Here is a 144,179-nt window from a genome sequence, read left to right as displayed (position 1 = left end):
TTAGGCTAGGGTTTTTGTGGTTGAATTCATTTAGTCTTTCAATGTTATTGTTTATACATTTTCACCATATATAATTATCAATACTTCTACCACTAGAAACGACTCAACCTCAACCTAATGAATCAGATGAAGAAAGATTGCAATGACTTATACCAAGCTTAAGAAGGGTAACTACTGTGCAAAGAAGACCAACCAATCTACAACAAGATCAAAGGCAGGAACAGGAGGAGATAAGTGATAATACCTCTGACGATGAAACATACATTGAAAGTGAGATAGACTCTCACAACTATGAGTTCTTATCGCTCCATGATTCCAGCCCACAAACAAGTGTCATACTAAGGTATCAATAAAGTCTACAAAAGATGAAAATAAACCAAGTCACTAAAACAATCAAGTCTTCATGTTATCAGAATCTGTTATGACAGAAGGGAGTAATGACTTACCCCTTATACACTCACACTTGATTGATCGGGGGCAAGAAGGAAAACCAACTCTAGATTGGTTTGAAAATGATGAAGCCATAGCAGAATTCCTCGGAGTCAGAGAGGGATTTCCACAAGGTGATCATAAGGTAGGATTTGATGTAGACTTGGATAAGATGACATACTTTGGAGAGGCAAGTACCTCTATCACAAAAGATACAAATCAAAATAGCCATAATGGCAAGAGCGAGTTAGGTAACCTCCCCATCGAAAGAGAAAATTCAGCATTGCTTATAGAAGAAACAGAGGAGGTAAATATAGCAAAAGGAGAGGTTGTGCATAACATCCATATGGCAAAATCATTAAACAAAGAAGAAAAGGACAAGTTCATTCATTTTTTCAAACAACGTCCTATCAAATTTTCTTGGTCCTATGCGGATATGCCAGGGTTAGATCCTGAGTTGGTATTACATCATTTACCTTTGCTACCATGAGTTAAACCTTACAAGCAAAAATTGAGAAAAATGCATCCACAAATTGCATTACTGGTAAAAATAGAACTCCAAAAGCTGCTGGATGTAGGTTTCCTTCAACCTATCAATTATGCAAAATGGATATCCAACCTGGTACCTATGACTAAGCCCACAGGAGGCATAAGAATCTATACTGATTTCTGGGATCTAAATAAATCTTGTCCTAAGGATGGTTTCCCACTACCCAATATCGATATGATAGTTGACTTAACAACTGGGAATGAAATGCTATCATTAATGGATGGTTTCTCAGGATACAACTAGATTAAAATTGCACTGGAAGATCAACATAAAACAACCTTTACCTGCCCATGGGGAACATACTACTGGAATGTGATGCCAATTGGTCTCAAAAATGTAGGAGCAACATACCAAAGGGCCATGACAACGCTATTTCATGACATGATCTACAACATAATGGAAGATTATGTTGATGAATTACTAACTAAATCATAAACAAGAGAAGGTCACCTTGAGGTCCTTTCACGGATATTTGATCGATTGGAGCACTACAATGTCAAACTAAACCCAAAGAAGTGTGTGTTTAGTGTAACAAAAGGAAAACTATTAGGGTTTATTGTGTCTAACAGAGGAATTGAAGTAGACCCTACCAAGGTCAAAGCGATCATAGATATTCAACCTTCATCAACACTTAAGCAATTAAGAGGGTTACAAAGAAGACTACAATCCATAAGGAGATTCATAGCACAACTGGTAGATAGATGTCATTCGTTCCAGCATTTACTCAGGAAAGGAGTTACTTTCAAATGGATAGAACAATGCCAAGAGGCCTTCCAAGCTCTAAAAGATTATCTTATAAACACACTAGTGTTAGTCCTGCCTACTCCAGGAAAACCTTTGTTACTATATATATTAGCGACAAACTCATCTCTAGGAGCTGTATTGGCACAACATGATGAACAAGGAAAAGAAAGAGCTATCTACTATATAAGTAGAACCTTGATCGATTATGAGCTTAATTACACTCCTATAGAATGAGCATGTTTAGCCGTAATCTTCGCATCTCAAAAGCTTAGACATTACATGTTGAGTCATAAGGTGCAACTCATTGCGCGCTTTGATCCACTCAAATATTTTTCAAGCAGAGCAACATTGACCGGGAGATTGGCTAAGTGGGCCATGATCCTAAGTGAGTTTGATATAGAGTACATAGACATAAAGGCCATCAAAGGACAAATTATAGTAGATCAGTTAGCAGAGGCTCCTTTACAAGACAATCACCCATTAATTATAGACTTTCCAGACGAATTGGTATTTGCATTGACATCATCTATAATGTGGAAATTTTACTTTGATGGGTCATATACAAGTCATGGATCTGGAGCTAGGATTTTGTTCATCACCCCTCAAGGTGATTCTATCCCTAAGTCCTTTAGGATAAATTTTCCATGTACGAACAATATTGCTGAATATGAAGCTCTCCTCATAGGACTTTGTACAACTGTGTAGTGGAGAATAAAAGAATTATAGGTATATGGTGACTCGCAACTGATTGTAAACCAAGTCAATGATGACTACAACACTATAGATGATAAGTTGCTACCTTATAAACAAATGGTAGAAGATTACAAAGGGCATTTCAACAAAATCACTTTCGAACAGATTCCCAGGATACAGTTTAAGGTAGTTGATGCCATGGCTATAGTAGGGTCTCTTATAAATATGCCTAATAATGAAACTTAGTTTGAGTTTATTATAGAACAGTTGATGATACCAGCATATGAGACTCCCTCAATGGAATATGTATGTGCAATTGTGGGTCCAAAATCCCCGTGGTACAACGAGATATACACATATTTACACACCCAATACATGTCACCAAATCTGTCCAGAAATCAAAAGAAGACTCTTATTCGTCAGGCATCTAGACACACTATTATAGCTGATACATTGTATAGAAAGGGCTTCGATGGAACTCTTCTCCGATGTTTGGATGAAAATGAAGCACAAATTTCTCTAAAGGAAGTCCATGATGGAATTTGTGGGACACATTAAAGTGGTCTACCATTGTCAAAGAAACTATTAAGAACGGGTTATTACTGGCCAACTATGGAAAAAGATGCCTATAAATATGTGTTGAAATGCAAGCAATGTCAAATGCATGGAGATCTCATTCATGCACCAGCACAAGATCTTCAACCTATTACATCACCATGGCCATTTTCACAATGGGGATTAGATATAGTAGGTAAAATCAATCCTACTTCTTCCAATGGGCACAAGTTCATCTTAACAGCTACTGAGTACTTTGCCAAATGGGTCAAGGCAATTCCTCTTACATACACCACTGGAAACAAAATAGCAAAATTCATGCTCAATTACATTATCTGTAGATACAGGATTCCAATGTGCTTCGTAAAAGATAATTGGCGTTCATTTAAAAATCAAGAAGTGAAAGAATTGTGTGACAAATTTCAAATACAACAGAGATTTGCCACGCCATATTATCTGCAAAGCAATGGACAAGCAGAGGCAACAAATAAAACAATATTGAAGATCCTTAAGAAAGTTGTCACTGACACAGGACGAGACTGGCATCTCCAATTAAATCTCGCTCTTTGGGCTTACAAAATAGGAGTACACACCCCTATAGGAGCAACACCATATTCCTTGGTCTGTGGTATAGAAGCAATACTCCCCATTGAAATAGAAATATCGTATATAAGAGTTTCTTTACAAAACATCATATCGGGGAAGACTATCGGGTAGAAAGATTACAAGAGCTAGAAACGCTTGATGAAAAGAGACAAAATTCTTTCAATCATCTACAAGGTTATCAAAACATACTAAGACAGAGTTATAATAAATGAGTCCTCCCACAAACTTTTGAAGTGGGAGATCTAGTTCTCAAAGAGAACCAAAGGAACCTAGTGGAATGAGAAAAGCCAGGGAAGTTTGAACCTAACTGGCTAGGTCCTTTTATCATAACAAGGGTTATAGGTAATGAAGCATATAATTTGGCTACCATGGAGGGAGATCCACTCTCTGACCCTATGAATAGCATGCACCTTAAACAATATTATACCTAAGGGTTGAGTTAGTTTAGGTTTTACTTTCCACGTTGCATATCATTTTATTCAAAGCATTGCATTACATATAGTTTCTTTCTAAGCACATCATACTTAATTTCATATAACACCACCAATAAAACAAGACAATTGTCCAAGTTTGTCATTCATTTGCATTTAAGAGAAACAAGGGTCATCTCCTTTCTTAGATATTTAAACATGAAGTCTTTGAGGTTCTAAGGTCATTCATTGTCAACATTACCCTATGATGACGCTTTACTTATGGTTGGGTAGTGATTTCACTATTTGAGACTTGTTAACCCAAAATCTATCAATTGCTATATCTTAAACATATTAAGAAAATCTCTAATTCATTCTAGACACCTAGTTGATCATATGACTAGTGAAAAATCTAGAATTCTAGTTCAGCGCCGCTGTAATTATCACACCCAAGTAGGTTTCATTACTTACAAATTCAAGGCAAGAAAATAAAATAAAAAGAGCTATGCCAAATATTCATCTCAAGGCAAAAGAAAAATGATATATAACTAAAATATCACGCATACAAAGTGCAACAAAAAGCTTGACTATGGGAACACGCAAGTAACTCCATCAGGGCTATGAACGTCTCTTGGAAATGGAGCAATATTTGAGAAATTACAGTCTATAACCTCGTCGAAGCTCTAAAAGCTTGTTGGCAGGGGGGCTCTATTCGGGATGCTTTTGAAGATAGGATAGTCCACGTAGCTAGTCATATAGGATGCTAATGATCTTTAGTGGATACAAGAGAGGGAATTAACTCATCTGCACACACATGGGAAAAAGAAGATCAAATTTTCAAGAACCAATGGGGAAGTTTTTTGTGTCTCCATTTGTAAATCCTAGTCACTAAGTTTGTTAGTTTGGATGTTCCAAGGGACCTTAGGGATTGATTGACCTCTTATCTATGAAATGTTTTGTACCTCCATTTTCAATTGGTGTATTACAAAATGCCAAACAAACACAGTTGACCTTGTTCAAATTGGAAAGGCATCTTCATCATGCATCTTGCATTAACATAGGTCACGTCAAAAATTCATTGTCTCCACATAAATTTCGCAGATCATCATGTCATACAAGTCTGCACACTAGGGGCATAACTGAAAAAATCCAAACAAAATCATAAAAAGTCCAAAAAATCCTAAAAATCATAAAAAGTCTTTAAAAAATCCTAAAAAATCATATAACATCCTTCGAAAGAATCCAAAAATGGTGAAAAACTTAAAAATCCAAAAATAGTGAAAAACTTAAAAATCCAAAATACAGTGAAAAACAAAAAATTCAAAATAGTGGAAAAATTAAAAATACCAAAAACATCTGCAAAATGTCCTGAAAAAATCAATCAAAACATTCAAATACGTGAAAACATAAAAATACTAAAAACATTGGAAAGAGTAGTGAAAATACCAAAAACATTCACATAACGTCCTTTGAAAATACCAAAAACATTTGGAAAATATCCTGAAAAAATTAAAAAAACATTCAAATATCAATCCACATAATCCAAAAACATCAAAAAAGCTCTTGGAAAAGAACTAAACAATCAAAAATAAAAAATCAATCAAAAAACTTGCAATAAAATGTCTCGCAAGAAACAAATACCCTAGCAGATATCCAGCAAACACTTCACACGAAGCTAACAAAGGATACGAATATCCAGTTGAACATCTGCAATCAACTAATCAAATTGTCTTACCAATTGTATCATATCCATATCAAGTGATCATTATCTTGTCTTGAATAGAAGAGGATACACTTGAAATCAGACAGGTCAGTCTTAAACGGAGTTCGCAACTTTATGAGATCAGACATTATCAACCATCACATCAAGCAACTAAGAACGAAGGCACAAGGTCAGTATAGTTGCTAAATTTTATCCAGGTCAGTCTTTATCTTTTATCATTTGGTGACAGATTATGTTCCTATGCTACTCAAGGATGTCCACAAGTGACTAGAGGAGCCATGATGGGCATTATCTTTTTCTTTGTTTGTTGTTTGTGGTGTGAACCGATGAAGTTCTAGGGAAATTGCTCTAGTGGGTGTCTATGATAGGAGCATTCATCTATTGAATGCCACATATACCTCTACCCCTGGTGTATTTCCCAGAATGAAGGGGTTCACTCCTTGTCTGCTATGTGTTTGTTTCTTCAATGAGATATCTTTACATCTTGGTTCCTTGTACCCTGATGTGCTAAGCTTCATTATTCAGTAATAAGGCTTAGTGATGAATATATATTGCACAATAAAATAAATAACACAAGTTTGTGATTCATTCAATTTCATTCTCATCTCATATTTTTCTTGATAGTTTGTTGATTTCCCATCTTCTTTCGAAATCATATTCTTTTATAAATATTATTCTTTCATCAATCTCTTCTTTCTTTCATCTTACTAACATTTCCTCAAGGTATATTCTGGCATTATCATACAAAAAATAAAAATGCATCCATATAAAACAAAAATGCATCTATATAGTTTCAAAATGCATCCATATAAAATAAAAATGCATCCATATAGTTTCAAAGTGCATCCATATAAAACAAAAATGCATCCATATAGTTTTAAATTGCATTAAACCATTGCATTCATAACATCATTCATAATTCACATAGAATCATATAGAAGCCACTGCATTCATAAAACATTCATAAAAGCATTCATGAATCATATACACATACACCATACAACTCATAGCATCATTTAACATACATAGAAAGCAAAGCATAATAGATCGCCGCCAAAAAAATGCATATCATATATATAACTAAAAAATGATAACATGTGTGAATACAATAAACAAGCCCAAAGGCTTAGATAACATGATCAAAATGTCTCAACCGACACTACCTCTGTTAGTAGGTGGGTCATGCCCACTAGATCCTGCCCTAGGATGTCGAGGTGGTCCCATAACACCACCACTGCTCGTCTTCCGTGTGGAAGTCCTACTAGAACCAAAATGACCTCTAGCAACACTAAAACTAGGAGCTCTTTGTCTCTCAGGTACAGTGTCATAATAAAGTTGTCGATAATAAAAAAGCCTCCTATGCAGCGTAATAAAGTCTATCAGACTGCCTTCATGCATCAGTACCTGGAGAAAAGTGTTGATCATAGGCAGCATGAATCATCTGTGACCATCTAATGACCTCATCTCTCTCCCTCTGGAGACGATCCCTCTCGGTCTCTAGTGCATCGTAGTCTATATGGTAAGCCTCTCGCTCAACATCTCGTCTGGTGACCTCATCCTCTAGACTCTGAATCCGCGCTCTAAGAATCTGTGGATCATCATCATCCCTGTCACCCACTTGTCCTCCTCCACCCTCTGCAGCAGGCACGTCCTCCAGCTCTGGCATATCAATATCATCGTCATCATCACCATCCTCACTGCTCAATTACCTTGAAGAATCATCGTCATCTCTGTTGCTAGTAGACTTGGTGTCTCCACCAATGTCTATGTTCTCATCTTCTCCCTCATCTCCTCTCTCCTCCTCTCCTCCCTTAGCTCCATCATCTCCCTCATCTCCCCCCTCAGCTAATCCACCCCCCTATCCTCCTTCGACTCTCTCCTCCATGTCTATCCTCAGGTGTTGTCTAGGATGTCGAATTTGTTGTGCTATAATAAAAACAACAAGATCAGTAAGTGGAATAGGCCTATGTTTGGCCCACCATGCATCATACTTCGACGTAGTCCCTGGATCTACTGCACCTCTACCCCAATCCCAAAGTAATGGCTGAACAACATCAAACTCAACAAAAGAAAAATGTGGCTATATACATACCCCCCAATCAGATACCTCCCAAGATACACGAGCAAAATAAGCAGTAACCACCAGTGTAACCTGTACATCCCCGAACTGTCTCAGTACCCGTCCTAGAAGAGACATCTCAATAGTCCGCTGCGTCTTGAATGTCTTACCAATAAGATATCTCTGCTATCGGTAGAAAGGCAAATGCACTGCGTCATCTGCCCAACCGGGGCAATCTAAGTATGGTCTCCAAATAAAATGTTGCAGAATATCAAGTTGATGTCTCCAATATAAGGTGTTACCTGAACCCCTATGTCTAATACCCACTGTGTACCTATAAGCATAAGGCTCACCGGGCTACAAGTCAACATGAATAACAGGTCTCGCAATAGAAATATGCTCCCATGCCCACGTCTGGAGCAATGTCACACCGCAACTGATAGACCGGTATCCAAGGTATACAATGTCGTGCATCCAATAATACACCATGCCTAGAAGACATGGACCCCACGCATATACTTGTTGATGCACAATCATATCATGGATCACTTTGCCCCATCCAACTGGAAATCCATGACCTCATCTATCAAGTATCAACAAACCACTGACAACACAACATAATACAATAGTCAGATCATCGTAATCTAATCGAGCCTAAGGGATATCATACCGACCACTGATCTGCAAATCCTGTATCTCACACTCGAAAAGGGAACACAATCCAACAATACCATTATCATGGTCATACACAACTCTCTCACCATGAATCAGAATATGTAGTATACGCCATACATCCTCTAAGGTAATGGATGCCTCACTAGTAGGAAGATGAAAAGAACATGTCTCGGAATGCCATCACTTTATCAAAGTTGTAATCAAGGCCCTGTTGGCCGTAACCTCTGGCAAGTGTAACACATAATATAAACCAAGCTGTCGGATATGCTCGATCTCCTCATCAAGTAAATCGACATGAAGATCAAGTCCACGGGGTCTACTCTGTCGGCAGTATACCACTCCAATGTTCTCCTGCATAGAGAAAATGTTAAAAATATTAGATATCGGATCACAAGAACATAAAAAATTATCAGACGCATGACAAAAAACCTTCACATACAACGAACGCGTGATGTTTTACACCAATGCGTGACATTAAACACCAATGCATAAAGAAATGAGCTAATGCGTAAGTTTTATAGCGAATGCATTATGCTAAGCACGAATGCAGTACATTTACAACATATGTGGTACATTTAGAATGAATGCGATATGTTCAGCGCGAATGCGTGAATATTGACAGGCTAATGCGTGACGCAAGGAAAAATTGGACACTGCAATTAAAAAAATATATAGCAAAAATAGGTAAAAAACAAGCAAAAATTAGAAAAGTATCATGCCGCCATACCAGGAGGTCTCTGATATGATCATACTCGGGCAGATAGGTGCAATCGAGCTCTATAACCAGCCATGATGATCAAATACTCGCACGAAAGCACATAATTCGCAAAGAAAACCCAAAACTTACCAAATTGCAAATGAGTAAATGAAAACCTAAAATCTCTATTTATAGCTCAAAATTAGGGTTTTTTGGCACCTCGACGCCTGCAGTCCCCGCCAACTTCAAACAACTTGTAGCCTACTCAAACGATTTCAAAATTGCACGAAACTTCACATGATTGGAAATTATACTAATATCGAAAATATGGTTTCAATTTTTGAATTTTTCGACCACCTTTTCCGAGGGGGCATATTTACACTATACAGTGATACCAAGGCATACTAGGGCAGAATTTTTCATTTTCTTTGAAACAATGTCATTTCAACATTGTCTCAAAGAGGGGCAAATGTAGACACCTAAAAATGTCTCATTGATCATGTACTAATTATTCCTCTAATTGATTAAATAATTCTATAATTATATAATTAAGTTAATTAATCTTATTCTTCTAATTTCATATTTCCTCATAATCTTACTAATCATTCTATTTCTTATTCTTTTATCATTTAATCATTTTAACAATTTTTTAACGTTAATTAAATATTTATTATTTAATTAATTTTTCTTAACTCCCCAATTTAAATAATCTTTATTATTTAAATAAATTCTATTTTCAATTTCCATCTCTAATCAATTAATCATTCAACCCTTTTCTAAATATTAATTAAATATTGTAGCGTCGTAAATTGTACGCACTTGCTAGGGTGGTACAATTTCACACCTAGTTTAGCACCCGCCTTGGCGCATTTTGCATTTTGCATTGCATTTCCCCTTTAGCACTTAATTAATTAAATTAATTAGGTCTAAGGTCCTATTTCATCATCTTCCACATCATAAAGTTGGGCCCTTTCATTAAAGTGTGCCCCTTTCATTTTATTCCTCCAATACATCATTTAATCAAAAACCCTAATTAGGTCCTATTTTGAACTTGGGGGCTTGATTTCGGAGGTCAAAACATCTCAAAATCACCTGTAACTTCGGGATTCTCTCTAAAATCATCATATCCGACAGCCCTGAAAATTTGGTGAAAAGTTGTCGAGACCATGGCGCCCGAAGTGCACACGGTCCCAGACATTTTTCCCAAAATTTTAGGAGCGCGATCCAATCATAAAATAAAGCTTAACCCCAAGAAATTGGCGGGAGATTCAATCTCTAGGTCGGCCAAAAGTTGAAATTAAGACCTAGGGTTTCATATATAAGAGCTCTCTTTCTTCATTTGAAAGGATCTGGAATTTTGGTTTCAGGGACCTTTTATGCAGCAAAAGAGAAGATCTTTGAAGACTTCAACAACATTCAACATCCATCCATCAAGCATTCATCAATTTCATTCATCTATTTAGGGCTTTGAAGACATTGAAGAGCAATAGGGGATCACCGATTGAAGATTGGCTTGTACCCCTCCCTTGGGGTTGGGTATGATTTCATGTTGTTTTCATGTCTTTGCATAAGCCTCATTATATCATTTGTATTCATGCTTTAGATCACTTTGCATCTTGATTTGGAGCATTTACATTATCATTTACAAGCAATTAGGGTTTACTTTCTAGGTTGCTCTAGTTTGCTTACTTGCATTTTAGGATCTTGCACACACACAAGGTCTGCACACACATTACTGTTACAATACAACTTGGCTATTCATGGAGGTGGAAATCACCAAAGCGGGGGTTTGAATAAGGCAAAACCCTATATAGCCGCCCACCATACCCTTTCAGATATAAGTGCAGATTTCGGGATTTGGACGACGCCGCAAATTGCAGATCCGACGGAAGTAGACAGAAACTGAGCTACACACCAAATTCCAGGGCAAAAGACCAGGATAGGGGCGTGGGGCGCCCTGGTCCTGCCAGGACAGGGGCGCTGGGCGCCCTGGTCCCTGGGACAGGGGCGCTAGGCGCCCCGGTCCCTCTGTCAGACAGCAAGTTTCAGCATTTTCCAATAGCTTTTTAGGTTGCAAAACAACAGTTTCAGGAGCAGAATCAGGACAGTGGCGCCTGCGCCCCCGTCCCGAACATTTTCACTCAAATTTTAACTCCGGGTACGCATCTGTATTCTTGTCTTGTCCTTGTGGTTACAGCTTTCCATTGTTTAATCTTAATTCTGCAATCTTGTTATTAGTTCATACTTGCACTTTGGGGTTAGGAATTGAACTTGCATCATTCTATCTTTCAATTACAACAAAGGAATAGAAATCCTAATAGGTAGCTCGTGGCTCTCTCTTCCACAAAAAGAAGTAGCCAATTGTGTGATACCTCTAGGCTCTTTCGTATTCCACAAGTGTGTGATTGAAAGTGAGATTAGGGCATGTTAGCCTAGTCTCGCTTTTTCCCCCACACAAATATTTACTATTTAATTAATTATGATTTAATCTTTTAAATTAAATAATCTTTATTATTTAATTAAGTTCCATTTCTAAAATAATTAAATAGTTTTTAAAAGTTATTTAATTAGCTAATTAATTCTTCCATTTCCAAATCCCCAAATTCTAATTTCATTTAATTTCTAATTTCTTCTAAATTCAATTACATGTGCATGATTTCAAAAATCAATTTGAAAATCAAAGTCAAGTTCTAAATATATTCAAATACTAAATTGAATTTAAAATAAATTCAATTATTTGAATTAAAATTCATGCAAAGATTAAATTGAAAATCTAAGTCAAAGTGCAAGCACGTGCTAAATTAATTAATTAAATCATTTATCTCTCCAATCTCTATTTCCATCTTCTAGTTAGCTTTGTCATCTTCTTAATTTCCTCCAATCATCCTTTTTCTTCCTTCAGTTAGCTTTTTCTCAATCAGTTGACTCATTTAATCTATTCAATCTATTCAGTTTCACCTCCAAATCAACAATTCAACTATCAATTTTCATGTGAGCTCACCTGAGTTCCACCTCTTGGTCAATTTGTTCCATCTTTCAATCAATCTTCTCCAATAATCTATAAATTGAGCATTCAATCTCCATTTTCAATCCTCCTCAATCCTGGACAATTACTCTGAATCACAAACTTGAATCTTTGTGTCACTTGCAGGTTGCCAGCGCAATATGTGAGAGCCATCATACCACAGAGAGGAGAAGAGCAATGAAAGTTATACGCAATCACAAAATAGGGAGTTTTGATTGAATTACTTTATAATTCCTTTTTTGATTTGATTGTGTTAATTCATTATCTATTTGTTTGAATTCTTTGATTAGATAGGGATTCATGATTTCCCTTTGAATTCTAATTGATGCTTTAGAGATGAATTCTTTTACATGCGACACAAATGATCAAAGTGGATGTTGTTGATGGGTTGATTTGATAACAAATACCTTGTTTGGATACTACTAATTCAAATAGAGGGTTCGATATGCTCCATATTGATGTGACTAAGTGCGTCAAATGATATAATAAAGTTCCTTGATGAAGGATGATATATCCTGATGTGTAAACTAAATTGATTTGACTAACTTGAATAAACTAGCTAAGTATTTGATGTTGACATCGATTGAAATTGTGAAACTTGGGATCACTAGTTGGTATTCTTCTGATTTTGTTGGAAGAACCTAATTTTTGCGATTTGTAAAGTAATTCTTGACTTTGTTGATATTTTTGCAGGATGTTTTTTTGATATCTGACAAGATCACAACAAACACTTAAGAAAACAACAGTTTAATTAAACCTTAATTTAATTAACAGGTGGATAAATGATAATTAAACAAATAAAATTCATTTAAGTAAGTGTGTAGATTTAGGTGTCTACGGGAGGAACTACAAATTTGTTTCCTTTGTCAATCACACCAGCTACAGATATGGTATTGTTACCAATAAGGTCTTGGATCTTAATTTTTAGGGAATAACACTTTTTAGTATCATGACCAGGTAGACGATGATATTGGGAAAAGGATTTGAAATCATAATGGGGTGGTAAAAGGTTTGGTTGTGTCAATTGGTTTGATAGAAGGAAGTTTCAACACATATTTTTGTATCAATTGTGTTGTAATGCTATGCAAAGATTCAAAAAGAGGAGTAAATTCTTTTATAAAATAGTTAAATAAAAGAGGCATGCCTATTGTTGCAGCTGCTACCTGGATATTGTTGTTGTCATTGAACTTGATGAATCCCTTGTTCAGTTTAAACTTCACAAAATGTTGTTGAGCACTTTCATTCTTATCAACCGAAGCCATTGAAGGGGATGATTCAAATTGACTCACTTGAAGCTGATAGTTATGAAGTACTGCACACAACTGCATAAAGGAAGTAAACTTAGAAAAGAGAAGCTTATCCCTAATGCCTTTTTCAAATTAGAAATGAAAATTCTTTGAACATCTTGATCAGACATAGAATAAGAAATTTAAGAATACAAATGCTTATATCTACCAATAAAACTAGTCACTTTTTCTTTAACACCTTGCTTACAATGCATTAAATCAATCAAAGTAATCTTAGGACCAATATAATTGTGAAATTGTTGAATGAAAGCACTAGACAATTGTTGAAATGATGTAATATAATAGGGAGGTAAAGAACAATACCATTGCAAAGGTTTGTCTCTAAATGTTCTAGTAAACAATTTAGCCAAAAGTCTTTGATCATAAGCAAAATCACTACACAAAGTTTGAAATGTTTTCACATGAGTCATAGGATCACCTTTGCCATTATAAAGCTCCAATTGAGGGACTTCCACATATTTATGGGGGATGACATGAACAATATCATTAGATAATGGGCTCGCTACATCAAATGTGGGCACATTATACTTTGATTGGTTCATGGAAGCTATTTTTTGTTGCAAGGATGACATGGTTTGGACTAGGCTATTTATGATTGCTTCGATGGATGGATTAAAATTGGACATGTTTGATTGGGATGGAGTAGTAACATTGTTAAATGAAGGAGGAGGTTGAGAATATGGAGGTGGAACTTTATGATAGGTAGGTATGAGAGATGATTGGGTAACAAATGGAAGACTCGCAAAAGGAGGAATGAAAGCGTTTTGATTAGCAATGTTGCCCCCTTGACTAACATGTGTAGGAATAACATTTTGTGTGGAAGTAACCATGATGTTGGATGTAAAAGTAGGCACACTAGGAATAGAAGTAGTCATAGGAATATAATGATTAAATTCACTAGGCGGTTGAGTGTAACTAAGGGCCTCAACACAAGTTTTAAAAGGCATAATATTAGTATCAACAATATGAGCAAGGCCACACAACAAATCAACACCAATTTTATCACTTTGAACCATTCTTTTTAATCCTCCAATCAATGGGATAGCCTCACTTTTCAGGTATTGTTGACTCGTCCATTGTTGAAAAATTTCAAATTCACTGTCAATCTTCTCCAATTGGTCAATGAAAACCCTAGTTAGTGATTCACGCTCATCATGAGAATTATGTAAATAATAAGGATAAACAACATCAATTTTTGGAATAGAAAAACCACCCACATTCTCGTGAAACAATTTATCCAGATTAGGCTCCATATCCTCCGTATTTAAACCTTGGGAAGCCTTAATTATACAACTTCTTGTCACATGAATGTTATAGGTAGGACTAATGGTACTAAAAATCATGCACAAAGGAGGGAAATTTGAATTTGAATTTGAAAAATATGATTAAGCAATACATTTTTTTTGTGAAAAATGATTGATTAACCAATTAATTAAGCAATTTGATTTGTGAATTTGAAAGAGAAATGCATCTAGATCATAGCATAACATTCTTAAAAATCAGATCTGAAAATCAAATTGAAAAATTATGCAACACACATGGTAAATTTTAGAATTATAAATTAGAGTTTTTGTAAATTCAACCACTAGATTTATGTAATTCAATTTGAAAATGAGATCCAGGAGGGAAAATTTGAATTTGAAATTAAATGTAATAAATCCAAATTAGACAACCCACGAGCTCAATTTTAGAATTAATAAATAGGGTTTTTGTGAATTTAAACTGTAAATAAAAATTTAAACTTTCAAATGCAAATTGCGTAAACACTCAGGTCTAAGAACAAAAATCAAAATTGCAGGTGTAAGGAGTCAGGTTCACCAAAATGTAATGGTGAAGAAATTAGGGTTTCCACCATCAAAGGAAGAAACCACTAATTTATGACTTGGGGACCATTACATTGGGGAAAGATAGGAATTAGATAGATCCAAACCTAAGAGGTCTAAATAGTGATCTAATTCTAGGGGTTGTTATATAATCCTCTTCTTTCCCTTGAGTTGAATTGATTTATTGAATTTGCTATATTTAGAGTAAATGTGTTGGAATTGATGTAAAAATGCATAACCAATAAGCTATAGTCATCGGATTAAGCCATGAACCTGGATCTGAGGATCGTAAGAGGATTTAGATGTGTTCCTAGAAGGAGCTCCAAATTTGTTGAGAGCGGTGTGATGGTCGCTCTAGTCCTCCAAACTTTTCACACTCCAATGGGGGATCAATTTGTCTTTGCAAATAAAGCTTATCCAGAAGATTGTAGCTATGTACTTGTTCTTGCACACACTGGGGAAGGGAAGAAGGTTGAGAATAAGGGTTTGACCTAAGTCAAACCCCGATTTTGGAATTAACGATGAAATAGAAATAAAATCTCATTGAATTGTAGTAAAGGAAACGTTCTCCTTTTGAGGGATATGTTTAATAATGATGGAAATAGAAATGATATACCTCCTTGTGAAGTTTTATTTGTCTCCACACAAAATTAGGGTTTCATGAAGTCTTCAATAACATAGAAAATGAATGTCAACTCCAATGCTTGAATCCTGACTCTATCCATGCTCTAATGCCTGAATGAAGATTGATTGCTTGCTTGCTTGAACTTTAATACTTGATTGCTTGAATTGATTGATCAATATTATTGTCGAACGATCAAATGAGAGGCGAAGACCTCTAATTATATCTGCCCATCGAAAAACAAACTAATTTTATGACATGAGCTGACACAAAGCTAGGTTTCTCGTTCATATTTTATGATCGTTAAGAAGCCCCCACATCTTCTCTCTGTCATGTGTTCAGGTTTTGTTGGAGAAAGAGTTGTTTCACTGGAGGCTTCAAACATGGATCAATTGTGAGATCTTCCTTGTCTTTTCTCTTCTTTAATTATTCAACATTATAGTCAATTTTGCTTTCTATCACTTATTTACTCAACTTAAAAGTCTATCTGGGACATGTATCCATCATCTTATATTTTCTATATGAATTTTGTACTATATCCATACAAGATGTTAACGCATCACATTGTCGTCTGTGACCCGCATGCGTGTCCTTGGATAAAGAGCTAACAAATGACAATAGAAGATCTTTACAGGACTTGTTTGGTATCATCTAGGAGGTACTTGACAACCTTAGGATTTGTACTCATCCCAAGTGGAGAGGCTAACTAGTGAGTCCCTGATAGGTTGTTACATACTCTTACTAAAATGGGGGCTAAATGTAGTATTGTAAATTGTATCCTCGTACAATTTCATACTCATTTGAGGCCCACTTTGGTGTTTCTCCTTTCATGTCCTCGAGACTAACTGATTATGCTCAAAATAATGCATAATTCTTGAAGTTCAACACCCTTTATTACTCTCTAATCCTATTCCAACTTAGGAGGACTGGCTAGGGTGCCTAGAACCATGGGCTAGCCCAAATTTGAACCTTCTAATGGTCAAAAATTTTGAGTGGGAAGTGCTCCTTGATGTCATCCTTTTTTCAAATTTCATCACATTTCGTGAGGTTGAGTATAAAAGCAAGTCTTACTCCTCATTTGAAACATCTCTCATATCCTAATTCAATTATCATCAAGCAAGTTGAACAAGAAATCAAGCATTTTCAAGGCAGTGAAGGAGAGATCAAGTATTAAAGCATTCAAGTATTCAAGATGGCATCCATGATCAAGTTTATGTTAAGGCATGCATGAACTTCCACCTAGTAAAATCAACCTCCAATGAGACTTCAAGGCAAGGAGATTGATGTAAAGGTATAACATTTCAATTCTACATTTCCTTAAGGTTTTCAATCTTTGTCCTACAAGGGTAATCTCTCCTTTTCATCATCATTGTCGTAGGGGATGTTGATTTCCACCCAAGGTTTGACCTAGGCAAGCTCATATACAATCCAACACCATTTTTCCTCATTTCTATGTGTAGGATTCAGATCTAGCGAATTTCGATTATAGATTTGTGAAGTGTAGATCAAGTCAAATATGTTCCGATTTTAAAAACCCTGGATGTTGTGCAACTTAGCGACAATGTCTAACACTTTCTTGATAAAATTCTAGGGTAAAGATCTATAGGGCATCCAATGTGGAATTTGTTCACAAAATTTGCATCATATGCCTTAAGAACAACAATGCCTTACTACAATGTCTAACACTTTCAAGCTCAAATTCCACACACAAGTTCAAGTCTCTAAGTTCCATTTCTAGATCTAAATAAGAATTTACATTTTTGTTCTATAGCTTATTGTTTGTGCTGATTATTGTCAAATTTTCATCTTTATACCTAGTTATTGCATTTTCTTCTATCATCTTATCTAATCACATCAAAATTCAATAGAGAATAACTCAATCATTGTGCCTATCTCTCCCAAGGGTTTGTAGTTGGGCCAATTGATTATTGTATAATGTATGTTGATGAACGGGCTTGATTCCTAGTTTGCATGTTTAGACTAGTTAACACCGTTTACACCGCACTAAAACTTTGATAAAGCTTATGACATAATTCCTTGGGATTTGGGCCCAAATTACAAAAAACATGTTCATATGCTATTTCAGGATGCCAATACACAATTGGTGATCAATAACTCTTTGACAACACCATTTGAATTACAATGACCCATAAGGGTTGTCCATTATCTCCTTTCCTGTACCTTCTTACAACTAATGCCTTGGGTTACCTTCTTCAAGTTACCAACCAAATGAAACTTATTAAAATAATTTTTATTTTGCAAAATAAAGTGGTTATTACTCTCATTTTGTTGATGATAGCATGTTGTTTTTGCAAAATTCTAAAGATGAATTAAATAATACCTTGGACATCCTTGATTTATATTGTGCCATTTTGGGGTCTTAGTTAGCTCACAACAAGACTAAATTTATGACACCTCAATTTGGACCTAGTCCTAGGTGGGTTTTGTTGACGTGTATTTTGTACACAGCCTAACACAGAATAAAATACCCAAGGGTACCTTATCCTCTCTTGAATAAAGTTTCCGAATGCTGAAGATATCGCGAAAAGGATCAATCGGAGAAACTTCAAGGTTCTTGTATGTAGGATCTCTACGTGTGGATAAGCTCTCTGTGGTATGATGTGATTTGCTGGAATCACAAGGGGACTTACATTTGATGATTGAACTTCTGATTTGCCTTTGAATATTGCTGGAACACAGGATCTTACTGCCTTAGATTTGGAAAAAAGGAAAAAAGATGAGGGCGAAGAGAGGATCTAATCCTAATACTAAGAATGTAGGAGCAATGATTGGTCTTTGATGAAACTCTAACTAGGTCTTGTTTTGACATCGCAGGACCATCTCCACAAGGCTAGTGCGATCTTCGAAGGGAAGCTTTATGATGTTCAAATCATCACTGTAGGCATAGACACCATCAGGTTGATGCATATCAATGAAGAAGCGACAATTGAAGTTAAGCTTAAGCTGAACGATTCCAGTTGACTACACAAGGCAAGTCTGCAATCAACAAACTGCTAGTAGTATGGATATGCGAATTTCACCATCAGTCAAGCATATTTCTTCCACTCATCTAATAACATGAAATTAAATATGAGAAGTATAAAGACCATGCAAATTGTCGAATCGACCCATAAATTTCACCATTTCTTCAATGAAGTTACAAGTCTTTTACAACAACATCTTGGCAACAATCTTTGCCTTCTCTCTCTACTCTACTCTAATTACTATTCTATCAACTAGCTAACTACTCTCTATTTGTCTTCTAACCGCTTTCCAACTCCTTCCTAACTGCCTTTACAAAATGAAATGCCAGGGCTTATATAGTGCCCTCAATAAAATTCGATGGCTTGGATCAATTCGAGATCAATGGCCAAGATTCAACAATGAAAACCCTAATTAGGGTTTGTTACAACCATTACATAACATTTAATGCTTGACCAATGATAAAATTGTATTGCTTGGACACATGTCCTCTCTAGAAAAATCGACCAATGGATAGTCGGGGTAGGTACATCGGAGTTTGTGCCACCTTCCATGAGTTAGGTACATTGAATCTGGACATGCTGAGGTGGACCACACTGACTGGAGAAGTGATGACTAGGATGCCACCTCATTTGACACTTGGAACTTGGTAGATATTCAACTTGATGTTGTTGAGAAACTAGCTTTAATTAATTCTTCTGGAACTATCTGCTTCTTCAACGAACCCTTTGCTTTGACTTCTAATATCCTTGATTTGCAGGATGATGATGTACCTCGCCTTGGAATGCTGGATTGGAAGAGGTCGCCCCTATCTTGATGACGTTAGTCCAAAGAAGGTCGTCCCTGTCGATGCTAGGCTGGAGGAGGTCGCCCTTGTCCTTGCTTGATCGTCCTTGATGAGAACCTGCCGACTTGTAGATCCTTTGGGCTTTGGAGTCGCCATCTTGATACCTACACAACATTTCAAAATTAGTAATATATCTTGAAATCTAAAAATTAAACTTTAAAAGGAAGATTCAAGATTTTAATTAGGAAACTTCATGATAAATCTTGAGTTATCATTTCCTAATTAACCATGCAATACTTGGACTTTTCTAAAAAATGTCTAAAAAAATCAAACCTTGAATAAGGGTGTCAAGATGATTTTGCCATACCTCCTCTTGAGAATTAACTCTAAGAAATGATGTAAAAATAGATGAATTTTGCTAGGCAAAGTGTAGATCAAAGCCTTCTCTTGAACAAATTGTGCCTCCATTAGCTAGCTTCTTCAAGATCTAGAAATTCGTCTTCAAATGTCTTCAAAAATCTGGAAATTATCCTCCAATCTAGCAAGAAATTCGCCTCTCCAATAGCCTTCAATATGAATTTCGCCCCCCTTAGTCTCCACACTTAGTAGAAATTCGCTCCACTCTAGCTAGATTTCGCACTTCTTTCTTTACCTTTTCCAAATCGCACTTGAAACAATGAGTGAATGATTTGAATAATGAAAACACACCTCAAATATATAGAGCGCTCACCATTTTATTTTCCCATAGGCCGACTTGGAAAATAAGGCCAATAATAAACAAAATTTAAATAAAAGGAGAGGGCCAACCTTGCAAAAACATTAAAATAGTATCCCCAAGCGCACTCCCTTCATTTAATTTAATAATAATTAATTTAAATGCCTTTAAAATTAAAATTTCAATTTTTTTAAAAGGCTAAATTAATTATTAAATACCTTACGCCTTTATTAAATGCCAATTTTAATTAAAAATATTCCAAAGCTTAGCGAATTTGGCATTTTAATGCAATTCAAAAAATATTGTCGCCTAAGCATGGGAGGACTAAGGGACATCAACAACATCGCTCTGGTCCTTGGGTGAGGGACAGGAGCGCCTATACCTTTTGGACCTCACACTTCTTGTTTTACGTTTGAAACTTCATCCTTTACGTCCAAAATGGGATTCTCGCTTGGCATTTTGAGTTTAACCTATTCCATCTTTGGAATGGATGCCTTTTAAACCATTTTCGCCCTGGTCCCTTGGTGAGGGACAGGAGCGATTTCATCTTTTGTCCTTGGTCCTTGTCTTTCAAATCGCCACTTCAAGTTTGGAGGCAAACAATGATCTTCGTCCGTCCTTTAATGCATGTTCAACTCCATTTTGCAAGGCAAACTTTGACCTTCTTAAGACTTTTGCCCTGGTCCTCCAGTGAAGGACAAGAGCGATTTTTACATTTTGGCCTAAGATTGTTGACTCTTTGGGTTATTTCTTTGTTCACCATCTTTCAAAAGATATTTCTCACTTTGCATCTCTTTGTCTTGGCATGATTTTGGAAGGAGATGATTGATTTGAAGAATATCGCCTTGGTCCTTGAGTGAAGGACAGGAGCGCCATTTAGTTGATTGTGCAAATTCTTGATCTCCTCGTCCTTGAATTACCTTTAAGGCACAAAACATGCTTTCTCCATTTTATCTTAAGTTGTGAAAATGAGAAATGGTATTTCAATCGTTAGGCACTTAGGCGTTTTGAAGATTTCGCTCTAGTCCCTTGGAGAGGGACAGGAGCGCCCTAGCCAATTTTCATCGATTTGGTGGTCTTTGCAATCTCGTACCCTCTTGAAGCACTTTAAATATCATTTTGACCTTGTGTCTTGGCTTGGATTCGTCCAAATTTGGAGAGGAAGGACTGGATATTAAGTTTTTCGCCTTGGTCCCTTGGAGAGGGACAGGAGCTATTTTGCAAATCCAAGCTTATCCGTCCTTTGTTAGCCTTCCAAATTATATTCAATGGATAAATCATGTTTTCCTTGGTCTCTTCAAATCATAAAATTGTCTTGATCCTGCAAGAACAGTGCAAATTTGAAATTCAAGCTCCGGTCCTTCAGTGAGGGACGGGAGCACTTTTGCAATTACAAGCCAATTCGTCCCTTGGCTAGCTTCGAAAATTATCTTCAACGGATCGATTGTGTCTTCCTCCACCCACCTCAAACGCGAAACTTGCCTTCCTTTTGCCAAAAACTTGTCTTGAGGGAAAACCGCTCTGGTCCCTTAGAGAGGGACAGGAGCTTCATTTGAAAATCGCCCTGGTCTCTGGGTGAGGGACAGGAGCGTTTTAGCCAATTTGGGTTGATTTCCTCCTTTGCGAATTGTTCAAGTTTTCATCAAAAAATGTCTTGGCTAAGGAAGATATCATCTTACTTCATGCTATGAATAAAAGTTAATGTCCAAAAAAGGTCTCAAATTGTGCATATAAAGAAAAGCGCTCTAGTCCTTCAGTGAGGGACATGAGCGAATTTGACCTTCTAGGCAAAAACTTCATCATTTCATTGTTTTTTATCAAGTCTGGATGCTCTATCATGCCCATTTCGTCCTTCACCATGCTTTTGATGTCTCAATTTAACCAAACAAGGCCAGGAATGGCTCAAATAAGTATTTTCGCTCAAGTCCCTTGGTGAGGGACAGGAGCGCTTTGCCTTGGTCCCTTGGAGAGGGACAGGAGCGAAATTCGCTCTGGATCCTCAGTGAAGGACAGGAGCGAAATTTGACTTTTTGAACTCTCTATCAGGATAATTTTTATGGAATATAACATTTTCTTATACTTTAAGTTATATTCCATATATACTTTCAGGATGTTTGAGAGTGGTTTCAGACCTCCAAGAGTTATATTGCAAAATCTAGTTTTTTGAGGTTTTTCAGTTTCCAGACTTAGTCAAATTTCAGGATCAGGACATTCCAGACTTAGCCAAATTTCAGGATCAGGACTTTAGACTTAGCCAAATTTCAGGACATTCCAGACTTAGCCAAATTTCAGGACATTCCAAACTTAGCCAAATTTCAGGACATAGACATCACTCAAGCCGGACTTGCTATCCATGTGATCCCTCGGGCGACACTCAAAATGCAAAGGCTAACTGCCAAAACCCTAAAAAACCTAAAAAGACAAACCCTAAAAAGCAAAAAAAAGTAGGGGTCCCCATTTGCAATGGGGCGATGTGTGAAAACGTCACAACAGGTTTCTAAGGAGTGGAGGATAAATAATCATGGGAAGATTACTAGACATCTTGGCATACCCATTGGTGTAGGGGTTTCTCTTTGACATATGAGATTGTTTACTAATCAAACTTAAAAATAACCTATTTAATTGTGGCAGTAAATTTTTATCTTTGCCTGAAAGAAATCAAATTGCTAATTTTTTCCTATTGCATCACATGTTTACTATTCATCTTGCTAGATTCCATCTAAGAGAAAATATGAAGACTTGAACAAATTAATTGAAAAATTTATTTGGTCCAAACGGGGTGGAAATGCTATTTTTGTTGCCACTTCTTGGGCTCATTGCATTTAGTCGAAACATAAGGGTGGTTCGATAATTATTGATCCTAAAACCCAAAGAATGCACCTTGTTGCAAACTGGATTATCAAAGGTGGTAAAGAGGATGATCCTTAGAATATATTAATTCATAATCAAGCTTATCAAGTTGCAACTAATAAAAAATGGAACTCTATCAATTGGTTGGATAAAATTATTATGTCCCCGTTTTTTAAATTCAAAGCTTCTTTTTCCTTACAATCCATTTGGAAGGCTTGACAACAAACTTGCCAATTTCTATGCAGTGGAATGGTTCATCCCTACATCATGTTTTCATCTCCGCTTCATCATAAATTTGGTGGAATAAACTTGTAAATTACCATAATCAATCCCTCGCTATTTGTTTTCTTAAACATGCTTATTATTTACATAAGAAAGGTGTTCAACAATTTAAAATATTTGAGATTTTAGTGATGTTGATTGGGATTCATGGTCAGATATTAAAGTTTAGTTTGAGTTGAACATCAAGTATAAAGAATTTCTTATATTTGTGCAATCATTAGTACCACTTGAGTTGTCCATGAAAATCGGTACTCCTAGAACATGCAATTTTTTAAAAAGAGTAGAAATGGCTTGCCTCTTCACATTTCCATTATTTCCCACTTACGAAAAACTATCTTCATTCACTGCCTCCTTGGAAGATCCTTCCTTGCCTCGATCACAAATGGAAATGCAGTTTGGGTGGTGAAAGGTGGACCAAATGAGTGCATAGATATGGAAATCCAAAACTGATGTTGAGAATCGATTGTTGGCCAAGTTTAACATCATAAGCCACTTGTTGGAGATAGGTTAAGACGCATTACAGTTCAACTAGTGAATTGCCTTTTCTGTTTTTGTATTGAAAATATATGAAGTACATATTTTGGGATTGTTCCTTTGTTAAAAAACAATGGAATGTTATTTTTAAAAACTTTTTTGCTATTTTTCATAAAAAGTTGAATTGGAAAGAACATCTCCCTAACTTTAGTTTACATGATGATATCATTGTAGATTCTATTAGACAAGTTATTTTAAGACATATTTAGAAAAGCTAGTTGTACTCTTATGTTCTCAAGCAATAATTTTTAGAAAATTGATATTTTAATTCTATACTCTAACATAGTTCTTCAAGTTGCTTTTTTATTTTCAAAGCTTCTAGACTTAGTCAAGAGAAATGTGTTGTACATTCCACAACTTCATCGAATTTAGGATCGGGCTACTCATCTTTAGAATAGTTACAATATGGATTTTTTGTAAAGCATTCCAACTATGTGATGCCTCTTCTATATAATGCCATTTGTTGGTCTTTGTAATTATGATCTTTTCTCCCTTCAGCTGCTTGTTGTTACTACTGCTTTTTGATGACATATCGTAATCCTTTTATGCTACATGTTATCTCTTTCAACTACTAATGGTAGGTGTTATACTTTGTACTCTTGCTTTGACTCAATAAAAAATCTAATCGTAATGTCATGTATATGATATTAAAGAAGCATCATTCAAGGACTACCTTCTTACTATATCTATTATTTCTTCTGTATATAATGTGGTGTGTCAATACGAAGAGAAACAAATAAATTAGTATTATATTTAAAAATAGTTTGTGACGATTAAGCCTTTGGAGTATTAGGATACTAGGATTATGCTTGTAATTTGTTATTTTTAGCATGATTTTGTCTTGATGATGTCATATTGTTCTAATTGAAAATAAAGTTTTGGTTTTTACAAAAGAAATTTGTCTAGAATCTATTTATGTAAGAAAAAATAGTGTAGTGTTAAGGTTAAGAGCTTGATATATAAGCGTTAAAGTAAGGAAATTTCTTAATTTCAAGTTAGATTCTTAGATTGAGGTAATAAGAGCAAAAAAAATGAATGTCAACTAATTAATTATAAGTGATGGCAAAAAATGTTGATTTAAGTGGTCAAATTGAATGCCAACTAGTTAATTACTAAATGTTGTTGATGTCTAATGCAAGCAAATGTGTGTGTCCAATCAATGCCTTTGTGGCGAGCCTTGATAATGAAGACTAATGGCTAATTACGCCAATAGGCGTCTATAGTGGAGCAACCCTTATAGGAGGTCATAAATAATTCACGAAAGAAGAAAACACAAAACTACTTGTTCGCGATTGCAACTTTCTATTTCTTGGAAATATTGGTGATACATAAATTTCTATTATTATTTGCTTTTAGTTGGATATCGCAAATGAATATGAATGCCTTTTTGAAAATGCTAACAATTTATAAATTTATATTTTTTTTCTTTTGACTTGTACATTACAAATGCAAATGAATATTTTTTGCTTTTAAAATAAAAATCTTGTTAACAAAGCTTCCTTGTGTTAGATTTCAAAAGTATCCAAAACAACTCAAAGCTTCCTTGTGTTGGATTTTCAAACGATTAACTTCAAAATATAATAATTTAAAATTGAAAAGAGACTTTACTAACAATCTAATCTCAAAAATAGAATCATAAATACAATCCCATTTAAAATATATATATTTTTAATTTGAAATGAAAAATTTAATATTACATCAAATAATAAAAAATTAAAATGATCAAATATATTAAAAATAAATTATATAACGTTAAAACATAGAATCTCTCTTTTATAATATAAACTTATTTAATGTGGAAGTCTAACATCCTATCATGGAAGAAAAAATAAATTTGTACCCCGTATTAAACAATAAACAATAGGTGCATAAAATTATTGTCACAAGAATCCCCCATAAAATATAGAATTAATGTCTTTCTTCAATCTAAAAAGGTAGCAATTTCACGACAGGGAACTATTGGAAATATTTTAGCAAATATTTCTTGAAAATTTGTACACACGGCAAAAATCCAACAGCGCATCGTAATGCATACGTGTCGAACACTTATACAGCTTAATGCTAACCTGTCGACAGCAATTTACTATTTGGGACACCATTATCCCCGGTATATAATATTTGCTTACGTACATTTGTATTTTATTTATTCCCCATTTTCTTGTCGCGAGTAATTAAAAAACTGAACCTTTTTTTTTCAATTACGAAGACCTGTGGGGTTTTGAACATGGAGCAAATGTGATTCCGAATTTCAACCCTGCAAGCCCAAATTTCAACAATTCTATGTGGACTGTCGCCATTGGATGTCCCTGTAACCTCGCAGGATGAGCAAATTCACTACGGCGAAGAAAGCCTGCGTCCGTTGAGCTCAGGTATGTGTAATTTGGCCGGGTTTAGTGTCTTTTATCTGCATGTTAAATTGGGGTTTGAAATCATATGAAAATATAGACGGATTTGGGATGTTAAACGTTTTGAAAGCCTGGCGATTGTAAGCTATTTTTTAAGAAATAATCTTGCTATAAAAAATTACGACTCAGGATCTATAGAAATTTCGATGAGAGGGTTCCATCGATATTAATTTTATGTATTTTGAATATTTCAATCCCTTTTTGACAAATAAATTGCCGCTAATGCAATAAAACTGATATTTTATGGTCGAAACCCTTATTATGAAATAGGACGCTTGAGGTACGACTCAAATTGTGGACAGTTTTTATACACATTGGCTAATGTTGGGAATTTTTTGGAATGATCATTTATTAGCATTTTAGCGAACAATTCTAGCTATATTTGGCAAATTTGCCTGTTAAACAATTGCCGATTTCAAGATCCAGTTGCAAATCTTTCTAGAAACTCATAGCAAAACTGCCTCTGTTAAAACTGTTTTAAGTGTCTTCTATTTCATGGAACTTATATACCACTCCAGGAATTGTAAATGGAAACAGTCAAAATTTTCTGGTAAAATAACTTAGCTTTCATTCATGATCCTATCTTTTGGGGTCGGTTGCCGTGGTATACTGGTTTCATTCATGATGTTATCTTCTTGGGTCCCTTGCTGTAGTAGATTGGACATGTATTTGTAGCAAACTCCTCCCAACAGCGCAAACATTCTGTTCTCACTAATGTAGGAGTTTGATGTCATTGTAACCGTTTCTTTTTCGACTCAAACATCATTATCAGCAACCAGATATTTTTGAAGTATAAATAAGCAAACGGTAATTAAATCGAATGATCATAGCAAAACACAATATGTAATTTGTGACGTTGTTTCCGTAATCATCAATAACAACAATTTCTGATTAACATGGCATTTACAAGCTTATCTTAAAAGACAGATTCCTGCTGCAAAATCCACATTGGACACTTATGTCTTCTCTGCCTAACTATATGACGTCACTTTAATGTTCTACACATTTTATCATTGGAAAAACACTCTTAACGAACCCATAAGTAAGTGTGCACAATCAACAGTTCGATAAAATATTTCCACACCTGTAACAAATATTGTCTATCCCTGCGAGTTCTTAATTGCCACATTCTGCGTTGAGATCATTGAGGGAAAAAATGGTCACCACTTATTTATACTCGGGATCATGGAGAGAAAAACTGATCATTGAAGTGCTTCACGAGGATTTTAATGCCTTTACATTGCCAATAAAAGCCAATGTTCCCTGTATGAATTAAAATTCAATTATGTTATCATAGGGGACACTTTTGATTTTTACAGTTCAGCTGGCATAGTCAACCTATTCAGCATATGCTTCTACAGCAATTACATACATTTTTTCTGATCTTAGGGTCTTTAGAGACTCCCTGGACAAATATTTGTGCTGTTGCAAACCTGGCATCTGTCAACTTGCACATCTATCCCTCTGGTCTTGTGACTTCTTCCACTGCTATGGTGCTACTGCACCATCTAATTAAGTATGTAAAATGGATTAAATTTGGTCATGACGACCCTGCTTTTTACTAATGATGTTCTCCATTGAGGCATTGACTCTACTCTGTTATATACTTATATGGCTGGGTTGGTTTTACATTTTCTTTAATATGGTATAGCAGGCACAATTGTGTAAAACTGACATATTCTAACTTGTTGTGTCAGTTAAAATGAGCATTCACCAACTGGAATATTCATGTTATTGATTCTGCACTCTATATTGGACATCCATGTTTTGAATATAAGAGAACTCTATAGCTTATTATTGGTAAATTATCAATTTATTGAGATTCGATTTGAGTTAATTGTGTTCTATATTTTTCATTGAAAACTTGCCACTAACTAGTTATTTATGTATTTATAATTTTTCTCTTAATATTGCTTTCTATATCTCATCCAGATTATCTAATTAGAGAATTGGGATTGTAATTACGGTATTACCTATAACTATCTTTTCAGATCTTATCCAATTAGAGAATTGGGATTGTAATTACATGGCACAACAACACGCAGATCTTGGATTCTTGAGTCTTGACTATCTAATTATTATGTTCTTTGCTTCTGGTATTCTTTCCACACTATTGGATTTCTTGAAATCTGCTTGCAATGAATTACATGATGCTTCAGTGCTAATAACATTGTACAAGTAGCTGGCATAGGTAGGTCCTTTTGATTCTAGTGAGAATGGTCTTTTAGTATTTTACTGTAATGAGGTGCAGCCTGAAAATGTGTGTTTAGTTAAGAAAGTCATTAAATCTTGAAGATTGTAATGTCCCTTACCTGATTAACACAATCAATTTATTTCAATATACTAAAATTGATTGAGAGACTAATCATGAAGCCAGTCACTGATATTCTTCAATTTATTAGTTATTAACAAGTGCTTATTTATTTTCCTCATTAGATGATCAATTTCATTATTAATAGTTCTTAATATAGATATCTGACCCTGCTATTACTTCAGTTTTAAGGGAGAACTGTATAAGTTGCCAAAGTGCTTAGAGACCAAATACATAGGTTCCCCCAAAGTTTACAGATCCAAGCCCTTACCCACCTTGGGTCTATAGACTATATATCCTCAAGGCTTATGGGTTGCTGATCCCCACCCTATCTTGGGACCTAACCTATTGCTTGGATTTAGACTGCCCCTCTTTGTAACATCTCATCCCATTTTCTTAAATACTGATAATAGCAGCAAGAGTGAATAGTTTATACGTTGTTTTCTCTTTAATGTTTATTTAAGAGTTCTTTCTGAATTTACAATCTAATGTTATATATATATATATATTTATGAATCAATTATATTACCTATTATATAAATTATTAACACCACCATTGCCTAAAGCACTAATCATTAGTCTATCTATAGGCTGTAAAGGCAGACAGGTCTGACATGCGTCAGATCTGGTCTGCCACTGTATATGAGATTAAGTATGACTGTCTTCCGTATTATAGTCTATATTAATATCACTATTAAATATTACTACTATATCCTGCAAAAGAATATTATCAGGTTGCATTTATTAAGCACATCCCGTGCATACTGCCAAGAACCAAGATGTTACTGCTTGTAACTTAATAGCAGTTCTGATCTGATCTGAACGATCTTTCCAGACTATTAGTTATAAATCAGAATTCTATTTTTATATACAACTTATTTCCAGATTCCGATTCAAACCCTTACATTATTCATAGTTAGATTATTTATTCCCTAATCTCCTTCGATTCAGACTAAGCCCGATTCTCAGTCGATATCTTCTTGTTCTTACCCCTCCTACCATGGAGGGAAAAACATCCACATATATACTTGCGTTTCTGACTGAAGAGGCACATAAGACATGTCCCATCCCTTGTGGTAGTCACCACTCTTCATAATGATTTCTAATCACGTTGGTTTCTAATATAATTCTAATGCACCTCCTGATTATTAATCGTGACATGTCCTTGTCTCGATTCATATTCTAATTACTATCTTTTCTTAACTAAAGGCTGGGTTCCATATCGCACCCTTTTTCTTATAGTTAGTGTGACTACTAATTAATCTTATAGTTAGTGTGACTGCTAGTTAATCTTTGCAAACGGTTTACTATTAATTATTGTCTAGTCTCTGCTGATTATTTGATTTAATAAATGAACAATTAAATAGTAAATATCATTAAACACACTTATTATATATTTCATATTAATTTACTGCGCTTCCATGGGCAGTGTAATTTGATGAACCTCTGATGATGTACATACGGGGCTATGACAAAGATTCATATCTTGTCAACAACACTTTATACTGACTGATAAGCAGTTCTGCAAATCCACATTAATTATTTTCCTCTATCATTTATAATGAATTTGATGCAAATGTTTCTGCTTGAAAATTTGTATGCTAAGCGATATCCCTGACAATTTGTTTTTGTTATCCATTATTGAACATGTTATAATCTTACTGCAAGAGTTTTTGATAGTGAGTTGAGAATTTGTCGAGTTTAGTCAATTTTCTTGCATCTGCTTTTTTGTAATTTAGTTTGCAAGGCGTGCATCCATCTTTGAAAGGCTTTCTCAAAGGATAGTTCCATCTTCTGATTAAATATTGTCAACAGTGTACTTCCTATTTGATCAATTGGAGACATTTGGCTTTTATATATACAGATGCATCAAGGGATATTCTTCAGAGGCTTCTTTCCAGACATGTTCTTGACATTTTGAATTGTTTATTTGTTTTTGTTGGAGCAGGAAGTTTTGTGAAGAAATTTAAGACACATTACATCATATACTCAAATGGGCAGAAGTTATGGCCTCATTATTGCTTCATATACGGCAGTCAGCCTTTGTGGAGTTGCATGGAGAATTAATTTGGCACTGAATAAGGTCCTTTTAGATGGGAGAACGTTGGAGGAAGGCATTGAGTCTGTACAAGCTGGATATATTTTACAGTTGCTTCTTGAATCCCCTCTCACAGTAGCATTGCTTGTCAACCTTGCAATCAATATTTTCATTTTGGTTTCTCTTTCTATAAAGGTATTTGATTTTTAATAACTCAATACTGTTATAAGATTGATTATTTTCTGTAGTGGGAGAGTATGTGATGGCTCTAATGTATCACATTTTTATAGTTTAATGGAAGAGGCTGCTACAATATCATCTGGTGTGTGCTGTGAAGTAAACGTATAATCTTTTTTATAGAAAACAGGTAAAAACTGCTTTATGTGTTACTTAAGCCAAATATAGCAGTTTATGAAATAAAAAATTCAGTTTGATCTACTTGACTTCAAACAGTTATTATATTCATATTTTTCGGATCCAAAAAAGCCAAACCCTACTATTGCCACAACACTGAGTATATCAATCAGAACTGTTTTCCAATAGCTCTCAACCAGATTTATCAACCACAAAATAATACTAGCACCATTGCTGCTGTTTCAAAATATCTCATAAATAGTTTTAAAAAGCAACCTAAAAGTCAATATGACGAGGAATTTTCCTTATTTTATAAATGAGTTTTCCCGCTCTTAACATTTTTGAATCGAATTCTTGCTTTCTTTTTGGTTGGCCCCATTATAAGATTGTGTTTCCCAATTGGAGTGTGAACATTCTAACACTTGGCGAATTCTGCTTCACAATGATAGGAAGAGCTTTTTGTAGAAGAGGAGGCCCAATCAAGCACTATGCAGGTGTGTAATGGAAGAAAACAAATTGGGTGTACTTGAGGAAGCACATGAAGGGTTTGTTGGTGGCTATATGGGATTAGATGTGATGCTGCAGAAAGTACTTCAAGCAAGATTTTGGTGGGCATCACTATATTAGGATATTAAATGGTGGTTGACAGGTTGTGATATGTGTTAGAAAGTGGGGAAGTGCTTAAAAGGGACTTCATGCCCTGTTGAATTTCTCAATCCCAGGAGCTTTTTTGAAAATTGGACCATTGAAAATAGGTAAAGTACAATGGTGTAGGTATATAATGGTTGCCATTGAATACCTAAGCAAATGGGAAAAAGTAAGGATGCTTTTTGACAGTAGTGCCCAAAGTACAAGAAAGTTTATATGAACAAATTGTAATGAGATTTAGGATTTTGAAACAAACAACAAATGATAATGGGGGATATTTTTCAACCTTGTTATCAGAGCAGCGATAATGGAGTTTTGTATCTTCCACTCACCATCAAGCTTGTACCATCCAAGGGCCAATAGGCAAGGGAAGCCATTGATAAGGTATTGACAGGGGCCATTCAAAAACCTTGTGGCATGGAAGGAATTGATTGGAAAGAACAGCTTCTAGCAATTATATGGGCTTATCAAATGACATACAAGGTCACTATTAGTCATACCCCTCTTTAGTTCATGTATGGACAAGAAGTAGCAATCTTTAGGATGAATCTTAAAGTAGGATCACATGCACTAACGTACAAGGGGAAAAGGGAAATTAGATTGAGCAAGTTCAAGGTGATGTTCCGCAGACCCTTTAAGATTCATGAAATATTGGTAGATTGAGCTTTTTGACTACAAAACTTAGATGAAACAATGATAAAGAATCTAGTAATGTGTCTAAGTAGAAAATATATTAGCTAAGACAATAAGCTTTAAATATGATTGATCTCATGGACTTCCCTTAGAACTGGACTCAATTTATGTTGATGTTCCGCAGACCCTTTAAGATTCATGAAATATTGGTAGATTGAGCTTTTTGACTACAAAACTTAGATGAAACAATGATAAAGAATCTAGTAATGTGTCTAAGTAAAAAATATATTAGCTAAGACAATAAGCTTTAAATATGATTGATCTCATGGACTTCCATTAGAACTGGACTCAATTTATGTTGAAGAAGGTACAAGTAAAGATAGAGAAATGTTCAAAGTTTTGTAAAATAGAGTCCATCATTTTGAGCTGTCTTGATGAATGTTATGAAGACCACATCTGCATTGCATAGGTCAATGTGAAATCAAAGTCACAAGACAACCATAGTGGACCTCATTGGAAACTAAAGAAAAAGGGACAAGCACCCCACAAGGGTAGGAAAAAATATAAGTATAAATTGTGTTACAACCTCTGTCAAGTTTATCACTACTTAAGCTTTGTTCTTTTAAGAGATGCATCAATTTGGTTCTCCTCCTTGTTATAATAATTCAGAGTTCGATATTTACAAAGGAGACAAAAGACTCCTTAAATAGAGAATACAAGACGATCTTTCCATAACAGAAACGATTGTAAATAGAAACATTACAATATTATTTTAATATTCCTTCGATGATAAAAACCATTCTTTCCACGTCTCTATATAGTTGTTGGAACTTGGAACCTTTCCCTCATGTTTTGGAAGATTTGAATGGAATTGGAAGCGGAAGATTGGTTGTTTGTTTCAAGTTCTCTTGTTTATCCATTGAGATGAATTTGTTGCTTTTCAGTAGGGGTACTTTTAAAACTGCCACTTTTTGATTGTTTTTACCTTTCAACTTCTGAGAGCCACAAGTAATGCATTAAATCTGGAAATGAGGTATTGTTTTGTTGTTTGTTTGAAATTGTATAACTTTTTAAGAGGAACATGAATAAGTAAAAATATTCAACTTTGGATTTTACCAAAGTATATTCTTTGGTCTTGAAACTAGTTGAAGTGTTTTCCTTTGAGGATGAGCTCTTCTTCTAGAGCCAATATGGATCATTATAGGTACTCATTTTTCTATATTTTGGAAGTGATTGTTGGTGAGAAAGAAAGTGTTGTTCTTGCCTTAATAATGAAAATCCTTCCCTTTACCTCTGAATTTTTAGGAATCAACCTAATCAGAATGCATGTTTTTGTTTTATGTCTCTAATTTGAGATCAGGAATAGAATTCTTCTCAAGAGTTGATGTTGTTTTTTGATGAACAATTAAAGTGGGCTATTAACTGTTTATGTCAAATGAATCTATAGTTATCATTTTGTCCTATACAGTTTGGCATTCCTTCATGAAATGTGGAGTTGTTTACTAGATGCTTTTCACGGCTATTCAAGTTCAATCTCCTTTCGAATGTAATATGGAGTTCTTTAGCTGATTCCATTTTCTTTTTACTGCTGGACAAGTTTTTTCTTAGTATCTCTCCTTTTGGCGCCTTTCTGATTCAGATAATTTCTGTTGGAGATTTGAAGTGAGATAGCCAATAGTGCATTGACAGGACATTTTGCAAGCGTTTTATCTTGATTGTCAGATTTTGTCCATATCAATGCCTCTTCCCAATCCCATTCAATCCCAAGAATTAAGGATTATTTGAAAAAATATTTGAAGAAATAGAGCCAATGGCCCAATACTGCATTGTAGGAAATTTTGCAAGCATTTGATCTACACAGTTATCTTGATTGTTGAATGATGTCCCATGTTCATGCCTTATCCCTATCCCTAGTTCCTGTTGTTTGCCTTTTGGTGAGAGTTGTTTGGTAGGAAAATTTATCAATTGTGAGGATGCCAAGCATTTCCATGAGAGCTAACAATCTGATTGTTGGATTTGGTCCCATGTTAATTCATCTTCCTAATCTCTCTCCAATCCCAATGCTTAAGAAATTTTGTGAATGTTGAAGTACTATTTGACTGTTTTTTTGAACGAAGCCAATAATGCATTGGTAGGAAATTTTGCAAGCTTTTGAACTACACATAGTTATCTTGATTATTGGATTTTATCCCATGTTAACACTTCCTCCCTGTCCGTGGTTCCCATTGTTTGCCTTTTGATGAGAGTTTTGGTAAGAAAACTTATTAGTTGTGAAGATGCCAAGCATTTCCATTTGTATTAATGATTTTTTGATGATCAAATTTCCTGTTGCCATGTGAAACTCTAAGTAATGTTTTGGGTGTTCGAAATTGATTAGTAAAGGCTAAATACCTTATCTAGGATTAGAAATTTTGTTTATTTCCTTGACTATTTAACAAGCTAGTTAATGGAATAGCTTAATACTTTGTTTTTTAAAGCTATACTGGTTTTAGTATTAATCAAATCCACATTTATTGGTTTCATTAGTTTGCTATACAATCCCCTTAAATTATCTTGTTCATGGTGATAGGAAGAAAAGGAGCAAAAACACTTCCTACAGTAATCTAAGAGCAGAGATGAAGAGAAAATATGATCTAAAATAATTTGTAAGAAAGAAATGACACAATAAAAGTACTTACCATAACACAATGATTTACCTTGGGAAAACTCTTTTGAGATAATACTTGGCCTTTGAACTCGGAATCAATACATTAATTTGCAACAATATTGGTTACAATATACTCTAGTAAAAGAGCCTTCAAAGGTGACAACACCAATACTCATATTTGGAGTAATATGACATAAAAATACTTACAAAATACACTATGCAAATTCCATCCCAAGGGCCGAACCAATAGAGAAACCAACTTAAACAAAATTACAAAAACATGAGCTAATATCATCCAATACCCAAATCCCTAGAGAAGTCTTCAAAGTATATGTCATAACTTAGGCAGTTTGTCTTATTCAAACCCTCCAAAGATACTTTATGATAGTTATATGTTGGTGAATGTTCTTTATCAAAATGCTTAACTCTTACAACATTTCTTATGTGTTATAGATATCTTTACCTTCTTGATGCAAGAGGCCTAACTTCCAAAGGCCATAACTTTTGGTTGGGAACTTGATTAAGCTTTTTTTTTTAAAATAAAAATAAAAATTGAAGATCTTAGAGTGCTCTAGACTATTGTAGCCTGCCAACTATTTGCTAGGGGTTGAGAGGTCCATAGACTTGCTACACCAACCTAACTTCTCTATACTAACTAGCTTTGTCAAATCATCAAGAACACTTTCCAAAGTATTGACTTTCTTATTTTTTTTCTTGCAGTCTTTTCTGAATTGGTTAGTCTTGTCTTAGGAGATTTAGATTTCCCATGAGATTTAGGTCTACCCTTGCCCTTTTTCTTGCCTTTTTCCTTAGACTACCCATGAATAGCCAAGGCCTTCTTGCTGGATTTAGTTGTCTTTTTCCTCATCTTCTTGAGAGAAGTGCAACCACCATCTCATCAAGACCCAATTTTGAGATAGTGCTTCTAATAGCCATTACTAGGTTGTCCCATGAGTTTGGCAAAAAAACACAGAAGGGTCATGCATTGATCATTTTCTTCCATCTTTACATAGATAGATTTTAACTGAGTTATAATTGCATTCTATGCATTTAGGTTCTTAGTAGAAAAATCATTATCAGCCATATTCGAAGTGTACAACTTCTTTTGTAGAAGAGGCTTATTACCTATAGATTTAACCCAATTATTTTATTCACCTTGGATATGTTCTATCTTAAGTGTGATATTACACCTATTTAATACCTATAGATTTAACCCAATTATTTATTCACCTTGGATATGTGCTATCTTAAGTGTGATATTACACCTATTTAATACGTTTACATAGGATAATTAGGATATTTGACCATTCTTACCTAAGTAGCTAATAATGATATTTGTCTACCTTGACACTTGATTAATGGTAGTTAGGTGCCATCTCTCTTTTGTCTAAGGCCACTTTTGTTTTGGTTAGATTGAGTTAACTTACATTTTGATTGAGATTTAACTCATTCCTCCTGGACATGTCATCTCCTTGATTTATGCTTCCAAGAAGCCTATATTTGAATATTACTCTTCATAACTTGTTTCATCATATTGAATATAGAATATAATTATTTTGTTCTTTTGGATTTTGATCAGCTTACAGGCATTTTGTCTTTAGATTTCTTGTTCACAACAAATTCTAACACTAACTTTCCTAGAGGGTTTCTGCAATGGATTCTTCATAGACATTTAGTAGCAGAGAACCATTTAATAAGACTTCTTGGGCTTTTGTCCAACATTGTCCAATCATTTGGGAACATTGCAGTTGGTTTGGATTTGGATATTACAGCCCATAGATCTCTATCTAGGAGCAATCTTGCCATCTTCAGCTTCCACAACTCAAAGTTAGTGCCACTGAATTTTTCTACTTTTATTCTAGATGTTCTTGCCATCTTTCCTGAAACAAAGATCTTTTATGCTCATGCTGCCACTCAAACCAAGACTAATACAAAAAACCTTGTTCCTACCATCTCCGACTCAAGTTGATCAGGCCTTGATACCAAATAAAAGGAATTTAAGGTGCAGAAACATTTGCTACACTAATATAAGATGAGAGATGAACAAAAAATACAATCTAAAATATTCTATAAGAAAGAAACAACACGAGTAAATCATTCACCATAGCACAATAATGCATCCTGGGAAATCCTTCAAGGAAAAAACCTAGCCTCCAAGTTTAAATTCATGCTCTAATCAGCAAAAATATTGATTACAATGCACTCTAGTCAAGGAGCCTATTAATATTATATTTTCCTAAGTTATTAATGCTCAATAATGTAATATATTGTAATTTTAGTTTCTTATTAGAAACTTTCTATTTTGTATTTCTTTGTAATTCTTCATAATGATCTTCATGATCATTCGTAAATACAACAATAATGTTTTACCAATTATGTCCCCATAATATGGTATCAGAGTAGAAAGAAAAAATTAAAACAAATCTAGAGCCTGCGATTTTTTCAGAATTCAAAATTCAATTTTTTTTTCTAAAGGGTTTTCTTCCAGGTGATTTTTTCTATTGTTTTTCGTGTTTTTTGTGGCTGATTTCTTTTTAACTAGGCCTTCGTCCCATGATGCCATTAATCCTCTGCGCGTGACGCAATTTTTTTCACGTACAAATTTTTTTTCTACCATTTTTGGATGGAAATCTGCATTTTCGATTAGGGTTTTTACCCTTTAGATCAAGTCAATTTTTCTTTCTGATTGCAGATTCTTGGTAGGTTTTTCGAGAGCTTAACTAGGTTGTTTTTGGAATTTTGTGGGTGCATCATTTTTTCGTGCCTCAAATTTTGTGCTAGCGGATTTCAATTCTGATTTCAGATTCTTTTTGGTTTTTTCACAAGGATTTCTGGGTTGTCTTCGGATTTTTTTTGGGTTAGTCAAATTTTTTTCTTGAAATTTGTGCTAGTCGTACTTCATATTTTTTTGAAGTCTGTACCCGTATCTGCCTTGTTTTCTGCATTGAGATTTGTGCTTTGTATTTCGTGCTATCACCTCTTCTCTGATTTTCGTTTTTCGTGCATTGGGAAACGTGCTAGATGGCGTCATTGACCAACTTGATGTTGGAAGACAGTTAGTGATTCAACGGCAAAAATTATAACATCTGTAAGCAGCGCATGCTGACAATCGTCGAATATCACCGCTTAGATGATCTTGTCTTGGGAAAAGAATCTCGTCCTACCACAGCCGGATCAGATCAGGACAAGGACAAGTTTGATGATTGGAATTGAGAGCCTGTTATGCTTCTCAAGCTCTCTGTCACAGATGACCAATTACTTTAGATTCCTTCTAGCAAGTCAGCCTCAAAAATTTGGAAGCATCTGAAGGAGTTGCATGAGACATCCGACAAAAGCCGAGCGTTCTTTCTAAAGAACCAGTTGTTCTCCATCATGATGGATGAACGCATGTCCTTACAGGAGCATCTCACAAAGATAAAGGACATTCGAGATCAGCTCGAAGCTATTGGTCGAAAAATGGAGGAAGAGGATATGGTAGTCATAACCCTGAAAAGCCTACCAAAATCCTATGAGCACTTCATAGACTCTCAACATTACGTCTAGGAATGTTGATCTGAAATTTCCAGAGTTATGCACCAAACTTCTGCAGCATGATCGCTGGAAACAACAGTTTGGTAGTAGTGGCACTTCATCCTCCTCTTAGCAAGCCTTTGCAGCCAAATCCTTTCACAAGGATAAAGGCAAATCTCAGTCATCTCAGTCCTTTCAGTAGAAGGGCTTTAGTTAGTCACAGGAAGGCTCGAAAAAGAAAAAGGTTCAATGCAATTATTGTCACATATATGGCCATCTGATTAAGGATCGTCGCAATCAGATATAGCTTCCGAACAACGAAAGCAGGGAGGGTCTCAGCCTAAGGCCAATGTTGTTGAGCACACAGAGCATAAAGAGTCTGCCTTTTATGCCTTCATGGCTAAAAGACCTGCACACGATGTGAAATCTTCTGCTTAGTACATTGATTCTGGTGCTTCTCGGCATACTGAATTCACTCCCTATACTGATTAAGTTATTTTTGGAGGAGGTGAGGAGTATACAGTTGTCGACAAGGGCAACGTTTAGATACAGTCTGGTGGGAGGAATCTCATATTCCTCAATGTGTACTATATTAGAATATTTAATTCTATGTTAGTCACCTATTTTTAGTTCCTTGGTTAATGGTCATTTACTTTTTTTATGTAATTAGCTTTTAAGCTTAATTTAGCTTTCATGCTTAATTTAGCGTTTAGCTCTTTAGTCTTTTACTTTAACGTTATGTTCTAATTATAGAACATCGTCTTGTAACCTCTATATATACGTGTGTATATCATTCAATGTAATTATCTGATTATTGAATCATTTATTCAATTTATTTTCATGGTATCAAAGCATGGAAATTAAAAATTTCGAAAATTTTCCTAGGGTTTCTGGAATTTTCAACTAGGGTTTTGACCCTTCAATTCAAGTCGAAATTTTATTTTGATTGCAAATTCTGGGTGGGTTTTTTAAGACCTCAACTAGGTCATCGTCAGATTTTTTTAAGGTGCATCGTTTTCCGTGCCTCAATTTTTGAGCCGTTGGATCTGCATTCTGTTTTCAGATTCTTGGTGGGTTTTTTGAGAGCTTTTCCAAGTTGGTCTCAGATTTTTCTAGGTACCTCGTTTTCCGTGCCTCAAATTTTGTGCCAACAAATTTGCCTTGGAATTTAAAAACAGTTCACAATTTCTGCTATTTCTATGGACGTTGGGATTTTTGCTGTTTTTGGGCACCATTTATGCTGTTTTAAGTGTGCAGAAAATTGTAATTTTTGGGTTTCTTCCAAACCTTGAAATTTGTGCCAGAATTCTCCTATAGGGTTTCAGTTTTTTCAGCAGCTGCTTCTATTCTAATTTAAAAAAAAATCAGATTCTTCTGTCTCTTGCTTTCACTGAGTTGCCCTCGATCAACCTCGATTTCTGTGATGGCATAATTAACCAACATCATGTTGAAACACAATCAGAAGTTCAATGACCGCAACTACAACACCTGGAAACAGCGTATGCTTACCATCTTTGAGTATCGTTGCCTTGATCAACTTGTTTTGGGCAAGGGATCTCGTCCTACAACAACAGGTGATGATCAAGACAAACATGATGTGAAGAATCGAGAGGCTGTCATGCCTATCAAACTCTCTGTCACAGATGATCAACTCCCACAGGTGCCTTCAGGTAAAATAGCAAAAGAGATTTGGGATCTTTTGAAGGATCTTCATGAAACGTCTGACAAGAGACGAGCTTTCTTTCTAAAGAATATGTTGTTTTCTATCATGATGGATGAGAAGTCATCTATCCAGGCACATTCGTGATCAGTTAGAAGCTATAGGCCGAACCATGGTGAAAGAGGATATGGTAGTGATCACGCTGAAAAGCCTTCCCAGATCCTATGAGTATTTCATTGATACACTCAATATCTCCTCTACTAGTGTTGATTTGAAGTTTCCTGATCTTTGCAACAAGCTGCTACAACAGGATCGATGGAAGTAGTAGTTTGGAAGCAATGCTAGTTCATCCATTGAACAGGCTTTCACAGCCTCAGCTTTGCATAAGTACAAGGGTAAAGTTCCGTCCTTCCAGTAGAAAGGACAAGGTCAAGGTCAACCTCAAGAGTCTTCCAAAAAGAAGAGCTTACAGTGTTCCTACTGTCATATATATGGCCATTTGGTGAAAGATTGCCGGAAATTGATAGCATCCTAGCAATCCAAACAGGGAGGGTCCAAGCTGAAAGCCAATTTTGCCACGCATCCTGATCAGAAGAAATCTGCCTTCTATATGTTCATGGCCCAAACCTCCTCTGATGATGTTCAATCATTAGCCTTGTACATTGACTTTGGAGCCTCTCGACATTTCACACATCGTCGGGATTGGTTTACAGAGTACATGCCTTTCACTGATTCAGTGATCTTTGGTGGAGGCGAAGAGTATACTGTTGTCGGCAAGGGCAACGTTTAGATTTCATCTGGTGGGAGGGATTTAATATTCCTCAATGTATACTTTGTACTTGATATGAAGCTCAATCTATTGTCAGTCAGTCAGATTATGCAACATTCACCACAGCTGGATGTTGTCTTCGGGTTGCACAATTAGCATTGTTGACAGGGAGACTCGCACTATAGTTGCAGTTGGTATTGAGGATCATGGTCTTTATAGACTTGTTGATTCTATTGGTTCTTAGGAGCTTGCCATGGCAGCTAGGAGTACTTTCATCAATAGTCTTTGGCATCAATGGTATGGGCATCTCAATGTCCACTATCTCTCTTAGTTGGTTTGAGAGGATCTAGTCTTAGGATTACCTGAGATTTAAACTCAGAATCATGGAGTTTGCAGAGCATGTCAAGCTGGAAAGTAGCATAGGACTCCGTTTTCAGATGGAGACACTTGGAGAGCATCCAAGGTCTTGCAGCTCGTTCATGCAGACATCTGTGGTCCCATGAACAATCCATCAGTCACTGGATGCAGGTATTTTCTATTATTTGTTGATGATTTTAGTAGACGTATGTGGGTTTATTTTCTTAAGAAGAATTCAGAGGTGTTTACCATGTTTCAAACGTTTAAGGCCTTAGTGGAAAAAGAGTCTCGTTGTCAGATAGTCACTCTTCGGTCTGACAATGGAGGGTAATTTTGTTCTACAGAGTTCACCAACTTTTGTGCATCACATTGCATTAAGCATCAACTTACCACACCTTACAATCCACAGCAGAACGATGTTGTTGAACATAGGAACTGTACAGTCACTGAGATGGCTCGGTCTATGTTGGAGCATAGAAATGTTTCAAAACACTTTTGGGTGGAAGCGGTCTTCATTGCAGTCTACCTTATGACTCCAGAGGAAGCCTGGTCTGGCAGGAAGCCCAAAATCAATCATTTGAAAGTTTTTGGCTCTATAGCTTATGTTTGGATTCCAGATGCCACGTGCACCAAATTGGATCCCAAGAGTCAGAAATTGATGTTCATCGGCTACAGTGACAACCACAAGGCATATCGGCTGGTTGATATAGACACTAATCACCTCATATTCAGTCGAGATGTAGTATTTGATGAAGAAAGAGGGCCTTTTCAGCCATTCTCTCTTGATTTGAGCACTGAGGATCACCCTCCAAAGGCTATAAGTATGGGTGTTCGTCTTCCCTTAGCTCCACCTGATGGGAGGGATTTAGTTGACTCTGAAGTTGTGGGGTCTCCCAGGCATGACATTGCACCCCCTGACTTTCCTCAGGATCTTCTCGATCCACATCTAGAGGAGCTTGCTCCAGATATTCTAGGTAATCTTCATCCTGCAGCAGATGTTGGTACTTCTACTCTCCGGCCTAAGTGGTGGGTCAAGACCATTGGTGATCTTCATGATGATGAGCTCATTGAGGGTAGATCAGTTAGAGGTAAGAGCAAGCAACACAGTTAATTTTGCTCTTATGGGCAACATTCACAGTATTTATGAGCCTCAAACATATACAGAGGCTAAAGGTGTACCTGAATGGGAAAAGGCTATGGCAGCAGAGCAACATAGTCTTTTGAAAAACAACACTTGGGTATTGTCCGATCTTCCTCTAGGAAAGAAGCCCATTGGCTGCAAATGGGTGTTTAAAGTCAAGTATAAAGCTGATGGAAGCCTTGATAAGTACAAGGCTCAATTGGTGGCAAAAGGGTTTTCATAGAAGGAGGGCATCGACTATGAGGAGACATTTGCTCCCATAGACAAGATGAGTACCATTAGGCTTGTCCTCGCTCTCTCAGCTCAATTTGGATGGAAAGTCCATCAAATGGACGTCAAGAGTGCCTTTCTCAATGGTGATTTGCAGGAAGAAGTCTACATGACGCAACCTCCAGGTTTCAAGGTTGTTGGTAAGGAACACCAGGTATGTAGACTAGTCAAAGCACTCTATGGCCTCGAACAGGGTCCTTGTGCATGGTACATCAAAATTGATAAGTACTTGATCGATCAAAGGCTTTCAGAGGAGTCCTTCAGATCCCAATTTGTATGTCAAACATACTAGTGATGATATTCTATTTCTAGTAGTCTATGTTGATGATCTCATCATTACTGGCAATGCAGCTCATTTGATCATGCATGTCAAACAAAATTTGTGTCAGCATTTTGATATGACAGATTTGGGACTTCTCCATTATTGTCTCGGTGTAGAGGTTTGGCAGATTGATAGCCACATATTCATTTCTTAGTCAAAGTATGCCAATAGCCTACTAGATAAGTTTCGAATGCAAGATTGTAAACTTGCATCTAGACCTATGGACATAGGGCTCAAATTATCAGCCAAATCAGATTCCCTTGTAGTGGATGAGTCTTCATTCAGGCAACTAGTGGGCAGCCTCATCTATCTCACCGCCACTAGACTTGACATCAGTTATGTTGTGATCTATATTTCTCGCTTCATGTCAGCCCCAAAAGTTGAACATTGGGTTGCAGTGAAGCGTGTGCTTAGATATGTGAAGGGCACTTGTGATTTTGGCATTCTGTACAGTAGAAGCAAAGATCCTAGGCTGGTTGGTTTCACAGACTCAGATTGGGCAGGTTGTGTTGATGACAGAAAGTCAACTTCTGGGTATGTTTTCAGTTTGGGTACATGTGCAGTCACATGGACCAACAAGAAGCAACATGCAATAGCTCTTTCCTCGACCGAAGCACAGTATCGAGGAATTGTTAAGGCAACATGTGAGGCAATTTGGCTACGTAGGATGCTTGCAGACATGCAAATTTCTCAACCAGGACCTACTCCCTTGTTTTGTGATAATCAAGGGGTTCTAAAATTAGCCAAAAATCCAGTCTTCCATGAGTGGACAAAGCATGTGGAGCTTCATTGTCATTTCATCTGTCAACATGTTGAAGATGGATCAGTGATACTGCAGTACATTCCTACAGAAGATTAGACTGTAGATATCCTCACCAAGTCCTTGAGCCCGACAAAGTTTCTCAAATTTAGAGGGCAGCTTGGTGTGATAGCTAGCATGACCATTAAGGGAGGGTATTAGAATATTTAATTCTCTGTTAGTCACCTATTTTTAGTTCCTTGGTTAATGGTCATTTACTTTTTTTATGTAATTAGCTTTTAAGCTTACTTTAGCTTTCACGCTTAATTTAGCGTTTAGCTCTTTAGTCTTTTACTTTAACGTTATGTTCTAATTATAGAACATCGTCTTGTAACCTCTATATATATGTGTGTATATCGTTCAATGTAATTATCCGATTATTGAATCATTCATTCAACTTATTTTTCATACTACGTTCCTGGCATGGAACTGAACCTTCTCTTTGTGAGTTAGATTATGCGGCATTCTCCTCAGCTTGATGTCATCTTCAGTGCACATAAGTGTTCTATTATTGATCGTGCGACACGCACTACAATTGTTGTTGGTATTGAGGATCATGGTCTTTATAGACTTGTGGATATAGGTGATTCTCTTGAGCATGTCTTCGCAGCAAAATCCTCCTCTATCACTCGTCTATGGCATCAGCGATATGGTCATTTGAACATTCACTATCTTGCTCAGCTTGTTCGGGAAGATTGAGTACATAGCCTACCTGAAATTCAAACTTAGAATTAGCGAGTTTGTGAAGCTTGTCAGGCTAGGAAGCAACATAGGACATCGTTCAAGGATGGTGACTCATGGTGAGCATCTAAGGTACTGCAGTTGGTCCACGTTGATGTATGTGGTCCAATGAATACTACTTCTGTTACTGGGTGCAAGTATTTCTTACTTTTTGTTGATGATTACAGTTGTAAGATTTGGGTGTACTTTCTTAGACAAAAATCAGATGTGTTTCCTATCTTTCAGAAATTTAAGGCCTTGGTAGAAAAAGAGTGTGGTTGTTCTATTATCACTCTTAGGTCTGATAATGGGGGGGAGATTTGTTCTATTGCTTTCTCCACTTTCTGTGATACACATGGCATAAAACGTCAGTTAACCGCACCATACACCCCTCAGCAAAATGGCGTTGTAGAACGTCGTAACCGCACCATTACAGAAATGGCTAGGTCTATGCTGGAACACATAAATGTTCCTAAGAAGTATTGGGTAGAAGCAGTGTTTACTGCAGTCTATCTCCTTAATAGGTCTCCCACTCATGCTGTTAAAGGGAAGACTCGTGAGGAAGCCTGGATTGGTCGCAAACCCAGGATCAGTCATTTGAAAGTTTTTGGCTCTCTTGCATATGTTTGGATTCCAGATGTGAAGTGCTCTAAGTTGGATTCCAAGAGTCAGAAGCTTATGTTTACATGATACAATGTCAACCATAAGGCCTACCGGCTGATTGATGTAGACAATGATCGTCTCAGCTTCAGTCGCAATTTTGTCTTTGATGAAGATCGAGGACCATTTCAGCTTTCCTCCTTTGAATAGAATTTTGAGGATCCACCTTTGAAGGTTTTTGATTTAGGTGTTCCTCTTCCATTTGGTTCACCTGATGGGAGGGATGATGCAGATTCTGTATTTGATGATGCACTACCTGAATTTCCTTTGGATGATGCTAATCTTCCACCTGTTCCAGATCCTCTTCCACCTCTAGTTCTAGTTATTCCTCCTCCATCTGATGTTGGCACATGTACTCTCCGGCCTAAGTGGTCGGATAAGACCATCAATGATCTTCGTCCTGCTGAGCTCATTGAGGGTAGATCTTCCAGAAATAAGGGCAAACAACAAAATATAGTTAACTTTGCTCTCATGGCCAACATTCATAGTATTTATGAGCCTTAGACTTATACCGAAGCAAAAGCGATTCCAGAGTGGGAATAGGCAAAGGACGCAGAATACTAGAGCCTTCTGAAGAACAACACCTGGGTTCTCTCTGATCTTCCTCCAGGGAAGAAACCCATTAGCTGCAAATGGGTCTATAAGGTCAAGTATCATGCAGATAGTACCTTGGATAAGTACAAGGCCAGATTAGTTGTTCAGGGATTCACATAGCGGGAGGGCATTGATTAGGAGGATACGTTTGCTCCTACTGCTAAGATGAGCACCATTCGTCTTCTTCTCGCTATTGCAGCTTAGTTTAGATGCAAAGTCCATCAGATGGATGTTAAGAGTGCCTTCCTCAATGGTCAGTTGCAGGAAGAAGTCTACATGACGTAGCCTCTTGGTTTCAAGGTTGCCGACAAAGAACATCAAGTATGTAGACTCGTTAAAGCACTCTGTGGGCTTAAACAGGCTCCTTGAGCGTGGTACATTAAGATTGATCAGTACTTGGTTGCTCATGGTTTTCAGCGTTGCCCTTTTGACAACAATCTGTATATCAAACACTCTGGTGATGATATTCTCTTTCTTGTTGTCTATGTGGATGACTTGATCATTACTGGCAGTTCAGCACATTTAATTCTGGAAATCAAACAGGATTTGTGCAAGGATTTTGATATGACAGATTTGGGGTTTCTCCATTCTTGTTTACGTGTTGAGGTTTGGCAAACTGATGGTAGCATTTTTATTTCTCAGTCTAAGTATGCTAGGAACTTGCTTGACAGGTTTCGAATACAGGATTGCAAACCTGCTTCCACACCTATGGAGACTGGCTTGAAGTTGTCAGCCAAGTCTGATTCTCCTCCTGTAGATGAAACACAATCCAGGCAACTAGTGGACAGTCTCATCTATCTTATTGCTACTAGACTTGATCTTAGTTTTGCAGTGAGCTACATTTCACGCTTCATGACAACCCCCAAGGTTGATTGTTGGGTAGCAGCAAAGCGTGTGCTGTGTTATGTGAAAGGCACCTCTGATTATGGACTTCTTTACACTAGGAGTCATGATCCTAGACTCAACGGGTTCACAGATTCAGATTGGGCAGTCTTGGTTGTTGATAGGAAATCAACCTTTGGATATGTGTTCAGTTTGGGATCCGGTGCAGTCACTTGGACTAGTAAGAAGTAGCAGGCAGTGGCTCTCTCCTCGACAAAAGAAAAATATCGGGGAGCAGTTAAGGCAGCTTGTGAGGTAGTTTGGCTTCGCCGGATGCTTGCGGATATGCAAATATCTCAAGCAGGTGCGACTCCCTTGTTCTCTGACAATCAGGGAGTTCTCAAACTTGCCAAGAATCGAGTCTTCCATGAAAGAACCAAACATGTAGGGCTTCATTGTCATTACATTCAACAGTTGGTTGAAGACGGATCCATTCAATTGCTGTATGTTCCTACAATGGAGCAACAAGCCGATAATCTCACCAAGCCCCTTAGTCCAGATAAGTTTGTAAAATTCAGAGCGTCTATTGGTGTAGTTGATAGATTGAGCATTAAGGGAGGTTATTAATATTATATTTTCCTAAGTTATTAATGCTCAATAATGTAATATATTGTAATTTTAGTTTCGTATTAGAAACTTTCTATTTTGTATTTCTTTGTAATTCTTTATAATGATCTTCATGATTATTCGTAAATACAACAATAATTTTTTACCAATTATGTCCCCGTAATAGAGCCTTCATAGGAGGCAACAACAACACTCAGATTTGGAGTAATATGGCAGCATAACAATACTTACAAAATTCACTATGCAAACTCTATCCCAAGCACCCAACAGATAGAGAAACCAATATATGAAACCACCGAAGTGAAATTACAAAACTACAATTTAATGCCGCCCAAAAGTGGTGCCTAAATCGCCTAGTCCAATTTCAACACCCAAATCCCAAGAGAAGTCCTGTAAGAATTTGTCATAACATATTATAGTTATCCCCCAAAATTGAGCGCTCCAATTTGTCTTATTCAAACCCTCCAAATACACTTTATGACAGTCATAATGACTTTTCATAGGTTGGTGAATGATCTTGATCAACATGTGTAATTCCCTCTCATAACTTTTTTAATGTGTCATGAGTGCTTTTATATTCTTGATGTTGGAGCAATAACTTTTGGAGGCCATAAGTTTTGATTTGGGAACCTGATTAAGCCTTTTTAAAAAAAATAAATGGAAGACCTTAAAGAACCCTACATAACTCTAAGCCAGTTTAGCCAATTATTAAAGCCTCTTTTGATAATTCTCGGGCAAAAGATGACCTCTACAATCTAGAAATTGCATTTAAAGATTGGGATGCAAGGTTGAGACACCGTTTTCCTAACACATGGGTTATATTCAATGCCTTGTGTTGTTAAGCAAAGTTTGTTGGCTGATTATTAGTAACTTCTGACATGTGACTTGTCCACTTATCTTCCTAAGAATTATGGAATCAACTAGTTAGAAATTATAAGTACTTTGTGCATGATTGGAACTGACATTCATTTCGCTTGACATTTTTCTAAGACAACAAAGAAAGCAGCCTAATGCTATGTTCTTTTAAAGTTATAACAGTTTTAGTATCAACCACTTCATGGTTATATTTTCAGATTTTGCTACACAATACTCTAGCTTATCCTGTTCACTTTTTATCATAATGCCATTTTTTTTCAAGAAGATTGTTGTGATCAATCATTTATAATCCTAGCTATGAGCAAGATTATGGTAAGCAATCCTTTGTATATTTGGACTCGTACCCTTATCTACGTCAGATTAGCAGAGTAAGCTGATTAGAAGTAATAAATATGTTGTGTTTAGAGCTTCCGTATTTATGCCAAATATTTTTTAAGTAATTGTGCCCCACAGTGGCCTTTATCTATGAGCAGATTATGGAGGCAGTTCATTAGTAAATTCCAACGTTTTTCCATTTTTTACTAAGAATTATGAAATAAACTTATTAGAAAAGGGTAATACTTTGTAATAGATTTGAATTTTCATTTATTTCTCTCGAGTATTTTCCAGTAACAGTGTTATAGCTACTGCCTTATAAATCACCGAAGTGCATCTGTAATGCCATTAGAAGAAGCATTCTACTAACATCTGATTAAAATCTATTTATTTTTAGTAATTACATTGAAACTTGTGTTGTCAGTTATCTGAAAAAACCTCATCTATAGATTAGGAGGAATTATTTGCTTGAAATTTATTCCAGTAAAGGATTTTTGTCTGACATATCAATGTCTCACATTTTTGTCTGACATATCAATTTGATCAGAGCATTCATTAGCTCAAATACTTGAAATATGATTAGAAGGTTTTGTTAACATGGTGTTTATAAAATTACATTTTTTTTATGTTTCCTGTTGTGTTCATAAACTTTTGGTTTGCAGGCTGTTTTCTTTGGGCAACTCTCCTCAACAGAAACACGAAAGGTCATCGAACGCATTATAAACTATATACTTTATAAGGTAAGGTTTATGGTCTTAACCACATTTTTCTATTTTGAAGTTGCAATTATGATACCAGCTGCTTCTTTTTGTTGGACTGTGTTGTACATTATTGATTATCAGTAAGAGGTGTTTTAGACAAAGAGTTATATCTTATTAATAATTTAATTGTCCTTGTACAATTTCAACCTTTTTCTTTAATTCCATGTTTGTCTTTTTGTATTTTTACTGGATTATTGTGCTGAATCTGAAATTCATATATAGACAGACATTAGCATAGCTCTCAGTTATCATGTACTTTTTCTAAATCCCACACTGCCTCCATACAATTCCCCTCAGTCTCAGATCTCCACAATAACTACTGAGGATAAAAGTTGCATGGACACAGATACGGATTCATATACGGATATGGCCATTTTTTAAGACCCCCAATATGGATACGGCTGGATATGTCTTTCGTAAAAAACATGTACACATATATTTAACACGATTTTCCTAGTCTTTGAGGATATTTTCATTACTTCAAAAGCAACATAGCCACATAATTGCTACATAATGATAAGTTGATTTAACATTTTACAATATGCAAAAATAGTAGAGTTGCATTGGAAGATAACCCCAAAAATGGGTCACTCAAATAGAAAAACATTTCTTTTGTCTTTCTCATTTGGTGTAGGTTTTGTTAATACCCATTTTTTTTTAAATGCATGAATGAAGTTTTTTAAAATTAAATTTAGGAAGATTTGCGTCAAATTTTAAAAAAAATTCAAATCACATAGTATCTAGCATGGTTGGAAATCAAGGCTTTTTGGGCACATGTGGGTTACAATATTCGATGTGTATCTGGGCTGCAAGCGATACGTATCCATTTTGGAAATGGGAATGGATACAGGGATACGCGTGCCCAGGGAGGGACAAAGGAGTTTCCGGCTACTTTGCTGAGGATTGAGTGACAGTAAGTAGTCACATTGAGGAGACATCACATCCTCCAATCCCTCTCCCAACAACACTCTACCCAACTATCATATCTGCTGTCTCAAATGAAACAAAACAGATCTGGAAGGATGCTGGCCATTATCCAGCATCATGCCCAAACAATAATAGTTAAGGCTGCCTTACCCTTTTAAAAGGTGTTTGGCTGTTATCTATGAATGGAATATCTCCCAGGGTAGAATTTTCTATGGAGGAGATGGAAAATGGATTGTAGCTACTTATTGAGGGCCTTGATATACTCTTTCATTGGAGCTTTCCTAGGTCCTAAACCACTGAGATTATGGGTTTAGGAAAACTGGAAACCAGCAGGCTAGGTTGAAATCTTAATGATGTTGAAGGAATATTTCATGACTGTTTTCTCATTCTGCAAGAAAAGGATCAGGTCTTTTAGAGTGGACCCTAGTTTATGAAAAAATTAGGCCTTTTCATGAAGTCATGTATTGCTATTTTCAACTCTACACAGGACCTTCAAGTAGAGTAACTGTGTGGATCGAGCTTCCTTTGCTTCCAAGTGATTAATGGACAGAATTGTCTTTGAGGAAGATAGGAAGTGACGTGGGGGAATACATCATAACATCCGAGTTCAACAAAGACCCTAGAGTCAAGCATGCATGGATTTATGTTAATACAGTTCTGGAAAAGTCTTATCTTGATAGAATGCTTTTGGATGTGGGAGGAATAGAGCAAGAGCAACCAATACATAATGAAAATATTCTATTTCTTTGTTTAATCTGCCATGAATATGGTCATTTTGCTAGAGTATGCCCCAGTCAGCACAAATGGGAACTGTACCTTTTTACACCAAGGGTGAGCTGAAGTACAGTCAATGAGAACAAAGCAGAAGATAAATTTTGGGAACGGTACCTTTTTACACCAAGGGTGGGCTAAAGTACAGTCAATGAGAACAAAGCAGGAGATAAATTTTGATGAGCCTGTGCAATGAAATTCAAGGTGCCTATTCATTGAACAAAATAAAATAGCCTATCAGTTTACCCTATCAATCAATAAAACATGTTCAAGTCCAGGGACAGATGAAATGGAGGACATTCAAGGGAGTGGGGGCATAACTACCACATCCTCTGTGGATATAAAAGAGCCTAGTACTACAGCACCAACAGAAAACGAACAAGAAAAACAAAAAGAAAATGTAAGGGGACTCATCTATTTCACATCCATTGCTGAACCTTCCAAGTAAGCAGCTGGAGTTAAAAGCAGCAAGGAAAAATGAAGTTCTCAGTTGATTACAATCCTGTAATTATGCGAGTCAGGAAGTCTTCCAAAAACTGAAAACCATCTGTGGCAGTCAGGACACAACTATGACATCTTCTATGACTTCAAAAGACTATAGCACTGATGCTCTAACATCAAAGCAACAATAAAAGCAAAACGAAATGATAAGGGAACCCATCCTATTCTCGCCCATTTATGACACATCCAAAACCATGGCCAGAGGTGAAAGCAGAAAATATAAAATCAAGCCCTTGGTTGATTATAGCCCTGTACCTATTCTATTCAAGAAAGCGTTCTAAAAGCAAATATTATTTATATATCCCTTGAAATCATATTTAATTACCACCCAGGCCAAAGAAAAGTATACCTGATGCGAATCTGGGAAATCCAAATTCATGGTATGTCATTGACCTGTTCATAGGTACATTGAATATCTTCCCATCTGTGTAATGCAGTTACCTTAATGGAAAACCAAGGGCTTTGTCTTTCCCAGCAAATACCAATTCCCCAAAGAACAAAGTCAACTAGAAAAGAATAGTATAGATCCAACTGGGAAATCCAAATTCATGGTATATCATGGATCTGTTCATAGGTACATTGAATGTCATCCCATCTGTGTAATGCAGTTACCTTAATGGAAAACCAAGGGCTTTGTCTTTCCCAGCAAATATCAATTCCCCAAAGAACAAAGTCAACTAGAAAAGAATAATATAGATCCAATCCTTCTCAAAGAATGCATTTGATCTGGTTCTCTGAGGAAAATCAAATACACTACTATTTTGGGCAGAAAAGAGAAATTGTTTTCCTAACACTCCCATTATTATCATATGGGATCCCACCAGATACAGCTCACTGTTACTCCATTCCTTCTCTCGGGAACTGGTTTGAACTTTCATGGATGAATTTTGAGAGACTGCTATGTTGTCAATGTTTGTATCCTTCTGTATGGCAACAACACAAATCTTCTGCTTGAGCAGCTATCAGATTTGGTTTAGCAAAAGAACACACAAAAATCCATCTTGATAGGAGATTTCAGTACAAATAAATAATCTGGGTAGGAAAATGTGGGCATGGATACAATCAATGAATTGTTGACTTTATCATACATCATACATCTAGTAGTGCAATAATAGATCTCGAATTTGCTCAAGGTTTGTTCATATGGAGCAACTGGAGGAGATGAAGGCATTACATTGCTGAGAGAGAGGATATTCCTATTTGAGGAGTAATTAACTCGGAATCATGTAACAGCACGGGTGTATAAAAGAGTTCCCAAGCCTGGTACAGTTGGAAGTCAATGTAGAAATGAGCAGAGGAAATCAATAATTTAAATTCAAAGCAATGTGGTTGACCTGTCCAGAATCGCAAACAATATAGCATGCTTTAAGATGTATAAGTTCATGGGCAATCTGATCATCTTAAAATGAGAGTTGAAGATTGGTAATGCCAAGATATTGAAGATGTTTTCACTCAATCAGTAAGGTTGCCAGATCCACTTTCTTCTACACAAAAAGCAATAAGAGATGTAGGTCTTACCATCCTAATGGTAGCCGAGGAACAAGGCCCAATCCAAGAACTCACTGCCATATGACACAGAAGAATTCTGTCAAAATTTGCATTTTCAAGAGACATGGATTATTGGAGGGACTCAAGCATAAGTTTATGTCACAAAATAATTTTAAACAAACAACACATCAATTCAATTCAGAAAACAGCCACCAGCATAGGCCTTCATACAGGTCCAGAAATAATATAAAATATAACTGACTCTTTTTTGTTACTGTTACAGACGACCCAAGCAGCAGTAGCGATTAAAAGGTAGCTCAGCTAGTTTTAGCTAAACACATTCCAAAGGTTGTAAAGGAAACTGATAATTAGGCAGTGATGAGACCAGGCTTAAATCCAGGAATGTTTCAGCTCTATCTAGAAAAATTTCTGGTCTCTTCTCAAACTAGACTTCTGTTTGAGGGGAGCCTAGAGGGAATAAAAGGATGCTCAGAAGCATGAATCCAATCAGGTTATCATTGATCCCAAAAGTGGTTCTGGTTGAGACTACAGCCTTATGTTATATGGTATGCAAAGTCCTAATCCATGGTGTGAAAATTACAGATAATATTGTGGCAGTCTGGCGTGACTTCCATTTCCCCAAAATTTAGGATATACCAGAATGTTTCTAAAGTTGGATATGCCAAAAGCATTTGATATATGTGATTGAAGCTTAATATAAAAAAAATTTGGTGACCTTCAATTTACCATGGAGATGATTTCAGGGATCAACAATTTCATCACCAGAGCTGCGCCTATCCCATTTCCCCTAATGGTGATGTGGGATCGGTTTATCCCATTTGTGGTCTAAGAAAATGGGATCCACTCAGACCATATCTTTTGATTGTAATTGAAGAAAGTTTATAGTCCAAAGACTTCAACTTGGAAGAAACCAGGCAGGCCAAAGTTTTGACATGGACTTGTGAATAAGTTCAACTTATTTAAAAATACATGAATTTGTAGCATAAACTTAAATAACATGTAACGTACTGAATCTAGAGAACTCAGGTAATCTTCTTATTTGTTTTAGATTAAAAAAGGAGTACTATCCACATCCTAGTGGCATGCATGATAAGGTGGACCATGGTTGGTTAGTTGTAATCATCATAGAAAATTTCACATCCATATTTTACAAATTTCTCATTCAACTAAAGCTCCTCAGTGGCGGTGTCCACACTTGATGGTAAAGTTTCATCTTCAGGAACAATATCATTATTAAGCAATCACTATCATTGTTCAATTAAGCCCCTCTTGATTTTTTACCTCTGCTTGATCCCCACTTCTACTTTTGTGGCTTTATTTTTCTGCTGGTGTCTTTAGGTAGCAATCTTTGCAGACAGCTAGGATCCAACATTGTTGACAACCCGAACTGAATATGGATCGATTTCATCCAAGTGAATTGCATCATGGTCTTTTTCTCCTCCACTTTTTCAATATGTACACAGAGGTCATACTGAACAAAAGTGAGGTTATTGAGAATCGAGATGCTTTTGGGATCTCTTGTGCTTCTTAGTGTGAATGCCAATGGGCTTAAACATTTTCTTATTGTGTTAAGTTGTTAACACCTAGAACTAGAAGGGATGGTGTTTATATGCTATAAGCATTCCACCACAAATCTGTTGGAAAAACATTTAGAACTTGCTAGTAAATTGTAATTGCTCTTGTTAAACATGTGTACCATCTAGGAGACTGATTTTAGCTTTCGAAGGTCTTAATTTTCTTCCACTTTGTTGTTGGGTTATCCTCCTTAGAATGAATAGGGCTGATGAAACAAACTCCTCTTTGCACCCTTGTCAATTTGCAACTCATTAAGAAATGCATATTTGATGGTTTCTGTGGCTTCATCTTCTATATGCATGTGTTGAGGCCATCCATAACCTTCTTATTGGCTCTAATGAATCAAAGAAGAAAATCATGGGATTCAAGTAATAGTTTATACATGTATGCATTTGTGGAGTTACTTGTTTAACCTCTAATCAATCACGTTGGAATTGGGTTTTAAATATTAAGAGTCAAGACCACAAGAAGTAGATTCTATTCTAAAAAAATTAACCCTAAACTGTTCAATTAAAACAGCAGTCATGAGTATCTTAACCTGCAAACAAACACTACTGAAAATATGAACAAATAATTAAAAATCTGTCTCCTATTAAAAACAATGAAATACACTGCACTGGAAACTTCTCTTTTGCTGTTCTTTTTGCGTTGAACTCAATTATGTGCCTTGGGTCTCTTTTATAGGATAAGAAAAGTTTCTAGGCTTTACAAAGACTTAGCTCAGTGGAGTGCCAAGTTTAGAAAAATAAGCTTTGTCCCCATAAATTATAGCATAAGACAGAAAGTTCCTTGTTCTAGAAATAAGAACAGTACCTAATCTTTAGAATCCCTCTACATATAAAAATCATTTACGTGCCAAGTAGAATATATGTACTTAGCTAAGGATAGAAAAAAATTAGAAAAAGAAAACAAAGCTGTTGTTTATGCGCTTTGCTGAAGGAGAACAACAGCCTAGCAATATCTTCAAATAACTTTGTGAGGAAGGTGCTCCCTATTTCAAACTGCCCTTGTGCTAAGGGCTTTGTCAAAATATTTGCAACCTGCAAATTTGAGGGTACATCCTTAAAAAGTAGTGCTTCCTTCTGAACGTTGTCTCTAAGGAAATGTGTTGAATGTCTGTAGGCTTGGAGTGATCATGAAGCACTAGATCACAATAGTGAAATTAATAATTATTGACCAGGATTTGAAACCAAGTATATGTATTATGACACTGAGAGTTGCATGACACTGAGAGTTGCATCAACTCTATGACACACTGAACTAGGATATTATAATTCAACCCCAAGCTGAAACAAAAAACTTGGAAGTTATCCTTTGAGCAATAGTATCACTTGCCTAGTTTGAATTTGCAAAGCCATACAACATCCATATCTTAACCCACAATGAATTGTGCCCTTCAAACATTGGAGCACATGCTTTGCAGTGACCTATTGTAGCGTTGACATGAATTGTTCAGCATATTAATTGCAAGGAATATTAGTTCCATTTTTCACCAAATGCATGAGGAACCTATCAATTGATTGTACACAAAAGGATCTCTCAAATTTGATTATGAATCTACAATGTAGCATTGGAATACTAAGGTGCTTAAAATCCTTTTCCTTAGAATCTTTACTATGTATTGACCTTGTTCTATGAAGATTTCTTTTGTACTTTCCATTTATCAAGTCCCAAAAAATAGTGCATAAGGTTGATATCCTTCATATCAAATTTGGATGCCAACTCCCCTCTGCACCATGCGACAAGCTGCTTGTTAGGAAATTTTGTATGGGAGAGGGGCTGCTCAGAAAATTAGCACGCGAAAAAAAAAACTCTTATTTATTTTGAAATGACTTGCTTAGTCTCAATTTACAATCTGATATTTGTTTCAAAAACTTCTTAAAGATATATGGAAACAATATGTCTTTTGATATCCTTAAAATTATTTACAATAACAATTAAAGAATCCTAAAATAAGTCTCTTTGCATGCATAAACATTCTGGAGTAAACAATTGAACAATAAGGCAATAAAAGCAGGTGCTAGAAATACTGCAAATTCTGCTTCCAAAAAACAATTTGGGCCTTCTAAAAATAATCATTGAAACTTCACAAATTTTTTATGCCTAAAACAACTAATGGTTCTAAAAAAAACTACTTATCTATAACTAAAAACCTAATTTTAGCTTCGTAAGCATAGATTTAGATGGCCGGAAAGTAATGCCTAAACAAAATTCAGCTTTTTATTTGCTGTGCCCCATAATTCTAGCAATCTGTAGAATGCATAAAAAGTCCTTACTCGCAACTGGTGCCATTAACAAGATCTGCTTTTTATTTACTGTGTCCAAAAATTCTAGCAAACTGTAGAATGCATAAAAAAATCTTCACTATTAAGTGGTGTTGTATTCACAACAATTGTCTATCATCTACGTTAGCAACTATCTGTTATCTTAAATAACTGTCTATCATCTTCATCAGTAACTATCTGTCAAGCAATAATCAAGATATTGCCATTAGCAACAGTTTGACTTTGTCTGCGTCAGTAGTTCTTTTTTGTCAGCTTATTTTAATTTTGTTAGCATTTGGCTGTTTTGACATTAGATTTTTCTACACTTCTCAGTAAGGATAAGGTCATTCACTTACAGAACTAGAACTAAAAGATTGGATTTATCAAACATATAGTAAGGACTAGGATTTGCAATAGTTTTAGTTAAGTTTAACTTCTACAGGTACTCATTTATGTTCCATTAGGACATATCTCCAGCATTTTTTGACTTATTCCTGTATTGAGAATGCCTCAAAAATGCACGCATGCTATTCATTGGCTAAAGAAAAGCTCTAATGTCTGGAAAATGCAGATAATGTGCAGGGACAGCCAGCCATCCCCATGCTAAAATGGTCCGATTAAAAAAGAAAAGAAAAACAAAAGGAAATAAAAAAACACTTGAATGAAGGGGAGGAGAAGCTGAAAAACTTAAAGAAGAATGCATAAAAAAGTCTTCACTAGCAACTGCTGTTGTATTCATCAATAATTGTCTATCATCTTAGTTAGCAACTATCTGTAATCTTAAACAACGACTGTGTATCATCTGTATCAGTAACTATCTGTTAAGTAACAATTGAGGTATCTTCATTAGGAACAGTCTGATTTTGTCAGTGCTAGTAATTCCTTTTTGTCAGCTTATTTTAGCATTTAGCTGCCCGACATTAGATTTTTCTACACTTCTCAGTAAGGATAAGGCCATCCATTTAGAGAACTAAAACGAAAAGATTAGGATTTGCAATGGTTTTGGTTAATTCCAACTTCAACAGGTACTCATCTAAGTTCCATTGGGGCTTATCTCTGGCATTTTTTGACTCATTCCTGTATTGAGAATGAAAATGCTCACTTGAATAAAGGGGATGAGAAGCAAAAAACCTTGAAGTATTCTGACAAAAACATATTCAAGTGCAATCCATGTACTCTGATCTTCTATGAGTATCAATGATTGACTCCACAGAGTTGTTGTTGGAAGTGCTATATCTTGAACAACAAATGTGTACGGCTACTAAGTTGCACAGAAAAATGTGTGCAGAAAAGTTCTTCAGTCAGGGAAAATCAACAAAAAGTAAATGCTAATGCATAGGAAAGACCAGTAAACCAGGCAAAAGTGCAGGAAATTTTCTATACTTGTATGGGAGCAGGATATTCAGAATTACTAATGCATAGGAGAGACCAGTAACTCTGCCAAAAGTGCAGACATTTTTCTGTAAGTGTATAGGAGCAAGAATTGCAACATTGTGGCAATATTGGCACTATTATGTAAACACTATTATTGGTAAAAATTGATTGTTGTATTAACAATGAGCAAATATGCTCAATAAAAAGATTTACAAAATGTACAAAACAACAAGTTTCTAAAAAGAAACTGCGAATAAGATCAGAAAGATCTTATTAGAAATATTTACATAATATAAAGTAGTTAGCTCATTTCTAAAAAGAGAATCTAGTCGTAGGGCTTTGATGGGCGTTGGTGGGCCACCCTTACTACCAGGCCTTTCGGTCTAGGACTGAACCTGCCGCTACCATGGATAGCTATCGAGCCCCTCCCACCAACTATAGGGGGGGAATTATAGCATTAAATAAATAATAAAGTATTATTCTAATACCCTCCCTTAATGCTCAATCTATCAACTACACCAATAGACCCCCTGAATTTTACAAACTTATCTGGACTGAGGGGCTTGGTGAGAATATCTGCTGGCTGCTCCGCTGTAGGAACATACAGCAACTGAATGGATCCGTCTTCAACCAACTGTTGAATGTAATGACAATGAAGCTCTACATGTTTGGTTCTTTCATGGAAGATTGGATTCTTGGCAAGTTTGAGAACTCCCTGATTGTCTAAGAACAAGGGAGTCGGACTTGCTTGAGATATTGGCATATCCGCAAGCATCCGACGAAGCCAAATTGCCTCACAAGCTGCCTTAACTGCTCCCGGATATTTTGCTTCTGTCGAGGAGAGAGCCACTGCCTGCTGCTTCTTACTAGTCCAAGTGACTACATTGGATCCCAAATTGAACACATATCCAGAGGCTGACTTCCTGTCATCAACTGAACCTGCCCAATCTGAATCTGTGAACCAACTGAGTCTAGGATCATGACTCCTTGTGTAAAGAAGTCCATAATCAGAGGTGCCTTTCACATAACGCAGCACACGTTCACTGGAAAACTGAGATTAGGTCTAGTAGCAGTAAGATAGATGAGACTGCCCACTAGTTGCCTGAATTGTGGTTCATCTACAGGAGGAGAATCAGATTTGGCTGACAACTTCAAGCCAGTCTCCATAGGTGTGGAAGTAGGTTTGCAATCCTGCATTCGAAACCTGCCAAGCAAGTTCCTGGCATACTTAGACTGAGAAATAAAAATGCTACCATCTGTCTGCCAAACCTTAACACCCAAACAATAGTGGAGAAGCCCCAAATCTCATATCAAAATCCTGGCACAGATCCTGTTTGATTTCTGCAATCAAATGTGCTGAACTGCCAGTAATCATTAAGTCATCCACATACACAACAAGAAAGAGAATATCATCACTAGAGTGTTTGATATATAGATTATTGTTAGAAGGGCACCGCTGAAAACTATGAGCAACCAAGTACTGATCAATCTTAATGTACCACGCTCGAGGTGCCTGTTTAAGTCCATAGAGTGCTTTAACGAGTCTACATATTTGATGTTCTTTATCGGCAACCTTGAAACCAGGAGGTTGCGTCATGTAGATTTCTTCTTGCAATTCACTGTTGAGGAAGGCACTCTTAACATCTATCTGATTGACTTTCCATCGAAACTGAGCTGCAATAGCGAGAAGAAGACGAATGGTACTCATCTTGGCAGTAGGAGCAAATGTCTCCTCATAATCAATGCCCTCCCGCTGCGTGAATCCTCGAGCAACTAATCTGGCCTTGTAGTTATCTAAGGTACCATCTGCATGATACTTGACCTTATAGACCCATTTGCAGCTAATGGGTTTCTTCCCTGGAGGAAGATCAAAGAGAACCCAGGTGTTGTTCTTCAAAAGGCTGTGGTATTTTGCATCCATTGCCTGTTCCCACTCTGGAATCCCTTTTGCTTCGGTATAAGTCTGAGGCTCATAAATGCTGTGAATGTTGGCCATGAGAGCAAAGTTAACTGTATTTTGCTGCTTGCCTTTATTTCTGGAAGATCTACCCTCAATGAGCTCATCAGGACGAAGATCACTGATGGTCTTAGTCCACCACTTAGGCCGGAGAGTAGATGTGCCAATAGATGGAAGAGGATTTGGAATAGGTGGAAGATTAGCATCATCCAGAGGAAATTCTGGTAGTGCATCATCAAATACAAAATCTGCATCATCCCTCCCATTAGGTGAACCAAATGGAAGACGGACACCTAAATCAGAAGCCTTCAGAGGCTGATCCTCATAATTTTGCTTAGACGAGGAAAGCTGAAATGGTCCTTGATCTTCATCAAGACAACATCGCAACTGAAGATGAGACGATTAGTGTCTACATCAATCAATCGGTATCACTGTAACCTGTAAACATGAGCTTCTGACTCTTGGAATCCAACTTAGAGCGCTTGGCATCTGGAATCCAAACATATGCAAGAGAGCCAAAAACTTTCAAATGGCTGATCCTGGGTTTGTGACCAGTTCAGGCTTTCTCAGGAGTCTTCCCTTTAACAACATGAGTGGGAGACCTATTAAGGAGATGGACTGCAGTAAACACAGCTTCTGCCCAATACTTCTTAGGAACATTTTTGTGTTCCAACATAGACCTAGCCATTTCTGTAACGGTGTGGTTATGATGTTCTAAAACGCTGTTCTGTTGAGGAGTGTATGGTGTGGTTAATTGACGTTTTATGCCATGTGTATTAGACCTAAGAGTAATAATAGAACTATCGCACTCTTTTTCTACCAAGGCCTTAAATTTCTGAAATAGAGGAAACACATCTGATTTTTGTCTAAGAAAGTACACCCACATCTTATGACTGTAATCATCAACAAAAAGTAAGAAATACTTGCACCCAGTAACAAAAGTAGTATTCATTGGACCACATACATCAGCGTGGACCAACTGGAGTAGCTTAGAGGCTTGCCATGAGTCACCATCCTTGAAAGGTGTCCTGTGTTGTTTCCTAGCCTGACAAGCTTCACAAACTCGTTGATTCTGAGTTTGAATTTCAGCTAGGCCATGTACTAAATCTTCCTGATTAAGCTGAGCAAGATAATGATCCTCAATACTAACAAGTAACAACAACTGATCAACAATAGAACACTTATGTGCACCGAAGATGACATTAAGTTGAGGAGAATGCCGCATAATCTGACTCACAGAGAGAAGGTTCAGTCCCATGCCAGGAATGTAGTACACATTGAGGAATATGAGATTCTTCACACTAGATTGTATCTGAATGTTGCCCTTGCCGATAACTGTATACTGCTCACCTCCAAAAATAACTGAATCAGTATAGGGAGAGAATTTTGTAAACCAATCACGCCTGTGAGTGAAATGCCGAGAAGCACTAGAATCAATATACCAAGCTGAAGATTACACATGGTGCTCAACGATATTGGCTTTAGGCTGAGACCCTCCCTACTTCCTCTGTTCGGAAGCTATCCGGTTGCGACAATCCTTAATCAAATGGCCATATTTGTGACAATAATTGCATTGAATCTTATTCTTTTTTGAGACTTCCTGTGACTGACTAGAGCCCTTTGACTGAGAGAACTAAGATGACTGAAATTTGCCTTTATCCTTGTGAAAAGATTTGGCTGCAAAGGCCTGCTTAGAGGAGGATGAAGTGGCACCGCTACCAAACTGTTGTTTCCAGCGATCCTGCTGCAAAAGTTTGGTGCATAACTCTGGAAATTTCTGATCAATATTTGTAGACGTAATGTTGAGTCTCTATGAAGTGCTCGTAGGATTTTGGTAGACTTTTGAGGGTTATGACTACCATATCCTCTTCCTCCATTTTCTGACCAATAGCGTCGAGCTGATCTTGAATGTCCTTAATCTTCATGAGATGCTGCTGTAAGAACATGCGTTCATCCATTATGATGGAGAACAATTAGTTTTTCAAGAAGAACGCTCGGCTTTTGTTGGATGTCTCATGCAATTCCTTCAAATGCTTCCAAATTTCTGAGGCTGATTGACCAGAAGGAATCTGAGGTAGCTGGTCATCTGTGGCAGAGAGCTTGTGAAGCATGACAACTTCCCTATTGCGGTCATCAAATTTATCTTGATTGGCTCCGGCTGCAGAAGGATGAGATTCTTTTCCCAAGACAAGATCATCTAGGTGGCGATATTCGAAGATTGTCAGCATGCGCTGCTTCCAAGTGTTATAATTTTTGCCGTTGAATCGCTGATTGCCTTCCAACATCAAGTTGGTCAATGATGCATCTTGCACGTTTCCCAATGCACGGAAAACGGAAATCAAAGAAGAGGCGATAGCACGGAGCACAAATCCCATTGCAGAAAAAAGAGGTAGATATAGGTAGGTACATCAAAAAATAGATTAAGTACGATTGACATGGATTTCAAGAATAGGTTTTGGCTAACCCAAAAAAATCCGAAGACAACCTAGAAATCTTTGCTAAAAACCGAAAAAGAATGTGAAATCAGAATTGAAATCCGCTGGCACAAAATTCGAGGCACAAAAAACTATGTACCCACAAAATTCTGAAAACAACCCAGTTGAGCTCTCGAAAAACCCACCAAGAATCTGCAATCAGAATTTTTTTTAACTTGATTTGAAGGGTTAAAAAACCTTAGCCGAAAAAAGTAGAAACCCTAGGTCACTGAAAATCGCAGGTTTTGAAGGTTGCATAAAAACAAATGAGTATGGCCGCCACATAAATCAAAAAACGTGAAAAAACTTGTTGCGTGCGAAAAAAGCAAGGTTGCACGGGTACGGGGGTACTTGGAGACTGGTGCTGGTACCGGTACGACTATTTTTTCAAAATAGGAGACATGGGTACTTGGAGATGCCAATTTCTTTTAAACATAATTTAATACTTTATAGAAATTCTGAAAATATAATGACATTGAACATTAAATATAATATAATAATTTAGTAATGGTTGTTGCAACATTTTAAGAAATCCTTGTGACCTGCATTTGTTTTGAGCGTTGTTTTTTTTTCCGTTTGTACTGCATTTTGATTATATTGTTGCTTGTGTTTTTTTTCATTTTTGGGTTTCCTTTTTTTGTTTGGCTTGGAGACGGTGGGAGACATGCGAATACGGTAGCGAGAAGTCTCCTCTCTATGGAGACGTTTCCAACCAAGTTTGCGGTGCGGGATACGCGTCCAAGTCTCCAATACGAGTACCTAGGGACTGTTTACGAGTACCCATGCAACTATGGAAAAAAGAGAATGAAATCTGCAGTCAAAATGCGAAATTGCGTTGTGGATTTAACCAAAATCATCAGAAAAACTTTGTCGTCAGGCACAAACATGTCGCTATTTTTGTTTGCAGAGAAAATCACGAAATCGCAAGTAAAGAATCACCAGAAGACACAGGTCCGTCGTGCAAGGAGAAAGACGAGTCGTGCAGGGATATAGGCTGCAAAAACAAAAATCGCGAATAAGAACAAAACCATCATCACGCCACAATATGCCAAAAAAATAGCAAAAAATAGCGTGAGGTCGCGATAGGCACAGAAAAATAATGGCAGAAGTTGCAGAGAATTTGGTTACAGAAGAAGCCGCGATTTTCAAAAAGTCTTACAAAAATTCTTTTTCGAATTTTTTTGATTGCTCTGATACCATATTATGTAAACACATAATTGGTAAAAAATGATTATTGTATTAACAATGAGCAAATACGCTCAATGAAAAGATTAGTAAAATGTACAAAACAAGTAGTTTCTAAAAAGAAACTGCGAATAAGATCAGAAAGATCTTATTAGAAATATTTACATAATATTACATAATTGAGCATTAAATAAATAATAAAGTATTATTCTAATAGGCACCTCCTTAGGGATTCAAAATTAGTTTGATTATTTCCATGATGCCAATGTTTTGAACACTTTTTTATTTGATTTTCTTTTGAACATGCATTTGTCTCAAAATATGAAAAAATATATAGAGCCTCAGAATGAATCTCTACATATTAATAATAATCTGCATAGATTCTCAGATAGGACTAATCATTCAAATTTGAAAATCTGAAAAGCTCCAATAAGTATTATTTATTCCATATCAGGAATATAACACTATCTTCCAAATTCACTGCAACACAAGATGACAATGCTGATACCACTGGAATCAATAACCACATGAATGGTGCATTTAATGGATTTGAATGCACTTATAGCAACACATTAATTCCACCATACTCTTCTATGTAACTCATATATATGGTTTTAATATTAAGCTCAATGAATGACACAACAGGATATCCCTGATAAGCACATTAACAATGAAGTTATGAAAGCAATTAAATTTTGTTATTTTATTCAACTCTCATGAGAACTCTCAATTTAATTCTGATGTTACGTATCAAGAATTTCTAACGTATATGATAAATGCCTTATTGATGTTAACATATGAATATTTTAGATCTCCTCGTATTTTAAATTTTTTCCTATGTTATAATACTGCCCCTTGCCATCCCCTAAAATGGCCTTCAAAAATTCTCTCTCTGATATGCCCCCTCGTTCCTATCTTGGAAACTTGGAGTTACATAGGTACTCATCAACAAGTGCTTGGTGCTTGCTTCAGCCCTCCTACTCTGATTTATTAAAATGATATTGTAATATTTCTACAATGGTCATCTTAGTCATTTAGTCAGTATTTAGAAACTTCCTTTTATGTCTTTTGTCTTTAGTTAGTTCTAGGAAGTTTCCTTTCTGTCTTTTATGTTTCTGTTCTTGGTTACTTTCATTATGGAAATATCTTTTTGAAATTTTTATATAAGGACCTAGAGCAGGGAAAGATCTTTTGACAGATTTGAAAAAAAAATTTGTGCATACTTAATTTATTTCGAAAAGTTTTTTACGATTTTTTATGAAAAATCGTGGTGGTGTTACCCAAAAGTTTTTTCAGAAGTTTGTTATCATGGTTTTTTCCTGAATTTTTCATGAGAAATTTTCAGAAGGGTTTTTCAATCAATTTTTTTTGAAAAAAGAATCAAGGGTTTTATTGAAGATTTTTGAAGGCGTTTCCTAAAGGGTTTTTGGCCATCTTTCTGTCTGTAGGTTCTTTCTCTGTCGGAGGGTTTTTTGATTTTTTTCCACAAAAAATCATGATGTTGCTGTTTTTTGGGTTTTCTGATTTTTTTTCCACAAAAAATCATGGAAGGGATTGAAAAACATTCTATCGATTTTTGCATTCTGAAGAACTGTGTTTACATTCATTTGATATAAAGATCAACCAAAATAAGATGCAAAAGACATAATAAGCTTGACAAAAGTGTATCTTGCAACTTGACATAAGATATTTGCAAGTGTATATTGCAAATATCTCACCATAGTCAATTTCCTCTCTTAAAGAAAACACTTGTGCAATGAATTTATCTTTGTACAAAACAAAATTAAATACAACACTAGTAGGGAGGTTTGCGAAGATTTGAAAAAATAATAGGGTTTTCATTATCTAGCATTCAAACTTTTGAAAAAAGGGAAAAAACCTTTTGCTAGATGTACTCCAATTGTTGATTCAATCTTCAAATCTAACCTCTAATTGAACAACAATCACTCTATTCAATTTGCAATTGTTTAAAGAGGGATAATTCATTGTAATTTTGTGATGGATGTAATCCTTGGAGGGTATCAACGAGCCTCCATCTTTCGTCATTTGTTTTTGTCTTTTCTTTTTTTTTTGGGAGGAGTTTTGTCCCACTGGGTTGTTTTCCTGTTCTTCGTTTGTGAGAGATTGCATTGTAAATGGGTATCTAGGATGGTCTAGACCCATAATAATCATCATCATCATGCGCCATTTGCATGATAATATACTACTCCCTAACGCGCATGTAAGGGGGGGGTGTTGGTGTGTATAAGGTATCTTACCTAACTAGTTCACCTAGTAGGTCCTATTCATATGTTTAGTTTACTCAGGTCCTAGGAATCTTTCTATAAGTCTTAGTTGTCAATTAGATCTTATCATATCTTTTGTCATTTAATTCTTGAGTCTTAGGTCATTTAATAAGTGTCACTTTAGTTGTCTCATAACACAAGATTATGGCACATGTCTCAATTTTGTCTAATCCTATACCTTAACCTTGTCTTTATAAGAAAGGCATCCTATGTGCATTTTCATTCATTCAAGCATCCATAAGAAAGCAAGCTATTCTCGCCATTCTCTCTTGTTTAAGGTTTCTTTTGCTTTGCAGGTGATCTTGGGGTGTGGGGAGTTCACAATCAACTCCTACACAAATGACAATAAAAACAAAAAGGTTTTTTGAACCCAATATTTCATTTGTTTGGGTGGGGCTGAGTCTATGCCCAAAACTCGTGAGTCTGACCTATGACTCACCAAGTTTGGGTATTGAAACTTGCTTTAGAATTGTGACTTCTCACTCCGGATTCATCTTGTAATTTGGAGGCTTGCTTGTTTGGGACTCACTAGTTCGCATGAGTTTTCTAACTGTGTTTTCAACACATAATATTGTAAATATTCATGCTCATACATTTTATATATCTTAGTTTTATTGTTCTTTTCTTTTACTCTCCATCTCATTTCGCTAGAGGGTTGTTGATATACTGCAAAATCTGAAATTGCAATGACTGTCAATTAATTTTAATATTGATATTCTTATTGCTTTATATGAATTGAAAAACTTTACCACTGTTTTAGTCTTTTTTAAATATCACACTTATCATGTTTGCAATGAGAATTTTTTATGAAGATGTTGAGGGCTTTGTGAAGACACAATCAAAATTAGCCAAATTTTCGCCCACTAGAAGCTGGCATACTTGATGAGTGACTGTTTACCTTGAAAATTTGGCTGTTCTTCCTTAAAACACAAGAGAAGCCATTGGAATCATATTGGATATGCTTATGCCTCTTTAGACAGGGCTTAAATATGTCAGTGTTGTAGCTGATCCTTATATGGATAAGAGAGAAATTTTGATGTATTGGTCATTTATTTATGAAGTATTAGGAAACAAATATGTATTGGATACAGATTGCTAAGGGGTAATCTGGAATATTTGGTAACTTAGAAAATTGGTAGTTTGAATGCAATTTTGTAATATGTTGTTTTCATGTTTGAAAACTTATTTAGTAATTAATGTTTGTTTTTTAAAAATTATACATTGAAATATTTTTAATATTTGTATACTTTTTATGTTATCTACGGTTAGGTCCCATTTGAATGTTCTACTGAAATTTGGGTGATCTTTCCACATGTCTCCAGTGCATGTTTATGCATGTCAAAAGCTTGGTAGAAATTTCTTAAGCAAGGGTTTGTGGCTTGTGAAGAAGAGTTATTATTGAAAATGCTTGTTATTTGATGCATAATATTAAAGGTAAATTTTTAGCTCAAACTAACTAAACATTTGTGGAATGGATGGGGTATGAAATTGCTTAGTTCTCTATTTCTATGTGAATATTGATTACCATATTTTGAAATACTCCAAGAGTATAATCTGAGTATCATAAATATTTCTAAAAGCAAGGGTTGTGGCTTGACATGAAGATTTATTAAGGTAAATGTTAATTATTGGATGGATAATATTAAAGGACATTTTTGAGCTCAACTAATAAAACATCTGTGGAAAAGATTTAGGATCCAATCACTTATTTATCTATCTCCAACGTAAATATGAACTGACATATTTCCTAATACATCAAGGGTATAATCTGATTTTCACTAGATGGCCTGAGCAGGGGATTTTTCTTATATGGATAGTACAGCCAGATATTGTGCAAATCACCTTATGGTTGACTTGGTTCTCAGTTCTCGGATCCCTGAAGGTAATTATTTTATATTTGTTTGTTATTTTTGTTTACAATCATCTAAGGAATATGTTAAGTTTGTTTTTCTATATTGTTGTGAGGAGTTATTTTTTCTCTTTTAGTTCTACAGTCTACTAAATTACTAACATCTAGTAGTTAATTTCATCAGATGTTCCAAGGACTGGCAAAAGATCGCCTAGAGCGACTGAATGCATCTCCTTCTGCAACACCATGGGCTCATTTAAGAGTGTTTTCTGTACTAGTCTTGGTTCTTTTCTCCGATTTGTTCTGGTAATTTGCAGCTCAAGTCTAAATTTTTTATATAAAGTGTTACTTTTTGTGTTGCTTGGTGTCTATCTGTATTTCCCTAAATTTGTCTGAACTTTCAGTCAATAAAATGAGATGTTCTTTTCATGCCAAGACTTGAGTGTTTGCAAGAATAACATTGAATCCAAACTTTTTAACCCTTTGCTGCCTTTTATGGCAAAACTGAAAGATCGAAGGCACTTTCTTCAGTGCTTGCTTTTAAGCTACATCACAAGGTTTGAGTTTGAGTTCATGTTTGGCAACAATATAATTCAGATGAAATAAAGAGAAAAAGTTCGTGATTAAATTTGTCAAATATAAATTTAAGTATATTAAAATAGTGATACGTTTAAAAGTTTAATTTTAGATATTGTAAATACTAAATACATTTAATATATCTCAATCTTGCCTTATATAAATTTAAGGATGTCAAAATAGTAATATATTTATAATTTTTAATGTAATTATTAAATATATAATATATTAAATTAGATATATAAATAATTAATAATCTAAATTTGATATTTTACTAAGTGTAAGGTTCACCCCTTGGCCTGCCAGATTTGGGTCTTTTCTGCACCCGGTTCGGATTCTGGTCTGGTTCGCTTGTGGGTGCGGGAAAAAGGAAGCCGATTCATCCTGGGCAAAACTGTACATGCTAAACAGAATTTGTGACGGTTTTCCATGTCTTTTCTTGCTGCTGCAACGAACCCACCTTTTCTGCAAATTGCATTAGCCATATTTTGTGCCCTGGCATTTCAACTGCTCGCAAATATAGGTCAAATATAATTACCATTTCGAGAAGAATGACATTAACTATATTACTTACGTGATATCAGTTTTTTATAATATAAAATTTTATTACTATATTAGTATATTATAGTATTATACATTAATTATATATAAATTTATTATTTATTACTATTAACTTTCTTTTATAGTTTAATTAAGATATTATAATATTACATATATTAATATTATTTTTTATAATTTTATCATTAGATTATATATATAATTTATTAATGTTATATTATATATTATTTTATTAGCAATTATGGATTTATGAGTATCACTCTTCTTGTAGTTATGCAATGATATAGTCTATAATGTTTGAACATACATACATACATACATGCATACATACCCGTACCCATACCCAAGGGAAAAAAAATTGCCATATCCATGAATCCGTACCCAAATTGGTAACTTAAGTTAATAATAATTTTCTTTTATAATTTTCAAAACTAAAACTACATCAGACAATATCGAATACCTAATTACTATTGCTCGTAATTAACTAATAACTAATAAAATTTACAACATCGAATACATTACTATTGCTTGATATTGTTTACAACATGGGAGCGATGTTAAAATAACTAATAAAATTTGAGAGCTCGGGCGCCTACCTGAACACGGGAGCGATGGCAACAGCAGCGACGATGACTACAGCAGGCGGCAGTGATGGCAAAGGCAGCGACGACGACTACAGAAGGTGGCAGCGACGGCGACTATGGCAGGCGGCAGCGATGGCAGCCACAGGAATGAGTTGTGTGTTTACAGAGGCCATTTGCCCACTTTTTAGCAGAATTTTTTATGGCCGAATTTGAAGGTTTTTTTAATAAAAGTTTGAAATTCAATTCAATTCGAACCTCATCCATGAAAATCGCCGTATTCTGTGACTTAGGCTTGCAGGAACTCGATTGACTAGGCTAATGGTTCATCCTTAGAAAGGGGACATTACATACAAACAAAGCACTCTTAAGAGATCGACTGACAATGTTAAGAGGGATTAGTTTTTGATATGTTGATAGTGGTTTATGTTTTACATGCAACATCCAAAATTTTCTACATTACTTCTTAAATCTTTACTTTATGATTCCAGCTGTTAGGTCTTTATATGCTGTTTCCGTTTGCACTAGGGTTTGAAAAGCTGTAAGATTACTCCTCTTGTTATGTTTAGTGCTTTTTTTTTCAGTTATGTTTCATAACCTAGGGCTTATTACCCTCGATGCTTATCTATTGTAACTGAATCTACTTTTTGAGTCACATTGGCCTACGTCTGATCATCTGCAATATATTTTTTTCCTTTTCTTTCTATTGCATGCTACATTATCTTAAACACACTTTTTCTAGATCTTTGTCTTTTGAGTGCTAATCATTTTTGAATCACATGTGTTTTGGAATCTTGTATCAAGTAGATTTTAGTGTTAGTGAAGGTTTTGACATGCGCACCTTTTACACTCGTATAGCTATGAAAAATAATTCAAATGCATTATTAAGCCTCATTGTGACCATGCTGTACAGGATTCGGCTATGTACAGTTGTTTCCAAGGGTGCAGGAACAAGCACATTTTGGCTCTTGATTTTCGAGCCTCTCAGTATTGCATTTGAAACACTGCAGGTAAAATACAGGTTTTGGCTGTGTTTTATTAGTTGACATATGGAAACTATATTATTACTGAAATTTCTATTGATGCTATCTCCAATAAAAATGCAGGCAGTTATGGTGCATGGATTACAGTTGATTGAAACTTGGCATCGCCATCATGCAGATGACATAGTTCATTGTCAAGGATTAGAACCATCGGATAGATCTGCAGCAGGTGCACTTTTTAATGATCCTTCCCATCCCCTCATCCTAAACATGTTTTACAATTGTAGTCTATTCTTAATAATATAATATTATATTTTTTATTTTAACCTGTAAAAGGTATTTGATTATTTAAAAGATAAGAGTTGCTACATAGGTAGGTACTTTGAGTATTGTGAAGAGAAACAACACATCGGGGCACATTTGCAGGATGGTAGGGATAGGTTGGCCTTTCTTAAGGGACAATAGTGAACAACAATTAAAAAAATAGGGAAAATAAAAAATAGAGGAAATTTCAAATGTTCATATCTTAAGGCATTCACCGAATCACCATATTCGAACATTACAGCTGAATTGAGAACTCATGAGTCTGCATACAAATTAATGAATTTCAATGTCTAATCATTTGAGTTTTCATTACCAAAGTACATTAACAACAAAATGAAAAGGCCGAAAGGCTACAATTACAAAATGACAAGATTATAAATGTAGACAACTAGATCTACTATTGCAATGCCTTTTGCCTCAACTTCGTCTAATCAAAACTAGAGTATGAATCTGAATATCTGCCAATATGAGGGTCTACCTCATCCAATGGAAACCAATCAATCCCTCATGTTCCTCCTCGTAAATCTATGTGGCATGGTTGAAAAAGTTAAACTCAACAAATTTTCTGAATATTAAAGCGCACATAATTTTTTTTAAAAATTATTCAAAAACTGTATAGGGAATATATTACACATTTCCTTCATATGTAAATATAAATTAGAGTTCAATACACATCATAGACCAAAAACGAGTTCAATACAAATGATGGTTTCAAATCACTTTCAATTTTCTTAATCTATAAATTTCTTCTGTGACTAAAGCTCAAAAAAGGCTGCCGCGGTGTATGTGTCCTTGAAATAGACAGTCTTGCTGCAGCTTCTTGATGAGGAACAATATCATCCTCTATAAAGGAATGATGTGAATGCAATGAACCCTCCATTGATTGTTTGCCTTCTCCTTCCTCATATCTTACCACTTCTGCTTGTAATTTTGGTGCCTCTATACTCAAGTCAACTATATCATCCTCGTTTATTAATAGAATTCCACATTGTCAGCAATCAAATTGGAATATGGATTGATGTCCATCAAGTTCAAGTGCCTCAATTGAAGGTTAGAATACATAAGGACAAGGTCATTGGAGCTCTTTTGAATCAACTTGCTGCACTTGTGAATGGATAAAAAACACCTATTGAGCTCACAATCAGAATTGTTGCAAGACTAGGACAAAATGCAGATGACAAGATGTAATGTCCCACTTTGGAATATAATTTAATAATAAAATTTAAATATTAAAAATTAAATTAAAATTTAAAAGCATATAATCAATTAAAATTTAATTGAGTTAATGAATGGTCAAAAGACATGGAAGGAAAAGTTGAGACTCCCCCAACAATGAGATATAAAAAGGAGAAGAGAACCTCATTTGAGAGATGGATAATTTGGAAATGAGAAGTGCACATCTGATTTAAATAAGAAGTGCAGACCTGATTATGAAAGGTTATGTCCCTTTCAAAGGGCAGAAATAATGAAGAGTTGCACTCTTTCAAAAGGTGCTAATGGTGAAAGGGTTTGTCTCTTGCCAAAGGGCATGCATGATGAAGAGGTGTGACCTCTCCCTCACATTGAGAGATATAAAGGAAAGGAATCAAAGCATCCAGCAACATCACCATGGATTGGATCAGATCAGAACTGTTATTAAGTTACAGGCAGTAGGATTTATGTTCTTGGTGGTATGCATGGGGATGTGTTGAATAAGTATGCTTAATATGTGAAGCCCGATAATGTTGATATACAGAATTTAGTAGTAATATTAATATAGACCGTAATCTGTATGACAGTCATATGTAATTTCATATATATTCATAATGCATGAGAAGTTAGTATACTTATAGTTTGAATCATGTTATTACTATCAGTATTTAAGAAGATGGGAATGAGATGTTCCAAAGAGGGGCAGTCTAAATCCAAGCAATAGGTTAAGTCCCAAGATATTGTGGGGATCAGCGACCCATAAGCCTTGAGGGTATAGGCCCAAGTTAGGTAAGGGCTTGGATTTGTAAACTTTTTTGAGGGAACCTATTGTATTTGGTCTCTAAGCGCTTTGGTAACATACATAGACCCTTCTCCCTTAAAACTGAAGTAGTAGCAGGGTTTGAGTTCTATATTAAGAACTATGAATAATGAAATTAATCATCTAATGAGGAAAATAAATAAGCACTTGTTAATAACTAATAAATTGAAGAACAACAATGACTGGCTTCATGATTAGTCTCTCAATCAATTTTAGTATATTGAAATAGATTAATTATGTTAATCAGCTAGGGGACATTACACAAGAGTTTGAAGATTAGTTGTTGCACCAAAATCTTGCCATGGCAAATGTGCAAGGACAACATATATGAGTTTGTAAGGATTTTGGTAAAATCAAAGTAAACATATATGTTTTTTTTACTTGGCTACAAAGTGGCTTTCCTACAAATGCATAGAGATGAAGAAAACAATCTCCTACTTGCTCCCTTATAAACTTGTAACACCATGTATGATGTCTCACAGGTTCTCATTGGGGACCAACCTCTCCATGCATCTTCTCATTTGCTTATATTTATGTTATGTAATTGGGGATATGATATTATAAGGTATTTAGGTGGATGGAGATGCTGACATTTGGCATACATGCCTTATGTTAGTTATATTGGGTCATGTGAATAATTTGTGTAATTAATTATATCCAGTTGAGTAGGCATTCATTAGGATATACCCTTCCATTGTATTATTAGGAGGTATATATAAAGGAAAGTGATTATCATTGTAAGATATGTGTGAAGTATATATTGTATTTGGGATCTCTTGGAGATATACCATGGAGTGGCTTCTTCCATAAGGAGTATTGAATGGTGTTACTCTACTATTCAAAAGATTTGATATTAAACAAAGGAGACGAAGGCTCCTTTAATAACGATTACATGCGTGAAGTATATATTGTATTTGGGATCTCTTGGAGATATACCATGGAGTGGCTTCTTCCATAAGGAGTATTGAATGGTGTTACTCTACTATTCAAAAGATTTGATATTAAACAAAGGAGACGAAGGCTCCTTTAATAACGATTACATGACGACGTTTCTAAAAAGAAGCAATCTTTAACTGAAGCTAAAATAGAAGCTATTTAATAGAAGCAAAAAATAGCGATAAGCTATTCTAACTCCAAGACTCTAAAAATAACTTAACAACTAAGATGACCATTATAGAAATAATATAATATTACATTAATACCCTCCCTTAATAGTCATTGTACTAACCATAGAAGCAATAGTCTACAAAAAATCGTGATTATACTCAATTAGTCTTGAATCTTGGAGCCAATCGATTTATTCCCCCAAAAAATCCTGATTCGCAAAAGAAAAGTTGACCCAATTTTCAATATTTTTTGCATTTAAATCACGTTAAAATCATGTTGAATCCCCCCAAAAATGGCAAAAAAAGTGGAAAAAATTGCAGTAAAACTCACAAAACCCTAGAAAAACTTGTGAAATCACTGAATTGCTTAGACATAGGGTTGTTTTGGGATGTAATCAGAGTCAATGTGGAATCAACATTGAAAAAGTTTGTTATTTTGTCCCTTAGTTTTTCTTTTTAACTTCTGGAAATCCCTAAATAAAGGAGTGGAAGGAGCAATGGCAGTCATTGACCGAATTTGAAAGGGCCTCAATAATTCTAAATTGTGGGGGGCATATAACATAGTATTGAAGCAGCTGGGAAATCTTCTCTAAATCGGAGCTTTGATACGCCTCAAGCTTGTTGCACACCCCACTCAATGGATTCTAATGCGAACAAGTATATAATTAATATTGTACACTAGCTTTAAAATTAATACTAGTATGCACTATTATATATGGCATTTTGACACGGAAGGAGCAAACCCCTATAGTTTATAATTAATGCTATAAAGTAGTTTTGAAATTTAAACCATTATAGACTGAATAAATATTAATAGCTATATAATAAACCTAAGTTACCACATTCTTCTGCAAATTCTTTGGGTTTGGGTTCGATTTGCTGCAGATTCTGGTTCATTGCAAATTCGTTCAAAATTTGGCCAGAGGTTGTATTTTGCCCTATGGGTATGATCAGAAGGACCCGGGGAGAATTTTGAGCCCAGCAGCAGAATAGGAGGAGAATTTTGGTGATTTGACGCATTTGTAATTTTTTTTAAAGTTTCTTTTTGCCTATTTCGGTCAAAGCATTGGGATGTTGAAGTAGAGCATGCAAAGTTGGATGATTCAATTGCCTGCCTTGATGCACTTGGAGTTGATGATTATGATGATGATGAGCTACCTAGTGATCATGAGGCTGCTCCCGAGGCTGAGATTGCTAGTACCACTGCCAGTGGTACTGTTTGTGCTTCTAATTTGCCATAGGAGGAGGATGATAATATGTTTGATGACTTTTGATGATATTTGATTAGTGATGGCTGATTGTTAATGTTAACATTATTATTTTTTAACTTAAACATTGATATGGTGGTGTATTTTGGTAATTTGCTATGTTATTTTCCATTTGGACTAGAAGTGTACAACATTAATATATATGGTGGTGTCTTCTGCTATTTATTTGGTGCTGCATATATGTATATATATATATTTTTTATAACATTTTTTATATGTTTTTGTACTGATGAATCCAAAGCGAACCCAAAACCACCCCAAGAAAAAATTGAACGAATTTGCGAACCCAAATCTCGAACCAGAATCTGATTCCGAACCAGGACCGGCAACTTAGTAATAAACTATAAATAAAAAAATAATGTACATATTTAATTTTCAATATAATATATTTTTTTGATGGAGGAAACATGGGTTTTAGCTTGGTCTGATCCCAAAGAGACCACTTACAAAGGATCTCTTCCCATGAGGCCATTTTCGGCTGCCATCATTCCCCACATTTCACTTGTTCAAACCCATGAGCTCAATGACCTAACAAGGTAAAAGTTTATTAACTTTATTAGTTGTTAATAACTAAGTTACCGGATTCTTCTAGTTTAGCTCGGGTCCTGGTACTGGTACAGTTTGGGTTCTTCCTAGGTGCGTCTTGAATTCTTGCTGGGTACTTGGGTTCTCTATGGGTCCTTCTGTGAAGAACCCACAGAAAACCCAGGCATCCACGAAGTACCAAGGGCCGTACCCAAGCATAGTTTCATTAACTAAAACCTCAGTTTCACTCCCACAACTTTGTGACAGCATTTTTCATCAGAATATGCCAGCAGGCAAGCAATTAAATATCATTTCAGTTGCTTTTGTGAGCTATACATATGAACACAGGGTTAGTAAACTTTTTATCAGCAATACTGAGACTGATTTCAGTTGATTTACATTACGCATACGTAGCAGCTGTTTGCTTATGTTTTGTGAAATCACTTTCCTTGTGTTGTTAATGATTTGGCGTTCTGTCAAATGTTTGAAAAATGAAATTAAACCAGCTTCTACACTTGACACAGCTAGTGTTAGTGGCAATCCAATTGATTGTGGTTCAAATGAAATTGAACCAAATGTTGATATTGACCTTGACTCTTCTGATGAAGAACGTGAATATTAAAATCAATAGTAATTTGAATTTTCATTGTGTAATGACATTTTGAAACTTGAGTATTTTCATTTTTGCAAATTATGAATGAGATATCAAAATATTCTTATTGTTTGATATTTATTCCGTAAAACGCTTGCAAGTTCAATGGCCCGACAGGGGTTTGAACCTTGGTGGCAGCCTCACCAATGGAGTGTTTCTACCACAACACTAAACATCTGAAGACATATCATATATAGATATAGACATATGATTTATAATTTATAATTGATATAGTTAATTTCTGCTCAAACAAAGACGTGCAGTTCATTATGTGAGCAATATATCCAAAGTGCTCCACGAAATAAATGTGAATGACAACAAACAAGCTTACATCTTTGTAATAAAACAGCCTCCAACACATAATCATTAAAATTTGTCTCTACCTAAAATAGTAGTTGCAAGCTAGGTATTGCCAAAAACAGTGGCTTGCTAATCTTTTACTTCAGCTAAACAAATGCCTCTTGTTGAACTCTACTCCATATAAAAGACTTACCAATTGCCAACAGGGAATATAAAGCATTTCAACTATGTAATATGATTTGATAAGCTTTCTCAAATATTGAACTACCCACAGAAAACTCCTTGCCTCAATCACAATGGAAGTCTTGGATCACTTGAAAATGGCTTCTACTTTTACCAAATTCCTAACAATAGCTGGATCACTGTCTGATAAATTTTGATCTCAGCTACTTCATAGACTTAACTAATGTTTGATCTCAGACTTAGACAACTATTTGGTGTGTTTGTTGATTGCTCTTTTAAAAAGTTAATTGAATATTTGCCTATGTAATCAGCAATATGAATATCAGCAAAAATCTATTTTCTACAATTCATGGGTTAAACTCTATTTTATTTTCCTATGTAATCAGCATAAGTCATGCGAGGCTTTGTCATCCAAATTATGTGCTAACTTTACTTAGGTCATATTTTTATTCTTGGTGACTGAGTTACCGGGTTCGGCCCCCTAGACCCTTGGTATTGGTCCGTTCGGGTCCGGTTTGCCTGTGGTTCGGACAGGGTTCGTGATTCACAGGCCTGGTTCGAACCAGGGTGAACCCAAGAGAACCCAGGTCGAACCCAAGAGGACCCATGTCGAACCCAGAGGTCTGACGGCCCAAAAATGGATTTTTGTTTTGCAAAATTTATTTATTTTTAATTCCACCACATAAAAAATTAAAATACGACCCTAAAAGTGAGTTTTAAAACATTAACTTGGCTCATTTCACACAAGCAACATGACTACAAGCAAGGGGAAACAAAGATGTGGGATATGGAGCCAAAACATACTGATTTGGATGATTTCACTTCTTAGCTTGTTGCATTTGATGACTGAGATAGCGAGCAAACTTAAAGTGCAAGTGCAAGTGTAAATGTAAGTGGCATTGGCATTGGCATTGGCATTGATTCATCTAATGTCAATGTCAATGGTGAGGAGGCGGAGAATGAGGATGATGAATTAGAGAATCCATTTGATGATCAAACTTGAAGTTGTTGAAAGTTGAAACAATGATACTTGAATATTTTATCATTTTGGTATTAAACTTGATGTATATGATGCTGTTATGTTATGATCATGATGCTATGATTACAAGTTTATGTTGTTTATATGATGCTATGTGACATGCTAATCTTAATTCATGCTTATAGGCTGCATATATATATATATATATATATATATATATAGAATTTACATGTTTTTGTACTAACGAACCCAAACGAACCCAAACCCCCTTTCAAAATTTTGCCGTACCGGCGTACTGGTGCCCAAACCCGAACCGGCAACCTAGCTTGCTGAAGCATCAGGTGGAACTTGCCATCAATGTTGCCTTTCGCTTTAAAGCTTCATACCTTGGGCGTTCCCATATTTCTCCTTGGTTGGAACTTGGAACCATCATCAATCTTGAACCTCATCATTATTTCATTGTCAAACAGCTGCCTCCTTGATCATCCTATGATAATTATTAGTTGAAATACAAGACCATGACATGACAACCTTGCAACCTGATAGGAGAAACAATAACTGATTTGAAGTGTCACCTAAATGATGACAAAAACAAACACAAAGTAGTATGAACATAGAGTTTTTATGGGTATTAATAAAATTAAACATGATTTGTTTTTTCCAATTAAGTTTGGAAAACATGAACCAAATTGATCCATCTATAAATATTAACTAGAGAAATGTCTTTACTATCTTTACTATTCCAAGTTTTGGTGTAAGTAAAAGTAATTTGGGTTTGTTTTGTCTTTTATTTTCCATTTCTTAAATAAGAGAATGCTGTATTAATATGAAAAGTCTTTATAATTTCAAAATTGTTGGGTATATGCTTGTCATACAATAAGTCTCCTTGGCGTCATTTATGGTGGTTTAATGTAGAGGTCTGAAACATTTAGAGAATATGCAAGTAAAAAGGGTGTTCAATATGATGTTAGTCAAAATAATTATCAAGTGAAGTTATTTAAATGTTGAGAAAGGTTTGCAGGTGCTTCTTGGGAATGGAAGGGAACTTTTGTCAGGAATTGTGGTTTTTTTATGGAAATTGTAACTTTGTTGATGGCTCTTGGACACTGTTTGCACATTTGGTGGATTCGTGGTCTTGCCTTTCAACTTGTAGATGCTGTGCTTTTCCTGAATCTACGTGTAAGTTCTATTTTCTTAGTTGCAATTGCATTTTCAAAGGAAGGATGTTAGACTAGTTAAGATTTCTTGCTTGTTTTACATTTCTAGTTTATGATGTAAAATGTCTAATTGACAGGCACTTCTAAGTTCAATTTTGCGGCGTATCAAGGGATTTATGAGGTTGAGGACAGCAATGAATACTCTTCAAGGAGCATTACCTGATGCAACTCAAGATGAGTTGCATGCATATGATGACGAATGTGCAATTTGCAAGGCAAGATATCAGTTTAAAATTATGCATATGTTTTTCTTTAGTTAATTGTTTCTTCTGGTTGATTGTTTCAATTTTCATATATAATGTACAAAGAGATTCTTTCTAATATTAGAAAATGGGTAACACAGGAACCAATGGCCAGGGCTAAGAGGCTGCCTTGTTCACACCTTTTCCATCTTCAATGTCTGAGATCCTGGTATGATGATAAGTAGCAATCTTATTATATTGTCATTGCCAAGGCCTTTTGTGTTATTATACTGTCATTTCTAAAAGTAAGTAGTTATCAAATAAGACAGATGATCAAACAAATAATTTGCTTTTCCATTTTATACTAATATCAATTGTTGATTTGATCCTGCACCGTAACAAATTGATATGTTTCTTACATTTTTTTAAGTACTGATGATTGTATGCTCTTCTTTTTAATAAATGATAAAATATATTACTTGTAAGGTAAGATATCCTGCAGGAGTGTATTGGCTAAATATCTGGGCATATTACATGGAGTCCAAAGAATAACATATACAGTCAAAGGAATAAAGAAAGAAAAATGGAGAAACAGGAACTATAACTATGAGAACTTGTAGCATAGGTTTATCATTCTTTTTTAACGATAGCTGGAACATAGAGATGTGTACTTTTAAAATCTAGAAATGAGCATGAGAGCAACTCTGCTTTGCCATTCGAGGCATAACAGCATTCTACTTACATGGCATTGGCATGACAAAATGAATGTATAAATGCTGTTCAATAACCCGACTTCAAGAATCAAATAGGGAAAAACCTGACAAATTAAAAAAATAGGAACTATTTGTAAAATTACAGAAAATACAGTTGGCACTGTTATATCATGCCAAATATAGTGGGTGTAAAGAGAAAAAAACAAAATACGTAAAATTTTAGTTTGTTCAATATTGCTTTAATTTGTCGTAGAAGTCTTAAAATAAAATGGTAAAAAACAATGGCTGAGGTCTGGTCTAATTTGTTGATAGCAGCAATTCTTTGGAAACCTGAACCAGCAGATTTCCTTATTCATTTGAGCCCTGAATTAGTTTGGTTCTGGAGTGAAATTCTGAAAAACGGTGTGTTAAATGAAAAACCAGGCTATATGCACAATGGTGGGTGTTTTTTAAACAACTCTGGAAAAATCCAAAGGTTATATAATAAGCTGTGCATAAGTCATGGGTTATTAAATAACCTGTAAGCTTTTCCCATGTTTTTAAATTACCTATGGGTTTTTTGAGAAAGAAATCTTGTTTCATGGAGTAACCAGGCTACTTGAACAGGATAGTGTAAATAATTTAATTGTTATTGCTGGACATAGGTGGTCGTGTGTGTGGCTGCTCTTCACTGGGCTCCTGATCCATAACTACATCACTTATGGTTACATTATGATTGTTTCTCTTTGTTCTCTGGTTTCCCTTGCATAGTATATACTGGTGTTTTGAGAAGATGTATCTATTTTCGCTGTTCCCCCACTCCTTTTATTAGGGAATATATGCCTGTGCTTGTTTATATTTTCCCAACATTTGGGTGCCCATTGCAAGTTGCAGTGTAAAGCTTTGCTTATAATTGATGAACTCTGTTTACATAAAACAGTTGTGTACGTGTAGATCTGAGAATTTTTCTTCTAGATTCCTAAAAAACAATTTTTTTAGTATTTTTTAAATTTGTTATGCTGAAATTACATTTTAAAAGGTGCAACAATGAAGAAACCAGTATGCAAGGCAAAGGATGAGGTGCTATGGGAGAAATTTTAAGTTCAATAGGGTGTGTCTTTCTTCATATGTTTGCAGAGTGATCTTCCAGAAATAATGTTTGTTAATGTTAACATTTGGTTTCATAGGAATAACAAAGGAATATAATTTTCTTACTTGGAGGTCAGGTAGACGCCAATGTATTATTCAATTGTTTTGATGCAGAGTGTTATGAATTTTTTAACCTTTTTAGCAAGAATTATGTGTTCTAAATTGTTAATATCTTCTGATGTAATTCTGATATGTGCTCAGGTTGGACCAAGGCATTGGAGAAACATATTCTTGTCCAACCTGTAGAAGGCCATTGTTTATGGGTGGCTCAAGGACGTCTCCAAATGCTAATGTTGGCCAGCAATTAGTAGAAGGTGAGCAACTAGTCAGGCCTGTAAACACAGGGCCGGATGCATTATCTCAAACTCTGTCTGAAAATACCTTACCGACAAGCCCATTTTCAACTGAACGGTGGAATTCTACTGGCATTGGCATGTTCAGGTTTGTGTGAACTTTCCTTCCAATCCATTATTCGAGTTCTTCAATTTTTCATACAGCTGATTATTTAATAATTTTCGTCTGTGAGATCAACTGTATTTTTATTTTGCAGCATATTACAAACTGTTTCTTATTCAAATTGTATGATTGCTTTTAGTGCATTTCGATAACAGACATTATTGCCATCAAGTTAGTCACATCTCTACCAATTGTACCAGTAAAATGATCAGATTACAAACCTTGAAAAGAAAACTAGAAAAACAAAAAAAGATTGCCAGGGAAAAATGATGTAATTTTCTTACAGGTGTTGATGAAAAAAATACTTCAATTTTGTCCATGAATGTACAGCACAAAATTGAAGTAATTTTTTTATCAGTACCTGTAAAGAAATTACATTTATTGTTTTTCCTTAACAATCTTTCCTTTTTCTAGCTTTCTTCCACCATTTTGTAATCTGGTCATGTTACTGGTACAATTGGTTGAGATGTGGCTATCTTGGTGGCAATAAAATCAAGGCGATGGTGTTGTCACTCTATAGAAAGTCCAAAAATCCTGATGCACTTTAGTGCCTATTATTTACTTTACTGACTATATTTATATGCATATTTCAAAAAGTCAAACACAACATTTTGGCAGGCCTAAATTTGACTCAGATTCAAGACTCAGCCAAAACCCAGCAAAAAATCAGTGAATATTCTACACATGAAGAAACACATAAATTTGTAAAATAATCTAGAAAAACATGCATGAAACAGAATTAATAGGACTTAGTAGCTTTCCTTCATTTATAGATAAAAAAGTTAAAAACCTGTTCTATGCACATCATAATGTCACATCATATATGATATATCAAGATATGATCTATATTTGTAGTCCACAATTTTCTTCTATGACTAAAGCTTCTAGGTGGCTGTATGGGTGTCCTTGAACAGTATGGTAATGATTTATGTTAGAGAAAAAATAAAATTAGGTGGCTGTATGGGTGTCCTTGAACAGTATGGTAATGATGTATGTTAGAGGAACATAAATTGCTCCTCTAACATACACTATTACCATACTGTTCAAGGACACCCACTGTATGGGTGTCCTTGAACAGTATGGTAATGATGTAGGTTAGAGGAACATAAATTGTTCCTCTAACATATACATCATTACCATACTGTTCAAGGACACCCATACAGACACCTAATTTTCTTCTATGACTAAAGCTTCTAGGTGGCTGTATGGGTGTCCTTGAACAGTATGGTAATGATTTATGTTAGAGAAAAAATAAAATTAGGTGGCTGTATGGGTGTCCTTGAACAGTATGGTAATGATTTATGTTAAGAGTAACATAAAATTATTTATATTCCTCTAACATAAATCATTACCATATTCCTCTAACATAAATCATTACCATACTGTTCAAGGACACCCATACAGCCACCTAGAAGCTTTAGTCATAGAAGAAAATTGTGGACTACAAATATAGATCATATCTTGATATATCATATATGATATGACATTATGATGTGCATTGAACAGGTTTTTAACTTTTTTATCTATAAATGAAGGAAAGCTACTAAGTCCTATTAATTCTGTTTCATGCATGTTTTTCTAGATTATTTTACAAATTTATGTGTTTCTTCATGTGTAGAAAATTCACTGATTTTTTGCTGGGTTTTGGCCGAGTCTTGAATCTGAGTCAAATTTAGGCCTGCCAAAATGTTGTGTTTGACTTTTTGAAATATGCATATAAATATAGTCAGTAAAGTAAATAATTGGCACTAAAGTGCATCAGGATTTTTGGACTTTCTATAGAGTGACAACACCATCGCCTTGATGTTATTGCCACCAAGATAGCCACATCTCAACCAATTGTACCAGTAACATGACCAGATTACAAAATGGTGGAAGAAAGCTAGAAAAAGGAAAGATTGTTAAGGAAAAACAATAAATGTAATTTTTTTACAGGTACTGATAAAAAAATTACTTCGATTTTGTGCTGTACATTCATGGACAAAATTGAAGTATTTTTTTCATCAACACCTGTAAGAAAATTACATCATTTTTCTCTGGCAATCTTTTTTTGTTTTTCTAGTTTTCTTTTCAAAGGTTTGTAATCTGATCATTTTACTGGTACAATTGGTAGAGATGTGACTAACTTGATGGCAATAATGTCTGTTATCGAAATGCACTAAAAGCAATTGGTAGAGATGTGACTAATTTTATGTTCCTCAAACATACATCATTACCATACTGTTCAAGGACACCCATACAGCCACCTAATTTTCTTCTATGACTAAAGCTTCTAGGTGGCTGTATGGGTATCCTTGAATGGTATGGTAATGATTTATGTTAGAGAAAAAATAAAATTAGGTGGCTGTATGGGTGTCCTTGAACAGTATGGTAATGATTAATGTTAGAGGAACATAAAATTCTTTTATTTTTTCAAGACAACACAACTGTAATAGTGAGGTAAAGTTTTATATTGAATTCAATGGGGAAGCTGCAAGAGATCTAAACTAACCCTTAACCTATGCAAAAATGACCTCAGACGAAAATCTTAATGATGTTCAGAATATACACACTTTGTGAGATTGATTGAGGTGGTTTGCATAAAGGGAATGCCTACCTGCCTATTTGTTGCATTGAATATAAGCACTAGGCTGTTTAAACTGTGCCTTCCCAACAAGATTTTTAGATATGAAAGATGGAAATAACTGATCTAAACACATAAATGACAACTTCTAGTTGGCTAAAACCAAGACCAACTATTCAGTGTTAAAATTAGCCTTTCAGATTAATATAAGAACCCAGAAATCAGAATTAGCTCCTAATTAGTTGTTTGCAGATAAATAGAGATAAGCAAAATGAACACAAAGACACAAGTACCCTGGGAAAACCTCCCTCTAGGAGGAAAAACCCAGCAACAACAGATCCTTAGATCTGATTAAGCAATAATCAGACAGTATCTTTACAATTCGGCTTCAACACTTGAAGCATTTAGAACCAGCAGGCTATGCACAGTGGTATTGTGTTTTCAAACTAGGGCATACACAACAATGAAAGAACTTATCTACAATACACTTGTTCGCTGCCACAAGGAAGTTCGCTGTCTCTGTAAAGCGATTCGCTGCACCTTGATTCAGGTTCGCTGACCCTAGAACAAGGTTCGCTGACCTTGGAATGTAGTTCGCTATGCATAGAAGTGAATTCGCTGTCCTTAGGATATATTCGCTGACTGTAGATGGCATTCGCTGATCACTGCAGAGGGAGAATGTATTCGCTATATATTTGTGTATCATTGAACCTTGCAAGTAGTTGAAATATATATGAGGTTCATCTTCTTACTTATCTTTAGGTCAGCCCATTTATCCTTGGGCGCTAAAATCATTTTGCATATAACAATGATGTGGATAGGTCCACACGTTTGGAGTGAGGCTTTAACTTAGTACATTTCAATATAGGGTCGGCCCTATAATGAAACATGAGTTTCTTTATGTTTGGTGTGGAGGATATAAGGGGGCCAGCCCTATTTGATTTACACATTAGATACAATAGATAGGGCCCTGCCCTATAAGGATTCGGATGATGCCTTAAGGCAATCCGAATCCTATTTATTTTCTCACCTAGTTACAAAATCAACATTCAGTACACATAAAATTCTAAAAGGAATAACAATTGCAACAACACATGATTCCAAAGACTAAACAACTTCTTGTTCTCGAATTTACAACCCAGATTAATAAAATGAGATCAATACAACGGTTGACACTTAGTATTCACATCTCATCTAATCCATGAAATTACAAACATAGGCTGAACAATGGCTTCAACAACATAAGCGTAGCATTACAGTTTGATGCATTCATTGGGCCCCAGATCTGGTCCAGTTTTGGCAGGCCAAGGATTAATACTCAGCATTATAGCATGGACCATCTTGGTATCTGATTTATTTTCTCCCCATCACTCTAGTGTCAATGTAAACCTATAGAGATGCCTTCATTTTTGGCATTCTTTCATAAATCTCTGGATTTGATCCCAACGCACAAAATTTTGCTTCCTCTACTTCATTCAAATGAAACTGGATGGACTATCACTGTCTATGCAATGGGTATCCCAGAATTCTTATAGCCCATTCAACAATTCTCTCTAGTCAATGGATGAGCTGTCTATTTAGGTCCCCTTCCTAGTCTGTGAAATGTTGCTAGGTTATCTCCCTAGAACTTGTAAAGTAGGTTGTCTCCCTCCCACTTCTAATCCTCCTGTCATTGGATGAACACCTCCAGTGGATAGTTTCTTTTGAGCCAGTAGCAGTGGCAAGATAGTTGAGAGCTTCCTACCATTGATGTGACCCCTTTTCCCCTTAGATGCTGGTTCTTGCAGAAAATGGCCAGGTTCGGGTCCTAGTTCTTGCTCGGTCCTAGTCCAAGCTTGGTTTGACCTGGGTCCCACCCACAGGGAACTTGTTCTGACGTATTCACACATCGCCCCATTATAAATGGGGACCCCTACTTTTTGCTTTATGGGGTTTGTTTTTCTAGGTTTTTTAGGGTTTTGTCTGTTAGCCTTTGCATTTTGAGTGTCGCCAGGGGGATCACTAGGATGGCAGGCTCTGCTTGAGCCAGGGTGAGTCCACAGGGCCCCAGAATTAGGGTTTCTTTGAGAGTCTTCCTTAGGGTCTGGTTTTGCTCTTGTTGCTAATTGTGTCTTGCTTGGTGAGTGAGTATCATCCTTGAAGGTTTGAGTTAGGTCAAATTGGTGAGTGATGAAGTCTAGAATGTCATCCTGATCTTCAAATACCCTGAAATTTGGCTGTCTGGAATGTCTTCCTGATCCTGAAATTTGACTAAGTCTAGAAAACTGAAGAATCCTCCAAAACCTAGATTTTGCATTATAACTCCTTGAGGTCCAAAACCACTTTCAAACATCTTGACAGTATATATGGAATCTAACTTAAAGTATAAGAAGGAAATGTCACTTATACTTAAATGTTATACTCCATACATGAATCCTGACGGAGAGACCAAAATGTCAAATTTCGCTCCTGACCCTTCCAAAGGTTCAAGGCGAAATTTCGCTCCCGACCCTTCCCAGAGTGAAATTCTCCATAAGACATTCTAGTTTGACCCAAACTTAGAACTAACTCATTCCCAAGTATTATTGAGGGCAAAACACTTGTTTGGATGAAGAAATGTGAGAAATGAAATCAAGATTTGAGCCTAAATGTGAATTTCGCTCTTGACCCTTCCAAAGGGTCCAGAGCGAAATTCTCCCTAGAGACCTTTTTTCTCCTTGTTTGCACTGGAAACCTTGATTCCTTGGGCATGGTAAGCGCAAATTGACGTATTCTTGCCTTAGGAAGTGATTTGAGATGTTTGAAAGTGTGGATTTTGTCTAAAGCATGAATTTCGCTCCTGACCCTTCCAAAGGGTCCATAGCGAAATTCACCTTTTCCTCTGTTTTGCTCTTTCATATGGCCAAGTTTTGGATTTTTGAGGCATAGTTGAGGAGACTTGGATGCATGTTTGCCTTGGAGAGAAGGTTTAAGACTACAAAGTGATGGAAATTAGCCTAGAGGAGGAATTTCGCTCCTGACCCTTCCAAAGGGTCCAGAGCGAAATCTTCCATTTGACCTTCTATCTTGCCTTAAATGATGAATAGAGTTTGAAAGGACCTTGAAATTGATCAAGTTTGAGAGGGAATTGGATAAATCAAGATTTTCGCTCCTGACCCTTCCAAAGGGTCTAGAGCGAAAATCCTCATAACCCTCATTTCCTTCCTAATTTTGGCTAAGTGTTGGTCTCTAAGGCATGTATGGAAGTGTTTGACATGTTTTTTACCTAAGGGAATGACTAGAGGTGGAGGAAATGGAAGGATTTTAGCCCAAAAATTGAATTTCGCTCCTGACCCTTCCAAAGGGTCCAGAGCGAAATTCTTGAAAACACTCATTTTCCCCTTGGACAATATCAGGACCTTGGTGGAGATGCAAGAAGAATGGTCTATGTTTGCCTCCCAAAGAGGATTGGAGTTGGAAGAATCAAGAATCAAGCTCAAAACATGATTTTTGCTCCTGATCGTTCCAAAGGGTCCAGAGCGAAAATCCTTATAGCTCTTATTTTCTTCCTTGTTTTGGCTAGGCATTGGCATGTTGGGGGGTGAATTGGTACGTTCTTGCCTTGAGAGGAAGTTGGACACTTTGAAAGATGAAGATTTTGCCTAAATCATGAATTTCGCTCTTGACCCTTCCAAAGGGTCCAGAGTGAAATTCTTTATTAACCTCATTTGCTTACATGCTTGGGCTTCAAACCTTGTTCCTTAGGTGAAGAGTGATGGATTTTTGCCTTGCAATCAAGATTGGGATTGAAAAGATGAGTGATCAAGCCTAAACCAAGATTTTCGCTCCTAACCCTTCCAAAGGGTCCAGAGCGAAAATCTACCTAGCCCTCATTTTCTTCCTTGATTGATCAAATTTTAATATCCAAGGTATGTTGAAAGGAAGAATGGACACGTTTTTGCCTTTGGGAATTTTTGAAAGCGATGAAAGGTGGAGATTTTGTCCTAGAAATGGAAATTCGCTCCTGACCCTTCCAAAGGGTCCAGGGCGAAATTTCACTAGAACCACCTTTTTTCTCAATCTTATGCCAAGCCTAGTGCAGACTAAGGTGAATTGTGATGAGAGAAGTCCTTAGGAATGACTTCAAGTTGCTAGTGATCCATGAATTTAAAGGAATTGAGAAAAACCAAGATTTTCGCTCCTGACCCTTCCAAAGGGCCCAGAGCGAAAATTCTACAATCACCTACTTTCCTTGCAAGATAAGTCAAACTTTGGGTTTTTATAGCTTGGGTGAGTGTGAAGAAATGTTTTCTTGCCTTTTGGACTTGATTGAGGTTGAAAGGATGGAGGAATACGCTCAAAACAAGATTTTCGCTCCTGACCCTTCCAAAGAGTCCAAAGCGAAAAACCCTAAAATCCATCTTATCCTTCAAATTTTGTGCTAAGTTAGGCCTAGACCTAGGTGAGAAAAGCTCTTTGGTTTGCCTTGGAAAGACTTTTGATCACCAAAAATGCGAATTTTGAGCTTGAATATGAAATTCGCTCCTGATCCTTCCAAAGGGTCCAAGGCGAAATCCATTATAGGTCCTGTTCGTGGCCATGGTTTCTAGCGAAATTCTCTTTTCTAGTCATTTTGAGGTCAAGCAAAATGTTGCAAGCATGGGAGAGGGATCCAAGGATGAGAGTCCAAGTAAAGAAAGTGAAAAAGATGGACCTTGGTGAAGTAAAACAAGCAAAATATGAATTTCACTCCTGACCCTTCCAAAGGGTTCAGAGCGAAATTCTTCAAACTACCTATTTCCTCCTTGTGTCAAGTTAGGACTTTGAGTCCTAAGGCGTGGTTGAGGTTGAAATGATGTTACTTTGCCCTGCAAGATGAATTGAAGTGAAGGAGATGAAGAATTGAGACCTAAAACTTGAATTTCGCTCCTGACCCTTCCAAAGGGTCCAGAGCGAAATTTCCAAAATCACCTAGTTTGCCCATGATGAAGGTCAAGGTATGAATTCCTAAGCCTTGGTGGAGAGAAGGCTAGCATGTGCTTGTCTAGGAGGCATTTTGGAGTAGAGAATGATGGAATTTGAGCTTAGTCAAGAATTTCGCTCTTGACCCTTCCAGAGGGTCCAGGGCGAGATCCTTTGAAACTCCTATTTTTCACCCTGTTTGCTGTTTGAGCTAGGCAAAAGGGCTAGTTGTGAGATAATGATGAAATGAGGTCTAAATTGGCCAGGAATGCAAAAATCACTCGACTCTTCCAAAGGGTCTAGGGCGAAATTCTTATAGGGCCTGTCCTTGGGAAGGATTTTGAGCGAACTTTATTTTGAAGTCTCCTTGTTGATGATTTAAGGTGGAAAATGCTTTGTTGAAATGAACATGTCATATGTACTTAATCACCTTTTGGTTTATTTTGTAGATGGAGAGAACCAAGCCAAGGCAAGGGCGACCTCTTCCAGTCCAGCATCATCAAGGACGACCAATTCCAGTCCATCATCGTCAAGGATGTTCCACAAGCAAAAGGGGAAGACTCAAGGTGTTCAAGGAATTGCTAGCTACCTCCAGAACCTTCACTTCGCCACACTAAGGAACCGCAAGATGACAATGAAAGGCGTTGCCAGCATTTCAAGGAAAGGTACACCACCCATCCATCACGTCAAAGACAAAGGAGAATCAAATAAGGTCAGTGCAAGGGTTCGTTGAGGAAGCAGATAGTCTTAGAAGAGTTAATCAAAGTTAGCTTCTCAGCATCATCAAATTCAACATCAACCAAGTTACAAGTGTCAGGCAAGGTGGCATCCCAGTCATCACTCCTCCAGTTGGATTGGTCCACCTCAGCATGACCAGATTCAATGTACCTAATTTATCGGAGGCGGCACAAATTTCGATGTACCTACCCCTGCTTCCTATTGGTCCTCAACCTTGGAATGTAATTTTCTAATTAGCTAAGGAAGTTTGTTGTAACAAACCCTAATTAGGGTTTCTATCTTGTAATCCTAGCCATTGATTCTAAATCAATCAGAGCCGTCTATTTGTAAAGGGTTTCTCTATATAAGCCCTGGCTCCTCATTTGTAAAGGTTAATAGTGGGTTGATAGAGAATATCTAGTTAATAGTTAATAGTTGGTTAATAGAGAATAGATAGTAGTGAATAGTCAGAGAGTAGGAAATAGTTAGAGTAGAATAGAAAGAGAAGGCAAAGATTGTTGCCAAGATGTTGGAGTAGGAAATAGTTAGAGTAGAATAGAAAGAGAAGGCAAAGATTGTTGCCAAGATGTTGTTGTAAAGGACTTGTAAATTTCATTGAAGAAATGGTGAATTCTATGGGTTGATTCAACAATTTGCATGGTCTCTATACTTCTTAAATTTGATTTCATGTTACTAGATGAATGGAAGAAATGTGTATGATCGATGGTGAAATTTGTATATCCATACTACCGGCAGTTTGTTGATTGTAGACTTGCCTTCTGTAGTCAACTGGAATCATTTAGCTTAAGCTTAACTTCAATTGTCGCTTCTTCATTGATATGCATCATCTTGATGGTGTCCATGCTTGTAGTGGTGATCTGAACATCATAAAGCTTTCCTCAGAAGATCGCACTAACCTTGTGGAGATGGTTCTGGGATCTCAAAGCAAGACTTAGTTAGAATTTCATCAAAGGTCATTCATTGCTCTTACATTCTTAGTATTAGAAATAGATCCCGTTTCAACCCTTCTCCTTTTTCCTTTTTTTCAAAATCTAGGACTAGTAAAATCTCACGTTCCAGCAATATCCAAAGCAAATCAAACGTTCAGGCAGTCAAACGTAAGTCCCCTTGTGATTCCAGCAAAATCACATCATACCACGAGAAGCTTATCCACACGTAGAGAACCTACATACAAGAACCTTGGAGTTGCCTCGATTGATCCTTCGGCGAAATCTTCAGCAGTCGGGAAACTTTGTTCAAGAGAGGATAGGGTACCTTTAGGTATTTTATTCTGTGTTTGGTCGTGTACAAAAGACACATCAACATAACCCAGCCGCCTAGGCAGGATCCAGGTGGGACCCAGGTCAAACTTAGGCAGACCCGGGTGAACCCAAGCGCGTGGGTTCCTTGAAATAGGGCCCACGGGTCAGAAAACTAAAAAAACAAATAAAACCAGTTTTTTTAATGCTTTTTAAATTTTTATACTTTACTGTGTCATGTCATTTTCACATTTTGAAACTTGAATCAGTTGAAACTTGAAACTCGAATATTATCTTTTTTGCAAATTATGAATATGATATTACATTTACGATATATGAATATTAGAATATTTACTGGTATTGGCAATTATGGATTTATGATTTATGATCTATTTGTTATCATTTATGTATCATTGTATGGGAAAGTTACATTGTATGTTTGAACTGTGAACATATATATTTATAATTTTGATGTTTGAACATATATATATATACCCGTACCCAAGATTTTTTTTTGTTTTGCCGAATCCGCAAATCCGTACCCGAATCCGAACCCGAACTGGTAACTTAGCCTTTCCCTCGTTGACCTCTTTTTAGATTTAACTTAAAGGGAACAAGGCTTTGAATGGTCTACTTGACAAAGACGCAATTTGCAAACGTATAATGGCACATCGTCCCACTATTCATCACTTATTCACAAGGGCTTTATTGAGCAACAATTTGTAAGGATCTCTTGTTTCTTCTTTGGCTTCCTTCTTATATTGTTTGAAGTTTGCCACCAAAGAAGATAATCAAATGGGCCATTTGTCTTGAGGCCATATTTCCTTTAACATGACCTGATTTGATGAGCCATGCAAACTTGGAACACCCACTTTGGCAGTGCAGATCTATAGATTGACAATTTGGTGGACAACACTAGTTGCAAAAACTTATTGGGTCATGCAAGAAATGAATCAAAGATCAAAGTTTTCCTATCTACAGTAATCATTTTGGTGGTTGTGGAGCATGACCAAAAACTTAATGCTCAAATTCTTATTAATAGGAAACAAGATACATCCCCAAACAAGGTTACCTACTAGCTTAATGGTATTTTACAGAAATTGTTCTGAACAGCCACCATGATCATGTGTTACAGTTACGAAGGGTGTACCATAATTGGTGTACAACACGAGGTTATTCATAGAACCATACTAGAAAAACTTGCTGAGTACTCAGCTGACTTACCATGACTTGGACTTTGTGAACTAAGTGAGGGGCGAGTCAGGTTGAGTTCTTGGCAAGTTTGTCGTTGGGAATCGATTGAATTTTTCACTTGGATGCACGAGTTTTTTTGTGTACTCATGTAGTGATAGTTTATAACAAAACCCACTCAAATTTTAGCAGTTCAATTCATTTTTGACATTTTTGGTCTTATTTTGCCCAAGAAAAAAGGTCTTTAAGATCCACATGAGAAAAACACACTGAGATAAGGGATTGGAAGAATTAAGATTTGGTAAAACTAGTGAGGACTTGGTGTTGGAGAAAAAATGAAAATATATTTATAAACTTCTGAAAGATTGCATGCACCGTGAAAGTTCAGGTGGTCTCAAATGCCTTAATTTGGTATTGGTTCTGGGAGCTGCACCCTTTGATCGCGGTCTTTGATCCTTTCTTGTACCATGATAGGGAACGCTAGGGGCACTATACCTCGAACTTTAGGATCCTGCCTATTGCTGTTCTCATGTCCCCAAATCTAAGCTCTTGATCCCCCTCTTAGACTCCATGGGACTATGTAATTTATTGATTTAAGAGTAAATTGATGACCATATATGTTCTCTAAATGCATTAGTTTCTGTTTTTTGAGTAATTATGCTTCCTTTTATATAAGCTGAGTCTTTGTCCATTCTTTTTGAGTCAAAATTTTGGGTTACTGGGTACATGTTGAGTTTGAGTTTCCAAACTTTGCCTAGAACAATGCATTACAAAAAAAATCCCAAATGCCCTTTTAAAAGATGCATGTAATGCTCATTGGAACTCTTGAGACTAGCACAATCTACTTCTTTCTCATTAGTCTAGTCTTGTATTGTTAAAGCTTCTGTCTGAAATTGATATCATAACTCTAGCCACCTGGTCTTCTTGAAAGCAATACAAACCTGAGCTAGGTGAGTTTCTATCATTTAAGGCGTCTCTAAAATACAGAGTGCAAGTTTCTTATGCATCCTTCTAGCGGAATTTGTATGGAAATTCACATCTTAATCTGATTCAGAATATATACTTTTGTTGTCTGATCTAGCTAGCATAAACAATATATGTTATACTATATTTTCATGATTTCTATAAACTACAAGGTGAAGTAATTTCCACCGTCTTCTACAAGGTAAGAATGCAAATTTTACATCATGGAAGTATCATTGCTGATATATAACTTTGATCCTAATGGTTCATGGAAATAATTTCTGCCATTAGATATTCTCAATGTAACATTTCTGCTGTCCAATTTTGAATGTTATGTTAAATATTTTGAAGTTAATGCATGGATTTCAATACATTACGAGAAGTTCCTGGTTATATTAGATGTCAATGTTCATGCTGTTCCATTGATATCATTAATGTAAACAGAAATCTGTTTCTTGTGACTGATTAACTAATCTAATTATACTTTAGTTGAAAGCTGCTGATTATCTATTTAGAAACATCATGATGTAGGAATGGTTGAATAAACTAAATCAGGTAAAACACTGTTTTGAGGAAGATCTGCAGCCAAACTTTTGGATCTATTGGTATTCTGAGTTTATCTGTAGATACGTATTCTTATTTTTACTGTCTGGTCTTAAGAATCATTCGTTGCACATCTTCCAGGGGTGTGGGACTTGATCCTGGTTGGGGGAATCCTTGGCCAAATGCAGGGTTGGATGGTGCTGGTCCCTCAACAGGAATGAGATCTGTGGGATTTGGTAGGGTTCAAATGATGATGAGGCAACTTGCTGGTGTCAGTGGAACCTATGCACATGCCACATCATCTGATGACAATGCATGGAGACTGTGGTCAATGTCCCCACATGACGGTGGTTCGGTGCAGACAACATTCTCTGGCAGGCCAAGAACAGCTGTAGGGGGTGTACGCATTAGAAATGCTATGCCAGGACAAACTGCAGACAACAATGGTATGCCAAATACTGCCGGCATGATAAATCCCCGCATAACTGCAATGACCAACATGGTAAGGGAAGTACTGCCACACATTCCTGATGACATCATCATTCAGGTTTGTATTGCCAGACAATGCTTTTTAAAATAATTTTTTTGGCTAGTTCTTCTAATTAACTTTTCGGGTTAGTTCAATTTTGAATGCTTTGCCGTGCATATTGATGTGTGGAATGCAGGACTTGCGGCGGACTAATTCTGTTACTGCAACTGTTAATAATCTGCTCTAAATTTGAAAGTGATCTTGATACAACTACTGATGATCAGACTCTCACAGCCAATTTAAATTTACATTGTCCTCCAAAAATTTGAGAGGATAATTTAAAATCTTCTTGCAGAGGATGACTGGAAGTCTAATGAGGATAGATTTCAGAATCCTTTGGACAAAGTTTTCCATAAATCAACGTGGCGGCATGCATGTTTACGCATATGAACAAAACTGTTCAAATCAGTCTCAATCTTGTATGGTTGCCATATACGAATGTCAAATATTATATATCTGGTGGAGTGAACATTATTTTCTACTGGCATCCCTAGTGCTAATAAGCATCAAGCTATTGGCTTGATAGAAGAATGTATAGTGTGCCTAATTATGGGTAGCATTTTTAAAGAAACTTTACAATAATTGTGCTTTTTAGTTTCTACGATATATTTGAGCTCTCTCAAATATAAGGTGTTAGATTCACAGATAACATTCATGATTAGAGAATTCTAATATGTAGATTTTGATTTGTAAATTAAACTGTAGGCGAATCATTAGCTACAAAGAAATAATGAATTGTCTACTTTACCAAGGATATTGTCAATGGATAAGCAGGATCAGCAAAGATTTCAAATATGATATGAAGCATAAAGACTCGTCTGTATCAGTGTGATTATAGGGAAGTTGCATTTGTTTAAGATGGTATTGAGTATTACACTCTGCTTCTTCCACATCATACACTTCTAATTAATAATTGCATCATCCGTAATGTCTTCGGCATAAATTTATTTGTAGTGTTTGAGAGCAGTTTAAATTTGGAAGTACTTACTGGAGGGTATCACATTTTGATTTTTGTTCTGTGGATTGTGTTAACTGTTCATACTATTCGGGGCAGTTTTGGACTTAGTTTTCAGGGCGCACAATTTAACATATGACTGATTTTAAAACTGACAAGCTAATTTCTAGGCATAAAGGACTATACAATTATTTTGGAGATGCCGGATTAATCCTGAATGACTATACTCGTTAAGAAGAGTAAGGAGAAACTTTATTAAAATCTATCCACGAAGGGCACATGCCACATTGCTATGTGCAATCAATCGGGGAACCCTTTTTTCTGTTATTTACTATAGACAGCTTTCAAGCTTTATGGGTACGGTAGAGAATTCTTGGATGTGCTATCATATAATATCAAATATCCAGATAATATGGAAAAAACCCTGACCGCATATATTAATATTCTTTCGTGTTATGCGTGAATCGAACTGAACATTGAGTCGATGAGATCACTTCATTTAATGGCATGTACGAGTAGAGAAGAAATTCAAATTTTAATATGTTCAAGTGGGAATGCATTACAATAGTGGATATAAATTTGTCATTGACCAGTTTTTCAAGTTCTGTTTTTCATGATTCAAAATAAAGTGGAGGAGACAACAGATTTACGAATGTTTATGAGTAATTGGCATGATTTCTAATGCAGAAAATAAAATTTCTATTCAACTTTTCAAAATTTTCTTTCATCAGCAACAAAGCAGATTAATTTCATTATGGTGCATGAGCAAGTCCTAAAGTTTTTTCCTTCTAAGTAGCGATGTTTTAATTAAAAGTAAATATAATTTTTGTAGTTCTCCAGGTTCTTGACACGTATTTGGATATAAGACTACTTAGAGTGGATGGTGGAATCTTGCGCTAATTGTCTTAACTTTGTATCCTCTGATGCTTTTGGAGATAATTGGCATTTGCAATATACTGCATAGAGGCAAAGATTTGCTATTTTGAATAAAGACACGAATCATTTTTAAAGTGTTTTTTGTTGAGGCCAAAATGTTTGAGTGAAGTTCCAAAACACAGGAATACGTTTGTTGTTTTGGGAAGTCCCAGCCTACATGCAGCCTTCAGTCATGAACTTTGGCTAACAATGGCAGGCATATGCCAATCTACCAAAGATTTTGAATGTCTTAAATTCACAAGTTTGATTTTAATATAGCACAACGTTATCTCAATTAAAATATGAGCAAGAGTAATTATGAAAAACTGTTAGTTGAATTTTGATTTATCGAGCATGGATGGTGGTTCTTTTACGTCCACTGCAGCTAGTAGAATGAAATGCAATATGTGAAACAACTGCGAGTTGTGAAGCTTCGAGATTATACTTGTAATACTTATAACAACACTAGATGGAAAAATTCACAGGGGAAGCTCCTAGATTTTAATTAATTTTCTAAATTCTAAAACAAAAATTAACTTGCATAATTTGTTCTTTAGGGTTTTTTTCATAAATATTAAATTATTTGAAACAAAGCTGAACTCTCTGTTTTTTATCTCGAAGGTATGAGACTTGAAGAACTTATCTCACCAAAGAGGTTTTATATTTTTTCAATAGGAAACTATAATTGTTTTTCACAAAAATGCTTTATTTTGGTTAAATGTAGGGATAAAAAATATATAACGTTTTCATAAGGTTGATACAATTAAGACAGTGAAAGATAAGTGAACACTCATGAAACATATAAAATTGTTACAGAAGATTGAAGGTCGATGCTATACAAAGTTAACAGAACTTCATTGCTATTTATTTTTCAAGTGGGCTGAGTACGATAACATGCCTTGATTTGAAGGAAGATTTCAGTAGCCTTCGTTCTCCTCTCAGACAAATACTTTTCCAACACTTGGCCTCCAATGAATAATGCAAATGGAAATTCTACGGCTATTAAAATAAGAATAAACCGTAAAATGAAAATGATTCTGAAATAAATCATTACAGTGAGAAGCGTTATACGATGAAGTGGATGTCAAGAAAATCCACTTTTTTTCTAGGGTTTAGGGTAAGGATTAATAATACAGATAAAAATATAATTAGTATATCTATATTAAAAAAAATATTTAAAATATGCTCAGAGATATCTTATAATAGAAAAGAATCATCTGAAATAAAATGTATTTTTAAAAGTTGTGAATCTAGATGGAGACAAGTGGCGAGCTTCTATTTTATTTGGAGTAATAAAATAACACCTTCACAAAAACTTAAACATGACATATTTCATGCATTTACCTGTCATTTGCATGTCAAATTGTTTAAAAAGGGATATTGATAAGAACAATAAAAACAAATATAATAATATAATTAATTAATAAATCAAATTAATGATTATACTATAAAAATATAATAATTTTTCAAATTAAATGAGAATAATCTAAAATAAAATTGCAATGATAATATATTAAAAATAGTTTAGTTCTATTTTTTCTTTTATAAAGAATTTAATAGAAATATTAAAATGTAATACTAAGAATAATATAACAATATGATTGTAATTATTATAATTTAATATTAACTACAATATAACAAAATAATATTTTTTTAAACTAAAATAATAGATAAATTAAATATAATATCTTTTGAGTCTTCTACATTGAATCTTTTTTAATAGCCAAATGCACTTTAGGTTCAAAATCTTTTATTCCTATGTGAAGAACTTTGAGTATTTTTCCTTTGTGTTTGATAATTAAAGCAACAAAATTAGGGTGTTGACCCTTCACAACAACCCACATGCGGTAAGAAAAACTAAGGGAGCAAGTCCCACAAAACAAGGTTAGACAGGCAAACAGAGGAGCTTGCAAGATCAAAAGAAAAGCAAACCCGAATCAATGAGGAATAGAAGCACCCGAGTGTTGTTTGGGAGGGTTTTGTGAAAGGGGGGATGACTTCTCCTTTCGCCTACGACAATCCCCTGTCCAGGTGATACAATCATTAGGCTCATCAAGTGAAAGATCATTCAGAAGGGGTTCCACGGGAATATGACCAAAAGAATCAATAATAGGTTACATAGGAGTTGCAGAGGGTTGGATAGGTACCATAATAGAGGCAATTTTGGTAACATCCAAAGGTGGTTGTGAAACTGCAACACGTTGCAAAGAAGCCGCAGAACAAGGTTGCAGAGTCGAAGGGGTAGCCGTTGTTAACGCATCTTGAGACTCCTCATTTGAGCCATCTGAAATCTCCTCAGAAGTGTAGATAGTTAAATGATCCACTAGGTCGCAACACCCTTGCTTTGAGAGAGAGCAATCTGAAGCCAAGCGTCCTGTAGAGAAGCATTTTCGACAACGAAAAGGGAGACTTTCAAAGACAAGCAATTGCGTCCAAGGCCTATCCCTAACCATAAGAACCACATCACCTGAGAGGGGCGAAACAACATCAATCTCAGCCAAAATGCGGGTGAAGGTGGAGTGACCCATGGAGGAGGTATCATCATCCACCATCAAGAAGTGGTCAATAGACTTGCCAATGGCCTCATAGTAGGATTGTTCCCAAAAATGAAGGGGAAGATGTGGGAGACGAACCCACACTGGACGCACATTAAGTGGTTCACTAAGGGGGTTGAAGGTAGTAGTCCAGGGCTTGACAGAAAGAGGGTGGACACCCCAAGCCCACAACTTCCCCAAGATTAAATCCCTATTAGCTAAAGAGGTAAAAGATGCAATAAAAAAGCCTTTGGCACAAGGAAATAACTCAATATTATAGGCAACCAAAGGCTTCCAAGAGTCACTCACCCAACAATGGAGGTCTAGTAAGGAGGGCCAAAGCCCATAAAATTTGCACACTAGGGCACACCGCTGGTAGAACCCAATGTTGTCCACAACATCTTGCCCACATACAACCATAGGGGATGACTTAGCACAGGGGAAATAACAAACCTCATTTGTTGAACCTACACGAAGTCTCTACTTTTGATGACCAACATTGGATAGTTTGGTAATTGGAGCATAAAAGCTCCAACTTTGATAGCAACCTTCATTAAATCATCCATGTGTTTGATATTATAATTTGATCCTCCCAATTGTTTCATTACAAATCACTCGAAACTTCTGTTTGTTGCATCTGCATCAACTTGTAAAAATGTAATAGATAGGTTGCCATTGAAAGAAAAAACATCTTATTTTGCTACTCTAAACTTTGTCTTAACTTCTTTGACAGTCTTCAAGGTAGAAGTTTTGGATTTCAGAAATCAAATGACAACTTGCCATCAAACCAAGAATTAAGTGATTACTTGTATTATCTACCACTTTCAGCCTTTGAGGCTCTTCAATTCTCAGGTACCCAATCATCACAAGATGCTCTAAAAAACCATTATATACTTCCACACTGGTAGACAAAGAGAACTTTAACGCACATGCTTGTTAAATAACATTTCAAAGATCATTCAATAGTGTAAATATCTCATCGTCCTCATCACCCATATTTAGATTGTTGAATGATCTTCTCAATGTGCTACCTGTATATGGTGAAAATGGATAACAATAATAACAATATTGAAAGGCTAAATGAATTCCAACCACAAAACCCTAGCCTAACAATCAACAAAGATCCACCATAACATATGAAGATTACCTAAGACAATGCAAATCACATGAAATCACAAAGATTATACCATCACATGTCCAATAGGGTTTTGATCTCCATTCTTCCTATCTCCATTGATCTTGCTTGATATATTTGCTCTCAGATTTTTATATGTACAAGAGCTCAACAAAGAACGGAATGTGGTTGCAAGTAGGATCGTAGTGTAGCCGAGTCTTCAAGATTAGTCATTAGGGTTTGATAATGAAGGAGGCATCTTCTTAAATAGAAGACACAATATGAAATGGAGGGATAAGATTGAGAGGTGTAAAAAGAGAGGTCGGCTAGGATTAGAGGGTAGGTAAAAGAAATACCAAAATAATGAAAGAGGGAGGTAGTGTAGGAATTAAGAGATGAATGACATGTGTCATGTGTAGAAAAAGCTAATGAATTAATTAAATAAATAAAGATTTATTTAATTAATAGAAGAAGTGGGATAATTAAATAAATAAAATATTTATTTAATTTAGGAAAAGGATAATTTAAATAAAATAAATGTATTTATTTAAATGAGAAATAAGGCTAGAAGAGGATAAATGAATTAATTAAATAAATAAAAATTTATTTAATTAATAGAAGAATTAGGCTTAGATAATTAAATAAATAAAATATTTATTTAATTAGACTGGACAATTTTGAGTGTCTACACTACCAACTCATCTAAGTGTTTTCTGAGTAATGATGTCAAGCTTTGGAGGTGAATTATCTCTTTGTTTTGATACTAGTTGTCCATTGTACTCTCTTAGTGATTGAATGAATGAATGCATTTCACAATGGTTATGAGGCCAAATCATTTATGATACTTACATATAGCTAGCAAAATAGATAGGCACACAAATTTAAAGCATAAATTCTTGCTTTGCCCTTACGATCCTTCTCAAGCATGTTCTTGGTATTCTTAGCTATGAAATCTATCATCCCAGCGCGACTTTGCATGTTTAGCAACCACAAATACAAACTTTCACTGGATCTACAAACTTAACCACAAATGCAGATTTGATAAACTACAACAATAACAAAGATGAGAAAATTGATAACACAACAAACAACACCAAGATTTTGACGTGGAAAACCCGGTTAGGAGAAAAACCACAATGGGAACCTAGCCACAAAAAGATGATACCCTGTAGTAGTATGTGTAAATATTACAATGGGGAATGCACATGCATTCAGGAACACTGTCTAGAGCTCACTGCTCAAAAGATAATGACCCAAAAGGCTACAACCCTCAGGGAAGTCTCATTGACTTACAACAAGATTCAAAGTACAATCTAAAATTAATGAACTGCAATAATAGAATCTGCAAATGCCTAATGACAATCTTGATTAAGCATAATTGTCTGCTCTGCAATGCCAATCTTTTCTCAATACCACACTGAAAGATGAATTCATGTTTGCACATATACCACTCTCTGATAAGGCATACACAACCTTGATACCCAAATTACATGACTATATCACCTATTTATACAATCCATCAACCTTGACAACAAGGTCGGCTAAACCCTCAACTCATAATTACAAAATTACATCACACGATACAAAGATCGTCCAACATACCAATATAATGATATACATGACATAACATGGACCTAATTCAAATCTCCAAACACGCAACACCACTAGAAATCACGCCAAGACCAACCACAACATGCTATACCACCAGGAAAACCACATAACAAGAAGAACATCACCAGTCAACAAAATCACCAAAAAGTCGCACAACGATCAATGCAGATCATCAAGACAAATAGGACATAATTAGAGAACACCAGAAAACACATTAGAATCATCAGTAACAATTGCACCAACACCACTTATCAAATCTTCATCTATCAATGTCTGAAACTCAAGAACACTCAAACGACAACAACTGTCACGAAGAAAGATAACTTGCGGGACACCAAATCATGAACCATCTGAAATGAAGATACACAAGACCATTCCAAACAATATCTCAAAATATTAGCTCAAGATAAGATCACATTGGAATATATCAAAGGACATACTGAACTCTGCAAAGCACTGATAAGAAAAACAAATTGCAAAACCAGATCATATGATATGATCAATTAAGCTTCCTAGATCACCAAATCCAATATAGAAAGATGTAGTAACACTAGAAATACTCCATGCACCAAACCATAATCCCAATGAAACAATCTACAAGCACTAGAGCAATAAATCATAGGAATATGTGGACATCAATGACAACAACATATCTTAGCAGCAACAATGTCCAACAGGTCTTTCATAGATGGTTTCTAGTACATGGTTGTTCGAAAGGAGATAGTATTATTATGATTATTGTGCTCGCAAGAGCTAGTATTGATCTCATGTTGATGTTCATAGAGCATAATATTTATAAATGATTATGAGTATAAAAAATGTTCTTGCCTTATGTAGTCTTGTTACTATATTAAGCATGGTAGTCATATGGAAGAGTTATTCCTTGACACCTTTATAGTATAAAAAATGGTAAATTATATATCATGATATGGTATAAGTAGCCACTTATTATTCACTTCTTTTTACATATCAAGATATTGTTTTCTCATCAAAGTGTATATTCTTTGAGGTTCACAATCTATGTTTATATACAAAGCTATAAGTTAAACTTTTTAAGTCTCTATGGATTTTGCATGTAAGAAACATATGACCTTGTTGTCCAAGAAATGATTTTTCTTGTATTTGGATTATAGTAATGATTATAATCTACTACCAATTCTAAGGAGTGAACATTGACTAGGGATGATGCTACTTGTAAGAGTCCACTTTCAACTAGTCTATGGACTAGTTTTGCTACAACATTCCATCTTTAAATCAATGATGTTGTGTGCCCTTCTATAATATCTTGAACATGAAATATGTTGTGTTTGCAAATACTAATTTTATAACTTTGTGTTTGCAAATACTAATTTTATAACTCCTTCACACAACTCAATGATGCTAAAATACTTTTCATGCCATTATAACTCATAATTTGATAAAGTTGAAGGTATGTATTGTTGGGATTTTAATTTTTTTGGTAAAATCTACACATCCTGGCTCATGTTGTGTTTTTGCCTTAGTTTTTGTATACGGGAAAATTTTCCATTGTCCTAAATAGATTAATGAATTAACCACCAAAATCCAATCTAATTAAATTTGATATGTAATATTAATGAAAATATGCTATAAAATTCAACAATGTGATAAATTAATCAAATGAAACCCCCTATTGAATCTACGCATGTCACTTCCACTATTCTTCTGATTCTTGCAGTGGGATGGGTCTCAGAGTCACGTTGTGAAAGACCTGCAAAATGTTAGCACAAGAATTCAAAGATAGTGGTTGTCGATAAAGGGAAATTGATGTCGAATTTATAGATTCAGGAGGGTTTGGTTAAATGGTTGAGATTCATTTGAGAATTGAATTGATCAACGTTTGAGATTTCATGTGACAAGTTGGTGGAGAGAATTGATCATGCTAACTGGATCTGATTGATAGATCAATTAGATTGATTGAAGAGATAATGATTTGATAAGGAGTTGAACACAATTGATTGCTCAGTTAGGGAATTTGATTGGATAGTTATCTGGATTGATCAACTAGATGATTGAATTGATTGATTGAGCTATTTAACTAAATGGATTGATCGATCAGAAAAAGGTGATTGAGAGTTCGTTGGACGTCAGTGGTAGTTAGAATTTTGACATGTGATGTAGGGAATTAGCATGAAATGTAATTTAATTTGAATTTGGATTTTCAAAAAATTTAAATGACATTAAAATTAATGAGAAATGAAATTAGAAGAAATTTGAATTTGGGAAAATTTGAATTATTTGAAATGGAGGAAAATTAAATTAAATAAATTTATGAAATTTATTTAACTTAGAGGAGATAATTAGATAATTAAATAATTCAAAGAAACTATTTAATTATGGGACAATAGAAATCGAACTTAATTAAATAATAAAAATCATTTAATAAAGGTACATAAATTATAATTAACTAAATAATAAAATTATTTAATTAATTTTAGAAGAGGAATGGTTAAATGATTAGATGAGTTAAGGAAGAATTTGAATAATTAGTTTATGATGAAAGGGGTGAATATAAATTTAGGAGAATAAAATTAGATTAATTAAACAATTTAAAATTATTTAATTAATATAGAGGAATAATTAGTGATGCTAGTAACTAGACAATTTTGACTGTATACAATTTTCTCTCCATTATGTCAAAAAATTTGGATATTCATCATAAAATTAAGAAAAAATTCTATTTTAAGTGCTCTTGATGTTGGAAGGTTTCCATTTGTATTTTAGAGCTATAATTAAGTTTTGAAACTCCATCAAATTGTAAAAATTATGTTGAAGAATGTAAAAGCCGATCATAATGTAAAAGAAAAATAATTTAAAGATATTTTAAAATGTAAAGTTCCCATAAAGAGCTTGATTGATATGATGATTGATTTAATTTTTTCAAACTTTCAAAGCATGAAGTAAAAGAATGCAATGAAATGTTTTCTCCTATCACCTACCTTGTACATTTGTCACGAATGTAGGGGTTTGTTCTATCATGTAACTAAATTAGTTTGATGTATCCATTTTGAGTTGGATTTTACTTAGATTTATGGTAATGATATGCTATAGTGTTGTAATTTAAGTTTATGTCTATTGAGCAACTCATATGGATCAACTAGGACTTGAACCTAAGACCTTCCATTTTCTACTATAATTCTCTATCAATTGAGCTATTGGTCCTTCTTTGACTAGCATATTGTTGCTCTAGGGGTGTGGTTTATTCTGAACCCCCCCTTGACCACACTACAAGTGCTTAGGGCTCCTAACCTTGGTAGGATACCACATGTTGAACTAAAACTCATATGGACTAGCTAGGATTCAATCGTAAGACCTTCCATTTGTTGTTCGAGTGTTCTACCAAGTGAGTTTTTGACTCTTGGAGGACATAATTAGATAATATAATAATTGAAAGAAATTATTTAATTATGGGAAAATAGAAATTGAACTCAATTAAGTAATAAAAATTACTTAATTAAGGTAGATAAATTGTTATCAATTAAATAATGAAATTATTTTAATTAATTTTAGAAGAGGAATGGTTAAATGATTAGATGATTTAAGGAAGAAATTGAATAATTAGTTTTTGATGAAATGGATGAATATCAATTTAAAAGAATAAAAATACATTGATTAAATAATATAAAATTATTTAATTAATATAGAAGAATAACTAGCAATGTTAGTAATGGGACAATTTTGAGTGTCTACATTTTGCCCTTCTTTGAGACAATGTTCGAAGTAGCATTGTTTCAAAGAAAAAGTGAAAAACATGCCCCAATATGCTGAGGAATGGAGGTAGCATGCCCCCTCAAGGGATTGTTTGTGCATTAAAGGCATGAATGATTTCTTGAAAGAAGAAGAATGTTATATGTGAGATAGAAGAATGTTATATGTGTGATAGAAGAATGGTTAGTTGATGACATGTATGGGTTTGATTAGGTAGAAAAAATGGTTAGAGCGATTTGTAGGTTGATTGAATGATCAAATTGATTGGATTGATGGGTAAATATAAAGTCTAGTTTCAGGAAAGACACATCCTGTATAAGACTAAGATAGATCAAAACGTCAGGTTTTAGGAAGGACACATCCTTCATAAGACGAATGATAGATGAAAACATCTGGTTTCGAGAAGGACACATCATGTATAAGACAAATGATTGATGATAGTTAGATGAACGATGAAATATGATGAAAGTGGAGAATTATTAGTAAGAAGTGAAGAATTTTAGGGAATATAATTGATTGATAAATATAATAGTTGATATAAGGAAATGAACTATCACGAATTCTTGTGCTTCTTAGATAGTGCGACAATTTCATCATCGAGCCTTATTATGTATCAATGAAATTTTGTACACCAAGGTGTTGATGATTTTCCATTGCACTAACAAACATATAGTAGACAAGGAGTGAATCCATCCATTCTAGGGTTGTTGTACAAAGGGTTGAGGTATGTGCGATAGTCACAAGCATAGTTATCCTTGACTTTCATTTTTGCATAGGATACTCACCGAATGAACGTACCAACACAAATTTATGCCTCAGAAGTTTCTGAAAACACACCATAGATAAAAAACAAAAAAAAAGGATCATAAACCATCTCGACTCCTCTAGTCATGTGTGGACATCTTTGAGTAGCATAGGATTGTGATGTAAAGATAAATCAAATGAAAGATAAGATTCACTAGATCGAACGTGTCAACAACCATACTGATTTGTGTCATTGTTTTGATTGATTGATGTGATTATTGATAGGAATGTATGGTTTCATAGAGTGAGTACCCCATATAAGAACGTTTTGTCTAGTTTCGAGTGCACCCTTCCCTGTATAAGACATGTTGATGTTTGATAGAGTTTGATCAATAGATAGATTAACAATCTACATGTTATTAGTTTTATTTCGGACTTTTAGAGTTTGTGTTGTTGATTTGATTTGATGGATGTTCTATGCTTGTTGTGCATCTTCTTACGTGTTTGATCTCCATGTAATATTTTATTGCATGAGTTTTCTTCAAATTTTGTAACTTTTAGGGCTTTTTTAAGGATATTTTTATGATTTTGGTGGATTTGTTTCGAGACATTTTATGATTTTTTTGTATTTTTTGAGGACATTTAATGATTTTTTTGGACTTTTTAGGACATTATGTGGTTTTTTTGGAATCTTTTAAGAAATTTTACGATTTTTTTGGAATTTTTTTTTGAAAGATGTCTAGATCACTGATTAAGGTGAAATACATATGTCAAGATTTAATTTCAAGGAAGATGTATTTATTTTCTCCAATATCTAGCAAGGCATAGGACATTATGAATGTATGAAGGAACTGGTGGGATGGAAATGGATAGGTGAAAGATGGAGGTAGCTTATTACAAAAACATAACTTATTTGGTTTCCAAGGACTATCTCACAATGCGATAACATGTTTATCCAAGCTAGAGGATTGGATATAACAAGGTAAGGTAATAGCTTAGTGCAACGAATGACATGTGGTCCATATGAATGGATATGTCAAGAGGATTCTGAAAAACATGTTTGCATTTTATGTCCTTAGTTTTGATCAAGATCAAGGGATGGATTTGGATAGCATGGAGATAGGATTGGATAAAACAAGCAAGATCAAGGATAATAATGGATGATGAGATTAAGAAATAAGATGAGGGATATGGACTAAAGGGTGTGGATAAGGTGAAGCAAATAGGATGCATGATGCTTATGAAGTTCCTTAGCCTCGTCAAGATGAAGGGTAAAAAACCAAGATGGATGTAGATAGGGTGATGGATAGTGGATGCGGGATAATGGGAGATGTGGTAGGATAGGATAGCATAGATAAAACTTTCCTCCAAGTATAGAGTACAAGGGGATGATAGATTACATGATGCACGTTTTCCAAGTTTTCATCATGGTACTTTCCCAAGACACCACAAAAAGTAGTTTTCACCATTGGACGAACTATTTCTCTTTACTTTTTTTCTCTCTTTTTTTTCATTTTTTTTTGTATTTTTGACTTTTTGGAAGATAATGGATGCATTATAGGAGATGGAGGAACGACTCAAGAATCTTGTTCTTTGGAAAATACCCTTGAAATGTGTTGGTAGGGTGATAGTAAAAGAAGATGAAATGGATGATAGAATGGAATGGGAAAATGATTTATGCAAAGGATTGGATGGAGGAATGTAAGGATAAAAAATAGGCGTTGGTTAATGTATGGGATGTTGGAAGATTTGAATTTGGGTGGATAGAAATGTCATTAAGCTCAATGTTGGCACACACCTCAAGAGGTGGTGAAGTGATGGATGACAAGTGAATTTTGGACTTTAAGATTTTGAAGGAGGCATGGATGTAGATTTTGGGACATAAGGACCCAAAATGGATGAAGGAGGTGATGGAATATTTAAGATAGTAGATTTTGGAAAATAGAGACCCAAAATAGATTTGAAATGTGTGATATGTTTGGATGGAGGGATGAAGGAAACCTTGTGAATAACAAGTTTGGATGCCAATTTTGATTTTTCTTTTAGATATTGTGCTTCCATGAGCGACTTGGTAATCCACATGGTTTTTTATTTTCTTTCCTTTGTGGTCCTTTGGAATGCATTGCTTCTATAAGAGACTAAGGAATCTGCATAGTTTTTTATTATTCTTTTTGCTTAGTGGGCCTTTATGGCCTTTTCGATATTGCTTTTTTCTTTTGGATAGAATTTTTTCTTGGTTTGTACATATCTTTTAGATGGGACGTTGATATTTTGATGGATATGGATTTTTGGACTTATGGATTGTATGCTTGGCATCCAAATTGCTTCCAATGGGAACAAGATTCATGAATGAATAATAATTATATGGATGTGTTGATGTAGGTAGATGGTTGGAAGGTGCTCAAAGATCCGTGCCTTTGTTGATCTTTATTTATGATAGGTTAATTGGATTGTGAGCTAGGGGTCACATGGATAGTGGATGGAGGGATGTGGGATTAAGCAGGAAAACCAACATTTTGAGAGTGAGCTATGTAATTAAATCCATGACCATCAGGATTTTCTTTGATATTAAGGGATTCTAAAATTCCTTGTTCATGTAGGCCTAGCCCTTTGTCTTGATAATGCATGTTTTGATAAAAAACTTTAGCAATGATATTTTTTGATTTAAAAACAAGATGCGAGTCCATTTTGAGGAGGATATGGTATGGAAGGAACGCCATGATCATGAAGTAGACCAGATCGAACGAAAGTGGAGGAACCCATTTGATATGTAAGGGCTTCATGAACAACTTGGGTAGAGGAAATCAGGCGATGAGGTGAATTAGGATCGTGAGGGGGATAAGAAGGGATCATGGGATCTTCAGTTGGATATGGAGGATTATGACATGGAGGTGAAGGGAAACTTTGATCTTGACATGAAATAGGATCAATGGTATTTTTATTTTTCTCTTGATTTTGAATGTAGTTATTGGAAAATATGGAAGAAATATCATGACCTTGCTTAAGGAGTGGATTAAGAATGGGATTTAAAATGACAGTTTGTTCTTGAGTTGGAAGAGAATAATCTTGGATGGAATAAAAAGGGATAGGGGGATCATCATAACTCTTGAGAGATGAGATATTGGTTAAAAATTGGATGGGATGTAAGGGTTTGTTCTTGATCTTGATTTATTCCAGGACTTGTTTCTTCATACTTAAGATTATCCTCTTGACATGGGGTAGGATTTTGGATTGCTACAAGGGATTATTGAATGGATTCAATATTTTGTCATGATGATACTAGATCCGAAATAGGATTCTCAAAAGTAGGATTTATTGGGAAATGAGCATATGGAGGCATTGGATCTAGGATTTTTGAATTATATAAAGGATTAGTATGAAGAAATGGATCAACTTGGATTTCTATTTTGGATAGCCCTTGAAAGGTTTTCATTATTGGATGCATTGTTTGATGGAAATGGTACGGATTGATCATGGGAAGGAAAAATGATGGGAGATAAGAGGGCTACTTGAGAGTCGATATCTTTATGAAAGGATGAAAAATTTCAAGACACTAGTATATAATTTAGATCTTGATTGGAAAACGTGTCTTGGAAAGCCTATATGAAAATGTTTAATATACAATTATTCTTTGGAGGAGAATGCAAATTATTTTAAGGTTTCAACATGGTTGGTTTTTTATTTTGGCTTTGGTTGTAATGAATTTGGTTTGGTTATGGTCTTGATTGGATGGGTTTTGACTTGGGACTTGGTTGAAGTTGATTTGTCATGTTTGCTTGTGAGACAATTGTTGGTATGTAGGGTTGTTGGTAGAATGTATTTGTGAAGCATAAGTCTTGTGGTTGGGATTGGAGTGATGAAAATGAGGATGTTTTGGCTCTATTGTTTTGAATGTTCATCATTTGTTGTTGTAAGTTATAAACTTGTTGCTCCAAGATTTTTGTGGGTGATAATGGAATATGGATGGAAGGGATAGATTATTCGCCTTCCCTACAAAATGCGTAGCACCATTCCATGATGTTTGTTTGATTGGTTTTGGACTAAGATCAAAGATGTTTAATATTAGGAGGATGACACTTTGGATGTGACCTTGATAGTTGGTATTGACATATTGTTTTGATTTTTGGGATTTTGGATGATAATGCAACTAAAGTGCACCTATGTTTTTGGATTTTTTTGGATTTAAGATGACTCTAAAAAGAGGAACAAGATGCACCTATAGACTCTACGAGCTTGATTGATCACAAGGTTTGAAATGATCTAGATCTCAGTTGACAGATTTTGATTGACCCTATAAGGTACTAGTTTTAATAGTCAAATGTGAAATCGAGAGTTGACGGATGCGACATAGATTTTGGACAAATACAAAATGGCTTTTGGGACGATTGCGATATTCAAACAAGGAAAATGCGAAACAAGTTAGGCACAAATGCAAAAATTATTTGACACAGATGTGAAAATGATTAGGCTCAAATGTGAAAGTTTTTATTCTCCTAGGGGATCTGAATTTTTTTGTTTTTCTTCAAGGAAATTTGGACAAGTTGTGTAATGTCCCACCAGGAACCCCAAAGGAATAACCACACATCTAGGCAACTAAGGGTGAATTAATTTAAAAAAAAAAGTATAATTCACATTAAGTGCATTAATTACTACATTGCACAATAATAACACAAGCGAAAGACTAACACTAGAATTCCTAAAGGGTTACCAATGAATAATTAAATGAAAGGTTAAATTCCATAATTATGATTAATCCAATTATCCATCATTTACTCATTGAACATAATAAACCATATACAATAAAAGATTATGTGAGAGTTGAGAAATACAATACCACAGGACCCCAAATGATCTCTGCAAGCTGAATAACCTGTTACAAGGAGATGCAAGGAAGCATTAATAGAAAAACAAAGACACAAAAAATATGCTCAAAAGGATGAGAGCTCAATATTCAAAAAATGTGTAATGTGATAATGGTACAAAGAAAAGAAAAGAAACCTCTAATAGGTCAAGAAACCCTAAAAGGGAAAACCTAGGCTTGCACATAATAATTAATAAAAGAATTAATTATCATGCACCTAAGGTTAGCTTAAGTGTAAAAAGAGATAATAGGGAACTTAAAGAATTAAATAAATGTTATTTAATTAATCAAGTAAAGACCCAATTACTCTAACACCCCCCCCCTTAAGCTAGACTTAGGGAGAAGCGAAAACCTAGAACAACTACTGAAAGCAGGAAAGATGGGTCCCGACAACAAGCCTTGATCAGGTACCCAAATACAATGAAATCTCTATGAAACAGAGAAAAAGGAGAAAACCCCGTGGGAAAAAAATCTCCAAAAAGAGATAAAAGAACATGCTGAAAGAAGAAGAAGGAAGGAAGGCCTCATAAAGACCCCCCAAGGACAACTTCCTTCACCCCAAGCATAGAGTGAAACTGAAGATAATGCGGTGATGAAAAAGGTTTCATGAAGATGTCTACAACTTGCTTAGCAGTGGGAATGTACTCCAGAATGAGAGAACCATCCTAAATCAACTAGCAAATAAAATGCATGTGAAGCTCAATATGCTTCATTCGCTGATGCTCTACCGGGTTGCGGGAAATATGAATAACACTTTGATTGTCACATCAAAGAATAATGGGACTATCAGGAGGAAAACCAAACTCAGTCATCAACTGTCGAAGCCATAAGATCTACTAACTGGCGAGCACAACAACTTGATACTCAGCCTCTATAGATGATAATGCATGAGTAGTCTGCTTCTTGCAAGACCATGTAATAAGACTAGAGCCAAGATAGAAAACAAAGCCATAAGTAGACTTATGATCAGTGACATCACTAGCCCAATCTGAGTCAGTGTAGCCAACAATGTGAGGTTCCCCGGATGTGTAATGAATGCCATGAGAAATGGAGCCTTGAATGTACCGTAAAATACGTTTGGCAGCTTGCTAATGACTCTCATGAGGATCATGGGAGAATCGAGAGACAAGGCCAACCACAAAGGAAAGACCAGGATGAGTATGTGTTAGGTACAAAAAACTGCCAACCAACTGACTGTAAAGTGTAGAATCTACTGAAGGAGTGGGACAAGTAGTAATAAAAAAAACCCCTGACTAAAAAGGAGTGGGAGCAGGCTTGCAATCAAGCATGCCAAAGTGCCTAAGCATGTCAAGAGTATACTTCTGCTGGTAAATGTAGATCCCATCAAAAGACTGAATCACCTGAAGACCAAGGAAATAGTGCAGAAGATCGAGATTTGTCATTTCAAATTGGTCCATCAAAGCTCGTTGAATATGATGAATCATAGAGGATGAGCTACTTGTGATGAGATCATCAACATATAGCACAAGAATCAAGATCTCACCCTCAAGAAGCTGAATGTACACTGTGTGATCCTAATGACTATGGGTGAAACCAGTGGAGAGCAAGAAAGAATCCATCTTCTCATACCAAGCTCAAGGGGCCTGTTTGAGACCATACAATGAATATCGAAGTCTGCAAACCAAAGAACTGTCCTACACAAATCCTTATATAGATTTAATCCTCTAGGTCCCCAATGCAAGAAAGCAATCTTCACATCCATATGAAAAACAAGTCATCCCCAAGAAGCTGCAAGAGATAGTACAAAGTGAATAAAGTTCATCTTGGTGACATGGGCAAATGTCTCAGAGTAATCAATACCCTCAACCTGCAAGAAACCCTTTGTAACAAGACGTGCTTTGTACTTATCAATCGGACCATCAACAACATACTTAGTGCGATACAACCAGCAACACCAAACCATCTTTCTGCCCTTAGGAAGTGGATAGAGATCCCAAGTATGATTCCTCATAAAAGAAGAATACTCCTCCTCTATAGCACAATCCCACTTAGGGTGTCCTGTAGCCTCTGAAAAATTCTAAGGATCATCTGAAATGGCATGACTCAAAAGACTAGAACCCATAGTATGAGAATGGGTGCGACGAGTATTTGAAGGGTCACCGACCATAGAACTTGCCGCCTCAATAGTAAAGTGAGCCTACTTGGGCATCTGAGGTGGAGAAGGTGGAGGTGGGGATGGTGGATCATCAGAAGCATCATCAAAGTCATCCTCAAAATATTCTGAAAGAGATGCAGTGAGAGGAGTAGGCAGAGGAGTAGACATTGGAGGCATGGTATCCACTATGGGAAGGCGCTCATCAAACTAAACATCCTATTGAAAAAGGACCTCTCTGGAATTAGGATCAAACAACTTGTATGCCTTAACATCCTCACAGTAGCCAACAAAAATGAGGGGTCGACTCTTCCGCTCTATTGCTTTCCTCTGAGCATCAGGAATAAAATCCCATGCCTCACTGCCAAACACTCGAAAAAAAGAAACATCAAGCTTGTCATGAGACCAAGCCTCCTCAGGAGTCATGTGTCAAATCGCCTTGTGAGGCATCTGATTCTAAATATAGTTGGCACAATTGACTGCCTCAGCCCAAAAAGATGAATCCATGGACTTGGACTGAATCATACAATTTGCCATCTACCGTAAAGTTTTGTTTTTTCTCTCAATGACACCATTCTGCCGAGGGGTGCAGGGAATAGTAAACTGGTGCTGCAAACCATGCTCAGTGCAAAAATATCTAAAAGCTTGATTCCCATACTCCCCCCATTATCTGTATGTATCCGCCGAATAGAACAACTAGACTGCTTCTCTACAAATGTCTTGAAGATTCAAAATGAATCAAAGACATCAGACTTGTACTTAAGAAAGTACACCCATGTGCATTTGGAGATGTCATCAATAAAAGTGAGTACATACTTGGCCCCCCAAAAAGGAGTGGGAAATGACATGAGATCACTGTGAATCAACTCCAAGGGTGCCAAAGCATGAGGTGCTCTTCCTTTCGGAAAGGGATCCCTGTGATGCTTGCCAAGCACACAAGCATGACAAACACCATTAGTGCAAGAAATTTGTGGGATCCCAAGAACAAGTGCCTGTGTACTTATCTGCTGAAGATATCTGTAATTGACATGGCCCAAGCACTCATGCCAAATCTTGCTCACTGAATCTGCATGTGCTATAAGAGACCAACCTACACCTGCAGAGGGCTCAAATCCATCAAATCTGTACAGATGAGATGCAGTATCAACACTCCCAGTAGCCACAACCAAATCAGAGTCATGGAGGTCTCGAATAACCACATCATGTGGTGAGAACTCAACTGTCTTACCAGAGCCAAAATGGAAAATCTGATAAATGGACAGGAGGTTTGTCGAGATGTCAGGGACAACCAAAACATCCTAAAGAGTACCCCCATCCAAAGAGATAGAACTTAAACCTAAGACTGAAAGTTGAACTGAGTCACCCATTGCAATTTGTGAAGTACCACAAGAGGCAAGAGAAGTAACCAAATACTGAGTGTGAGTCAAATGGTGAGAAGCACTAGAATCTAATATCCAAGTGGACCCATAGGTCAAAGCTCGAGCAGTGAGAGCATGACCTTTCCCTATGGAAGGAGAAGACGCATTAGGTGAGGAGATGTGATGCTGCTGCATGGCTTCCTCTAAAGCCTCTAAGCATTTCCAACACTTGGAAACTGGATGTCCTTCCTTGCCATAAAAACTACAAGTGTCTCTTGATTTCTTCTTAGTCTTGGAGGAAGACTCACCAGACTGTGAAAATTTCCCATGTTTCAGAGGAAATGGTGGTTTAGAATCAGACTTAGGAGGTGACTTGGAGGAATGCTCATTGCTTGCAAAATTCTTCTTTGGCTTCGGTTTCTGCTTTTGCTTCTCCTTAGAGGACTGAGAAACCAATGCTTTGTTCTTGGACCCTAAGAGCATGTCCACCTGAGAAAGATGAGACTGCTCACGAGACAAACACTCACAAAATACATCAAAGGTAGGCATGGTGAAACGAGCACCCAAGCCATCCATGGTGGAGTAGAAAGAAGAGGCAAAAAATTGAAAATGACACTGAAGATTCGAAAGAATCAAGTGAATGCACTCTGTGTCTGTCTTGATCTTGCCACATCCCTGGAGAATAGATCTAGTAGTCTTGAACTTGTTCAAAAAATCCTCAATGGTGGGAAAGGAATCAGGTGACAAAGAAACCAACTCTGCCTCAATTTGTAATGCATGAATCTCATTAACCCTCCCGAAGAGAGACTCAAACTTCAACCACATAGCACGAGGAGTGAATAACTCATCAAGGTGAAACAAAAGACTGTCAGAGACATGCAAAGAGAGAAAACCCATGGCCTCATCCATCTTGTTTCTATGCTAAAGAAGCTCATAAGGATGCTACAATAGAGGTTGAACCTCATCCAAACAAGACCATGACCCTCATGCCTGGAGAAGCCTCATGATGCGGGGCTTCCAAGTGTGATAGTTGTGTGATGTCAACAACTCAATTGAAGGATCTACCATGAAAAAACTTTGCACCTGCTTGTGGTTTTTTTTATTATGTGATATTTCAGAATAGACAGAAGATGAAGAAGGGTTTGTTTGTTTTGAGAGTTTTGGTGTTCTGGATTTCTGATATAAATAACAGAATGTGAGAAAAAAAAACACCCCCCACAATAGATAAACCCAAACCCTAATACATACTGATGAGAAGGAAGTAGTGCATAAGCAAAAAAACTTCAAATTGAAATCTCATGTACCTGATGAAAAATATGAGAAAAAATATCACATATCTGAATAGATCATGCTGAGAGATTTCCAATGCCTATTCATTTTTGAAAAACGGAGTCCGTTTGCCCATTCTACAACCCCGAAAGTGTAGAAAAGAGAACCAACTTTGAATGGAAAAAAGTACAGTCAAACAGAAAAATAAATCAAAATATCCAATAGCATGAGGTATATTTTAGAACCAGCTTTCTGACGCCTATTCGTTTTCGAAAAAATGACTCCGTATGCTCAAGATATGGCCAAAAAATGAACCCCCCCTTAAAGAGACAAGAGGGTGGAGGTTCGGTGGTAGGGCCTGATAGTGGTGGCACTCTGGTGGCGCTCCAAGGTGGAGTGGTGGTGGCAGGGAGAGCCAAGGCGGCCGACGGGAGGAGCGGAAGGCACTGACGACGGGGAGGCAGGCTCGGATAGGCGGAGCGACAGGTGTTGACGACGGGGAGGCATGCTCCGACGAGTGGAGAGGCAGGTGGCGACGGTGGGCTCAGGTGGAGTGGCAGGTGCCAGTGGCGGGAGCAGGAGTCGATAGGGGGCTGGAGGCTGGCGGCTGGACTTTCAATCTGGCAGGGTACGGGACCTGCGCCCAAAGTTAAAAAACTTTTTTGATTTTGCAAAAAACATTTTTTCGCCTTTTTGAAATGATTTTTGACTTTTTTGATTTTTTTTTTTTAAATCAAAAAATCGATCTACATGTCGTAAAAAGGCAAAAAATTATTTTTTTTTTGAAATTTTTTCTCGAACTGCATGCCAGGGTCGTATGGCCTGGTACTGAAGAGAAAGTACCCCCAGATGCTTAGGAGTCAAAACTAGGCAATTTCTATATGACTATAAAGGTTTTTGGTCCTTTTTATCATGATGGTGAGGTTCGTTTAGGCCCAAAGTGCTCAGAAAAGGCCTATTCCTAAGTGTATAAAAAACTTCTTGAAACCCTAGATCTGCTTCCAATGCAAAAATTCTCAAAACAAGAACAAATAGCCGCAGATGTGAAGCTTTGATACCATGTGAGAGTTGAAAAATACAACACCACAGGAGCCTAAATGATCTTTGCAAGCTGAATAACCTATTACAAGGAGATGCAATGAAGCAATAACATAAAAACAAAAACACAAAAAATATGCTCAAAAGGATGAGAGCTCAATATTCACAAAATGTGTAATGTGATAATGATACAAAGAAAAGAAAATAAACCTCTAATAGGTCAAGAAACCCTTAAAGGGAAAACTTAGGCTTGCACATAATAATTAATAAAAGAATTAATTATTATGCACCTAATGTTAGCTTAAGTGTAAAAAGAGATAATAGGGAACTTAAAAAATTAAACAAATGTTGTTTAATTAATCAAGTAAAGATGTAAAAAGAGATAATAGGGAACTTAAAGAATTAAACAAATGTTGTTTAATTAATCAAGTAAAGACCCGATTACTCTAACAGATTACACCATTTAAAGATTGAAAGGGGACAATATAATTTTCTCTTCAATAAAGCATTTACACAAATCATAAAGATAGCTGATAAATAACATCCAACACTTAGGATTACATTGATCATAAAATACATGGCTTCCAATAATACATTTAAAGTTTATATCTTTACCAAATACAAGGTTACATAAATTCATTGATACAATTGACCACATAGGTCTCCAAAGAACAATAATCTCCAACATGAGATAGTGCACGAGTCATGAACCACAAGAACACTTGCGAAGCCAATCCTTGCATGAAGGTACGAACAAGAACATCCGATGGGAAGTGGCACTACCACCCAACCATGTGATCCCAAAATGGAATCACCCCACCGTGCTAGGAGATAGTAGAGGACCCTCAAGCAAGCATAAGCAAGACATGGACGATAGTGCAATATGACTCCACAATACTCTAGGTGACTCGACATCACAATACACTAGTGACCCTAAAGAGAGAGTGTCATCTCATATCTTATGATGGTTACCCTAGGTAGGCTTCCATAGGTCGCGACTCCCATCCTTGGTTATCCTGGTAACCTTTCCCGAACCCCCGGTTCCATCTAAGTCTCATGCGGACCCTAACAACCCTTCGTGAAGATAAGGTGGTCGGTTTGCCATTCCAAGCCTTCCCACTACATCTTGAGCCTATATGAGAACTCAAACATGCGCGGGGTACAATATCTTAATTAATATTTAAACTATCCACCCCCTAATCAATTACTAGGTTATCACTTATTATCTGATTTTCAAGGGGTTATCCTGCCAACCACTTCGGGTGCGACCCCCACTCAAAGGCCACTCTCTCATAGGACACTAAACGAACATGGTCACTCTACGAGGACCTTATGGCGAAATAGACAACCATAACACCATTATCCAATTACAAGTGGCCAAAAAAAAAGACATACTAACTCTTGGTTAATCATAAGGAATAAGCACTACATGGTTAAGGCAACGAGGTTATAATACATTACTTGGTCAAGAGATACAAAATACGCCACAACAGGACGACTAACAAAGATAAGAAATAACCACCAATTAAACCCTTTGCAAGAAAAGCTAATTTTACTAAGTCCCAACACAATCAATCTTTGAGAATAACAACATCATATACATTTGCAATTTCATCAATTTGAAAATTAAATAAAACACCCTATATTTAAACTTCATTCTAAAACGTCATTCAATTCTATTTATTCCCAATACAATATTCCAAACAAGATAATAAAATCCATATTAAATATTGAACAATTAAAATATGAATTACATTAAGATATGTTTTCTATTTCTAAATAAATCTAATTTATTTATTTGATTCTATAACTATAGCCTTGATTTGACTAGAAAAATAAAATATATACATATATATAAATATTTATAAAAGAATTTAATAGAAAAATATAATTTAAAACTAACATATAAATTAATAATACTAAAATATATAGCGAACACCATTTTCTTTTCACATCCACGAAGGGAATAAAACAAAGGCATGGCAGTGGCCTAAGCCTACCTGCGGGTAGTGCTACTACCAAAAGTTAGCAAACACTACCAACCGGTAGTGCTATCGGTATCGTGGGTAGTGCTAGTACCGACCGGTAGTACTGTTACCTCATGCTAGCAGTCACTATTGTGGGTAGTGCTGCTACTGTCCCATGTGGTGGGACTAGCCTACCACATGGGCTTAGTTTATTTATTTATTTAAAAAAAAAAATAATTAAAAATTCCAACATTAATACTGCACCAAAATCACTAGGAACAAAAAACCAGTGAACTGAGAAGTTTGAAAAGAATTCTTTTCAATAAGAAATTTTGTCCAACTAGAAAAATATGAAGGATCCAATTACAAAGATCTTGGGCAACACTCCAAGAATTTAAAGGAATAAGAGAGGATTTGGTTCACTTTGTTGATTTCTTCACACATAGGAAGAATTTTACATCCAACAAAGAGCAAAAATTGACAATATCTTGCCAGCATAACCCCCAAATTTGGACAAATAGAAACTTGCAAACACTCAGAAAATAAATTCCATTCCATTTAACACTTAATGGAGGAAATAATCAAAACCCAAATATATGCATGAACTTGAAAACACACAGCCCAAAAGAAGATTGAAGAAACTCTTCACAAAACAAATTGAAGTGAAATTTAATTGAATCCCATAACAAACCACTCCATTATCCAAAACAAGCTTCCAACAAGAGTTTCCAACAAGATTTCAAAATTATAAATCAAACACACAGGAAGAAAGAGCAACATTCAATTTTTTTTATTGAAACATAAGAAGAAACTACCCAACCTGCAAAGAAATCCAAGAAGCAAATTTGTGGAAGAGCTTCAACCTTGCAAACAATTTCCAAATCCAGGTTTCTCCTTCCAAATGGATTTTCAAATTTGCATTCAAAAATAATTTTTCTACTCTTCCCGTGAACTCACAGGCAATATAGCCAAAAATATTTCAACCTAAACTTTTAGGTTGAAAATATTTTACAACCAATCATAATAAAACTATTTAAAAAGTAAAAGAAATCAAATTTTATTTTTCATGACATAATCCCTTTTTGAAGAAAATAAAATCCAAAGTTAAATAATAACAAAAGAGGTAAAAGGGAATGCCTTTATATATTTATTTTAATTTTTTTTTGCCATGATACTTTATTTCAACATAAGCATTTAAAATTCAAATAGCAAGGCATTAACTTATTTCTTTTCCTAATATTTTAATACAACTATAACACAATATATTAAGCAGATTTAACCATTTAAATCTAGCAATTCATTTATTTAATTAAATCGATAAACTCAAGAGCATAATAATTAACTAATTACACCAACACAATAACATCATTCACTCAATTAAATAACTATACAAATAATCAGAAGCACACAAAACGAGGAATGATCAAACGACGACTCACAAAACGAAAATACTAAAGCACTATGACTCGCATGCCGGTCAAACGAGAAAGACGACCAACTGACAACACTCACATGAGTGTAATTGTGGGTCAAGTTAGGGTCCAACAACTATCTCCTCCACTCCCATCAGACAAATAAGGCATGCTCAGACCTGTGAAAGCAGGTGGAGTCGATACCTCGTACCTACCCGATACTTGTACCTGCAATATCCTGCATCAACGAACCACACATGCATATAGACAAATATATAAACAGACATGACACACACACTGATGAAGGAGAATTGTGACGTTCCCTGTCTCACCGGAGTGAGTGAAGGAAAATCATCCCCTCACATCCCATACACTTGCAATCATGAAACATATAAATAACATATCACACATATAAGTAAAAGTGTCAGTCCATGTCAATAATCCATAAAAAATAACATTTAAACATAGGTACAAAAACACTGCATGAAATCATACACCACATATCTAGTTAAAGCATGAAATAACATCGCATAAAGTCTGAATAAAGTATAGCAGTAATGTATCCATTGAACAGTCAACTAAAGTCAAACATAAGTCCAAAAAGAGTCCGATTCAGAATGAGTACTACAAGTTGTGTTGATCAAACAGTCTGGAAACAATAGAGACAATATGGTTGGGTGAACTTCCTAATTTTGACTACTATCACTGTGTATGTTCAAGGGCCAAATTCAACTCCAAATTTCCATTAGTCTTTACACATTTGAAAACACATCAAACAACGCTTATTCCTGGACAAGGCTTCACTATGATAATCTCAACCCATAACTTGGAATATCTATCGACACAAGTGTAGGGATTCCTAAAGGGATGTATTCACTCTTGTCTTTGCGAGAGAGGACATGTAGGGGCCTTTAGGATTGGAAGGATGACCCAATCAACCTCTCCCAAGAAAGCTACACATAGCTTATGCAAAGTTGGAGATTTATGTCTCACCTCAAGGGAGCCTGATGGTGAGTATCTTGGGGGCAAAACCATCTATGCCCTTGCATTGATACTACCACAACGTTTATTCAAAATATAGGGTAGGCTACTATAAAAGTTTCTAATCAAAACCTATGGTTACCAACACCTTGCAAGAATCAATCCAACCTTACTTAGAGTATGAAACCCTTTTTAGATTGACAAGTATGACATAAGATAATATAGGTTGGGTTATGACTATAGTCTCTGTCCATTTTTATATAGCGGATCGGATTAAAGTATCGCTTGACTCATTCCCTAGAGTCATCACTTCTATAAGTAGGCTCTTTAAAAAAGAAAAAGGGATATACACAAATTAGGTAAGGGCCCCAGACACTTCAATTAAATTGTTCATTTTAGAGCACCAAAATGAACTATTTTTCTATTCTATAAATCGTAGATAGTTTCCTAAACTACCCCTACAAGAACACATGATTAGTAGTTTTGCAAATTTTTGATCTTCAACTTATCCTACACCACACACTGGAAATAAAATGTTGGTAACTGGGTAAGTGCACCAATATGGTGAACAAAAAAGTGGCCACATGCAAAAAAAAAATGAAATTTTTCATAACCCGTGCGTGTTCTAGAAATTCAAAAACATGCTAGGCTTGGTAGCCAAAAACAATTAAAAAAACAAAAAGTTACTCAAAACCTGTATGGGTTTTGACAAACATTATATTTTATAATAAAAAATCAAAAGTTCCTCAAAACCTGTACAGGTTTTGAGGAACATTATATTTTATAATAAAAAATTAAAAGTTCCTCAAAACCTGTACACATTATACTTTTTTAGAAATCTGCGGGTTATGCAAAAACTAAAGTTTTTGTCTTAGTTCGGCATAACATGTATGGGTTATATAGAACTAGGAACCAAATAGGAAGGAGAGAGAGAGAGAGAGAGAGAGAGAGAGAGAGAGAGAGAGAGAGAGAGAGAGAGAGAGGTGACGGTATGATGAAATAATAAGTATCTGGTAGATTACTGAGAGGGGGGGTGAATCGGTAAACTAAAAAATTGATAATAACTTCCCAAACTCAAATTCAATCACACAAAGTAAACTTATCAATAAAATATCACTATCAAGATCAATACTCATAAGAATACTGGTTGACTGTTAACACAACTTAAAAATAAACAACTTTAATCTTGTATACATCCAAGTGCTTAATCATATGTCAACATACTCCATCTCTCAATGTTTCCAGTTATCATACCTTACCAGAATAGTTAAGTAGTTAATCAAATCAACAAAATCATAACCACAAAATCATTCACCACATGACACAAATATTTATACGTGGAAAACCCAAATAGGTAAAAACCATGGTGAGATGAGACTCACAAAATAGCTATCTGAACTCTTTTGAAGTTCGCCCTGTTAGGAGCCAAGCCTGTTAAAGCTTTTACAATAAGTCCTATTAAGAACTGATCCTGTTAGGAATCATTTGGTTAAGGTATTTACAAATGCCTTGATAAAAAGCAAATACCCTGTTAGGAGTAACCTCGGTAGAGGATTTAAGAATCCAAGCTAATGGACCACCTTGTTAGAGGATTTAAGAAGTAAACAAGCTTGTTAGAGCTTACTTGGTTAGGGGATTTTAATTCTTCTGTAATTGTTAGAAGACAACATGTTTTTCTTGATCTGTCTGAATAGCACTACATTTTCTTGATCATATCCTTTTAAGCTTCAATCTGTCTTTACACAAACTACAGATTCATTATCCGGTTCGACAACCACACACTCAACTGATTTCTGCTAACACCTTTTACAAAACAAATTCTTTGACCTTAAATACAAATCAATTAGGTCGGTAACACAAAAAAACCTAATTCTCTCATAGAGATTACAAACAAATCAGTTCAAGTGTGACTGTTGGATTTATATAGCAATCTGTACACATTATTCAAGAAAATTCCAACTGCTCCTTGATCACTGCTTCATCGGTCTTTGTAACTCATCACGCTCTTTGCATTAGATGCAATCCACTTTGTTCATTCCCTAGACAAACAAACAAATGTACCAAAATAATTTGATCTGGTCTTCATACAATGACCACACGTGTCACCATCATTACCGCTCAACATCAAATCATAAACCAACATAACCATTTCAACAAACTTAATCGGTTAGGGTTTAACAAAAACAACTACTAGGGTTTACCGATTAGATAGGGTTTATCCTCATACACCGATTACCGGTTCAACTCACATACTTACATGCCAGTTTACAACTACAACATCTTCCACAAAGCTCTTCCTATCAGTTACAAGATAATATCAATAATAATAACAATATCATCAATATCATAAATACCATTACCAGTTCAATTGACATCAATGACAACATATCATTAATGCAATCTTCATGAAAATGCCAACAAAGAGAGAGAGAGAGAGAGAGAGAGAGAGAGAGAGAGAGAGAGAGAGAGAGAGAGATTTTTGGATAAGGAGTGGGGGAGGGAGGGATATTTTAGGATAAGGAGAGGGGGAGAGGGAGAGAGAGTTAGAGATAGAGAGAGAATGGGAGAGGGAGAGAGAGAGAGAGAGAGAGAGAGAGAGAGAGAGAGAGAGAGAGAGAGAGAGAGAGAGAGAGAGAGAGTTAGAGATAGAGAGAGAATGGGAGAGAGAGAGAGAGAGAGAGAGAGAGAGAGAATAGGATAAGGAGAGGGGGAGGGAGAGAGGGGAGAGTGAGAGGAGATTGGGAGAGAGGGAGAGGGAGGGAGAAGATGGGGAGAGAGAGAGGGGGGAGGGGGAGAGAGAATAGGATAAGATAACGAGAGGGGGAGGGAGAGGAGAGAAAGAGAGAGAAGGGGGAGAGGGTGAGAATAGGATAATGTGAGAGAGAGAGAGAGAGAGAGAGAGAGAGAGAGAGAGAGAGAGAGAGAGAGAGAGAGAGATAAAAGGGTGAGAGACTCGACAGAGAGAGAAGTGTGAGGGGGAGAGAGATGAGATAAAACTCAAGGAGGATAATCAGGGCTTAGAATTGACAAATACGGTGATGGGGAAGATGAGAGAGAGGAAAAGAAGTGAGACATGCATGTATACAAATATATATACATATATCTATATTAATATATGTATATATAACTATAGATATGCATATACATACATAAACACATATTATATATGTATGTCTGTACATATGTGTAGTAAATGCTAAGTTTACAAGCATACATTATTATGTCTTCAAAACTCTTGCGGGTTATGAAGAACTGTGAATAGTACTTTTTGTTTTTCAAACCCTGTGTGGGTTGTGAAGAACTGTGAATAGTACTTTTTATTTTTCAAAACCCGTAGGGGTTTTGGCTTGGTAAGAGGGTTGGAAAACAACTCCAAGGCTTGCAAGCCCATTTCCCCCCCATTTTTGTCCCTTTAGACATTTTTTCATATTCCAACATGATTTATCGACTTTGTTTATCGTCATCAGGTTTACAAATGATCAAGTGGGTATCTCTAAAATTACCACCACAATCTCACACATCTTTTCAATTTTCTGACTATATAATTTTTTCTATTTTGGACAACATTAGCATAGTAAACTTTAATTTTCTTTACCATTGCCTTGACAGTCCTCACAGACATATGTCTACCATTTTTTTTAATAACTTTTGATATACTAGACCAAATTCAAAATAAATTACATATTATTGTTCTACACTAGATTCTATACACTTTAAATAAAAGAACTTTTTATTTTCGATTATTTTGATGCAAGTTATGCCCAACGTACGAACATGTACCAAATTTTCAGGCTGCAGTCACTTCAAAAAATCATAAAAAAAGTACTCAACAAAAAATTACAAAAAAATATACAACTTCTAGATCTCACTCTTACCTATCATCCTACCAAAGGGTTTCGCAAACTAGTAAATATAACTATATATTTTGTGCAACACACGAAAACAACTATGTTATATTTTTCTAAAAAAATCAAGAACAATTTTTCGTGCGTGAAAGGTTTGACCCTCTTAATCTTATCCAATTTTAAAAAACTTTAGTAGTTTAGAAACTAGATTCAAAGCACTACAATTATTTTTGTTTAAAAAAAAAGAAGAAAAAAAGTGGCTACTTATACCCCTTTTTCTTCACCATCTTGGTGCACTTACCCAACTACGAAATCAATCCAGACATGCAATCAATAGAAAACCAAGACATAAAATTAAAAATTTGCTCATAACACAATTCCTACCTAAATTTTAATTTTTTTGAAAAAAAATTAAAAATAGAAACTTCCTAAAATAGAAACCTGCTAAAAATGGAAACTTGCTAAAATTAGAAACCTGCTAAAAATGAAAATCTATATAAATAGAAACCTACCAAAATTAGAACCTTCTAAAAATGGCAACATGCTAAAAACAAAAACTTGCCAAAAATAGAAACCCACTAAAAATGGCAACCTACTAAAAACGAAAACTTGCCAAAATTAGAAGCTTGCTAAAAATTGGCAACCTACTAAAGACAAAAACTTGCCAAAATTAGAAACCTTCTAAAAGCAAAAACCTACCAAAACTATAAACCTTCTAAAAACAAAAACCTACCAAAACTATAAACCTTCTAAAAATATCAACTTGCTAAAATGAAAACTTGCCAAAATTAGAAACCTACTAAAAATGGCAACTTGCAAAAAATGAAAACATGTCAAAATTAGAAACTTGCTAAAAACAAAAACCTGCTAAAAATGACAACCTGATAAAAACAAAAGCTTTTCAAAATTAGAAACCTACTAAAAACGACAACCTGTTAAAAATGAAAACCTACCAAAAACAAAAAACTACCAAAATTAGAAATCTTCTAAAAATGATAACCTACTAAAAACAAAAACTTGTTAAAATTAGAAACCTAATAAAAATGACAACCTACTAAAAACAAAAACCTGCCAAAATTAGAAACTTGCTTAAAAAGAAAAGATTCTTTTATTTTTTAGGACAAAATAAAAAATAAAATAAAATAAATGGAAAGCAAAAGCACATGTATACCTAACAAATGTGTGAACAGAGAATTCACCAACACAGTAGAAGAACTGATTACTTTTGCAATTGGAGGCTCGTGCTAAAAAATTATCTAATCTCTAATGCCACCCTCAAAGAAGCTCTCAACTTGCAAGATCAAATTCACATAATTTCACAAGAATAAACATTAAATTGATTTGTTCACGTTGGGTTCACCAAAAATGTATACAGGGAAATTTGTCATTGTCCTAATTAGATTAGCGAATTAACCACCAAAATCCAATCTAATTAAATATGATCTGTAACATCAATGAAAATATGCTATAAAATTCAACAATGTGATAAATTAATTTAATGAAACCCCCTATTGAATCTATTCAAATTTCTTCCATTGTTTTTTTGATTCTTGCGATAGGATGGCTCTCAGAGTCGTGTTGTGAAAGACCTACATAATGTTAGCACAAAAATTCAAAAATAGTGGTTGTTGAAAAAGGGAAATTGATATCGAATTTATAGATTCTGGAGGGTTTGATTAGATGGTTGAGATTCATTTGATAATTGAATCAATCAACGGTTGAGATTTCATGTGACAAGTTGGTGGGTGAGAATCACTCATGCTAACTAAATCTGATTGATAGATCAATTGGATTGATTGAAGAGATAACTGATTTGATTGAGAGTTGAACACGGTTGATTACCTAGTTAGAGAATTTGATTGGATAATTAACTGGATTGATTGATTCGATGACTGAATTGATTGATTTGTTAACTGAATTAATTGATTAGTCAGAAATGGGTGATTGAGAGTTAACTAGACGTCTATGGCAGTTAGAATTTCAACATCTGATGTAGTAAATTAACATGAAATGTAATTTAATTTGAATTTCTATTTTTTTAAATGTTAAATGACATTGAAATTAATAAGAAATGAAATTAGAAGAAATTTGAATTTGGAAAAATTTGGAATTATTCGTGTAGACACCTAAAATTGTCATGTCTAATTAAATAAATATTTTATTTATTTAATTATTTTTAGCCTATTTCCTCTATTAATTAAATAAATCTTTATTTATTTAATTAATTCATTTATCCTCTTCTAGCCTTATTTCTCATTTAAATAAATTCATTTATTTATTTAAATTATCCTTTTCCTAAATTAAATAAATATCTTATTTATTTAATTGATCCCACTTCTTCTATTAATTAAATTAATCTTTATTTATTTAATTAATTCATTAACCTTTTCTACCCATGACACATGTCGTTCATCTCTTAATTCATACATTACCTACCCCTTTCATTATTTTATTATTTCTTTTACCTACCCTCTAATCATATCCGACCTCCTTTTACACCTCTCAATCTTATCCCTCCATTTCATATTGTGTCTTCTATATAAGGAGATGCTTCCTTCATTATCAAACCCTGGGTAATCAATTTATGCACTTGACTACACTACGCTTTTGAGCATATGCGATCCTACTTGCAACCACATTCCGTTCTTTGTTGAGCTCTTATGCACATAAAATCTGAGAGCAAATACATCAAACAAGATCAATGGAGATAGGAAGAATGGAGATCCAAACCCTATTGGACATGTGATGGTATAATCTTTGTGATTTCGTTTGATTTCCATTGTCTTAGGTAATCTTCATATGTTATGGTGGATCTTTGTTGTTGTTAGGCTAGGGTTTTGTGGTTGAATCTATTTAGTCTTTCAACATTGTTGTTATCCATTTTCACCGAATACAATTCAAAATGGAGGGTGTATATGGTGAAAATGGATAACAATAATAACAATATTGAAAGGCTAAATGAATCCAACCACAAAACCCTAGCCTAACAATCAACAAAGATCCACCATAACATATGAAGATTACCTAAGACAATGCAAATCAAATGAAATCACAAAGATTGTACCATCACATGTTCAATAGGATTTGGATCTCCATTCTTCCCATCTCCATTGATCTTGCTTGATATATTTGCTCTCAGATTTTATGTGCACAAGAGCTCAACAAAGAACGGAATGTGGTTGCAATTGATTCCTTAGACTCAGTGATTAGGGTTTGATAATGTAGTGTAGTCAATTGCATAAGTTGATTCCTTAGACTCAGTGATTAGGGTTTGATAATGAGGGAAGCATCTCCTTATATAGAAGACACTATATGAAATGGAGGGATAAGATTGAGAGGTGTAAAAGGAGGTCGGCTATGATTAGAGGGTAGGTAGTGTATGAATTAAGAGATGAATGACATGTATCATGGGTAGAAAAGGTTAAAGAATTAATCAAATAAATAAAGATTTATTTAATTAATAGAAGAAGTGGGATCAATTAAATAAATAAAATATTTATTTAATTTAGGAAAAGGATAATTTAAATAAATAAATGTACTTATTTAAATGAAAAATAAGGCTAGAAGAGGATAAATGAATTAATTAAATAAATAAAGATTTATTTAATTAATAGAAGAATTAAGCTTAGATAATTAAATTTGAGACAATGCGGCTTGTCGCGTTGTTTCAAAGAAGATAAGATAAACTGATACAAAGTTGCCCCAAGATGGGAATGATATGCCCCCTCGAGAGATTGGATGAAAATGTCTGAAAAGATTGCAAACAATCTCTCGATAAGAAAGAGAGGCTAGAATGGACTGACCGGATAAAGTGATAGAGTCACGGGATAATGAAGACTGACTCGGGAAACGAAGGCTAGGGGTAGTCTATAAGATAGACCATGGGGGAAAATACATCCTCATTGTCATCTACACATCCACGAGAGCATATTGCAGAGCGAGAATAGAGCAAGAGCAGTCAGCATCGATGGCCTTCACTCACAGATTCGACCGCGTTCGCCGATTTCAGAGGCCAGCAGAGGCAGGAGAGCTGGTAAGTACCACCAAACCTCCACGTACTTTGACGCATTTAATTTTGTCATTAATGCATGCTAGATAGAGCAATAAATGCGCTTAGACCAGGCGCGTCTGCGTTGGTGCCAGGCACATCTGTGCTCGCTAGGCGCGTCTGTGTTTGTGCCAGGTGCATCTACATTGGAACCCGCGTCTGTGTCAATTGCGGCCGCGTCTATGATGTTCAGACGTGTTTGTGCCAAGAAGGCACGTTTGTGCAACCCAGGCATGTCTGTGCAGAGCATAGGCACGTCTGTGTCGATCAAGCGTGTTTGTGTTTTTCAGGTGCGTCTGTGCAGTCTGAAAGTGCGTTTACATCATGTAAGCATGTTTGCGTTTGAAAAGCGTGAATTTGCATCTTCTAGGCCAAATTGGCAGTTCTGTGATGAACATACGCTGTCGATTGGATAAGCTACTGAGAGGATACCCTCAAGCAGGTCCTCTAGGGAAGACTAGGATACATCAAGGCACTTTGTGATGAACAGTGAGTACCAAGATAGAGTACTTTGTGATGAACATGGAGTACTGAAATATAAGCAGCACTTTGTGATGAACAGGGAGTGCAAATGTGAGTAACACTTTGTGATGAACAGTGAGTGTCACACACGTAGTACTTTGTGATGAACAGGGAGTACCACTAGGGTAAATAGCAACACTTTGTGATGAACAGTGAGTGTCACTAGGGTAGATAGCAATATGCATTTAGATAACAAGTAGCATTTTGTGATGAATAGGGAATGCCACGATGACTGACATGATTGATTTGCTTGACTACAGGAGTATTTGTCGATGCTGGAGTCACGGGAGAGATTCCCGTCGACGCAGAGGTTGCGACCTGAGTTGTCGTTTGAGGATAGAGCTGCCATCGAGGAGATGAGTTTGAGACATGTACTATATGTGCCCGAGTTTCGGGAAAACATGGGTTTGCTGACTGCGCTGGCCAAGAGATGGCACTCTGAGACGTGCACATTTCATTTGCCGATGGGTGAGATGATAGTCACTCTAGAGGATGTCTACAGGATATTGAGGATACCGATTGATGGGGAGTTGATCCCATACGATCAAGATGGCGACAAAGAGGCCCTGAGACGGGTGTTCCAGGACCCAGGACTGGAGATGAGGGCATGACACATGGCATGGGATACCATGACAACCACAGGGTTACCATTGCCGGTAGTGGTAGGAGGAGCTATTAGTGGGTTCCTGTGTCTGGATAGGGTGACATGGGGTTTGGCTGTGGGCTGGGGAGGAGCACTGGAGACACTGGTGACGCAGCACACCAGATATGCCTGGGGACCATGTGTGCTAGCCCATTTGTATTATGAGCTTCATCAGTTCTTTTATCATGGATCAGTAGGATTGGGCTGTGGAGTTACATTGCTGCAGGTATGGGCCTACGAGCATCTATCGGTTACCCGACCGATACACTTCATGGGCAGAGGACATGGACGCGGATTGGTAGGCTAGAGTATTGGCAGCGAGTGATAGATGACATTGATGAGGTCATATGGAGACCATATCTGGGCTGCGAGCAATGGGAGGATGACGTAGTTGAGTTTCCGTACACCTTTCGGAGCAGGTACCTGATTGGGCGGATGCCCTATGTGCTAGAGAGACAACTTGTAGACAGGATTGGCTGACAGTTTGGCCGAATTCAGAGGATGCCCCGAGGCTCAGGCATGTATGCCCACACAGTTAGAGATCAGGCACAGTTTGGGCCCTTGCTGTCGTATGATCAGGCAGTGACACAGTTGATAGAGATGATACCTCTACCCTGGGACATGTGGGCAGAGTTCAAGGACGCCGGCATGGATGTCGAGTATACAGCTTATTGGGGAGAGCATTCGTTCCCATGGTTGACAGATCTAGGAGAGGCATTGGAGGGAGATGGGGGGAGATGATGATGATGGTGGAGGTGATGGGGGCAGAGACCGACAGAGGAGGGGAGTAGTTGGAGAGAGGCGGGTTGCACCTCGGAGGGAGGGTGGAGAGGAGAGGCAGGCTCGGGTGGTGAGGGGTCGCGGTGGATTGCCTTTACAGGTGCCAGCAGCACAGGGTCCCAGGCAGGTACAGATACAGGGACAGGGACAGAAATAGGTACCTGTACAGGCACAGGGGCAGGCACCCATACAGAGGGAGCCATAGGCAGAGGCAGAGGGGGTTGACCCAGTGGAGGATGAGCTGCTAGATCTGAGGGAGATCTGCCAGGGCCAGGCAGATGAGATTCAGAAGTTGGAGAGGGAGAGGGATCGGCTCAGGATGAGGCTCAGAGATATTGAGTAGGAGCGGGATCAGGCTATCCAACGCTATACAGAGGCTGAGACAGCACTGAGGGCAGGGAGATAGGCAGCAAAGGACACAGGGGCTGGATATACTTATGTCCTGCGGGCAGGAGAGGAGATAGCCTACTGGAGAGACCTCTACTATGGTGCAGTGCCAGCAGATCAGCGGGCGAGGAGCTTCCATAGACCATCGCGTACAGTGACAACTATGGGAGGGAGCCAGAGGAGATAGGCATCGAGTGGTGGGGTTATGGGTCCTCCACCACCACCAGATAGAGGAGACAGGAGAGATGATCCTGGGGCGGGTCCTTCAGGGGCTCAGATTCCACCGAGGCCAGGTGGCTCCGAGGGAGGGAGTTCATCATAGCCGTAGAGGGCTCCCCTTTTTGTATCAGTTTTGTATCGTTTTTGTATTGTAGACACCTGCGGGTGCTTTTTGTAGCCATATGATTTTGACATCATTGTATCATGACACTTATATATATATGAGATGATTCATCTTTGCGGCAGCTAAATGCATGTGTACCTATGTGATGAGATGTTCTTATGTGATGTTTGTTTATGAGATGGATGCAAATATGTATATGATGCAACACAATACTTTTGTTCCTTTATGTTTTAAAATGTTATGCATGATGCAAATGTAAATGTATGAAATGCAGATGAATATGATAATGCAAATGTAAAATGTAATTTGTGCTAACAGGTGTTGTGTGTAGGATGTGATGCAATTGTGATATATATATGTATGTATGAAATGCTTATATGTGGTAATGTAGGTGCAACTATATGACATGCAAATGTTTTTGGTGTGTCATTATACTCAGTCATGTGATAGCGGGCTACGCGGACTCGAGAAGGATGATGGAAGTCAATCAAGAAAGGGGGATGGAAGACAAAAGATATGAAAGTGAAACAGCTTCTTGTGCGTTATCATCATTGAGCTTTATTATGACAATCGAGGCATATGTTTGACCCAGAAAGTCATTGTACCTGTTTGCATGGAGATAAGACAATCATAAACAAGGAATGCCCCAATTCATACTAGACTCATAGTGTCCTCATATCCTTGGACAAGTCATAGCATTACTAAGAGACAATCCACAGACAACAAATACAAATAGGTGATGATACCCCATCCTCGCTTTTCTAGTCAAAGACATCCTGGAGATAGAATCTCTAGTCAAAGACATCCTGGAGATAGAATCTCTAGTCAGAGACATCCCGAAAAAGCTAAAAGACATGTCACCAAAAAAGATGAAATCAAAAGAAAACCAAGACTTGACACCAACATCCACTGTAGTCCTCAAGTTTAGTGTCTCTTGTCACTTGTATAAGTCTTATTTGATTGTGGTCACAATGTTTACTTTCACAGAAAGGATAGATAGCACTGAATCATAATGTTGTCTGAGTCTGCTGAAAGATTTGATTTGTTGAAGCCCATTGTTACTGTTGTGTCTCATCTGAAACTGACTGAATCCATGAAATTGATACTTTATTGTGGAGAAGATGAAACTTTATTGCAGATTTGAGATGCAAATGCTGCTTTATTGCGGATTGTGCGCGGATAGACTAAAGGAAGCTGGAAGAAACTGTACTCCTCAAAACATGTGATGTTCTCAGTTCCACACCCATCACTAGATGTAGGATTTTGCCTTAGCCACAGATAGGATTTGATTTATTATGGATGGAAAAGAGTGAAAGGGAGGTTTATTATGAATGGCTAACCAATCTTGGATAGATCAATAACAAGCCATGATGGGAATGTGTAAGTTTATTATGGACGAATAGGTTGTGAGTGTGTGCAATGTGAAAGAATGAAAGTGAATCCTGAAGGAGGGAGGAGCAATGTCTCTACGCATGGCGCTGGTGACCCAGTTTTCACCATGGTACTTGCCCAGAGCACCACCGAAGTGGTTTTCACCGTTGGACGAAATTATTTCTCTTTACTTTTTTTGATTTTTTCAATGTTTTTTTTTTGTGTCACAAGGAGCCTGTTTGCCAGGTTTTCACCAAGTAACGATTTTTTTTTGTTTTAAGATTTTTTTGTATTTTTAAATTGGGATACTCTGAAGAGCTATGTGTAGAACCTGCGAAGATGCATGTTGTTGATAGGATCCTTCAAAGGTTCACCTTCTGTAGTTGAGCTGATATGCACCAGATCTATATGCTGCTGTAATAATGTAGGGACCAAGCCAGTTTGGTTCGAACTTGCCCTTCTTCTCTCTGTCTTGTTGATTTTTAGGATTTTCTCTAAGAACTAAGTCACCCACCTCAAATGTGCGAGGCTTGACCTTGTGATTGTAGCTGCGACTCATTCATTGTTGGTAAGCCTTGAGATGATTAAAAGCAGTTTGTCATCGTTCATCTAGTAGTTCCAGCTCTTGTAAGCGAGAGACCCTATAGTCTTCATCACTGATGATGTTTTGCAAAGAAACCTATAAAGAGGGTAGCTCAACCTCAATAGGCAAGATAGCTTCAATGCCATAGACAAGTGAATAGGGTGTAGCTACTATAGGTGTGCAGACACTTGTGTGGTAGGCCCAAAGTGCAGGATTAAGTTGGATATGCCAATTACGATCAACATCGTCGACTGTCTTCTTTAGGATTTTAAGGATTGTTTTATTAGACGCCTCAGCTTGGCCATTACCTTGGGGGTAATATGGTGTGGAGAAACGATGGGAAATATGGAAGCGGTCGCAGAGTTCATGAACATCTTGATTTTTGAAGGGATGCCTGTTATCAGTGATAATGGAGACAGGAATACCGTATCGGCAAATGATATAGTTGAGGATGAATGTAGCAATTTGTTTTCCAGTAACCTGAGCGAGAGGCACGACTTCAATCCATTTTGTAAAATACTCTGTGGCAGTGATAATGAATTTATGACCATTGGAAGAAGGAGGGTGAATCTTGCCTATGAGATCGAGTCCCCACTGACAAAAGGGCCAAGGAGACGCAAGTGGTTGAAGTTCTTGTGTTGGTGCATGTATGAGGTCTCCATGAATTTGACATTGCTTACATTTCTTAACAAACTGATATGAGTCTTTCTCCATATTGGGCCAGTAATATCTAGTCCTGATGAGTTTCTTGGCCAAGGAAGGACCACTAGCATGTGGACCACATATCCCTTCATGCACTTCCCATAACGCAATCTGAGCTTCGTCGCTTTCTAAACATCTAAGAAGAGTGCCATCTAGACCTTGTCAATATAGGATATTAGCTAAAATGACATATCGAGAGGATTGGCGAATGAAAGTGCGATGTTGGTTATTTGATAGATCAGGAGGTAAAGTATTGTCACGTAGGTATGTGAAAATGGAACCATATAATTGGGATTCGGGACCGACAACACATATAGTCTCAGTAGGCATGATCTCATATGAAGGGACCAAAAGGTTATCCACCAAGAACTCATAGCGGGTCTCATTTGGAGGTAGATCGATCAGTGAAGCAATTGTAGCCATGGCATCTGCGGCGCGATTCTGTTCTCTTGGTATCTGCTCAAAGTCTATCTTTGTGAAGTGTTGTTTCAGATCATCCACTAGTTGTTTATAAGGCATTAAATTTTCATCTTTTGTTTGGTAATCATCAGTTGCTTGACGGATGACAAGTTGGGAATCCCCAAAAACACGAAGTTCCTGGATCTTCCATTGAACTGCAATTCGTAATCTTGTTGTTAATGCCTCATACTCCGCTATAATGTTAGTGCAAGGAAATGATAAGCGGTATGATTTTGGTATAGAATCCCCTTGAGGAGTTATGAAGAGGATGCCAACTCCTGCCCCATGATGTGTGTATGAGCTGTCGAAGTACAGTTGCCATGGCTTTGCATGTGACATTGTCAAAATGGATTCATCTGGAAATTCTGAACTTAGAGGAACATCTGCTAATTGATCTGTGATGGCTTGTCCTTTTATTGCTTTTCTGTCCACATACTCGATGTCGAATTCACTCAGGATCATTACCCATTTGGCCAGTCGCCCAGTAAGTGTTGCTTTATTGAGAAGGTATTTCAATGGGTCTATTCTTGCAACTAACTTAGTCTTATGAGTGAGCATGTAATGTCATAATTTCTACGAAGCAAAGACCAGGGTGAGACATGCACGCTCAATTGGTGTGTAGTTTAGCTCATATCCTACCAATGTGCGACTGATATAGTATATTGCTTTTTCCTTGCCTTCAGCACTTTGTTGCGCTAAGAGTGCCCCCAGTGTTGTTGGAGTAGCTGATATGTATAGTAACAGAGGCTGATCTGGAACTGGTGGCATCAGAACTGGTGGATTTAGAAGATAATCTTTGAGCATCTGGAAATCCTTTTGACAGTTATCATCCCATTTGAATTTGATGTTTTTATGTAGTAGGTGCTGAAAAGGATTACACTTATCTACAAGTTGTGCTATGAATCTTCGGATGGTCTGGAGTCTGCCTTGTAAGGATCGAAGTTGACTGATATTTCTCGGTGGTTGCATTTCCAAGATGGCCTTAACTTTTGCTGGATCCGCTTCAATTCCTCTTTTGGATACAATGAATCCTAGGAGCTTCCCGGAGGTTACTCCAAAGACACATTTCTTGGGGTTTAATCTTACTTTGTATTTTTCCAACCAATCAAAGATGACTGAAAGGATGTCCAAATGTGTATTTCTGTCTATTGATTTGCCCAAGAGGTCGTCAACATAATCTTCCACGGTTACGTGCATGAGATCATGAAAGATAGTAGTCATGGCTCTTTGATATGTAGCACCTGCATTCTTTAGCCCGAAAGGCATGGCATTCCAGCAGAAAGTCCCCCACGGACAAGTAAATGCTATTTTATGTTGATCCTCGGGTACGATCCTTATTTGATTATAACCAGAGAATCCATCCATCAGTGATAAAATTTCATGACCTACTGTGAGATCAACAATCAAGTCAATATTTGGTAATGGGAAGTCATCCTTTGGACAAGCTTTGTTGATGTCTCTGAAAGCTGTGCAAATTCTGATGCTGCGATCTGGTTTACTGACAGGTACCAAGTTGGAGATCCATTTAGGATAATCAATTGGGCGTATGAATCCGACATCGAGTAATTTCTCAAGTTCCTCTTTGACTAGTAATGCCACTTGTGGATGCATTTTTCTTAGTTTCTATTTTACTGGTTTTGCCCCCGGTTTGACTGTCAAATGATGCATTACCAAATCCAGATCTAATCCAGGCATATCAACGTATGACCAGGCGAAGTTGATTTGTCGTTCTTTGAAGAAACTTATGAATTTTGACCTTTCGGACTCTGTCAATGATTGACCTAGGAATATGTTATGTGGAACCTCTTCTATACCAATGTTTGTTTTGATAGTCTCTTCTACCAACATGGATGACTTTTCCTCATATGATACTGGGAGGATGTCGAGCCTTCCATCTTTGGGTGCCTCAGAGAGGTTTTCACCCTCAGATACGTCCTTTCTTTTTACTTTTTTGGGGTCAGATAGCCCCATAATGTGGTTTTCGCCATAAGACCCTTGATTTGTTCTTATTTTCACATTTTTGCGACTGGAAGGTCCGACACCCTCACCAAAATATGCCACGCTATTTAGTTCTATGGTGTATCCCACTTTATGGTCTCCAGGGGGAAGATCATCTCTTATGCCTAGATAGTCAATAAAAGCTTCATCATTTTGGAATGTATCAAACTGTGCAGGTCCTTCATGATCTCAATCAATGAGTTGGTGGTGAACAAGGGGAAGGCCGTTAATATCTTCAAAGTTAGGGGGGCTAAGAGTGAAGATGTGGTTATATTTAGGTATGTCAAGGTAATTATCGAGGTCATTGATGGCACTCTCCTCATCAGTCTCGATTGCAAGCGAATCCAAATTATCATCACTAGTAGCGCATTCCGGGACAAGTGTTCTCATCCTATGTGATTTCAACCTAGAACCTTGAGACAAGGACTGTGTAGACTCCTTATGGGTTGTTTCTTGACCAACTCTGAATTTGTTATAAAACTCCTCTTCTTCTGTGGGTTCATCTGGCTCTCTGAATGTCTCGGTGAGCTCGTAGTCACTGGAAGACTTGTCGGAACCCCATTCCCATTCATTGGAATCTGTGGAATAGTGATTCTCTTGTTGAATTTTGGCAGCTTTGATTTGTAAGGCTTCTTCTATCCTTTGGGTGTGGACCTTGGAAGTTAAGAAACAAAGTCCTTTCGAGCGTTCCTTCTTGAAAGTCAATTCATGTTGTAAAGGTTCAATGATGCCTTCCTTTCGTAATCCCAGAGGGCTTTTTCCATCGTACCCGAATTTTTGTAGAATTTTGAAGCCTTTGCCATATTTCTCACATGGTAGATTGACGTGATCTTGTGTTTCCTCTTCATTGTCTCTGAAAATCATTTGGTATAAGTCTTCCTCTTCTAGTTCACCCCATCTTTGGAAGGTAGTAGGGTCCCATTTGAGAATCATAATGGAGATTTGCTTGTTAGGATGTGGTCTTCCATATTCTTTTGGGGAACTCATGACTTGTCTTAAGTACATGGTCTGATTGAAAGTATATTCCCCCATGCCTTTGTCCTGAAACTTGCCTTTAAGCTCACCTTGTTTTGATGTCGAGGGTTTTAATGACTCAGGATCGATGTATGCCGATGAAGGAACAGCCTCCCGATTACTGGGAATGAAGGTCTTGGTCTTTGATTTCAGGTTATTGCAGTATATGAATGGATTAGGATCACCGTTAACTGTTACTTCCACTCCATTATGAGGAAACTTAATGCATTGGTGATATGTGGATGGGATTTCCGTCATTTCATGGATCCAAGGACATCCTAGCAATATGTTGTAAGTGAGATTTAAATCCAGGACTTGACAAACCACATCCTTTGTAACTGGCCCAACTCTGAGAGGTAAGGTGACTGTGCCCTTGGATGAACGCTCTTCATCATCATATGCTTTAATGGTGATCTTGTTTGTAGAATTCACAGCTTTATCAGAATATCCCAATTGCGTAATAGTGCTTAATGTGCAAATGTTTAGACCTGCTCCTCCATCTATCAGGACTTTTTTTATTCGATGTTTGTGTATGAAGGCTTCAATGTGTAATGGTGCATTATGTGGCTGACTTACGGAGGCGTCATTGGCTTCTGTGAAAGTAAGTGAATGTGGAATGGAAAGGTATCCCACCATGGCTTGAAACTGGTCCACGTTTAGATCAGTAGGAATGGCAGTATCTCTCAAGATTTTGTCAAGAATGGCTTTATGTGCGGGAGATATGCGCAGGAGCTCAAGGATGGAGATAAGCGCGGGTGTCTTCCCTAGTTGTTCTACAAGGTCATACTCAGGTTTGGTTGATGAAGAAGTGGTGTTTTTAGTTTGAGCACCTTGCAAAGTGAATTTACTTCGGCAAGTTGTAACATGACATTCAGAGGTAGGTTCCGAAGAAGATCCAACACCTTTTAGGACAATCTTGGGTCTCTGAGTAGAATTCTCAGACGCTTTGTCCTTGATGATAATGGTAGAGACGTAATTGTCCATTTAAATGTGATTGATAGTTGAATCATAGTTATAAGATGCTCTGGTATAGTTGGTTTGGTCATCTGTGGCTTTAGCTTTTCCCTTGTCATGTTTTGGGAATGGTTCCTTAAACATCTCATGTTCTTGATTGGATGAGTGTCCCTCAATCTCAATGTCACCTTTATCAATGAGATCTTGTATGATGTTCTTCAGTTGATGACAATTTCCTATCTTATGACCCTTGCTCTTATGAAATTCACAATATTCGTCATCATTCCACCAATTTGGTTTGACCTTTGGCTCATATGGAGGAAAATCTCGAATAGTGATTACCTTGTTTGCCACTAGCTTCTTGAAAACTGACTCAAGTGGTTCTCCCAATGGAGTGTACTTCCTTCGTGATCTAGAAGTCGTTTGAGTATTCACTTGATTGTTTGTAGAACTTGATCCCGAAAAGATGAATTTGGGTCGCATTGTGTTGGCATCAACAACACCATCATTGACTGTGTTCTTGTTTTTATTCCAAAATCTTGGCTTGTCTTTTCCCTTAAAATCATCTTTGTTTTCCTTGAATATCTTGATGACTCCTTGTTCAATTAGGACCTTTTCTGTCGCTAAGCCTTTTTCAATAACATCCTTGAAGGTGGACAAACATGCTTTTCTTAGATCATAGCCAATGTCTTTGTTAACATTCTGGGTGAACATTTCTACCATTTATTTTTGTGGAATTTCACAAGAGCATCTGTTGGTTAGATTTCTCCATCTTTGTAAGAATGATGCAAAAGACTCTCCATCTTTTTGCTTGGTGTTGCACAAAGTAGTGACTGATATGTCTGTCTCTATATTGTAGGAGAAATGTTGAATAAATGCCTCTGCTAAGTCACCCCATGACTTAATTCCAGGTGGAAGTTGGGAGAACCATTCCATAGCTTGATCACCTAAGCTTTGTGGGAATAATCTCATCAAATATGTCTCTTCTGCTGCTACCTCAATGCAAGCTGTAAAAAATTGTCTTATGTGTGCCTTAGGATCCCCTTTTCCTCTATACTTATCAAATTTAGGCATCACAAAGTGTGTAGGAAAAGGAGGCATTGGAATGCTCTTGTCAAATGGATAAGGACATATGTCTCTCATTGTGTATGTTGGCTTTGGTGCAATTATGTCTTCCATTTTCTTTTGTAAGTCCCTGATTTGTTGTTCCAAACTGCTCTTAGGTGGAGATCGACTTCTTGGCCCATATCCTATGTTTGAGGTACCCATTGGAGGAGGAGCATGTTGCATATATGGATGATATTGATCATACACATGTTCATATGGAGGAGGTCTATAATGATGCTGCGTATATGGACCACTTGGTATAGATTCATGTTGAGGAACACCATATCTATTTTGTGCATGTATACCATACTCTACAGGCATGTCATGTTCTATTGTATTTCCCCCAAATTTGACATGGGGTTTCCTTGTGTCCAAATTTTGAGCATGCCTTGGAATATCCCATTGCTTTGGTGGTTGATCCTTAGCATTGATATGTGATTGAGCATATTTTTCTCCATAAGACTTCCATAGTGGTCTGCGAAGGTGAGTGTCATATGTTTGACCATGTGTATGTGGGACCTCTGGTTTTTGAAGCAAAGCTGATGGTGATTCAGGTACCATATGTGGTCCTCTATTTCCTCCACTATTAGGTCTCCTTTGATCCATGTTAGAGTGAGGTTGTTGCAAAGGTTGATTTTCCATTATTTGAGACATGTCAAAATCATGAGGTATCTTGGCTCCACTTTGTGCCATCATTTGTAAGAAGTATTGTCTATCCCTCCTCATTATTTCCTCAACCAATCGATTGAAATGGGGATTCATAATGGATTCTTCCACATCTGCTGAATGTACGAAAAAAGTTGTCCACATTGTCATTATGCATAGCATTGTTGTTTATAGTGTCCATGTTCTCAACATTTGGAATGTTTCTATAGGCATCCATGTCAAGTAATGTAGTGTGATCAGAATTGAAAAAGATCTCATTGTCATACTCATAAGAACTCATGTTTACGGACTCTTGAGCCTCTTTAGTTTCTCTCCTAGATTTTTGAAGACGGGTTTCAACCATGAACTAGGTATTGACCAAAATGTGTGAGACTTGATGAAAATGGAAAGAGTATGGAAGACCAAGAGTTGGATGAAATGTAAATGAATCTGAAGTGTACTTGTAATGTCCAAAGTGTAAGACCAAGTATGTATGTAGTAGAGTAGGTGTGACTTCCAAAGAGAGGATAGTTTCTCTTGATGAGGTAAGTTGACCTTGACTCTAAGTAAGACCAAATGAGACCCAAAGGTAAGAAACCTTGATGAGGGACCACGTAGCAAAGTGTTGTTGTATGTAGTGTGTTGACAAAGTATGATGGGGACAAGCAAGTGACCTTTTGACTCAAGTTTAGACAAGTGTGAATGTAAAATGAGATGTAAAGCAATGATGGACTTTGTGAGACCCAAGGAAAGGTTGAATGCTAGATGAAACCCTGGAGAAATGACCTAGGAAGCTCAAGAATTCTGAAACTGACTGTGTTTGTTTGCTGGATTGTAACAGTTTTTCAATTCTAGACACAGACGCACCTGTATACTTCACAGACGTGGTTTCCTAACACAGACGCGGCTCTGTTTAACTTAGACGCATTTCTGAGATTTTTGCAAAGTGTAATGTTGACTTTTGGAACACAGACATGATTCTGCCCTTCACAGACGCGGTTATACAACACAGACACTGTTATGTCCGACACAGACTCAGTTTCTTGACGCAGATGCTATTATGTCCGACACAGACGCGTTTCTATAAAATTTGTGCAATTTTTTCCAATCTGTGAAGTCGTTTTGTTGTGACCAAATCTGATTGTTTGACTGTTTTTCGTGACAAGAGGACACAGTGTTGATAAGGACTCAATGTTTGCAAGTGTCTAGACTCAAAATGACTCCAAAAAAAAGTGTGTTGTTTGATGTAAAAATGTTTTGCATACACTTGAAGACACAAAAGACACAATGTTTTGTTGTTTGGTTTTGAATGTTTTGAATGTTTAACATAAGTCAAGCACAATTCTTATGGCTGGCCAAGACAATAGTTGTTGATCCCACATGAGGTTTTACCCCTGAGGCTATGCTATTCAGAGCGGATACTTAGATGCTTGACCTCACTGGCTCCACCCTTGACACTCACTTCTCGGGTTAGCCAAGCATCAGTCCCCACGAAAAATCCCCGTGGCAAACTTTGCATCTCTACTAAGAACCGTATGTGTGTGGGCCACTACCAGAGGTCCGACCTCCTGCCCCAACAACTAGAAGGATTTGGGCCTCTAAAACAAAATGGTGTTAGTAAGGGCATCCGCTCGTGTGGCTATACATGCGGCACTTTCAGCTCTGTAAATACAGAAGGCTCCCAGCCGGTAGGGGTTACGCCCTACAACTGATCAAATAAATTTGATCAAACGGGTTTATGGGGAGACATAGTGTCGGTATGAACTAATCAGCACACGTTATTCATAGTTTTCATCATGAATACATTTGTTTATAGTGGTTCGGATGATGTGGGTTTTCCTCACTACCACTTGGGTCGTTCTCTTCTCACTAGTAGTCCTAATGACCACACGGGAAGAGAGGCCCTCTAAAGATTAAACAAAAAGAGCCTATTGCTCAAGACACAAAATACAATGATTCAATTTTAGTGCACCAATTGAAGTGTTTGCTAGTCTATGAAAACAAGGCACACAATAAAAATCCAAAAACCCTTGCCAAGGACCTGCAACAAAGATTTGTTAGTAGTTTGGATTGTTTCAAATAATCACCCCTTCCTGCAAGCACACAAGTTAGGTAAATTTTAAACCCAAAAGACTTTGTGAAAATAGCAGCCTTCAACCAAACGATTTAGCCTTCAAGACAAGCTGCACCAATTTCGTTAGCTAGATCTGAAAATGTTAGCTCAAAATAAACCAGATTTGAAACCCTAAATGCAAAATCCGAAAAACTGAATCAATACAGATCAAAAATTTTGAAACTGATAAACACAGACGCGGTTACCCTCAACACAAACACGACTGGGTAACACAGACGCGGTTCTGTGAGACACAGACGCGACTATAGAACACAGACATGTCTTCTGGACACAGACGCGACCAAAATGAGCGCAGACGTGACTTTACAACACAGACGCGTTTTCCTGAAACCTGCAAAATAAAATAATGCCAGAACACAGATGTGGATCCAGATGTCGCAGACGTGCTAGAAAATCAAAAACGCGATCCGAAAGTACGTAGACGTGGAAATGTCAAAAATATTGTCGAAAACGTCAGATCTGCAACTTCAAAATACAAAATCTGCAACAAGATGTTAAATGCAAAAAGGGACAAGAGTCCCACCAGGCGTGCCAAAATGTATATGGTGAAAATGGATAACAATAATAATGATATTGAAAGGCTAAATGAATCCAACCACAAAACCCTAGCCTAACAATCAACAAAGATCCACCATAACATATGAAGATTACCTAAGACAATGCAAATCAAATGAAATCAAAAAGATTGTACCATCACATGTCCAATAGGGTTGGGATCTCCATTCTTCCTATCTCCATTGATCTTGCTTGATATATTTGCTCTCAGATTTTATGTGCACAAGAGCTCAACAAAGAACGGAATGTGGTTGCAAGTAGGATTGTAGTGTAGTCAATTGCATAAGTTGATTCCTTAGACTCAGTGATTAGGGTTTGATAATGAGGGAAGCATCTCCTTATATAGAAGACACTATATGAAATGGAGGGATAAGATTGAGAGGTGTAAAAGGAGGTCGGCTATGATTAGAGGGTAGGTAGTGTATGAATTAAGAGATGAATGACATGTGTCATGGGTAGAAAAGGTTAATGAATTAATTAAATAAATAAAGATTTATTTAATTAATAGAAGAAGTGGGATCAATTAAATAAATAAAATATTTATTTAATTTAGGAAAAGGATAATTTAAATAAATAAATGTATTTATTTAAATGAGAAATAAGGCTAGAAGAGGATAAATGAATTAATTAAATAAATAAAGATTTATTTAATTAATAGAAGAATTAAGCTTAGATAATTAAATAAATAAAATATTTATTTAATTAGACATGACAATTTTGGGTGTCTACAGAGGGAAATTAAATTAAATAAATATATGAAATTTATCTAACTTGGATGACATAATTAGATAACTAAATAATTTAAAGAAACTATTTAATTATGGGAAAATAGAAATTGAAGTTTAATTACATAAAAAAATTAATTAATTAATTTTAGAAGAGGAATGGTTAAATGATTAGAAGATTTAAGGAAGAAATTGAATAATTAGTTTATGATGACAATGATGAATATTAATCTAGAAGAATAAAATTAGATTAATTAAATAATTTAAAATAATTTAATTAATTTAGAGGAATAATTAGTGATGTTTGTAACAAGACAATTTTTAGTGTCTACAATTTTCTCTCCATTATGTCAAAAAATAT

General features: G+C 36.2%; 1 protein-coding gene across 2 annotated transcripts; it reads left to right on the top strand.

The window, feature by feature from the left end:
- Positions 1-26,158: 26,158 nt before the first annotated feature.
- Positions 26,159-95,200, top strand: LOC131064911 (E3 ubiquitin protein ligase RIN2). Of its 2 annotated transcripts, none has more exons than XM_057999241.2 (13): positions 26,159-26,437; positions 30,733-31,017; positions 49,209-49,286; positions 67,925-68,011; positions 68,163-68,284; positions 70,607-70,703; positions 70,800-70,905; positions 79,046-79,203; positions 79,319-79,456; positions 79,585-79,652; positions 81,466-81,705; positions 94,018-94,378; positions 94,542-95,200. In XM_057999241.2, the coding sequence occupies exons 2-13, from the start codon at positions 30,778-30,780 to the stop codon at positions 94,590-94,592; spliced, it is 1,746 nt and encodes a 581-aa protein (XP_057855224.1). In that variant the 5' UTR covers positions 26,159-26,437; positions 30,733-30,777; the 3' UTR covers positions 94,593-95,200. The 2 variants fall into 2 exon arrangements, with proteins under 2 accessions (XP_057855224.1, XP_057855223.1); XM_057999240.2 differs by having other exon boundaries at positions 94,018-94,423.
- Positions 95,201-144,179: the final 48,979 nt, after the last annotated feature.

This window comes from Cryptomeria japonica, chromosome 3 (assembly GCF_030272615.1).
Source record: "Cryptomeria japonica chromosome 3, Sugi_1.0, whole genome shotgun sequence".
Lineage (NCBI taxonomy): Eukaryota > Viridiplantae > Streptophyta > Pinopsida > Cupressales > Cupressaceae > Cryptomeria > Cryptomeria japonica.
Note: the sequence above shows the minus strand (reverse complement) of the source record. Positions and strands in the feature narration are given on the sequence as shown.

What these genes read in the sequence shown, in the direction of transcription:
- LOC131064911 (XM_057999240.2), top strand. Translation starts at nt 30,778, where the DNA reads ATGGGCAGAAGTTATGGCCTCATTATTGCTTCATATACGGCAGTCAGC. An exon ending in TAAACTATATACTTTATAAG is followed by an intron (nt 49,287 to 67,924) that starts GTAAGGTTTATG and finishes TGGCCTGAGCAG; the next exon opens with GGGATTTTTCTTATATGGAT. An exon ending in TGCTTTTCCTGAATCTACGT is followed by an intron (nt 79,204 to 79,318) that starts GTAAGTTCTATT and finishes TCTAATTGACAG; the next exon opens with GCACTTCTAAGTTCAATTTT.